At 37.4% G+C, this 144,179-nt stretch overlaps 1 protein-coding gene across 3 annotated transcripts; it reads right to left on the bottom strand.

Moving 5' to 3' along the window:
- Positions 1-26,718: 26,718 nt before the first annotated feature.
- On the bottom strand, positions 26,719-142,127 carry KDM5A (lysine demethylase 5A). 3 transcript variants are annotated; one of them, XR_011169494.1, is made up of 29 exons: positions 141,570-142,127; positions 139,252-139,329; positions 136,248-136,370; positions 130,499-130,669; positions 129,747-129,881; positions 125,884-125,989; positions 124,080-124,168; positions 121,840-121,998; positions 119,774-119,893; positions 118,669-118,827; positions 108,820-109,001; positions 106,542-106,704; positions 105,379-105,498; positions 101,404-101,598; positions 95,272-95,453; positions 94,223-94,347; positions 92,511-92,661; positions 79,195-79,312; positions 77,907-78,262; positions 76,141-76,279; positions 66,134-66,313; positions 65,354-65,515; positions 58,775-59,326; positions 57,501-57,644; positions 51,439-51,598; positions 46,501-46,721; positions 45,032-45,442; positions 37,682-39,309; positions 26,719-27,679 (listed from the first exon to the last, which is right to left on the bottom strand). XR_011169494.1 is itself a non-coding variant. In XM_069094363.1 (28 exons), exons 1-28 carry the CDS (start codon positions 141,732-141,734, stop codon positions 39,079-39,081), a joined length of 5,097 nt encoding a protein of 1,698 aa, XP_068950464.1. In that variant the 5' UTR covers positions 141,735-142,127; the 3' UTR covers positions 29,352-39,078. The 3 variants fall into 3 exon arrangements, 2 of the variants coding, with proteins under 2 accessions (XP_068950464.1, XP_068950466.1); XM_069094363.1 differs by lacking the exon at positions 26,719-27,679 and having other exon boundaries at positions 29,352-39,309; XM_069094365.1 differs by lacking the exon at positions 26,719-27,679 and having other exon boundaries at positions 29,352-39,285.
- Positions 142,128-144,179: the final 2,052 nt, after the last annotated feature.

The following is a 144,179-nucleotide window of genomic DNA, read 5'->3' as shown; positions in this document are numbered from 1 at the left end:
TCCATGTCACTGCACAAATGGCAGGTGCTTTGAGCAGAGGCCCAGTGGACCTTTATTTGCTAGAACCTCAGTGGATCTCTCTTTGATATTCTACACACCTTGAAAATGGAATTCCCATTATAGTACTCAAATGTCTATAGCCTCAGGATATACACTTTGGTGACACTGAGAACAGAGAGGATGTTCATGTTAAGTTCCTAACTTTATCTTCCACTCAGAGGGAAAAGCAGTTTTCCAGCTTTGTGCAAAGGCTCAAGTGACAACTGCAGAGACCTGTGATTAAAGTTGCAGTGACTCTGTGTATGCAATGACACTAGGCTCACCCAAGTGCTGGGGGATGGGCAGGCAGGGGGAGGGGGCACCAAGTGACGTTATTGAAACCCTACCTGGTTAAGCAGCTAGGACAGACCCTCAGCCACTCAGGACTGATCCCATTTAACAGGAACATCGGGGCAACATACAGACAAAGAAAACAGCTTCAAGCTACAAAAATTGATCCCGTGGATCTTCAAGCAGTCCACTCAGGTGTGAACCACAGAGACCAAAGTAAGAACCAAACCAAATCAGACAAACTACCTAAAACGTTCCAGACAGGTTTGCTGTCTGTATGATTGTCCAGAGTCACATGCCGAGAACCAAGGAGGTTCAGGTTCAAAAGTCAAGATGGCATGACACTGAAGAGTATGCCCCAAATGGTATCTTATTTCAACTATGAACAGTCTGGGAACAAACTAAATGCACACAAGAGAATCTAGTACTACTCTTCCAGAAGTTGAAACCTATCAGGCCGGTATCAAAAAAAGTGGAGTCAGAGCCCGTGAAAAGTCAATAAGTGTAGCCCAAATTTAACTTATCCATGGCTATAACAATGATTGGGATAGGGGGCAGCTAGGTGGCACAGTGACTAGAGCACCAGCCCTGGAGTCAGAAGGACCTGAGTTCAAATTCGGCCTCAGACACTTGACACTTAACTAGCTGTGTGACCTTGGGCAAGTCACTTAACCTTCCAACCTCTAAAAAAGCAAAAAAAAAACTTATTTGGATACATTAGACAAGAGAACTTTACAAGAAGTGTGAGACCCATGCTTGGTGCATTCAGAGAAAAGCTCAGCTGCTCCTGACAAAGGATGTAAGCAGCTGAGCTGGTGGGCATAAAACGCCTTTACTCTAGAAAGGCCCATCTTAAAGCAGAGGTGTCAAACACACAGTCTTCTAGCCATCTATGGACTGCAACACTCAAATGCAGCCCAAATCAGATTAAAATGTAATTGGGAAATATTTAACAAAAACAAAATAAAAATACAATATGACACAGATACCAGAACATTTTAAAAGTAAGTCACCACACAGCCCATAGGGTATCTTTGGTATAGATTAGTGGCCCTGTCTCTATTTGAGTTTGACACCATTGCCCTGGAGGTAGGCCCTTTGGTTCAGGTATGCCACCCACATAAGCCTATCCAACCAGCAACCAGAGGGCTTCTGCAGTCACCAAAGTGTTCTAGTAGAAGTTTTTTTACTTTGGTTTCCTTGAAAGAATTTATTTTTATCAAAGTTCAGATTTTTGAGAGCTGACTACCCAAGGAGGTATTTGATCTAGGAGGAATTAAAAAGTCTAAAAAGCCACCCCCAGAGAGATGCATATCCAAAGTTTTTTAACTGTTGAGCATGATGGGGAAACAGAGGCCCAGGTGGGTGAGTCGCTGGAGTCAGCATGTGATGTATAAGTATAATGTCACCAGGAACAAGACCACAGCCTAAAAGCCCCACTGCCAATGGACTTGTACTTTGGCATCTCTAAGGATCAAGAAGATATAGAGACTCATGACTGGTAAGTCACTCACCTGAAAAATCATTTGAGGGAGGCCTATTGCCTGGCAATAGCTTCAGCTCAAAAGAGCGTGGAAAGCTATAACTTATAGTGTAATGTCCAAGTTTATTGCTAGGAATTCCTGCTAAGGGATTGTGTCTTGCTCCAAAATCTTGGTGTTTTGAGAAAATGCAAGATCATACACTACTGGAAAGCCACCCTAAGCAGCCCTTTGAAAATCATGCATTGTCACATATAGTTTTTAGGAGAGCTAGTCAGACACTTTGGTGGCTATTGTTTGTCCTTCATTCTCAAAAAGAACCAATTACATCAGGAGGGTGAAGTTTTGAACTTGCCAGTGAATTGGATTCAAGTGAGGCATAGCTGTGCAAAGTCATCAGCCCCACTCCCTCCCCCACAGTCATTAGAGTCTAGAGGCAAGTCATAGGTCTGGATGACTGGCAATGGCCCAGAATGCATTGGGAGATCTTGGCCTTCTTAAGCAAAGTTCTTTCCCAGGTCTCAGTTTGTCTGAGGCAACACCTATTCAGTAGTCAAAAGCTAGGTAAAAGATGGCCTACTTTGCCTTCACAAAAGAATCAATCAGGGAGGGGAAGTCCTTCAGAGTTTCTGACCAGAATAGAAATGATTGCTATTTACATTCACTCTCAGACTCCTTGGTAAACAGACAGACAAAAGCATGGGAAAGTCGAAGGACCAGATCCCTAAAAGACATCTCCACCAAATACAACTAAAAATTTGACATCAAAGGATTACCCATATAGAAAGAGTTCAGAGCAAAATCCAAAGGAAAAGGAAGTAGAATTTATGTACATCATTGGGAAGACTTCTCTGAAGGATAAATCTAAAGGGGTTAAATCTAGAGGCCAACTCTTTCCTGTCCACTATTTCAGCTTTGACAGTCCTAAGGGAACAGTAGCCCTTTATGGGGTCTGATTCCCTAGAAACCAGAGATATCCCCATTTGCCTTAAATTAAGATTGTACAATATTTCAACAGACACAGGGAGATGGTGCATTTACAAGTAGCTGTAAGTCATCCCAGAGGGTGCTTAGTTTATCAATGATGATGCATAATGGGTTAAGGGTATACGTTACCCATATACCCCTACCAATATTTTCTGGCACAGGGCCGTCTACTACATTGTAAGGAAAATGGTATAATACTGGCATTTCACTGAGCCCAACTCTCTCTCTAGGCTGGACTAGAGTATTCATTTCACTTACACACATATTGGCAGGTTGGGGTGGTTCCCCATAGTGGGTGGCCATGCAGCTATAACTCTTTCAGAGTCCAAAGGGTGATCCTGGTGTGGAAGAACTATAGGTTATCTGCTCATTACTTTAATTTGTGAGCCTCCTCCCATGTGCTACTCAAATAAACAAATCAGACAATATGACACCAATAATTCTTAATCATGAAATATTTATTAAATACAAAGACAAAACGAAAAATAATCATTATATAATGATATACCCATAAATCATGCTCTCCCATCAATGTGCAAAGTATTCATGGGGGAGAACGGGCACAAATTTGCAGAAATCTAGCAGAGATGCAAAGGTAGAGAAACAAGTATCTGGGCCAACTCACAGCTCTGGGCTACTAGTCTGGATGTCAGTCTCCATGAGAGACAGTCACTTCTGGCTTATCTACAGCTACTCACTAGCTACTACTCTTGGGTTGCTGAAGAAGGTGTTACTGCTCTTTTGGTGAAACCAGAAACTGGTCTGTAGAGCTATTAAGCTCTGTTCACTTGTTGTCTGTCCTTAATTTTTCAAAAAGGACCAATGATATGTCTTAACTGGACTCCCAGTTCCAGTTAACTTACCAGTTCCCCTGGGGCAGCTAGGTGGTACAGTGAATAGAGCACTAGTCCTGGAGTCAGGAGGATCTGAGTTCAAATTCTGCCTCAGACACTTAACACTTACTAGCCGTGTGACCTTGGGCAAGTCACTTAACCCCAATTGCGCCTCCAAAAAAAAGGGCAAAAAACCCCACAATTTTCCCCACTCAGGTTTGCTTACTCCACTTTCCTGGACTTTCCTCTCTACTGTTGGAGGTGACAGTAAAGACCAGTGAAGACAAACTCTCTAAGAGGTTTCTACTTTTCAAGATGGTGGTAGTAAAAGGAAATAAAGCCTACCCTTTACTTTCCCCAGTCAGCTCTTCAAATGGCTGAGAATTTTTCTTTCCTCCAATCAACTCAGCTCCCAGCACTAGCTGGAAAGCTGTTACCTCCATTCATCTGGTCTTGGCTGGGTTCATGTTAAAGTAGCTGTCCTTTTCTCCTGTTCTTCTAATCCTTCTCCACTCAGTTTCAAGCCATTCTGTTTCTGTCTCTGGTCCCCAACTCCAGTTGCTGTATGATCCCTGCCCCAAAGCTGTGTTTCCTTGTGTAAAGTAACTCACCTCTGCCTTAGAGTGAGAAACCAAAATTCACCCATGGACCACAAGACCCATTCCAGATAGTCAATGCACAGCTACCCTATAGTTACCAAAAAAATTCTAGTTAGGCTTTTATAGCTATCACCCTTAAAATCCACACAGCACTTGTATAAATGGGTTGCTGGGGGAAAGATACTTCAGCTATCTTTGATTTCTCCAAGTACATTTCCTCTGAGGAGTTGTTTTCTCTCACATCCACTCAGTTTTCTCTGACACGTTGTTTTTCTCAATGTTTCTCACACAAATATACTATTTTCCTATACCTTTCAATAAATAAAAATGTCCAAATGTGAAAGGAACAACTTACTATGGCATCCAATGTATTTTTCAGAAACTGCACATTTTTAACTGAGAAGAAGGTATAGCAGGAAAGCATATTCCACCCTCAAGGTTTAGTAAAATACTTCCATCTCATTCATGGGGGATTGTTGTAAACCTTCCTGTGCATGCAGCATGCATATACAACCAGGCACACATAGTATAATGAAAGAGATACAGAAACCCCAAGGTACACAAAGACCTGAAGTAAATTCTGCACATCTAAATCTTTGTGACCATAATATGGAACCACATGCACTGAGGAGTGTCATCCGATAGGCTCAATAAAATTCTAACAGTGGGACTTATTGCAAAGATGGAAGAAAGTATGGGAGTATAATAGCCTCACAACTAATCTAGTAAGGATGAAAAATGAGAATATGACTGAGTAATGATAAAGAAATTTAAGGAGAAACTATAGTAAATTCATTTTTCCAACCCAGGTCCACATGAAAAGACATTCAGGAACTTGTGGGTACTAGGGAAGGAATCCAGTAAAAAAAAAAAAAAACTGGCCTAGGATTCCAAGCACATGGAAGTCTGCCAGAGTGTAGACCAGGATCAAGCTAGGAAAACCTAGAACCTGTGTCTGTGTTGCTCTGTTGGGATCAGGGGTCAAGAACCTGAAAAGTTCAGCCAAGGAAAGTAGCAATCAGACAATACCCTGGATAAGATTTTTTAGGGCATAAAAAATTTGCTTACTGGCCTGATTGTCTCCTGAGGTCCTTGAAGAACATGGTACTCAGTACCCAGAAGAAGCAGTGGTGCAGATTAAGATAAAAATGGGGGGAGGGGGGAGGAGTCCATCTTCCTTCCTCAAGTATTCAGAGCATGGTTCAGATACAAAGCTCTGATTCAAGAAGGAAGGCTGAACAAATGAATAAATAGAAGAGCCCATTAAAGAAACATTATGGGAGCAGCTAGGTGGAGTAGTGAATAGAGCACCAGCCCTGAAGTCAGGAGGACCTGAGTTCAAATCTGGCCTCAGACACTTAACATTTACTAGCTGTGTGGCCTTGGGCAAGTCACTTAACCCCAATTGCCCTTCCTTCCCCCCCCCAAAAAAAAAGAAATAATGTTTTTTGAAGATACTTGTAGATCCTATATTTGAGTGCATGCTGCCATGAAGGGGGGGGGAGGCTCAAGGGAGGGAGAGAAAATTTGAAACTCAAGAGACTGTGGAACTGAATGTTGTAAAATAAAAGTAAATTTAAAAAAAGAAAGAAAGAAATATTATGGAACCTAGGACACCAAGACACAAACCTACAAGAAGATAAAAACTTCACAATATCAGTTAGCAAATCCTCAAACAAAAATACAGCTATACCACAAAGTGTATTAAAATTCCTGAGAGAAATGAAGCAAGGGGCTTTTCAAAAATGATATTGTAAATGAAATGATAGTTCTGAAGGAAATAATTGGAAGGAGAATAAAAAAGTTAATACAGTAGTTACAAAACTTTGCACAAGTAACAATCTCCTTGAAAATTAAAATGAACCAAACAAAAATCCATGAAACAAAAGAAATACTAGAATAAAAATTTTTAAAAACTGAAAAAATAGAGTGAAATGTAAGTAACTGGCAATCAAAAACAACTAACTTGGGAAACAAATCAAGGAGACATAATAAAAAAAAATCAGAATACCTGAAAAACAGGAACTATGTAAGGGGAAAAGAAGGGATAGAGCAGGAAAACATATTAATTATAGAATACTAGTATTAAAGATCCTACTTGCTCCTCATCTTCTTTATGTGATGAGGGAGAAAAATGTGGGAGCAAAGATAAGGAAAAGTAGAAGAGGATAGAATAGAGAGAAATTTACAATTAAAAATAATAACTTTGAACACAAATGGGCAAAATTCACCCATAAAATGGAAGAGAACAGTAGAATGGATTAGAAAATAGACTATAACAATACAGTTTTACAAGAAGAACATCTGAAAATTAAAGATTTATAGAGTTAAAATAAGGAGCTGCAGCAAAATCTATTAAATTTCATTGCAAATTAAAACAACTCTAAGGTACTACCTTATATCTATCCTATTGGCTAATATGACAAAAAAAAAGGAAAAATGATAAATGTTGGAGAAGATGTGGGAAAACTGGAACACTAATGCATTGTTGATGGAGCTGTGAACTGATCCAACCCTTCTGGAGAACAATTTGGAACTATGCCCAAAGGGTTATAAAACTGTGTGTACCCTTTGATCCAGCAATACCACTACTGGATCTATCTCCCAAAGAGATCATAAAAATTGAGAAAAGACACACATATATGAAAATATTTATAGCGGTTCTTTTTGTGGTGGCAAAGAACTGGAAATTGAAGGGATGCCCATCAATTGGGGAATGGCTGAACAAGTTGTGATATATGAATGCAATGGAATACTACTATGCTATAAGAAATGACGAGCAGGCAGATTTCAGAAAAACCTAGAAAGACTTACATGAATTGATGCTAAATGAAGTGTGCAAAACCAAGAGAACATTATACACAGTAACAGCAACATTGTGTGATGATCAGCTTTGACAGACTTAGCTCTCCTTAGCAATAAAACAATTCCAAATGACTCATGATGGAAAATACTATCCAAGTCCAGAGAGAGAACTATGGAGTCTGATTACAGATTGAAGTATACTATTCACTCTGTTTTGTTTTGTTTTTTCTTTTTCACTGTTCTTCTCATATGTTCTTTCACAACATGACTAATGTGGAAATATATGTAATGTGATTGTACATGTGCAGCCTACATCAGATATATTATATATTGAATTACATATCATCTAAATATTTAAATGTTCATTGAATTTCAGGAAGAAATAGGACAACAAATGAGGAGGAAGTACAGGAAATTACCAAAAATTATTTTTGCCTAATTTTGTGCCAACAAAATTGATAACTTAGATTAAATGGCTGAATATTTACAAAAAGCATAAAATCCTCAAGATAAACATAATAGGAATTATATAATTTAAATAATTCGGTTTCAGAAGAAGAACCAGGACGAGCCATATGCCAAAAATAAAAAAATAAAAAACCTCCAAAACTAGATGGCTTGACAAATGAACTCTATCAAACATTTGAAGAATTAATTTTAATAGTATGTAAGCTATTTGCCAAAAAAGAATATAAAGAACCCTGCCACACAAATATATTCTAGATAAATAAACCAGGAGGAGATCGGTAGGTGGGTAACACTCATTTATTAAGTGCTTACTATACGCCAGTTACTGTGCCAAGTGCTGAAGATGCAAATATAAGCAAAAAGGGAGTACCTGCCCTCAAAGAGCTTACATTCTAATGATGGGGGTGGGGGAAGAGATATATAAAAGAGGAGGAGGGGAAAAGGTGTGCATGTGGGGTCATGTAATGAAGTCCAGAGAGCAAGATGCACAGAATGAAGCATGGCTGGCCTATGCCTACGCCCAAGATGGAGGCCCCAGAAGGAACCACACAAAAGGATAATGGGACCAGAATATGGGAGTGATATTCCAAAGTGAGAAGGCCCAGGCACTAGGTGGATAGAAGTTCTAGGTTAAGAAGGCAGTTTAATCATAGTGGCTAAATCCAGGAGAATGAAAAGTACAGATCAGAGGGGAATGAAGACAAAGCAGAGAAAGAAAACTATAAACCAATATATTTAATTAATATAGTAAAAATATTAAATTAATAAATATAGTAAAATATTAATAAAATTAATAAAATATTAGCAAAGAGCAACATATTTAAAAGATTGTACACTTATGATCAGCTTGGATTTACATCAAGAATGCAAGATTCAGGGCAGCCAGGTGGTACAGTGAATAGAGAGCACCAGCCTTGAAGTCAGGAGGACCTGAGTTCAAATTTGGCCTCAGACACTTGACACTTAACTAACTGCGTGACCTTGGACAAATCACATAACCCCAATTGCCTTACCTTCCTTCTCAAAAAAAGAAAAAGAATGCAGGATTGGTTGAACATTAGGAAAACTATAAACAAATGCATTACTAAATATTAAATAACCATTGTTAAGAAAATTAACAAAAATAAAATCATATTATTATATCAAAAACACTGAAAACACTTTTGATAAAATACAGCATTGCAAAGCACTCTTTACAGCAACAAAAATAGACCTAAATTATCAAAGGATATGAACAGGCAGTTTTCAGAGGAGGAAATTAAAGATATCTATAAGCATATGAAAAAAATGCTCTAAATCACAATTGATTAGAGAAATGTAAATCAAAACAACTCTGAGGTACCACATCTCACCAGTCAGATTGGCTTAGATGACAAAACAGGAAAATGAAAAATGCTGGAGAGGATGTGGAATAATTTGAATACTAATGCATTGTTGGTGGAGTTGTGAACTAATTCAACCATTTTGGAGAGCAATCTGGAACTACACACAAAGGGCTATAAATAATTTCATATCCTTTGACCCAGCAATACCACTTCTAGGGTTGTATCCCAAAGAGATCATAGAAGTGGGAGGAAGACCCATATGTACAAAAATATTTATAGCAGCTCTATTTGTGGTGGCAAAGAACTGGAAATTAAGGGTATGCCCAACAATTGGGGAATGGCTAAACAAGTTGTGGTATATGAATGTAATGGAATACTATTGTGTTATAAGAAATGAGGAGCAGATGGATTTCATATTTACCTGGAGAGGTTTATATGAACTGATGCTGAGTGAGAATCAGAAGAAATCTGTACACAATTACAGACACAACATATTATGACAACCAACTTTGATAGACTGAGTTATAAGACAACTCCAAAAGATTCATGATGGAGAGAGATGTCTACATTCAGAGAAAGAACTAGAAAGAACAGAGTTTGAATGCAGATTGAAGCAAATTACCTGCTCTCTTTCTTTTTCTTGTTTGGTTTTGTTTCCTCTTTCCCATTGTTCATTCCGTCCATTACAATCCTTCTTTATAACCTGACTAATGTCTAACGTGGAAGTATTTGCAGATCCTATACGTGATTGCATGCCACCATGGTGGGGGGGGGAGGAAGAAGAAGGAGGGGGAGAAAATTTGAAACTCAAGGAATCGTGGAACAGAATCTTGTAACCTAAAAGTGAAAAACAAATTAATAAAGACAAAAAAATAGGCCTAAATTATTAGAGAAATGAAAATACAATAAAAACGACATTACTATCTTAATAAATTTATTTAGTGCATACCAAACAAACTACCAGAGCATTGTTTTATAGAACTGGGTGGGGGGAATTATCTAGAAGAACAAATAGTCAAGAATCTCAAGGGAAGAGAGGATTCTGGGAAGATGGCAGAATAGGCCAGAAAATTCCAAACTCTCCAGATTTCTCCCACAAATAAGACACAATAGTTCCTCAGGGAGAATGTAGAGCACTAAAAATAAACAAAAGTTGGGACAGAACAGTGGTCCTCATGGTTCAACCAGAGAAGATCTGAAGGATCAGGTTTCATCCCTGTGAAGTGTAAACACCTCCAGGCTAGTTCTGCTGAAACATCAAGGGGTGAGCCCTGGGGCTACTTGGGTTGGGAGGCAGTGTTAGCCCCAGCCACAGGAATTTTCACCTCCCAGATAGTGTGGGGCATTGGGCATCTGAGTGGGAGAAGATACAGGGAAGTTCTGCTGATAAGGGACACAAAGCCCAGTTGTGCTGCCTGGATGCAGCTCTGGGAGAAAAGAAAGCAGAATACACTCAGTGAGTGCAGAAGCAGTGGGGCAGGAATGCTGCCGGCTGTGGGCACTTACAGGAGACTGGAGATCTTGGTTCCAGTTCCAGGCCAGAGGGGAGAACTGAAGGAGGATGTGAGGCCAGAGGCACCATCCTCCATACCTAAGGACTAAAGGTGATTACAATAATAAACAGTCACAATTTTTTTTTAATGAGCAGACAAAAGAGAAAGAATCCAATCATAAAGACTTACTATGGGAATAGAGAGGACCAGGGTTCCTCTTCAGAGAAGGATAGTGAAGCAAAAAAGCCCCTCCTACCCCAAAGAATAATATCAAATGGCCACCTGCCCAAAAAGAATTCATAGAAGAACTTATAAAAGACTTTAAAAATCAAATGAGAGAAATTAAGGAAAAAAACCAATTTTTTTTTAAAAAAGTACAATCCAAGAAAAACAGGAAGATTATGAATAGAAAGTTAACCAACCGGAAAAAGAGATCTTAAGGAAGAAAACAATTCCTTGAAAATTACAGTTTGACAAGGAGAAGCCAGTGAAGTTATAAAAGATCAAGAAATAATAAAACAAAATATAAATAATGAAAAAATAGAAGAAAAATATAAGAAAATTTTTCATAAGAAAAACAACTGATCTGGAGAACAGATGAAGAAGAGAAAAAATAAGAATACTCAGACTACCTGATAACTATGATTAAAAAAAAGAATCTTGATACAGTAATACAATAAATAATTAAAGAAAATTTTTCTGAAGCATTAGAACAAAAAGGGAAAGTGGAAATGGAAAATATCCACCAATTACCACTTGAAAGAGGTCCTACTAGGAAAACCTACAGGAAGATCATAGCTAGATTCCAAAACCCCCAGCTCAAGGAGAAAATATTGTGAGAAACAAGAAAATAACAACTCAAATATGATGGAGTCACAATTAGAATCACACGAGATCTAGCAAGGGCTACACTAAAATACTGCAAGTATTGGAACACTATATGTTGAAGAGTAAAAGAACTGAGGTTATGGCTGAAAATATCATACCCAGAAAAGTTAAGTATAATCCTGAATATAAAAAGGGGGGGGAGACTTTCAATGAATTGACAAGACTTTCAGGATTTTGTTGCAAAAAGATCAGAACTTAATAGAAAATTGACATATAAGATTCAAGAAAAATATAAGGTACACTTCAAAGACTAATTATAAGGGACTCAGTAAGGACAGACTGTTTCCTTTTTATGTGAGGAAATGTAAAACATATGTCTAAGATTGTTATTAATAATTGGGTAGTTAAAAAGAAAGATTGAGGTAGATCTGAGTATGATGTGATTCTAAATAGTAAAACTTTTTGGAAAAAGGAAAAATTAGTAATTATCTTATACAAATGAGGTGTGAGAGGAAGAACCAACACAGAGGAATTAGATGGGGGGGGGAAAGTCTGGCAGTTCTAGAACCCCACTCTTATCAGGAATGGATTAAAGAGGGATATATATATATATATATATATGTATGTATGTATGTATGTATGTATACATACACACATTTAGGTATGTATTATAAAAGTCTTCTAAATTCAGAAAGAAATAAAAAGTTAAGGGGATACAGAACAGCGAGAGGATAAGGGAGGGATTTTTAGAGAGAACCCTACTCACATCATATCTGGGTTAAAGAGAGAATAATATATACATTTAGAAGTGAATTCTTCTAAATTTATAAAGAAATAAGAGGGTGAGGGAATAGAATGTGGGATAGAAAGGTGTCTAGATTAACAGGAATGGGATAAAGAGAGAATAACATATTTGGAAAGCTATAAAAGTCTAAATTCAGATAGAAATAAGAGGGCAAGGAGAAAGGGTGGAAGGAGAGGATATGGGAGGTATGTGGGAAGAGGGGTAGTTTAAGTAACAGGAGGGCAAGGTAGCAGGTACTTAGAAGTAAAGTAGAGGAGTTAGGAGAGATAGGAAATAAGAGATATACATAAAATAAAGATCAGAAGTAGAACTTATTAGGGAAAAAAAGTGAGGGGAGTAATCATGATATCATACAAAGTCAAAGTTAAAATATATTTAATCAAAAGAGAAAGTAGGAAAACTACACTATATGTCAGCCATATTAATCAATATTGTTTTAGGCTATTTAAAATAACTAGACTGTACAAATTTGGAATATTGCTGTGGTGTAAGAGATGACGAGTTGGTGAACTTAGAAAAATATGGGAAGACTTGGACATATGAAGGAAGATGTTATCCACCCTCAGAGAAACAGAACAAACAAGGATAGCACGGTCTTACATGGATGCACATGAATGTATATGGCTATACGTGAGTATATCTATATATAGATATCTAAGTATATCTGTAGTTATATACTATACATCAGGCTGGCACAACATATGGCCTGCAGGCTTCCTGCAGCCCACCAAAGGATTTCAGGCTGCCTGCAAAAAATGTAGGGTTGCCACAGCGCACTCTCGTGTTTGTCACATGACCCGGAGCAACCAACCATTGTCAGTCTCTAGTCTAACTTATCGGTGGCAAGTTGTGCAGGGCTGCTATACATATATGTGCATATGCATATACACATAATACATATATATATACATATGTACACATATATTTTACATAACATACATATATTTCTATTTCTGCACTTAATTGTAGCCTTTTTTGGGTTGGGGGGAGGAAGGTGGGAAAAAAGAACAAAGTAAAAAGTGCACAGCAGAGAACAAAAGAAAACTTACAAAGAAGCAAAGATGGACAGCTCTGAATGCAATGTGTAGTACTTATTGTATGGGCTTTTTAAAAATGGAAACCTATTGCTATATATTTTAAATCCTCTCTTACATTCTGCTGTGCACATGGCAATGCTTTTTTCCTTTTCTTGTTTCATATTTAGGCTTATGTCTCTTTTTCTTTTCTTATTGTGTATTTTAGTTTTAGTATTTCAGTTTAAAATAAATGAACAAAAACAATTTTTAAAAAAGAATCTCAAGGGAAATCATGAAAAAAAGGAAAGGAGGAAGGCTTCATACTACTACAAAGCAGTAATCACAAAAACGATTTGGTTCTATTTTCAAAAATAGAAAGGTTGATGAGTGGAACAAATTAGGTGGGCAAGATAACAGGAGCAGACAAACAATGGCATTGCATACAATAAACCCAAAGATACCAGCTTGGGATAAGAACTTGATTTTCTCCAAAAAATTTTCAGGAAAAATGGAAAGTAGTCTGATAGAAATTAAGTTTAAAACATAATCTTGCACTATATATCACAATAAACTCCAAATAAATATATGTCTTAGATATAAAAGGTCACACCATAAACAAAATAGAGAAGCAAGAAAGAATACAGTTTTTGCAGCTATGGATGAGGAAAAATTTTTGACCAAACAAAGGATGGAAAAGATCGTAGAAGATAAATGGACAATTTTAATACATAAAATTGAAAATCCCCTAAAGAAACAAAATGGAGTTAAAATTAAAAGTTTGGGGGGAATATGAAGGATGCAGATCTTTGTATTAAACTTCTTTGATAAAGTTCTAATGTTCAAGATATATAAGGAATTTATCCAAATATAAAATGAGAACCATTTCCCAAAAAGACAAATGGTCAAAGAATATGAAAATGGAGAACTTTCCTAAGGCCAGTGAACTCAGGTATGAGCCCATTCTGCAGTTCTATTAAGTTAAATGAAATCTGTTGCTTATTTGTTTCATTAGTCAGAGTGCTGATGGAGCAGTTGAGGGTCATTTGGGATAAATCAGAATTAACCAATACTCTAGGTTGCCTTGGGTGGACACATATCAAAGAGGTTTTGTGAAAGACTTCCCCACCTTAAAAAATGCCCCCCAAATTATCTCCAGATCCTTTATGCCAGAGTCCATTTGACCACACGGGGCATATCTACTTTACAATTAAATAAACTGAGACTTTTAGAGGTTAAATGACTTGGCCAAGGTCACGCAGCTAAGTGAAAAAAAGCCAGGCATCAAACCTAGGTCTTAAGGAGGTGAGACTTTGAGAAATGGAACCATGCCTTATACTTCATCTATTTCCTTCCCAGCATTTCACACTGTGCTGAACATATAGTAAAAGCTCGAAATTTATGAATACATTTATTCAACAAATATTTATTATGCACACACTGCATGCTGAGTACTATGTTGGGCAACAGAAAAGATACGAAGTTTAAATAAAACTTAGCTTGTCCTCTTGCTGAGCTCCTACTTGCAGGAGGAATATTACATGAGATAATGGCGACATGCAATGTGTCATGACTGGGGTTGCCTTAGAAACAAAGTACTTTATGAGATTTGAGGGAAAATGTCATCACCAACTAAGGGATCAGGAAGGTCTTCTCAGAGGAGAGGGTGTCGGAGTTATATTTTAAACCATGGGTGGAAATTTAACAGGCAAAGGGTGAATGGGGCAGAAAGATTAGCTTGAGCAAAGGTAATGGAAAGGATGTGGAATGTCCAGGAGGGAAAGTCATCTGATTTGGTTAGAGGCCTTAGTGCTGAAAGCAAGGAGGAAGAGATGAGGGTGGACAGAGAGAGTGGCAAGAGACTGAGGAAGGCCAGACAAAGGAACCTGAATGATATACTTCAGAGGCGATTGAGAAACCACTGAAGACTCCTGTGCAGAAGAATGACCAGATCTATGCACACACACACACAAAAAAAAGAATTATTCAAGTAATAGTATGAAGAAGAAAGTGGAAGAAAGAATGGACAGCAAAAGACCCGTTAGGAGGCAATAGTAGTAGTACAGAAAGTTGCATATAAGGATCTATAGTGGGGTGATGGTCATGGGAATAGAGTGGAGTAGATAGACATAAGAGATGTCGTAGAACTGGAATGAATTTGAGAGAGATTGTGGTAACACAAAATGAACACTGGATCTGAAGCTAGATCTGGAGTCAAATGACAGCTTATTTGTTACAATACAATATTTTTGTTGTTCTTCAGTCATTTTTTAGTCATGTCCAACTCTTTGTGATCCCATTTGGCATTATTTTGGCAGATACTGGAGTGGTTTGCCATCTCCTTCTCTAGCTCATTTTACAGATGAGGAAACTGAGGCAGGCAGGGTTGAGTGACTTGCCCAGGGTCACACAGCTAGTAAGTGTCTGAGGTCAAATGTAAACTTGTGAAGATGAGTCTTTCTGACTCTAGGCCTAGTCCTTTATCCACTGCATCACCTAGCAGCATCTATACTATACTATACTATACTATACTATACTATGCTATGCTATGCTATGCTATGCTATGCTATGCTATGCTATGCTATGCTATGCTATACTATACTATACTATACTATGCTATACTATGCTATACTATGCTATACTATGCCATACTATGCCATACCATGATATGATATAATATGATGTATGATATGATATGGCATGCTATGATATGTGACACGATATGATACAATACAACATAATTTCTCCCTGTGTGACCTTGAGTTTAATCTTTCTGGGTCTCTTTTGCAAAATGAAGGGATTGAACTTCTATGGTCTATGGACTTGGAGAAGATTCATATAAAGGTGGTCATGAGAGGAGAGGAGCTAAATGTACATTTCTTTTTTGGTAAAGCCATCCATCCTACATGGAGCACTAATTGAGAACATTCACTATCCCTTTCAAGATTCACCTTGTCAAAGTTCAGGACTTCTTCAGAAAATAAATATCAATGAGAGAAAAAGCCATGAAATGGACTAGAAAAGCTGTGAAATGGATAGACGCCTTGTGCCAGAGGTTACTTCTACCCAAATCTAAGCCTAGGCTACATTTCTAGCCAAAGTGATCTAGGAAAAATGAGTGTTCCTCCTCCTCTAAGAGCTCTTGGGAAGGAGATTCCCCAGCTTGCCTCAATCCCGCAGCTTTGATGTATGGATTTCTGTACAGGAAGGCCTTTTGTTTCACTCAAGCCCTCCTACTGCTACTGACTTGTTTCTTGTTCTACAAGTACAGCTGGTCATGCATTTAAAGGTTTTTTGTTGTTATTGGGTTTTTTTTTCTTTTTAAGGACAGCCTTAACCTTCTCTTCTCCAAGATAAATAACCACAATTCTTTTCATCTTTCTTCACAAGTCTTATTTTTCAAAACCTTTTGTCATTTTCATTGCTTTTTTCTGGATACCTTCCAGATTTTTAGAACCTTGCTGAATTGCAAAGTCTGAAACCGAACAGAGCATTTTCTTAGGGACATGCTGACTGCAATGGAAGGATTGCTTCATTGTTCCTGCGTGTGCATATTCCTGTTTACACAGTCTGATATATTTATTTTAATGGCATTACACTGTTGACTAGCTCCTTGGTTTCAACTGATCTGGAAAAAGGGAGTAAAATGACAGCTGGGTCCAAGCCCAAGCAGTCAAATGTCAAAAGCAGGAAAATATTGAAGTTGAGTCACTCTTGGGATGGGATGGGAGTCCTTCTCAGAGGAGAAAGTGGTGCTTTATGAGGGAAGGTCCAGAACACCCTGGGTACAGAATGGAACAAAGCCATGAGCTGCCTAGCAGAAAGAGCACTTGGGTAAGAGCGAGATGAACTAATTCCGGCTCTGCCACACACTGGCTGTTTTGAGTCAGCAGCTCCTCAGACCTCAGTGTTCTCATCTGTCATAACAAGAATAGTTAACGATAGCTAGTATTTCTATAGCACCTACTATGTGCTAGGTACAGTACTAAGCACTTTACACATCATATTTCTTTTCTTGTTGCTTTTTGGAGGGGGGAAGGTGGGGCAATTTGGGTTAAATGACTTGCCCAATTTGGGTTAAGTGACTAGTTAGGTCCTCCTGACTTCAGGGCTTGTGCTCTATTCACTGCACCACCTAGCCACCCCTTACACATTTCATTTGATCTTCACAAACAACGCTTGGAAGCAGATGCTATTACCATGCTCAGATAAGAAATTGAGGCAGAGGTTAAGTGACTTGCCCAGGGTCACACAGCTAATGAGTATCTGAGGCCAGATTCAGCTCAGGTCTTCCTGACTCCAAGCCCAGTGTCCTACCCACTGTTCTACCTAGCTGCCTCTGTATGGTGGAAAGGAGTCCAGAAATAAATGTAATGTAAACACAAAAGGCATGAACAAAATTTTAATAAGAAATTTCTTTACATGTGGCAGCTTCCAGCTTTTTAAGTGCCACTGAAGCTGACGCAAGACAACTTTAAAGAAAAGAGATAGTGAATCTAATCATTCCCCTACTATTACTACCCCTATAAGTTCTTTTTTCCCTCCAATAATGTTGGTCTTCCTGAATTTTTATTACTATAGTACAGTTAATTCTCTTAAATTGCAAACTTCTTGATGTCGACACAAACTTTTCTCTTAATGTGGTAGGTAAAAATGTAGGCAGCACAGTGGATAGAGCTCTGGACCTGGCATTAGGAAGTCTTGAGTTCAAATCCAGCTTCAGATACTGAGTGAACCTGGGTAAATCTCTTAAGTACTACCTGCCTCAGTTTCCCCATCTGCAAAATTTATTGAGTCGTTTTAGTCATGTCCAATTCTTCATGACCTCATTTGAAGTTTTCTTGGCAAAGACACTGACTGGAGCGGCTTGCCATTTCTTTCTCCAGCTCATTTTACAGAGGCAAATAGGGTTAAGTGACTTGCCCAGGGTCACACAGCTAGTAAGTATCTGAGTCCAGATTTGAACTCGGGTCTTCCTGGCTGCAGACTCTGCGCTCCACCCATGGCACCAGTTAGCTGCAAGACAGACTCCTGCATTCCCCCAGACTCATGTAGCCTTTGTACACTTGACAGCAGCACTGAGTAACTGATATTTGCTAGGTGACCACCTTGGAAGAAGGTATGTGACCTTCCAGCCATGCAGAGAGGAAACTTTGTCATGAGCACTGGTATAAGAAGAGACCTCATGTTGGTGGTTTATTCTCAGAGGGGCTGATCTTCACACTGCTTGCACTGAGAAGTTCGAGTTTAGTTGTTTATTCCACTGCACTAGCTAGCACATGTAATGACAGATCAGTTATAAGTGCACACCATGTATTAGTCGGTCAACACGCATTTATTGATCACTTGTTATGTGCCATGTACTGTGTTAAAAGAAAGATAAAAGCAAGCTTCTGTCCTTAAAAAGCTCACATTCTGACAGGGTAGATGACATGTAAATAATTACATACAAGATATATACAGAAAAAATGGAAGGTAAAATTAGAAGGGAGGGCATTAGCAATGACATGGCCAAGAAGAGCCTCCTAGACGAGGTGGGATTTCAGTTGAGTCTCAAAGGAAGTTAGGGGAACTAAGGCAGAAGAGCATTCCAGGAATAGGAGACAGTCAGGACAAAGGCACAGATATAAGAGACGGAAGGTCAAGAGGGAGAGGAGCAGGCATGTTGCCCAGTGTCACTGGATTATAGAGAAGCATGAGAGGACTAGAAAAATAGGAAGACGGCAAGTTGTGAAGAGTTTTAACTGCCAGACAGAGGCCTTTATTAAGATTTGATCCCAGCAGTAACAATAGGGAGCCGTTAACCCAGTGGAGTTTACTGAGTGTAGAAGGGAGTGACATGGGCAGTTTGGAAGTAATAAGCTTGGTGTACCTATGAGACATTCCACTGGAGATGTTCAAAAGAGAGCTGGTAGTGTGGAGCTAGAACTTGGGAGAGAGATTGGGGCTATTTATATAGATCTGGGAACCATCTGCATAGAAATAATCAGTGAACTCGTGGGAGCTGATGAGATTGTAAAATGAAATAGCAAAGAGGGAAAAAAGAAGGCCCGGGGGACAAGCACAGTTGGTAGAAATAATATGGATGAAGATCAAGCAAAGAAGACTGAAGAGGAGCAGTCAGACATGGAGGAGGAGAGCCAGAAGAGAGAGCCTTGTCATAAAAACCCAACAAGGTTAGAATATATAGAAGAAAGTGGTCAGGGCAGCTGGATGGTGAAGCGAATAGAGCACCAGCCCTGGAGGCAGGAGGACCCGAGTTCAAACCTGGTTCAAACCTCAGACACTTGACACACTTATTAGCTGTGTGACCTTGTGCAAGTCACTGAAACCGAATTGCCCTGCCTTCCACACTCCAAAAAGAAAGTGATCAACAATGTCAGCTGCTACAAAGAGATCAAGAGGGATGAGGATTGGGAAAAGGCTATTAGATTTGGCAATTAGATCATTTACAATTTTGAGGATGGCGGCTTCAGTGTTGTTGCTGTTTTTTTTTTTTTTAATAGGACCAATGACATCACAAGGTGATGTCTCGACTCAGATGTAAAATGGATTTAAGTGACAGAGAGTTGCACAAAGTCATCAGTCTCACTCTCTCTTCCAGTCACGGAAGTCCAGTGGCAGGACAAGAGTCAAGATGAGTGGTGATGGCCCTGGATGCAGGGAAGGACCTTGATGTTTCTGATATGTGACCAAACTCTAAGAGCCCTACAGTCGCCTCCATGGCCCACTGAAACAAAAAGTTCACTTGCGCCTATTCCGCAGGGGAAGTCTTCGCATGCTTGGGGTAGACACCCCCTAACTCACCGACAAATCTGAAGTCTGTTGTTTACCCACAACCTGGTTTAGCCCATCTGCTGAGAGGGTTAACAGGGTGCAGCCACTGGGCACACCACACCTTCTTGGAACCACAGGTGAGAGCTGGGCACCAGGGGGCGCCAAAGACAAACGAGCAGTCCTGAAAGGGGCTCAACAATCCTCACACGAGAGGTGTTAGACCTCCTTGAACATCCATTCAGGTAGGACAAGATCAGGAGTCATGTTGCAAAGGGTTTACAACAGAGTAAGAGAATTGGAGGCATTTAGTATGAACTGCTTTCTCACGGAGGGAGGGAGAAATATAGGATGAGAATTAGTGGGGAGAGCTGGATCAAGTGAAGGACTTTTTAGGATCTGCAATATGAATCCTCTTTCAACCTTTGCTTAAAGACTTTCAGCAAGGGACAATTCTATCCTTCTGAAAGTATCTCACTCTACGCTTTTTTTGGAGGGGGGAAGGCAAGGCAATTGGATTTAAGTGACTTGCCCAAGGTTACACAGATAGTGTGTCAAGTGTTTGAGGTCAGATTTGAACTCAAGTCGTTCTGAGGGCTAGTGCTCTATTCACTGCACCACCTAACTGTGCTGGAATCTTAATACGTTTTTGGTTGGGTTTTTTTTTTTTTGGAGGCAAATGGGTTAAGTGATTTGCCCAAGGTTACACAGCTAGTAAGTGTTTGAAGTCATATTTGAACTCAGGTCCTCTTGATTCCAGGGTCAGTGAGTCACCTAGCTGCCCCACTGCACTTTTAAAGAGACCTAATTATTAGGAAGGGCAGCTAGGTGGCACATTGGATAGAAATGAGCCTGGAGTCAGGTACACTCACCTTCCTGAGTTCAAATCTAGTCTCAGAAACTTACCAGCTGTGTGACCCTGGGCAAGTCCTTTAACCCTGTTTGCCTCAGTTTCTTTGTCTGCAAAATGAGCTGGAGAAGGAAATGGCAAACCACTCCAGAATCACTACCAAGGAAACAGAGAGGATTCTGGGGATATTGTAGAGTAGGTCAGAAAATTCCAAGTTCTCAAGATTTTCCCCCACAAAAGAAATAAAATAGTATCTCAGGGTGAACATAGAGTATTAAAAAATAAATAAGAGTAGGGACAGAACAGTGGTCCTTCTGGGACAATTGGAGAAGGTCTAAAGAAAAATCCCAGAACGAAGTTTGGTCCCTGTGGAGAGTAAACATCTCTAGGCTAGGGACTGTTTAAACCAGTGGCAAGCTCTGGGGTTAGCTGTGTTGGGAGGCTGCCTGGGGCCTAGCCCAGGCAGTGAGGGGAGTTGGCTACCTGAGCCGGGGAAGATCTAGGGAACTTGTGCTGATGGGAGAAGCAACACCAGACCCAGCTAGGCTGCAGAAATGTGGTGGAGGCAAGAAGGAACCAGCACACACTTGGAGAGTGCCGAAGCAGTGAGGCAGGGACGCTGCTGGCTGTGGGCACTTGCAGGAGGCTGGAGATCCTGGTTCCAGTTCCAGGACAGAGGGGAGAACTGAAGGAGGATCTGAGACCAGAGGCACCATCCTCTATACCCTAGGACTAGAGGTGATTAAAAAATTAAGCTACTACCAAGCAAAAAAATGCACAGGCAAAGGAGAAAGAATGCAACCATAAAGAGTTGCTATGGAAATAGAGGAGACCAGGGTTTGTCTTCAGAGGATACTGAAGCAAGGAAATCATCTTCTACCCTAAAGAGTAATTCAAATGGTCGCCTGCCCAAAAAAATTCACAGAAGAATTTTAAAATGACTTTAAAAATCAAAAGAGAAAGGTTGAGGAATTTTTTAAAAATAAGAACAATCCAAGAAAAACAAAAAGATTATGATAAGAAAATCAACCAATTGGAAGAGGAGATCCAAGATCTTAAAGAAGAAAATGATTTCTTGAAAATCAGAATTGGGCAAAGGGAAGCCAGTGAAGTTATAAGACACCAAGAAACGATAAAACAAAATATAAAGAATAAAAAAATAGGAGAGAATGTGAAATATCTCATAAGAAAAACAATTGATCTGGAGAACATATCAAGAAGAGAAAATATAAAAATAATCAGACTACTTGAAAGCTATGATAATAAAAAGAATCTTGATACAATTAAAGAAAATTGTCCTGAAGCATTATAACAAGCAGGGAAAGAAGAAATAGAAAAAAAAATCCACCAATCACCACCTGAAAGAGGTCCTACAAAGAAAACCCATAGGAATATTATAGTCAAATTCCAAAACCCCCCAGCTCAAGGAGAAAATATTACAAACAACAAGAAAAAAAAAGAATTTACATATGGTGGTGCCACAATTAGACTCAGAAAAGACCTAGCAGTGGTGACACTAAAAGATCACAGGTCTTGGAACACTATATGGGGAAGAGCGTAAGAACTGGGGTTCCAGTAGAAAATATACCCAACAAAGCTAAGCATAATTCTGAATGAAAAAAATGAATATTTAATGAATCAGACTTTCAGGACTTTGGTAAAACAAACAAACCTGAACTTAACAGAATATTTGACATATAAGAGCAAAGAGAAACAGGGACTCAATAAGGACAAACTGTTTACCTTTTATGTATGAGAAATGTAAAATGTGCATCTAACACTGTTATTAGTAGTTGGGTAGTTCATAAGAAAGATTGGAGTAGACCTGAGTATGATATGATTTTTAAAAGTAAAACTGTTCAGAAACAGTTAAAAAAAAGTAATTATCTTATACAGATGAGGTGTGAGAGGAAGAACTAAGAGGAATTAGATGGGGTAGGAGGGCTGTTAGTTCTGGAAATCTTTCATCAGGAAAAGGGTTCAAGAGGAAACAATATATATATATATACATATATATATGTATGTATATATATATATACATCTAGAAGAGTATAAGTCTTCTAAATTTAGAAAGAAATAAAACACTAAGGAGATAGGGAGGTGTGAAAAGAGAAGAGAGAGATCTGTAGAGGGGAGGGAGAGGGAATAGGTTAAGGGAGATATAGAAGAATGTTTTGATTAATGGGAATGAGAGGATAAGGGAGGGATCTTCTGGAGGGGGTTAAGGAAAGGAGGGCAAGGTAGTAGCAGTAAAGTAGGAGTCAGGAGGGATAGGAAATAAGAGATATATACAAATATAAAAACAAAGATTAGGAGTAGAATCTGTTAGGGAAAGTATATGTTTATATAAGGACGTACGTGTATATGTGTGTATATATATATATATATATATGATAGTATATAAATATATCCATGCTTAATTGTAGCCTTCAGAGGTGGGGAGGGGGGAAGAACAAAGGAAAAAGTATATAGCAGAGGACAAAAGAAAACTTACAAGGGAGCAAAGAGGGACAGCTCTCAATACAGTGCATAGCATTTATTATGTAGACTTTCTCGAAATGGAAATTTTTTGCTATATATATTTGAATCCTCTCTTGCATTCTGCTATGCACATGACATGTTTTCTTTTTCTTATTTTATGTTTTAATATTTGTTTCTTTTTCTTTCTTAATATGCACTTAAGTTTTAATATTTAAGACTAAAATAAACTATTAGCCCCCCTCCCCTCCCCATGGGGTCATTAAGAGTCAGGCACAACTGAAAAACAAGAAATTGTTAGGAAAAGGAAGTATGGCATAGAGGAGAGAAAGCTGGTGTCACAGCAGATTCAAGTCCCAATTAAGACATATGCTAGCTGTGTGGCCCAGGACGATTCATTTAACTACCTAGTACCCCAAGACATCTCTCTCTGCACTGTTACAGGGCATTTCCTCATGAGAAGTCTCTTTTACCAATGAAATCAGAGATACAGTTAAAAAATAAGTTGTTTCACTGAGGCTTTTTTCAAGGTCTGAGCTATAAATCAGCAGTAGTTCTTTCCAGTAGACTCTGCTAGAAGCCAGACAAGTTGATTCAAAGAATCATTGAACCATTGTGTTTTGAAGTAATGCATTGTATAATTGTGTCAAAGTTACTTTTATGTACTGGGGTAAATAACCACCATGACTGCAGAGCTGTTACAGTGCTTAGTGACATGACTCACTTATTACTAGTAATTATTAGTAGGTTTTTTTTCCACTGGTAGGGGGAGCAACTATTCAATATAAGAAAAATATTAAAAGAGCTCTTACACTATGCTTTGCACTCTTTAGGGGGATTGGGGTATCGAGGGAGACATACAGACAGCACAATGATGTAGTCCTGGTGAGTGATCGTCCTAAAACTGAGGGAGCATTCCCAGATCCCCAAAGAAATGACTGTAAAGGGGAATATTTGGAAATTACTTATTAGACTAATGGGGAGAAGGCAAGGGGGAACAAGTCCCTCAGTATCAGTTGTGTCTCACTCTCCATGAGCCCATTTGGGGTTTTCTTGGCATTCCAGACATACTGGATTGGTTTGCCATTTCCTGTTTCACCTCACTTTACAGACAAGGAAACTGAGGCAAACAGGGTTAAGTGACTTGCCCAGGGTCACACAGCAAATAAGTATCTCTGAAGTTGGATTTGAGCTCAGGTCTTTCTGACTCCAGACTCATTCATTGCTCTCTATCCACTGCATCACACAGCTGCCCTTAGTGTCGGGTCTTCCCCCTATTATTCGGCCATCCTAGATAGAGTCAGGCTTCACTCCATTTGATGTTCAGACAGAAGCCACAGCTGCCTATTAAGCTGTGCTTTGGAATCTTAAACGACAGAGATGATAAAGAGGTTTCTAACCTCTAAACATCTGAGAGAAAAGTTACAGTAGACCTAATCCCTGGCTGTGATGCTTAAATTCAATGTCCTGTTTTAAAAAATCTTGTCCAAAACTAACCAACTGTATCACACCTAGTAGTTTTGCAATTGGGTAATCTGCCAAGCTGCAAAACAGAACTTGAGGATTTGGGGCTTTAAACCGTAACCACCATAACCTCAGCCTTCTTGGTGATGAGGAGGCTGGAGTGATGCAGAGTAAAAAGCAGGCTCCAATAAGGGACCTATCGATGGTACAGATGAACAGTTTGCCTTAGATGATGGCAGAGAGGAAATCGTATGTTGATGTCCTTTGGAAGATGGAGCTTGCTAAGACTGCTTTGTTCTAAAGGGGACCTTTACCCAGACAAGAGCTGAATCCAGGAGCTGCCCCCTTCCTGCCTGATAGTTCAGTCATGGCGGTCCCAAATGAATGGAAGCCATCTGACCTGCTGAAAGTTGGAGACAGCAGTATTTGGCCTGGGCTTCCATTGGGCCTAGCATTGATCTTGGCCGGATAGTGAACCTGAGCCTGAAGACAATGATCCACTCACAGGGGGTGCAGAAGCTACAGTGGATCGCCATTTTCCTTATATGTAAAACGGACAGTTTGATTTGATGACCTGGACAATCCTATCTCTGCATCCATAATCCCATGGTCCTCCTCAGGTACCCCATTTCAATAGCTTAATCCTTGACTCCCATAAGGACAGGGACTCTTTCACCCCAGGCTAGGACTAGAGTTCCTTCACTCTAGTGCACACCAACACTCACACCTGCTGGCCCAAAGCCATTGATGCTAGGTTCATGAACAGCATAATCATCAGGTCCTGAATCATCTTAGGAATAACTATTAGGTGGCCAGGTGGGGCTTCCAGGTGGGAGGAGCACTCACTAGGACCTAAGTTCTTATCCTGGGCTCCGTGAACTTGTTATTTAAAAATTATTGATAAGCATTTTAATATAACTGGTTTCTTTTGGCTTCACTATAGACTTCTAAAGCAGTCCATGACACAACAAAGAAAGATTAAGGGTTTCTGCTTTAAGAGGTTTTGGACCACTTTAGGGAGCTTGTCACAGTTGACCGCATCTGGAGATTCTCATAGAGTCAACCCAGCAATGTTTATTCCTACAGATTTAGTTCCCCCTTTTGGGATCATTGCATCCATATTAACCCCTCTGCCCAATGGAAAAGGGTCAAGTCCCCCTACTGGGGTCCCATTACTAAGTTGCATCTGTGATCACAAAAGATCATTTTTTGTATCAGATTGTTTTGTATTTTGTATCATATGGCACACTGTCTTGGGGATAGGGGAGGGGAGGAAGGAGTAGAAAATTGAGAACCCAAAATCTTTTGAAGTGAATACTGAAAACTAAAAATAATTAATTTTTTAAAAGATGAGTTTTCCATCCTTTAGCCAGTGGCTAAGTGTCTCTTCTAATTGCTATTTGTCTATAATTGACCCAACTATTTGGTAGTACATTATACCTCCTCTGGATTAGTACCTGCCCTAACTCATGAACAGGCTTGGTGGTGATACGTGGGCCAACTTAGTGTCTCCATCTGGGGTGGCTGAGTAGGAGGAAAACCTGCTTCTGAGAGACATCCTTCTCTCCTCTTATTCCCCTTTACCCCCTCCTCCTTAGTCTAATAACTAATTTCCAAATACTCCTTCCAGTCATCTCTCTGAGGATCTAGGAATGCCCCTTCAGTTTCAGGCAGGTCAATCAAAAGAACCCTATCTTTGTCCTGTCTTCTCACCACCTAAAATCCCCCTAAGGAATGCACAAGGCATGAGAAGCCTTTTAATGTTTTTGTTATCTCTAAAATAAAGATCTCAAAGCCCTATAAAGTCCCTTTCAACCTTAAATCAATCATTGGTCAGGAGCTCCCTAACCCCTCCCACCCAGTAACAGGGATCTCTCCTCAAATTTCCTAGGACACTTTACAGGTCTTCACTTATTTCCTCTTGCATTATAGTTATTTGTGTACACATCTTTCTCCTACAACACTGTATGCTCATGAGCATGGATTTTTTACAGCTTTTTTTTTTAATCCCCAAGGCCTTGACCATAATACATGACCTATTTATTAGGATTTATAAATTATGCTATATACATACATATATATATTATAAATTAGGAGTTATAAATGGGAGGCAGAATGACATAGGTGATAGATCATTGATACCAAGATCAGAAAGAGCTACGTTTGAAACTGTCTCAGACACTAATTATATGAGGACAAGTCACAACTTTTATTTGCCTGTTTTCTCATCTGCAACAGGATGTTGTGAATATCAAATAAATTAACATGTATAAGCTATTTTGCAAACCTTGAAGTGCTATAAAAATGTTAGCTATTTTTAATTGAATCATTGAATTGAAAGAAAAGCAGGGCAGCTTCACCAATTAACATTTGAACATCCATTTAGGGCCTGATATTATACAAAATGTACTACATAAAACAAATTAGTTCATGTACTTTACAAGCTCACAGTGACAGAGCTTAAAATCCCAAAATATAATACATAATTCAATGGCTACTTCCCCACAGCAAGTCTTCCTTGCTATTCTAAGTTCAGTAACTTCTTATTGACATCATCATTTATTCTTTTAAAAGTTAGCATCATCTACTAGACTGTAAACTCTTTGAGGATAGGCAGTACTCCCAGGCTTTAGCACAGTGCATGGGATGTATAGAGTGTTCAAGGAGGGTTAGTACTGCTGGTGTGAGGGCTTGTTGACTCTTTTTCAGGTTCCTCATACACCTTTGTTGACCCCCAGCTCTCACCTGTGGCTCCAAGAAGCTGTAACCTGCCCAGGGGCCAACACCCTGGTAAACCACCTCAGTAGATGGGCCAAACCAAGTTGAAGATAACTGATGGAGTGAGTTGGGGGTGTCTACCCCAAACATTTGAAGATGTTCCCTCGTGGAATAGGCAGAAGTGAACATTTTGTTTCAATGGGCCATGAAGATAGCTGAAGCAGGTACCGTAGGGAGCTTAGAGCTTGGTCAGACATCAAAAACACCAAGGTCCTTCACTGCCTCCAGAGCCATCACTGGTCTTGACTTTTGTCTTGCCACTGGACTTCAATGACGAGAAGAGTGAGGTTGATGATTTTGTGCAACTCTTCATCACTTCAATCCAGTTTATACATGAGTCAAGACATCACCCTGTGATGTCATTGGTCCTATTAAAAATGAAGGACAAACAACGACATAGTACACTGCACATCAGGTGAGTGAAAGGTAGCCATGGGGAGATAGGTGGGAAAAGGAGGAATACAGCCAAGGACAGATGTGAAGCGACCAAGATGTATGGTGTGAAGAAGGTTCAGGGTGAAGAGGCTTTTGAGAAATATCAAGGACAGCAGAGGATCAAAAGGTGAGTTTGGAGAAGGGGTAAACAAAACAAGAACAAGGAGGGAGTGTGTTTAGTGCAGATGAGAAACAAAGTGCATCTATTTCCCTCCTCTTCTGCTTTAGCGTTCTCCCTCAAGAACCAAATCAAACATTGCTAAGAAAGAATTGTAGGGGCAGCTAGGTGGTACAGTGAATAGAGAGCTGGCCCTGGAGTCAGGAGGACCCAAGTTCATATCCAGCCTCAGACACTTAACACTTACTAGCTGTATGACCTTGGGTAAGTCACTTAACCCCAACTGCCCTACCTTCCCCCCTCCAAAAAGGAAAAAAAAAATGAATTGTAGTCTAAGCTAGGTGAACAAAGATAAAAAGCCTGAGGCATTTACCTTTTAATGGGGAAGATAACAACCTACTTGGTTCTGATGTGAGAGAACCTGGACTCAAATCCCATCTCTGGCAATTACTACTGATGTGACTTCACCTTTCCTGGGTCTCAGTTTTCTTGTCTTTCAAATAAGGGAATAGATGTCCCATTTATTTCACATCATCCTTCTTCAGGTGCAGCATATTCTAGCCAGGCTGGACTACTAATGGTCCCCCAAATCCTACATCCCATTTCCTGATTCCAAATCTTTGTACACAAGTCACACCTGGGATTTCTAACTCCCAAGAATCCTTTCTTCAAGCCTCAGCTCAGGAGCTACACGCCATGATCCCCCCAGTTGATAAATGATGTCTTCAAATCAGTTGCTTATTTTTCTGTATATATTGTAACTCCAGGCAGAATGTAAGCTCTAGAATAAGGATTGGTTTGTTTGTATATCCCCCAGCACCCAACAGAACTGAATGTTTACTGCCCAACTCTAAGCATACTTTATTCCAGTTTTCCCTTTCCCTCTATCTGGTTGCTGATTTTTTTCTCTTTCCTAAATAACCAACTGCATAACTGTTGGAGCCCCATTTCATCCTGTTACAGGCACCTCTAATTCTGATTTCTGCAGATCGTTTGTCTGTATTTAGTCTGTAGGGGCAAACTCACTCCATCCCCCTTGCTATAACTGCTTTTCTTAGCTAGAGAAGTTGTAGAAGGGTCAATGGGAAAAAAATTACAGTAAGAATATATTGTATATTGTGATTTCTATTCCATTAGGCTCCTCTATCTCCTTGCCCCACCATCACCCACAGAATATTACCTTTGTTATCCATTCTATACTGCCTCTATGCCAAACTTGAATCCTATTCTCCAAACCTTCCCTTCTCTTCAGATCCTTTAAATTTCTAAAACTCCTGACCAACAGCAAGACCAAAAAGAACCATCCATAGAAAACTCGTAAGGGTCCCCAGGCAACTCTGGGAAACATTAGTGGGTAGTAAATCAGTCTTTAGAATCTTATTCTAAATAGGTCTGCCCCATGCTGCAATGTCCTCGTTTCTGATTTAGGAAGGTGCACTCCTGGCCAACCACCTTACAAGAATGTCAGTGTCACAAATGAGAAAAAGTTTGTTCAGTCAGCCAACAAATATTTATTGTACAATAAATCGTTTGGCAACAGTAACTAGAGAAAAGTGGGACAGTACCAGGTTATTTACATGCGATGTATTCCAGACACTTTCCAGCAAACAGGCAGTATCTTTCAGGAATGGCTTTAGGTTTAGTCCTGCCTGGTAGCAGAGGTAGACAAGATGACCTCCTAAAATCCCAAGAACTTCCAACATTAACCCCTAGGACCTCTAGCGGTAGAGCTACTGGCACTAGATTAGCGGAGACAGGAATTCATCTGCTAGTGGGTTGGCTATTTAGTGTGTTTCCAGACCTAAAATAGTTACATACAGCAATAGGACCCAATGATCCAATGAGCTCAACTCAATTCATTGGAAACCATCCCAATTCTTAAGATGGAAACGACTGTATGTCTGTCAATATCATCATTTGAGAGAGTAATCTATTATCCCACAAGTTGCCAAGATGAGGAGCTTTTATCTACTTCAAGGAAACCAAACTGCTGAATTCCCATCTCAATCATTCTCAGGAACAAATATCAAATCTCATACCACATCCCAATTATTCTGAAGGAATAATTTCCATAAAGAGGAGACTATTCAAACCTCCACATCTGAATGAGGTGGGAATAAAAATTACATGTTGGCAGCTTCCAAAGGAAATGCAAAAGAAAAAAATGCCACAGTAGTATGCATAGAAAAGTACACAGGAGTGTTTGAGATCCTGAGGAGTTGGAAAGGTTTGGCTTACCAAGCTCAATAAACCACAGTGATCAGAGTAATTGCATCTGACAATATACTGCAGCCCAATCTCATAGGATTCCTATCCAAATCAAGAAAAAACTACTGTGGTGCCAAAGCACCAGATGGTGTACCATAGGTGTGGAATGAAGCACACATTGTCAGACATGACCAATACCTTGATTTATTTTGCTCAACTGTAGTTTTTTATTTCAAGGGAGGGTCCTAGTAGGACAGGAGAGAGGAGTCATTGGGAAATGACAAAAAAAAAGAACAGTGACAAAACTTTTTTTTAACTACTATAAGATTTCATTTTAAAGGAGCAATATCAATTTTTGTTAATATCCAGATTGGGGGTTAAAGTATAGATATGGACAAGGAGAAACAGTTTATAGTAAACATTATTAAACTCAAAGAGAGCAGGCTCTTTCCCTAGTTATCCCACTCATAGCTTTCTGTATAATTTTCCATATGCAGTGAATATATGTGTATGTGCATACAATTGGCATATGAAGGCCCTCTGTATACAGTCATATTTAATCACTAGGACCATGAGGAACACATTTTGTTAAATTTAAAGTGCTACATAAAGATGAGCTGTTTTATACGTTGTACCTCTATATAAATAGAGATACATGTATATTCATTTCTGGAGGCAGGGGACACTTGAAGCTAAAGTCTCTTCCAGACCAAGCATCTGGAATTGAAGAATCATGGATAGTAGAGCAGACAAGGGAGATTAAAACAAAAACAACAACAAAAACAGAGGGTAGGAATGCTATAAAGAACAAAAGAAATTTGGGCAGAAGAGAAAGTCAGGAAATTTGGAAAATATAGTAACACAGTACATTAGGAATTGATGTTCAAGGAAAATAATCAGATGGCAAGAAATTCAGTAAGTGCTCACATACCAAAAAGAAACATACAGAAACACAAAACCAACATTTTCCTGTGGATTTTTTAAGATGGGGGCCAACACTAATGATTTCTTTTGGGTTGGTTTCGTTATATCCATTTCTGGGGGCTGGGAAACCATTTCTGAGGTTCCTTCCACCCCCACTATTTTATGAACCAAGTAGAGAACAAATGTTAAAGTAACTCTGGGGGTGGCAATTTTGAATAATAAAGTGAATGGAAGGAAAGTAACAGAATGACTCATAAGCCCCATAATCAAACTAGCAATGTCACTCTGACAATGATGGTTATACAGGGGAGCAGGCACTAAAGTAGAATACTAAATGAGCCTTCAGGCAGCTGACATATCAGACAGAACACCTTCTAGAGCCAGTTACTAAGCAATCAAGACCAGGCTTTGTTTTGTTTTAAATGTTTAAGATGTGGCTAGCCTAATGGAACACACTACAATGGAAAGGGCACTGGTTTTAGCAGAAGAGCGTCAGTGTTCAACTCTGGGCTCTACACGTGTGACCTGGGGCAAATTATCTCATCTCTGGGCCTATGTCCACATCTATAAAATGAGGCATTAGACTACATGTCCTCCCCTAAGGTCCTTTCCATCTCTAAACCTATGACCTCACGTAAGCTGAAAATCTCACATGGAAGAAGACTAGAGGAAGGCCTGGTACTTGCTTACAAAATGATAGCTGGCAATGGAAGCGTTCCCCAGCCCCTCTTTATGCTAGTGCCTTCCTTCTGTTAGTTACTTCCTATTGATCCCGTATAGAGCTTGCTTTCTGTAAGTTTGCATGTTGTCTCCCCCATTAGATAGTACATCTTCTTGAGGACTATCTTTTGCCTCTTTCCCTATCTCCAGCACCCAATACAGTGCCTAAAACGTAGGAAGAACTTGTTCATTGATCAATTGACTAGGTGTGAGAGTACCTGATGTACTATTCAGAATTATAAAGTTTATAGCTAGATGGGACTTCTAGCTCCTTAGAGATCACTGCACATGTCCCATACATCTATGTGTTTTAACTAGATGGCAAGGATTCTTTTAGCATCTATATAAGGCCTAAGCAGACCATAGTAGGTATTCACTATTTCCTGAGAATTACCTGGACCCTTAACTTGACTTTAGAGAGAAAAACCTTAAGAGATTTAACATTTTACCCAAGTTTACACACTGGACCAGAACCCATCTCTCTTATATCAGTGTTCTTTCTGTAACACGATTCTACATGGGGAGAGGGGACCTACCATTTCTGAGATTAAATTTTCCTAAGAAAATACCTAAGCAATCCAAAAGGGCTTTCTAAAACAATATTCACCAGCCTGGAGTTATCCAAATAATTTGGGGGGGACTTCTTTGGTCCCCTCCTCAATAACATATAGAATAGCCAACTCTCTCAATGGTTGGGGGTGCCCACCAGTGGGGTATTATAGTCACAATAAGCTAGCACTTTAAAGTTGTAAAGTGCTTTATGCTTTATCTCATTTGATCTCCAAAACAATCCTGAAATTTTTACAGGTGATGAAAGTCAAAGCTAGAGGTGCCATTGCCACTAACCACAGGAATTCCCTCCAATGAAGCTGATTTCAATCTCTCTACAACTTATTAAAAAGTCTTCCTAAGTTGATGTGGCTGGAAAACCTTAACAGCCTATAGCTATAGCCATCATTGTGATGAAGTTTTCCTAAGTTGGTCCTTAAACAAAAAGGATACAATTTAGTTCAGACCAGAGGTGAACCACTTTCTTTTTTAAAACTAGATCTGTGATTTCCTTGGCATAGGGAGCTCTTGAAGAGAAGGCTCCAGTAATACCAGTGCAGACTGGTAACTATTCTGCAGCTTTATCTTAGACCAAGGGTGGGGAACCTGAAGCCTCCAGGTCACAATGTAGCTCTTTGACTGAATCCCCTTAATAAAAGGATTTGTTCTGCAAAACTTGGACTCAATCAAAAGGTCACACCTGAAGACCTAGAAGGCCACATGTGGCCTCGAGGTCACAGGTTCCCTATCTCTGTCTTAAGACACTGAAAAATTATGTGACAAGCTTGCCCGAGATGAGAAGAGGGACTTGAACCCAGGCCTTCTGGACTCACAAAGGCCAGCTTATATCCATTATACCATGTTGCCTCTCAATGAACTGTATTAAGCAGGTTGTATTACACAGATTAAAATCTTCCCTATCAAGAGTTGGATAAAAATAAATGCAAATGAGCAAATGCCTCTCTGCAGGAGAAATGTCAAAGGAATTCCAATGGCAATTTTAGTCTACATTATGCATTTTATTACTTGATTATCAACCCCCTAGTATTGTTTGCCATTTGTTTCATGCATATGTACCTCATCTCTCAATCAAAATGTAAAGTTCTTCAAGGAAGCAACTGTGCTTCCTACTTATTATGCATTCTATACAGTATCTAGGATAGTGAGTGGTAGGCACACAGAAACTCAATATATACTGTCAACCAGGGCATGCCCTAAGAAGTTTCAGCAGAAAAGAAAACACAGGCACCTAAATACTACAAGTAGAAAAGATTTCCCTCACTCTCAATTTACCAGAAAAATAGAGTACATTTCACACTTAAAATCAGAAAGCCCTTAGCAGTCCCATTATTTGTCCTTCAGACTAGTACAAGAGCACATGTCATTTCCTTATCTGAAGAAACTGGGTTTGATCTAGTCTTAAGTATTTGGGAAATAAAAATCTCGGAGGTTTTTTTTTTTCCTCCTCTATTTTCATGACTGGTATTGGTTCACTGCAAAAGGACAAAGTTTCGCAGAAACAGAGGTAGAGTCAGGTATATACTAGTCATTACCTGAACAGCTGAACTCCTCGGGTACCAAACCCATCTATATTTTTGAAAACTTCTCAGTATAGTATCAGCTGTTGATACTATCAAATTATCTAACATCCCTCCTGGCCACACAGTAAATGAAATGTGTTTGGGAACTCCTATTGATCTGCACCACCTCAGTTCCTAATCCAGCTTCCCTCACTCTTGTCCACTTTGTGTTAGACTACCTTACATGTTAAACATTACAAGTTTTAACCAGTCTAAATGAGAATATAAGACATTAAATGCACATCAAACTTTATTTTCTTTTGGCCTTTTTTATGTAATAATGTCCTCTAACACCAAACTTTCCCTCAGAAAACAAATTTTAAGTATGTCCAGATGACCAAAATAATGAAATAAGTCGTGCTTGTAAGGCACCAATAGCCCTGTTAAATGACAGCCTATATTAAATTATTCTGCACATAGAAAAATTCTAAGAAAATGCCCTAAAACAGATTTTCCTAACCCAAAGTAGACTTCAGCTATGTAAAGCATTTTAAATTCTCTATTTTAGAGCTACGGGGCAGGAGTGAGGGGAGGACTAAGACCTAGAGGAAGAGGGTTGAGAATGAAGGTTGAGGAGGACGGAGAAAATGAGAAAATGCAAGAAGGAATCAGAAGCCAGGTTGTTTAAAAACATCCACTATTCTTCCTGTTTCTAAGGCATTATAGAAATGTGATTTGCACTGGTACTGGGAATACTCACAATGATAAAATTTGATATTTTAAAGGCAAAGTATATCGTAAGGTCTTCTGGCAATATATTTTGTGGACCCCTAAAAACATGCCATGGGCAGACAGAGGGACAAACACTGCTCTCTAGGGAGAATCTCTTGAAGGATTATTTGTAGGAAACATTCCATTATGGGAACGTTCAGACAGTAAAAAAGGTTTTGGTCTGAACATATGACTTCAAATAGGTGTAAGGAATTTCCTGGTATGGAAACTTGCATTCACTGATGCAAATAAGAAACATATAGTTTTAGAAAGTTGCCTGATACGTAATATGCTCCCAGTAAAAGAGCTAGTATGTGTCAGAGGCAAGACATGAATTCAGGACTGACTCTAAGCCTGGCCCTATGTCCATTATATCACACTGCCTCCAAACAGAAGAGATATTATAATTCCTGGTTATAATTTTTCATTTCTATTTTTTGTATCAACACTTTTCCTGGACTTGTAATTTCATCTGTGTGAGGAACTCAAAATACGAAATCTCTTCCCACTCAGCTGTGACATAATTTAATTGCCTTACAAATGAAAGTTATGTGACTTGCCCAGTCATACTGCTACTGTGTTAAGAGACAGAACTTGAACGCAGGTCTTTTTGACTCTTAAAATCAGGCCTGTAATCCCTATTCCAAAGTGCCTTTCATCAGGAATAAATAATAAAGGCATAATTCAGGACAAAGTATATAACAATACCAAAGGTATATAACAAGGTATAACAATACCCGTCCTTCCTTTCTAAGCTCAAGCTGTAAGCTCCCTCCTAAAAGGGGCTTTGATTTTTGTATCCCATTGCCTACTACATTGTATTGCACAGAACAGGTGATTAAAAATGTTTGTTGAATCAAAATAGAGCAAAAAATAATTCAACAGTAGAGAATAAACCAAACCAATAATTTTTCTTGTCAATCTGGCACTCAATGAAACTTGCAACATCAAGTTTCTAAATATGTCAAGAGTTGACATAAGTTTTAAACAGTTTCATCTTAATACAACTTTCAGCCCTCAAACTCTTGATTTTCATCATCTAAAATAAAATAACTAATCAATCATTTTCCCTGGGAATGTGATTCCTAGTTTCTTTTCCTTATTTCCCAAAATAAAGGTTCCAGATCTGGGATCAGATCCTTCTTCTGAACTCCAGCTACCCCTTTACACTTCTTACTGTACTTTCAACTACTATCCTGTATTAACAGTGATTTGCTGATATTTCTCATCTTAACAACTAAACTATGAAGTCCCTCAGTCCTGCACATGGTAGGTGTTCAATAATGTTTGTTGAATGAATGAGATCTTGCCCAATTTCAAGTACTAGCTGATTCACTCACTAGAGTCATTTCTTGTTTAGGAAACTAACTTATAGAAGTATCCTTTCTTGTAGATGCAAAACAGTACATACTGTTTTGCATCTATATTCTAACATGTATAATAAATGAACAGAACATTTTCTGGGGTACAAAAGCAAGAAAGAACAGAACCAAAGCAGTAACTAAAATCTTCTTGTCAATCTGACAGGTCCATCAACCTCCAGCATGTTTTTTAAACTATTATTTTCATTTTTAATCCTTCCTTTCATCATCTTCCATAACCTTTGTCAAAATGGTTTGCAATTACATCTACCTTTGAAAAGGAATAAACATGCAAAAGCTCGGCTATAATGAACTGCTATTTTCTGTTGGCCAAGCCTTGATACCAAAGTATCTATAGTGCTGAGGAATGAAGTAAGCTGTAATATCAGAGTAGTTTTTTTTCAAAAAATTATGCTTTAGAAGAATACAAACATTTCTTAGCTTTCACTTCCTTTAGGCCTCCCCCAAACTGCAGCTTGGTATGTTAACATTCATTTTTATTCTTACTTTTTGCTTCCCAACCCTGGAGGACCTATTATAATGTAATTAAGCCAAGCTCCTAGATTTTACTTTAGTGATAATCTCATAGTTCTAAATGAAGGGATATAAAATTTTTTTAATGTCAAATGATGCCTATGTTAGCCTTTTAGCAACAAACTATACATTGCTGGAGGTTAGTTTGTTTCTTTTGAGTTTTCTGGGGTATATCACCCAACACATTTATCTAGGGACAGAAATTACGCCCTAAATAGCCTTACTTATTGGCCCACCACTTTAAAGGGCACAAAATGGCCTGCTCCAAAGAGCTGAGTTCTAGAAAGCAGTACAAGAGAAATCAGAGCAAACTTGAATCCCTAAGCAGCCATCATCCAACCTGGAGAAATCAATAATCATGGGAGTTCTTTGATTTTTACATAGAGGGCCACAATAAAGGGGACTAATAGGAACTCTCATATTCTTAATTCTCAGAATTCCTTTCTAATCCTGTCTTCATTATCTTCAATTAATCACAAAAGATACTTTATTTATTCCTCATTGACAAGAGAGGGAAACAAAACTTATACAGCTCATGTATGAACTAAGATATCCACATATTCTGATAACTGTTAAATTCATAATAAAGAAATATTTCAAAAAAATAAAATGTTCATCTATTAAATCCTAACTCACAGCTATCTTTTACTTATTTGGGAACTGATAAAACTTCAAAATATGAACTGCTATTAATTCATAATAATAAAAAATGGTACTATTAAGGGGAAAGTGACTAGGAAAGGTGGCAAGCAATGGAAAATGTCCTTGTGAAAACCAGATTTTGTAACATTTGTTTTATGTCATCTTCTATTGACTCAAATGATAATTAGACAGTAGTAGCCACTAGATTCCTATTAAACAGAATGAGGCAAAACTGAGAGGAGTTTTATAAGCTCTTTTCAAGATACCTTTTAGTTCAACTGCTGAAATGTCACAAATCAGTACTTTCTGGACACAGAAGAGACGCAGAACAGTCAAAAGACAAAACACTAGTTTTAGTAAGAATTTTTTTGTTTTGTTTGTTAAATTTCAGCTTATCTTCTAAGTAGACTCTGCTCTACTACTCACCTATCACCTGTACAAGAAGTGAAAACACACTGGGAGGGGAGAGAACACAGCACCCTGGTGAGCTCTGGACGTTCACATACAAAAAACAGCATAGACTAAAGTGAAACCAGCACTTCCCCAAAGACAGGGACAAATCCCAACAAATGAAGAAAATGTAATTACCTATTTGAACACAGGCAAGATGACAGAAGGTCTAGTTAGCCTAGTTTGGGAAAAGGTGACTGCTTACTCCTTGTACTACAAGGAAGGAATGAAAGTCCTTTTTAAAAAGCAAAAAACAAAAACAAAAAACAAGCCCCCAAATGGGTTTTTGATGGTGGAAAACTGTATGTATGTTGCTGGTAATAGTGGTAAATATATATTTATATATGTATATTAAAAAAAGGAAAAATAATCTATTTATAGAACAGTCAGTAGTCAGAGACATTTAGAAAAAAGTAAAAACAAGTTCTTTTCTTTAAAAATGGATTGACTAAAATGACCTCATCACCTAGAGGTACCACAATCCTACATCTTCTGACGAAGCCAGGGCATGACTCAGCATCATGTGTTGCTGCTTCTGGGCCAGAATCTGAAACAGCCAGTATTTAGAATGGTAGATTACGGGTCAGGACTACAAGGTGAGCAGTGATATGGCGGTCTTGCTTATGATCATGCCTAAAGCCTGGTGATGACAGGAATGCTTGTAAAAGGATGTTATCCCAAAAGCATGCACCATTGTGGCTCTGCAAGACAACCCATGTGGCCTTTTTGTCTTTTCTTTGTGTAGAATTCTGGGTCCATGCAGTTGTTCCTCTCCAACATGTAGGCCCAAGATACTGGGGATCCTCAAAGCCAGTCTCTATAAGAGAAGCTGCTGCTCTTGGAGGAAATAAGAAAGGCTCTTCTTTCCAAGATCCAGCCTAACAATCTGCATTGAGACGGGATTCTCCACATTCGGTGGTCTGCCCCAGCTGAAAGGAAGCTCCGGGTTTTCTTTTTTGGTACAAACAAGCACTAGGAACTGATGTTTGAAACATGCTGCTTTTCCATCTGACTTCTAACAGAACCTGCCGATCTGCCCTCCCTCCAATAGCTGTAGAACACAGGATGCTTAGAAACAGTGGAAGGGGACTGATTCTGACTATCTTGCTGTCCCATTCAGGCAGGCCCAAGGCACTCTGGTTCCATACATGCCTACAAATAGTGCTGCCATTAAGTTGTGAATCTCTAGCTAATGCCTACAGGTCCCAAGTCAGCTCCACACCCCAGCTGTATAAGCCACCCTACTGCTCAATCAAGTCTCTGAACACAATGCAGGACACCACACTCACGAGAAACACTTCAGTTAAGATAATGGCTGGAATACCAAAGAAGACATCTCTGCATAGATGGGCTGGTACAGTATGTGGCTCACACAGTCAGTCCCACTGCATAGAAAAAGCGAAGAGGGCTTTCTCTGCTGTAGGCCATTCGTCTTTGGAAGCAACAACTCTGAGTAGATCCAAACCACCCTCCCTTGATGAAAAGGGTCTCAGTGTGGTCCGTTTCCCTCATGTTCTAAACTAACCAAGCTTCTGCTAGCTGGCCTCCTTCAGTTCCTCCACTGGTAACTTGTAGCTCATTATGAAAGAAGGAGGTTGTGCCTGTCCTGGGCTACTTGGCCCCTGCTTCTTTGCACAGTTTATACAGATGTAATCTTCATTTTCTGCCATTTCTGGAGAAACACCCACACAGACTTGATGAAACCACTCATCGCAGCCACCATCACACTGTACCCAGTCTACCTGTAGGAGATAAGATTGAGAGGGCTTTAGGACAGTTAGCTATCCCTAGGGTGAAAGTAAAGTCAAGGCATATTAAGTAACAGCTTAGTTTTTACATAACTATTGTTTTGTAAGTATTTCTGTATTATTTACATCCATTACCTCAATGCACCCTCACAACGACTCTGTGAGGTAAGTGGGACAAGTACCATTCCCACTTTTCAGATAAAGAAGCTGAGGTTTAGTAAGGTTAACTAGCTTGACCAAGATCATGCGGTTAGTAAATGGAAGAGTCAGAACTTGAACTCAGGTCATGTGACTCCCAAGTTCACTACTATGATCTACTCACTATACCAATGGTTCCCAACTTGTAGGGCAAGAATGTCTGAGAAACTATCAACATTACAAAGAATCCAAGAACCCACATGTGTGTCAGTGTGACTTCTATCTTCATTTAGCTCCATAAAGGTATGTAGCAGAACTCTCTGTCTGTCTCTCACACACACACGTATGCATGTATGTATATGCATGTGTGTATATGTATGTTCCAAATGTATTATAACTCTTCCAATGTATATTCTGTACATCTATAATAAAATACAAATTTAAAAAGCTCTGCTGAATTAACAGATTTCTGTAAATGTCTATTTTTCTCATTCAATCATAATAGTACAACTACTATCATATGGGGCATGTGTGAAATTTTTGACATTAAAAAGGGTCCTTTTTTCTCAAAAGTGGGGAACTATTCCATAATACCAAACTATCTCTCAAAAGAAAGGCAGTTTAGGGTATGCTAGCCAAAAAACTGAGATACCCAGTGCCAAGATAATTTCTATTGTTTCTTTACAAAAGGAGGTGGGAGGGAAGTGAGGTTGTTATCTGAAAGTGAGCTGTACCAACAAAATTGGAATAATTCTCAAGTGGTTTTGTTTCTCCATGAATATCTCTCATCAGCACCCAGCTGATATATTCTGGCAGATCTTCACCATCTAACATCTCACTGAATACTAAAGCAGCATTATGGTTCTACCTTGCAGATCTCCCAAATCTACAAAATTTCCGTGTTTCTCGGACCCAACCTAACAGGACTACCAACACCACTTCACTCTGGTTCCCAGCCCATGATGGCTTACTCCTAGATCACACTGCTTCTCAAATTTACTAATCTAATCAGGACTATTACCCCAGACTATCTTTTAGAAGAAAGACTATAGTAGTCATTGTTGCCATAAATATTAGTTACTTTTATAGTTCCTTCCCAAACTAAATTCTTTCCTTGTTCTCTGTAAGAAGTCTGGCTTTTGAACTCAAACTGTGCAGCACAAAGAATAAGTAATCAGAATGTTTCCTATCCCAGCAGTAAACTGCTAAAGCCAGAGAAGGGAGTTAATCACTTCTATGCATCAAAGGAAAAATAAAGACATTGTAGATGTATGTGATTTAAGAAGGTGTTAATTGGATAGTAGGTAGATACAAATAGGACACTCAGGAGGAATATGTTGCCTATTTTGGAACATAAGAAGTTACTCTAATTAGAGGGATGAACTTTTATTTCTCTGGGCTACTTGAATATGACACTATTATCTTTTTTATGAGCTAACCCACAAACCTTTGCTCTAACTCTCTTAACTAGGATAGTCACCACTCGCTGCTTGCCCAAATGTCAAATCAGTTATCAATTACCTACAATTTCCATGTCCTGAACTTTTCTTGACATCTTATCCTGCACTATTATATAACCACTGGGCCCCAGTTTCCTAAGGATCATACATACACAAGTACAGATTTATCTTTCTCTTTCAGGCAAGAGCAAGAAAGGAGCGCTCACTTCCTTTTTCACCCTTGTAGCTAGCTAGATATCCCTTCCCAAAGTTAAGATCTCTTATAACCTTTTTAAAGAACAAGACTTCCCTTGAAGCACAGCTAATATTGGTTAGAATGAAAAACTGCACATTATATGCCAATTTATATTGATAAATTTTTAATCTTGTTTCTCTGAAATTTGCCATATTTGGTTCCTTCATCATCAACTTGAACTCCTTTAAAAAAAAATTCAAAAAGGAGCCCCATGACTACTCAGAAGTTAAAAAGTTGAAAAGTTAATACTGTAGATTAATCTACTAAAATTCAGTGGAAAAAGCAGATGCCTAAAAAACTCAAGAGTAATGGTTCAAATTTCACATTGGTTACTCAGTCATTAGATGTTACTTTGCTGTTCACTGCTTCTGGTGGAATAAAAATATTTACTACTTTACAGAGATACTTAGTAATAAAAATAAACTTGAAAAATGTGAGTTGCTCAAACATTAATCAATAATGATGAAAAAGAAATGTTCAACTTATAGCACAAAGCTATTTTAAATGGGAGAGGGGGAACAACCTACAAGAGAAAGCAACGTGGTAAATAACATGTCACCCTTTCATATTTAATCCAGGAAACAGTAAGAAATTTAAACCTTCTAGAACATAATGAATAAATATGCCTGGAAACAGATAAAAATTTCAATAGCATCAAAAGTTTCTTCTTATGCTAAGGAAGCTTCATATATTTCAAATTTCAATCTCTCAAAGGTACTTTCTCTATATATTTCAAATTCTCATGATTAGCTAATGAAAATGTCATTATATAATTGCCCTACCCAAACATTAGGAGTAAGATTTTGGAATGATCTCATCACAAGTACCTAGCATGTCTCTATTACCACTGAATTTGAAATGTCCTAAAATTAAATCAGTTATTAAAATTTTCAATCAAAAATTCTCATTTTCTCTATATATTTTTGAAATCTTTGTTATCATCACTTGCTTTTCAATTTAGAGCTTCTAATAAAAGGAAACAGAAGATCTCACTACTAGGATTATATATATTCCAAGCTTATTGACAGCAAGAAAAGACGACTATGTATAAAAACATTCACAGTGGTATTATTTGTAATAACAAATTCTGGAAACAAAATATGTGCCCAGCAATAGTTGAGCAAATTCTGACATATGAATTAATGGAATACTATGGTGCCATATGGAATGATGTGACATGGATATTCCCTCTGACCCAGCAATATCACTATATCACTATTAGGTCTATTTCCCAAGGTGATCAGGGAAAAAAGAAAAGATCCTATATGTTCTACAATATTTATAGCAGAAAGTTCTATTTGTGGTGGCAAAGAACTGGAAACTGAGGGGATGCCCATCAACTGGGGAATGGCTAAACAAGTTGTGGTATGTGACTGTGATGGAATACTACTGCACTGTAAGAAATGATAAGCTGGTTGATTATAGAAAAACATGGAAAGACTTGCACAAAATACTGAAAAGTGAACAGAAACAAGAGAATGCTCCATATAGTAACAACAATGTTGTTCAAAGAAAAATTGTGAACAACCATGTAACTCAGAGTACTATAAATACTCAAATCAACTGTAAAGATCTATGAAGGAAGATGCTATTCCCTCCATAAAAAGAACTGAAAAACAGAAGTAAGCATAGTATAGTTTTACATATATTTATAAATCTGTGTCAAATGATGGCCTTCTCTAGAGTGGGGTGGGGAGGGAGAAAGGGAGACAATCTGGAACTTAAAATGTAACAAAAAAATAAATTAAGTTAAATTAAACAAAAATGAAACAAAACCAAAAAAGTATAGAAAGACATGTACAAACATGCAAAGTAAAGAAAACAGCTAAAAACAACATACAAAGTAACTACAACAATGTAAATAATACCAATATGCAGAGGTAACAAAACTCTGATCAACCACAGTAGCTGATTGTTAGTACTATAGTGGCCAAATTAAAGGACACACCCTTTTTATTAAATCAATAACAACCTTTTTTTCTCAGAGAATGTACTTTGTAAATAGGTTTACCTCAGCTTTTTTGTGTCAAAATGTCAAGAAATATATAAACATAAATAAAATAAAATTTATAAACATAAATAAAAAAAAACATAAAATAAAATACTGGGGTCATGCCAGAGACTGAAAATGAATGATGAAAGTAGAGTCAAGGCTTCCTAAGACCATCACAGATTAATGAAGATACATAGTCTCTGGCTTTGATAAAATCTGCAAACCTGTAGGCTCCTGGGTTTACAGGATTTAAGCAAGGGTTCGTTGAAAAAGACATTTCATTTAGACTCACTAGGTTAAACAGTACAGGTTAAGTTTGTTATCTGGCAGAAGGCACAACCCAGTGAACAATTTTACAATCCCACTCCCATCCCACCTCAGTGTCAGCCCACTAAAATGCACAATTTTCTAAAGCAGCTAGCTCAATATTATTACGGTTCACTGATAAAAGATTTGGTTCTAACATTCACATAACACATCACAGCAAGACAGGACAAGCACAGAACCACACAATAAGAGTTGGATGGGATCTCAGAGGTTAACTAGCTCAACCTATACCTCAAAAGAAAGCCCCTCTATGGCATCTCTGACAAATGATCATCATGCCTTAATTTAACAAAAAGTGGGGGAACCCTTACCCCCAAGGCAATCCATTCCACTTTTCAACAACTCTAACTATTAAGAAGCAAGGCTTGATGCACATATATGATGCAAATTACTAGAATCTTTTTGGAAAGCTATCCAACAGAGCACTAAAACTGTTTCATTTTCTTAAATGTATAATCAAAACTTTTGATTTGACAATCCCGTTATACATATACCCTAAGAGTATTAGTAAAAAGGAAAAGAGCTAAGCTATTTCTACCTTCAGAAACATCAGAAAACAATTTAGAGGATGATACTGGAAATGAGCCCTGGAGCTGAGGCCCAAGAACCTGAGGCTGACCCTCAGTCTTGCTACTTTCTACCTAAATGACCTTGGGAAAATTCACTTACCTTTCTGGCTCTCAGTTTTCTCATTTTCAAATTACGTGGTTGCATTCAGTGATCTCTAAGGTTCTTTCCAGCTCTACATTCTATGATCCTACGATCCTAAATGTATAATCACTAAACAAATTATGCTAAATTAGCATAATAAAATAATACACTGCAACTGAAAATAACAGCCAAGGGGCCAACATGGTATAGTGGAAAGAATGCTGGCTCTAGACCCATAAGACCTTGGTTCAAATCCCACCTCTGATCCTTTGTGACTGGGGGCAAGTCACTTTAACCTCTCTGGGTTTCCTCATGTGTAAAATGAGGGAGTTGGATTAGGTGGCTCCAGCTCTAGACTTAAAATCCTGTGAACAATTATGAGAAATATAAAGACATATGATGTGAAGAACATACAAACAAAATTTCAACGCACATTTATGACAACTATAAAGGAGGAAAAATAGACATAAATACAGGGTGAATAGACAGACAATCACAAGGGAACAAAGGGAGGAACTGTTAGTTTTGTTATAGATTCCTTTATGCTAAAGACTTTTTTAAAAATTCTGAATGTTGATTAACTTTAATTGGTTTTGTAATTAAAGCTACATTCATGACGAATTATAAAATAAAACATGCTGCATGCTAACAGTTGTACTGCTTCTCCTTTCATCTGCCTTACTATGTTCATCCAATGTATTCTAGTTTTGATTTATTTTAATGAGTGAAAGACTCTTCTACTGGATGGTATCTCAGTGGTCTAGGAGCCTCACAATTTGCCAGGGTTTATAAAAAGTACAGAAAGCAAATTATTTCAAAGGCCAATCTGGGCTGCACCATGTTACATCTATGCTCTCATAAGCTCTTAGCCTTTGGAAGTCAAAATCCTTCTTCCTCTGTTACATCTGGTTGAGGTAGGGATGAGCTATGATTTACCTTGTCCTTACAAGGTCTCTGGCAATTCTGTGCTGCACAAACTGCATTCTCATCATCTGACTCCTCTGCTCCTGACCAATCATACTTTGAGGGGATGTCTAGCACCTTCTTCTCCCTCTTCTTCTCAGTATTTTCCTTTACAAGTTCAACCTTGGCTGCAGCAGCCTTCTCCCTCTTTTTCTTCCTTTCCTCTTCCTTTGCCAGTTTCTTGGCCAATTTATTCAACTCCTTTGACTTGTCTACACTCATCTTCAACTTCTTCTTTTTTGGTTTGTCCAGTTTCTTCAGTTCTTTGGACCTCTGCTTCCCTTCTCCAAAGAGCTGCTCAACTTTTTCCAGTTTCCGCTTTCGCTTCTTCTCAGAAGAGTCCTTTCCTTTTATTCTCAATGGTTTCTCTTCCATACTGTCATCCTTTAGGGAGATAAAATTAGAAATTTTGTGAAAATCAGATTTAAAATATTTCCACAATGTAGAACAATTAAAAAAAGCAATTAGGAATCATGAATAAAAATTAACAAGAACTAAACAATAAAACACACCTCTTTCTAAGTTTTTAGGTTTCCTAAAGAAAGAAAATAAAAATAAAAAAAAAGATGAGGCCAAATGGATTTGCAAGCAAATTCAAAAAAACTTAAAGAAGTAATTCCAAATTACAAAGATGCTTCCTCAAAACACAGCAACATAAGTAGGCTATCTAATTCTCTCTATGAAGCAAAGTATGATATTGATCCCTAAACTGTCCAAAGACATAGCTGAAAAAGAAAATTACAGACCAATATAATTAATGAATAAAAAGTAAGCATGGAAAGAATAGAAGAAAACATAAGATTAATAATCATTTAAGAAGATACATAAAAAAGTCTGGGATATTAAAGTAATACACAATAAAGCTTTGAAAAACTAATGAAAGGAACTAGAAAACTGGATTAGACCTAATTTAAGGGCTATGTAGACCCAGTTTCTAAATTACATGAATATAAACGTTATAGTATAGTTTCCAAAGAACAGCAGCTAATGATAATGTTCCACTCCTAATGAAAGTTTCTCTCTTCTTTCCCCTCCTATATACGCTATTCCTTTATTTCACTGCTCCCTCTGCTTATGTTTTATGCCTTCTAATAGTTACTCTTAACAAGGCCTGGTGATGTGGTATAGTAAGTGTCAGACCTGAGTCAGGAAAAGAGGTTCATATCCCTCTTCTGACATTCAATAGCCACGGGCAAGTCATTCAAGTCTCGTTAAGCCTTAGTTTCATAATTTGCAAAAGGAGGATTGCAATATCTTTAGTATCTACACTGCATGAGGATGCTATAAGGTTTAAAGGAGACAATTTAAATGTATGTGAAGCACTCTGCAAATCTTCAAGTACCATATGGATGTTAGTTTGTATGGCTTTAGCTCCATTGGCAATACTCAGTATTAATGGAAGTGTTAATATCCTGTTCCGAAAGTAAGTTTTAAATCTGTACCTCCATGACATGCAGGAATCTGTCCTCAGAGGGTGGATGTGTGGCCTGCAAGATCCGCCAGATGTGCTGGGTCTCATCTAGAGATACCTCTAGAAGATCACCAACCATCATGAGTTCCTCCAACTGGGCTTTGGCACCAGGTGATAACTCCAACACTGGAGACTCCAAACTTCGGGGCACCAAAGGACTCTTTCTGGGCTGTTTCCTAGGAGTACTGGAACCTTTGCAAGCAGAGTCAATAAGTTAATAAGAAAGAAAAACTATGAGAAACTATAATAAAAAAACTATTGAGAAACTATAATATTTATGGCAAAGAAATTTTTTGTAGTGGATATCTTAATCCTGGTAACTGTATTAGATACTATAAACATACCATTATGGATTAATGTAAAAACCAAACATGAAATACATAAAATGACCCTTCCCCCAATACCCTGTATCCAAAATTTCTTCTATACAAAAATGATTTATAAAAAGATTCTCAGGATTCCAAAACTATTTTTTTCCATAAAAATATACAGAAATCTATTAATACATCTTTGCTCTCACCATACTAGGGATATAGTTCTGCTTCAAAGTAAAGTAATCATCCTCTGAATGAAGGGATAAAAATGTATGTGACCTGCTCTACTCTATTAGATTTCACTACAGAGATATAAAACTCACTTATATCTTACTGGAGTGTGTCCTAAGGTTCAGAATGCTACAATTCCAAATCAAGAAAACAGGAAACCATTTTCTAAGTATACATTAAAAACTAGGAAGCAAATTATTATTGGATATTACTTTCTATAATCTGCAATGTATATTGTTAATATTCTTTTAACAACAGATAAATAGATCCTGAATTTTCAAAAGAATCTCAGAAATTCTTGCAAATAGTTATCACTGTGTTCCTACAATTTTCCTTACACAAAAAGGGGAAAAGAGTGGGGCAGAGGCAAGAAGGTGGCATAGAAGCAGGAAAACTCCATGCGTTCCCCCCATAATCACCTCAAATACCTATAAAATATGACTCTAAACAAACTTTGGAGCTACAGAACCCGCAAAGTGACAGAGAGAAATAAATCTCCTGCTGAAGGCAGCCCAGCAGGTGTACAGGAAAGATCCATCGCAGCGCACTGGGAGCAAAGCCCAGCCCCAGAGCCCCCCGTTTTAGCCCAAGTTGCCCCAACCAGCCCCAGCTGGAAGAATTTCGGGGCAGTGCATCACCAGCAGCTGTGGCAGTTTCCAGAATTATAAACCCATAAATGACAAAGCCAAAGGAAGAGGTTAGTGTGGACTTTGGGAACAGGGGGTCCAGGAATGCAGTTCAGTTCAGCCTCTGCCCCCAGGAGAAGTGGCTGAGGCATGGTGGCGTGGCTGCTTCATAGCTCCTGGTCTGCAGATTGCAGGGGGACCAAGCAACCATTCTGAGGGGTAATTGCTCTTGCTTTAACCTGCTTGGATCTGGATTGTTGTCTAGGGTGGAGGTCCTGGAGTGTGTGACCAGGTGCCAGAGCCTATGGAAGCTTCAGGGAGGGCACTCAAATAGTAGCTCCAGCAGCTGCAAAAACCCCAGTTATTTGGGACAAAGCTCTCCTCTCTGGAAGCAGAGCTCTACTGAGGCAAAAAGCTCAAAAGTCAAGTAACTGAGTGACAACATGAGCAGGCAAAGGAAGCAAAGCAAGCACAGCAATCAGACTTTAGATTCCTTTTTGGGGGGACAAAAAGGATCAAAGCATGGAATGGCAAGAAGACAACGAAGTCAGAACTTCTGCACCAAGAGCTTCCAAGAAAAATATGAATTAGTTACAAGCCATAGAGGAGCTAAGAAAGATTTTGAAAGCTAAATAGGAGAAGTGAAGGAAAAATTGGGAAGAGAAATGAGAATGATGCAATAAAATCATGAAAAGAGAGTCAACAACCTGAATGAAGAAAATAACACTTTAAAAATAGACTAACTCAAATGGCAAAAGAGGCTCAAAAAGCCAATGAGGAGAAGAATTCCTTAAAAAGCTAAATTTGCCAGACTGAAAAAGAATCTCAAAAGCTCACTGAAGAGAATGATTCCTTCAGAATTAGATTGGAGCAAATGGAAGCTAGTGACTTTATGAGAAATCAAGATATTATTGAACAGATCCAAACAAATGAAAGAAGTCAATGTGAAATATCTCATCGGAAAAACCACTGCCCTGGAAAACAGATCCAGGAAAGATAATTTAAAAATTATTAGACTACCTGAAAGCCATGATCAATAAAAGGACCCAGAAATCATCCTTCAAGAAATTCTCAAGGAAAAAAATGCCCTGATGTTTTAGAACCAGAGGGCAAAATAGCAGTTGAAAGAATCCACTGATCACCTCTTGAAAAAGATCCCCAAAAGAAAACTCCTAGGAATATTATAGCCAGATTCCAGAGTTCCCAGATCAAGGAGAAAATATTACAAGCAGCTAGGAAGAAACAATTTGAATATTGTGGAAACACAATCAGGATAACACAGGATCTGGCAGCTTCTACACTGAGGGATCAAAGGGCTTGGAATATGATACTCTGGAGATCAAAGGAGCTGGAATTAAAATCAAGAATCACCTACCCAGCAAAACTGAGTATCATGTTTCAGGGGAAAATATGATCATCCAATGAAATAAAGGACTTTCAAGCATTCTTGATGAAAAAAACTAGAGTTGAATAGAAAATTTGACATTCAGATACAAGAAGCAAGAGAAGCATGAGAAGGTAAAGAGGGAAAAGAAACCATAAGGAACTTATCAAAACTGAACTATTTATACTCCTACATGGAAAAACAATAATTGTAACTTATGAAACTTTTCTCAGTATAAGAATACTTGAAGGGGCGGCCAGGTGACTCAGCTCCAGTGTTGGGATGACCTGGAGATCAAATCCTGGCTCAGACACTCTCAGCACCACACCCAGAAATAACTGGCCGTGTAACCTTGAGCAAGTTACTTAACCCCGATTGCTTAAAAAAAAAAAAGAATACTTGAAGGGAATATAAGTGTGTGTGTGTATACATATACATACATATGTGTATATAGGAGGACATATGTGCATATGAATACATATGTGAGTATGTGTATATATGTGTACAGATATACATAGACAGAGGGCACAGGACCAATTGAATAGGAAGGGATGAAACTTAAAAGGTGAAAGTGAAAGGTGAGAGAGGAATATAATGAGAGGAGATGGGGAGAGACAGAATGGGGTAAATTATCTCATATAGAAGAGGCAAGGGAAAACTGTTATAATGGAGGGGAATGGAAGGCAAAAGGGAATGGGTCAACCTTACTCTCATTGAATCTGGCTTAGGAAGGGAATGACATACACACTAAATAGGGTATCTCACCCTACAGGAGAGTAGGGGAAAAGGGGATGAGAAGGGGGACGATGGAGGGGAGAGCAGGTTGGGGGGGGACGGTAGTTAGAAGCATACACTTTTGAAAAGGGACAGGATCATGGGGCGGCTGCATGGCACAGTGAATAGAGCACCAGCCCTGGAGTCAGGAGGACCTGAGTTCAAATCCGGCATCAGACACTTAACAGTTACTAGCTGTGTGACCTTGAGCAAGTCACTTAACCCCAATTGCCCTGCCTTCCCCTCTCTAAAAAGCAAATTTAAAAAAAAAAGAAAAGGGACAGGGTCAAAATAGAGAAAAGAAAAAGGGGGGGGGGGGGGCAAGAATAGGATGGAGGGAAATATAGTCAGTCTTTCACAAGATATCCATTATGGAAATGTTTTGCGTAGCTACACATGTAATAGCCTATATTGAATTGCTTATCTTCCCAGTAAGGGTGGGTGACGAGGGAGGAAAGGAAAGAATCTGGAATTCAAAGTTTTAAAATCAAATGTTTAAAAAATATATATTATTATTTTTTTATATGCAACTGGGAAATAAGATGTACAGGCACTGGGGTATGGAAATCCATCTTGCCCTACCGGAAAGTCAGAGGGGGATGGAGAAGGTTATAGGAGAGAGCAGAACGGGGTAGTGGGTATACAGTTGGATCACTGTTTTGAGGTGGTGAGTAGGGGAAAGATGGGAAAATAATTTGTAACTCTAAATCTTGTGGAAATGAATGATGTAAACTAAAAATAAGCATAAAATTTAATTTAAGAAAAAAAGGGGAAAAGAGAAGAGTCATAGCCTATATACAGAAACTACCAGCCCCATACCTAATTTACAAACTACTTTATAATTAACAATTACTTAGCCCCCAAGATGTAAGGCCAGGTCTACTGTGTTGTTTCCTTCAACTACATGATCATATAATCCCATGTGATGATTTAACAAGATGAAATATAAAGTTCTAAATTTAGGTTTAAAAAATTCCTTAAGAATAGCAGTTTATAGGCACTAAGGTTTTAATGGACCCAAAGCTCAATAAGTCAGCATTACCAGCTCACTGATGTGGTTTTTAAAAAAACAAAATATATTTGGGAGGTAGGATTATTCATATCAAGGGAGATCACGATCTCACTGAATTCTACAAAATGTCACAAAATGTCTAGAATACTGTGTTGAGTTCTGGATGGCATATTTTAAACAACAGAATTAACAAACTGGGACATGTTCAAAGCAACTAGGATGGCAAAGAGGTCTAGAAACTGTCTTATAAGGAAATGAAGAAACTAATGTTTAGATAGAAAAAAAGAAGGCACAAGGGATGGCGAGTTGAACTCTATCTTTTAAAAGAGGGCAGTTTAGACTTATTTTTAAAAATTCAGTGTTATAACTCTATGAATTACAATTGAAACTTTCAGATTAACTTTCTACTAGATTCAGGTGATATGTACTATCATTTCTCAATGATTCAAGGTAGCAGTTTTGACTAGAAATTACATTTAATTTTGATTAATTTTCATAACCACAATGTCTTTCTCTTTTTGGCTTTAGGCTCATCTCCACTCCACATATATAAACAGAGGAATAATACCTTGAGAACAACTCTTTGAAGCAGACGAATATGCATGTTCAGCACAGAATGATGGTGCTGTCCACATATGTGTCACCACCTCCTCAGATTTGATGGGGATCTCTTCATCACAAAAGAGATTAGGTTCCAAGCTACTAGAAGATTTTACACTGGAAGTATCCTATGAAAACAAGAGAGTGTTATCATTATACAGTAAGTGAACTTGGCTTATGGCTAAATTGTTAAAAAAAAATATTTCAGGGCTGTAACTTCCTGTAGAAAATATCAATAATCTATCACTGCAAATAAAATTTACAGCTTTGTGTAACTAACACACTGAAAAGAAACATTTTTGGAGAATGAATGGCAAGCTGTATAGTATTAAGTAAAAAGAAAAACAGCAAAGCTTCTTCATAAATCTATAGAAAAGTTCCAACAGTAAATTACAAATTAAGTATACTGGTTTCTACATCTTACAGTACAATATTATTGATACTTCTGTAAGAAGCAAAGAGACTGCAGAACTTAAAAAGAAATGGTTTCATTTAAAATAGTAAGTAAAATTTTAAATATAGATCCTCAGGGCTGGGGGAGGCAGGAATTTACAGAGAATGCTATTTTCAGAGGCTTTCCAGTTGCTCTTAGCACAGACTCTACTTGCTAATATCAAAATAACAAAATTTAGCTCTGATTTAAAAAACCCTGAAGCCACTGGCTGAGCACCAATCAAATTATAGTCTGTTATGTCATGAATGAAAGGGAGTTTAGTTTATCTTGAATAATCTCAAATTGAACATTTCTTTAAAAGTCATAAGTAGTTATGGAAAGAATACTTGTGAGAAAGCCTTTAAAGGTGATTCTGGAAAACAACATCCCCAGTTAATGCCACTAATTAAGAACCCAGAAGTAAGAGATAAAGGATTCTCTCCATATGAGAACCTAACTTACAAAATGCCAAACAAGGGGGAATGTACAACTCCTATCTTATACTCCAAGGGCTTCTTATCAGCAAATGGAATTTATTCTCTTTTATTTGACTTTGTTTTTACTCATTACATTCCCATTCATGTGGTGGGAGTTTCTGCTAAACTTTCAAAAAGAAAGGATGAGGATCAAAAAAGAATGATGAAAATGAAGACTGAAGAGAGTTCAACAGAAATGTCTAAATTTAAAAAAAATACTTGTATGAGTGAAAACAATTTCAGTCAATCCTACAAAAAGACCATAACACAAAGGTGATTAAGAGACCAAATCATATCAATGTGAAAGGCATATTATAAAAGCCGATATACCACTAGTGGGCCTTGTTAAGCAATTCATCTATTTCGGAAAGCAATTTGTAGTTTGATCCAGTAATAACCTTGAGAGTGGAAGGGAGTAATTATTTATATAGCACCTACTCTGGATTAGGCACTGTGCAATGCACTTTACAAATATAAATTATATCACTTGATCCTCACCCTACAAGGTAGGTGCTTATTATTGCATTTTACAGTTGAGGAAACTGAGACACTAGTCTTGGGGTTAAGTGACTTACCCAGGATCACAGAGCTAAGTAAGTGCCTAAGCCTGGATTTTTATTCAGGTCTTCCTGATTCCAGGCCCAAGGTTCTACATACTGTGCCATCTAACTGCCCTATAAGCTACTACTAGGCTTATATTCCTAAAAGATCTAAGACAGAGGAAAAGAATCCAAATGTACAAAAATATGTATAACAATACTTTTTGTTTTAACAAAGAAATGGAAACAAATTGGGGGTGCCCAATAACTGGAGAAAGGCTAAAGAAATTATGATATATTAATATAATAGAATATTGTTGTGCCATAAAAGGTAATGAAAAGAACAAATTCAGAGAAACTTGGGGAAAACTGAATGGACTGATGGGGAGTGAAGTGATCAGAATCAGAGGAACAATTTACCACTTCAACACTAAAAGGAACAACTTTCAAAGACTTATGAACTCAGATCAAGACAATGACTAATCATAACTCCAGAAGAATTATGACAAAATATACCTACCATCTCTTGACAGAGTTAATAACAGTAGGTACAGAATATAACATATAAACCAACTTGACATTCAATGCAACAAAAATTTGTTTTGCCTTGATTATATTTATTTGTAACAAAGGAGAGCTTATATTGGGGAAAAGAGAAGTCTTGGGGTTAAATGATGCAAACAAAAAAAGATCAATGAAAAACATAAAAGAATGAATATTAAAGAGCAGAATGAAACTTAAAAGGGGACAATAAAAAATAACTGCACAAAGACAGACTTAGTTTCATATACAATCCTTTTATCTGTTCTTTGTATATAGAAATGCTCATCCACAGATAACTTGTCAAGGTCATATTGAAAATATATTTTCTAAAAAAAAAAAAGGCATATCATGCACATACACTTAAGAATCTTCCGTATCAAGTGATTTAATACTAAATGGAGCAACAGTCTCAGCTGCAACCAATACCCTGAAAGCCTATATCCTCAAACAATGCTTAAAATCCCTTAGCGTTGTTGGGGGAGCAGGGAGAAATTAACATAAAAGATCCTCCATATTAAAGATATGCCTTCTATTGAAATGAGCAGTTGGTGGCACCTCCCAGGATTTTGTTGTAGTGCTATCTGTTACTGCTCTCCTTCCTAATCAGTCATTCTGCACATATAACCATCTGAAACATGTTTATGATAATGTGAATATGACAGTTACAATAAAGGGTCAGCAAAATGTCTAAAAATGAGATACCTCTAAATACGTGGACAGAGGCATCATTAAGGAATGTAAACTTCCAAGGAGAATGCTCCAGTAACAACTGAAGAAGATTGACGTATCACTATATCCATCAAGACTATACTCAATAAACAAAATTTTGCTAAGTTACACAGTGGTAAACAAAGATCACTGAACTCACTCCTTCCAATCATTTCTGAGTCATCGAAAAGTGGCTATGAGCATAAGTTAATAAGGTCCTTTAAAGTTTTTTAAAGTAAATTTTTATTGATATCTTTTATTTTTACATCATTTACATTTCTCGCTATACTTCTTCCCTTTTCTATTCCCAGAGAGCCACTTGTTATAACAAAGAATAAAAAAGAAAAAAATTGGCCGAACTAAAGCCATTGAGAAGGTCTAGCATTATCTATAGTGTTTCACATTCATAATCCTCCACTTCTTCTAAGAGGGGAGGAATGAGCTTTCTCATCTATCTTCTTTCGGGTCATGCTTAATCATCATAATTTCACAGCCTTCAGTCAGTCGTTTTGTTGGAGGTTTTTGCATTTACAGTGTAATAGTTGTTGTGTAAACTGTTTTCCTGGATCTGCTGACTTCGCTTTACATCAGTTCACTTAAATCTTTTCTATGCATCTCTGTATTCATCATATTCACTCTTTCTTACAGAAAGTATATTCATTAACATTTATGCATTTTGCTATTACAGAAAGTGCTGCTCTAACTACTTTCGTGTATATGGATAGAGCCTTTCTTTTTGTCATCTGTCATATACCTTAGGGCATATACCTAGCAGTGCATGGACCATGAGAATTTGTATCAGTTCCTCCAGATAATTTTAAATTTCTTTACAAAATGGTTAAACCAATTCACAGCTCCTATAAATAGCACATTACTGTCCCTGTCTTCCTACAAAAAGTTAATGGAATGGAATGGAAGGAAAGGGAAGAGAAGGAGAGGGGAGGGGAGGGGAGAGGAGAGGAGAAGAGAGGAGGGGAGGGGAGGGAAACAAGACACTTATAGGAAAAATCACTAACTGGACAATTTGAGAAATGGCATGACAGCTGTGGTCAAAATGACTGATTAGAATTCTTTTTCTGACCAAATCACTCCAATCTTTTTCTCAAATGAATACAAGGCCCTTTCCTTAAGGAGAAATATCAAACTCAATTCATTAAGATCTAGAAACTATAACACCGAAGGAAAAAAAATCCTCAGCTTGATGGCATGGCTTCAGTTTTATAACCAAATGCTCCAGAGTGAAGAATTGGCAAATGAAACCTTTACTACATAACAAGTGCTCACTCAATTGGCAAATGCCTAATGGGATCGGAATAATAAAGAGCTCAGGGCTGCCAGAATCAAAATAAGATTAATCCTGAAGCCCCAGGATTCTTGTCACTATTCTACCAATATGCTTAACCTACAAAACTACTGCTAACTCAATCAAACACAATCTGAGACTTTTTGAAACCTTCCTTCCAACAACCAGGAAGGAAACTCAGCAAAGTGACACCACCCAGACACAAGAGATCCTATCCAAGAATCATAAAATCTCAAAGTTAGCAGGACTTCAGATTATCTAATCCAACACATCCCTAAATCAAAACTGAGCCAATGCCAATTGATACAAAGCTCATGTGAGCCAACTGAGCCAAAACTGATCCACAGCATTAGAGTCACACAAAGACCAACTAAGGTTTGCCTTGTCAGCTTACCAAACTGCTTTCAAGCAAACTTCACCACTATATAGAGTGTCTAGCCCTCTACATCACAGCTGGTGATAGCTGCTTAACTGTTAATAGAGCATTACACAATACCAAGTATGATCCCTCTGGCTCCAGTACTAAAAGGTCTTTATCAGGTTTGGTCTAGACATCAGCTTTTTTTTCTGAATGCTGTTGAACTGGCATATTAATGAATGAATGAAAAAACTCTTATTAAGGACTTCATAAGTGCCAAACACTATATTAATCCCCTTTCCAGATGTTGCTGGTTTTCCACATATGTAGCAGAAATGGTCTTTTGATTTCTAGAGTAACATTCTATTCCCAAAATATATAGTTTGTGAAGTCCTATACCATTTAGGGGTTGCATTAACCTCTAAAGAATATGTTTGTTATGTGTGTCCCTTGTCAGCTAAAAGTAAGGTGGACAGGTACCCTTGGCAATCCAAGAAAGCAGGAGTTAGGATACCAAATAGGAACCTGAGAGTTTACTAAAAAGTCACTCTCTCAGATATTTATATTATGAGTCAGAGTAATTACTTTAATGGCATCTGTTATTAGTATAAATCTGAGCAATAAAATGAAATGGAATGGCCTGGGAAAAGGTCCTATTATTAGTCCTGATTTCTGTGATCATGGTGCTCACTCATTTACGGTTCCAATGGAAATCCAACCTTTTTGAAGGCTATTACAATCCATACAACTGAAGGCTCTTTCATGAAGAATTAGAATTCAGGTTTACCTCATGAAAATTATTTTCTAGCAGACATATTTCTAAGGGCATATAATGGCTTTAATTTTACATTTCCAGTTTTACTACAGATGGAATTCACATTCTTAAGACTGAGTGGTGCCCACTTGTTCTGCAATGAAAACAAGAGGGAGTTTAACAAAGAGAGGGGGAGGAAGGGGAAGAGGTGGAGAGGAGGAGGAGGAGAATTTGACAGTTCTATAGAAGGAACCTCCTGCTACAAAACGTACAGCTTCCTGATTATGTGTACCATTGTGAAATAGGGCTCATTCTGACACAGTAAATTGTTCTTTTCAAACAGATGCCACTACTAGTTAAAAAGATGAACAACTACGCCAACTACCACTAACGAATAATGGAACACAATTCACTATAATGCTGACATTCTAAAAGGACCCCATTACCACCAATGTGGTGTAGGTATAAAAATGAGTATGTTGATTTCAATATTGCCATTAAAATAATATTTAATTTCCATATTTCCTTACTATGGAACTACATACTACCTGTCTTTGAAATAATATATAACTTACATCATAAAAACAAGATCTGAATAAGAGGATCAGCAAACTGGACAAGGTTTCATAATCCTAGACAAAATAGTGGTAAATTGACATCACAAAAGTTTTAAGGAACTAAAATACATGCTTTCCCCAGTCTCTAAACATCAAGTATAAGTAACTTTTAAATTGGAATTTTAAAAAAGACAGCATGACTCTAAATAAAACACAGAATATAAAACATCTTTTCCATTGTAATTGTGGGGTAGACTCAGCTGAGACAATAATTTTTCACCCTTAAGTATCAGTGTCTTCAGACTATTTAACATGTCCAGTTTGTATCCATGTTCAATATGGCCTTTCTATTTATTTACCTTCATATCATAGCCATATGTCTCCCGAATATCTTCATCAGAATCTGTCTCTTCATCATCATAGTCCATGGTTTGCCGAGGGGAGGATGACACACTGCTTACCACCCGATTAAAAGCAGACTGCTGGAAACCGGGGAGGTGTCCCTAAGTATAAACAATGCCAGGATGAAGAAAGAAAACTTCTGAACAGATCCATGGAAATGAAATATATTTAGGGTGGGGGAATAACCTAGACATAGCTTCAACAGCTAGTGATTACATTCTATGTTTGTGTTCATGAAAGAAATCTATGATTAAAAACTCACTAGAATGAATACTGTTATAAAGAACTCTGCATAAAGCTCCTTTCAACTCTCAAAATTACATTTAAAATCCTTTAATTCTACAATAAGAAAATAGGTTTAGTTTTATAGTACAAAGTACAAATACTATACTTACAAGGTTACAATTTTCTCCAGGAAATAATTCTGTAACAAAATCTTTCTTTGATTACTTTCCATGTAGCAGTCACTAGCCAAATTACCTCAAGGTACACATGGTAAGAGAAGGGAGGTGAAATGAATATAAACTAAACTTTTACATTTTGTCCTGCCATGAAATAATTTTTCTCTTTTCTACTTTCTCCGATCCCTCCCTTTCTCCGAAACTCCTATCTACTAATGTATGTCAGCACCAACTCTGCAATTTATAGTCTATAAAGTTGCCTGCGAGCACTGAGAGGGTGACTGCCTTGCCCAGTACGTATTAGAGGTAGGTTTTTAACCAGTCTTGTTCATGGGTGAGAACTCTTCTCTACTACCCTACACAGCTATCTGAGACTTTTGTTTCTACACTAAGGAGGTATAGCTCAATTAAAGTATTTCTATCTCATTAACTATACAGTAATATTTGTTAAAGATTCATGCATATATACTGCTGTGTCATGAGACTAATCCTGTATTTATTAATTTATCAGTTAAAGCTAACAATAGGTCTTAAGTCATAGGTATAATTGTGCTGACCACTAAAAGGGTCTTGGTGACATGGGTAACTGAACTGACTCACTGACCAGTCACCTGCTTTTTGTAAAGTCTGGTTTGGGTGGATTCAAACCACTGCTCTAAGCAAGCAGAAAGATGACTCTGTAATTACTTCATAGAAATTAGCAAATCACTGCAGCCTCTCTAGGCTAGATGGTAGGATAAAAATACTGCACTTCAGGCTTAATTTACCACTGACACAGAGATGAATGCCATCGTTTCAATTTGGAAAAAGGATGATCATATTATATTTACCTGTAAGTCAGGGTTGGCTGCTGCTTTCTGGAGTTCTGCACTGATGATCTTCTCAGTTTTCTCTCGGGCTGCCTGCTCTACCATACGCTGGCTTAACACAGAAAGTTTGGCCAGAGCAGATGACAGTTCATCTGTGGCCAGTGCCTGCCTTGCTCTGTCTTGCCAACTCATGGCACGTTCTGTCAGGCACTGGAGGGCCTCTCCTTCAGGCAGTCGTACAGGCAATTTCTGCAGGGACACTAAGAGAGATAGGATGGTCTCTAGTCGGGGCCTTCGGGAGCGCATACAGAGAGGGCACAAAAATTTTACTTCTTTGGCCTGCCAGCTGGATCCCTTTTTCTGGGAGCTTGTTTTGGGAAGGGGTACACAGCTGCTATGGAACCAGTCTTTGCAGAGCTCACATTGAAGCATAAAGCCACTTGCTGTCTTGCGGCAGATACAGAATTTCACATCTTCAATCCGATCCACCATGGTGATCTTAGCTAAATTAGCTGCCCTGAGAGAATGCATGGCTTCAATTTCTTTCTGCTCCCGATCTTTGAATACTGCCACCTGTGTAATACAAACATCTTACTGAAAAAGGGAATCATCATAATACACAGAAGACACAGCAAAGTTGAGCTCAAAGCCCCATTTTTAGCCTTAGAGAAGTCTAGTTACCATTCCATTAAAATCAGTTCAAAATCTGTTAAACTAGGGAAAGTTTCACCCATCCCTGATGACTGACATGATATCACTGAAAAATGATTGTAAGAGCTCCTTTTTTTTAAAAGTTTATTTATTTTTACTTTTCAACAGGTTTGAACTCCTCTTGATGAGGCTCTAAAAAAAGTAAATCCAGTAACATCCTTCAATTACTGTAGAAAATACTCGACCTAATCAACTACAACTATTTTTCCAAAACTAGAATCTGTATTTCATAAAACAACGAAGGATAGAGCATTATGCCTATAGTCATGAAGGTCTAAGTTCAAATCCAACCTCAGACATTTACTAGCTGTGTGGCACTGGGCAAGCCACTTACCGTCTGTCTACCTCAGTTTCCTCAACTGTAAAATGATGTTAATAATAATAGCACCTTCCTCACAGAGTTGTTGTAAGGATCAAATGAGGTAATTTTTGTAAAGTACTTAGCAGAATGTCTAGCACATATTATTCTCTTCCCTTGAATATAATCTCAAATATATTTTTTCAAATACATTCTAGTTAATCACTATTTATTACTTTATTAGGAAGATTTTAGGGGAAAAAAAGGTAGCATCAGTGTGTGAGAATACACAAACGTGGAGGAAGAAGTTGGGGAAAGCAGCCATGAGATGAATCTTATTCTTATCTGAAATGAACAAGAGAGGAATGAACACATACACATATGCACACATACACAGAGTGTAGAAACAAAGCAAACTCAAGGGGAGAGCACATGGAGGTATGGGAGTAGGAGGGAGTTAAAAGAGATGATACTAAAGAGGAAATATTACCAAACAAAACAAACTTCCTAATCCTGAAGGGGGAAAGAGAAAAGCAAAGCAAAGAACTAGAAACTAAGGAGACGACCACTAAAAGGAAAAGTAACTAAAGAAAAACCATCCCTCCTCTACTTCCCCTAACTCCCTTCCCCCTACTTTCTCTGCTGAGAACCTTGCCTCATATAACACTGAGGAAATGGAGGTCATTTACCAAGAATGAATTATTAAAATGAATCAATAAATTACCATTTACTCATATCACCTAGAAGCTTTTTGCCACTATCACCTCCTTCACCGCAGTCTCACTTGAAGAGGCAGCTCTTCTTGCCAAAAAAAAAAAAAAAAACCTCTACATGCATAAGTGACTCCATTCTATCCTGCTTCCCCAGAAGATTGTCCCCTTTATCATTTCCTCTCTCACTTATCTTCCACGTCTGTCTACTGGCTGCTCTCCTACTGCCTACAAATACAAGTCTCCCTTATCCTCAAAAACCCTTCACTATCCATCCAACCCCATAGGCTATTATCTCATGTCTTCTGTGACAAAACTCCTTGAGAAAATCATTACAATCAATACCTTCACTTTCTTTCCTCTCACTCTCTCAACAATCTATAGAACTGCTCCCAATCTTAACATGCAACAGAAAGTGATCTCGCCAAATGATCTCTTAATTGCCAAAACTACTGGTCTTTTTTCAATCAGCATCCTTCTTGACTTCTCTGCAGTCTTGAATACTTTTGATCAGCCTGTTCTCCTTGGTGCTCTCTTCCCTCTAGGTTTTTGTGATACGCTCTATCCTAGTTCCCTTGCTACCAAGCTAACTACTTTCTCAAGTCTACTTTGCTGAGTCTTTATCCAGGTTACAGCCACTAATGGTGAATATTCTCTAGGACTCTGGCCCTCTGTTTTTCTCTATCTATACTACTTCACTTGGTTATCCCCAAAGTTCCCATGGATTCAGTTATCATCTCTAGGGTTGTGATTTTAAAAATCTACTTATTCAGCCCTAACCTCCCTGATGGTTTCCAGTCCTGCATCTCCATTTGTTTATCAGACACCCCAATCTGGATAAACATCTTAAATTCAACATGTTCAAAACTGAAGTCATTTTTCTTTTCCACTAAATCCTCCTGTCTTTCAAGGATACCCAGGTACAGTGTAGGGTCCCAGTTCCAGCTCCTAGACCAGTCTGCAGCTTATACAGCTTCAAAGCAGGGCAGGAACTGCAGATCAAATGGAAATCTACGATATGAACCAGCAGAGCTTCCTGGTTAGCTGATAGTGGCCGGTTCCAGAAACAGTCTTCCAAAACTCCAAAAGGAGCAAGCCCACAAGCATGTGGGTCAGCCCCAAATCTAGGTCAGTAACTCACAGAACTCAGACTAGGCAGCAAGTGACCAGACTCTGCCCTGTATTAAGACTACTTTAGGAGCACTGATGTCTTGCAGGTCCACAGCCTGAACTATCCCTGAGATCCAAAATAAAACAACACACAATATCTAGAAAATAGCAAGACCAGCTGAGACATTCCCTCCAAAAGGTACAAGGTCTTCCCTAATATCAAGTTCAAAGTCAGGAAGCAGGCTGGAAGAATTAGGACATAAAAAAGGTATTATAGTGATAGGGACTCTCAAGATATAAAGCCAGGAGAGAAAGACTCAAAAACATCTATAAGCAAAGTCTCAAAGAAAAATAGATTGGGCAAAAAATTAACTAAAATTCCTAGAAGAGATAAAGTTAAGAGTTTTTTTTAAAAGAGTTATAAATGTTTTTATAAATAAAATGATAAGTTCTAGAAGAAAAAATTTGGAAGAGAAATGAAAGCTATGGAAGAAAGAACTGGAAAGAGAACTAACAGTTTTGCATGGGAAGCACAAAACCTTTCCCAGGCAACAAACTCCTTAAAAATTAGAATGGACCACAAAGAAACCAATGACTCCATGAGGCAACAAGAAGCAGTAAAACAAAGTCAAAACACTTTAAAAAAAACAGAATAAAATGTAAGATATCACATAGCAAAAAACAAGTAATTTCAAAAACTGATCAAGAAAAAATAAATTAAGAATCACAGGACTACCTGAAAACCATGAATCCCCGCTTCCCCCCACCCCCCGCATCATATTTCAAGAAATCACAAAAACTGCTCAGAATCAGAGGGTACAAAGCAAAGATTAAAAGAACCCACCAGTCACCTCCTGAAGGAAAGACCAAAATGAAAACTGCCAGAAACATTATAGCTCAAATTCAAAATTGCCAAGTCAAAAAAAAAATACTGCATAAAGTCATAAAAAGAAAATTCAAGTACTGAGGACTCAAAATCAGTATCATACACAATTTAGCAGCCACTACATAAAGAACAGGAGAGCTTGGAATATGATACCTGACAAGACAAAAAATACAGGCTTACAGCCAAGAAAATTCAGCCAGCAAAACTGAGTATAATCATACAGGGCTGGGGAAATGGACCTTTAATGAAATAGGACTTCAAAGCATTCCTAATTAAAAGATCAGAGATTTATAGAAACTTTGAAATGTAAACACCAAGAGTCAAGAAAAACACAAAATGTTAAACATAAGGAAACAATCATAAAAGACTAAGTAAGAATAAACTGTTTACACCATAATATGGAGATGACACATGTATCCACTATGAACCCTCTATCAACAACAGCAGTCATATAAGGAGTCCAGAAGTCCTTGAAGTGGTTCTTTTATGTTTTAATTATCTTAAAAAAAAAAAGAATGGAAAGAGTAGGGAAGAGGAACGCACTTTCTTGTGAAAGCAGAGGGAGGGAGAGAAAAAAATTTATGTCATATTATCAGGATGTGCAGTTCAAAGTCCATATAAAGACTGAGGAAGAAGTGGAAGAATTAGGTAATAACTGAACCTCATACACTTCTCAACTGGTTAAAGGAGGAAAGAAGAAACACACACACAAATGGGTGTGGAAATACATTTCACTTAAACCTGGGAAACAGGAAGGAAAGAGAGAAACGGGAAAAGAAGGGAGAGTAGGTTACGAGAGGGATTAGCCCTAATCAAAACAAACTCTATGGACATACAAAACTATTTACAGCATCTCTTTTCAATGTGACAAAGAACTGGAAACTGAGGAGGTGCTCATCAACTGTCAAACGGCTAAATATATTATGATATATACATGTAACAGAATACTATTGAGCTATAAAAATGATAAATGGGATGGTTTCAAAGAAACCCTGGAAGACTTATGTATGAACTGATACCGAGGGAAGTGACCAGAAGAGGAAAATTATTTATACAATACAATAATATTGTAAGATAAGTAACATTGAAAGACTTGAGAACTCTGATAAATGTAATGACCAATCATGATTCCAGAGGAGTTATGATGAAATATACTGATAGAGAAATGAAAGACTCAAAGGGCAGAATGAGACAAAATTTTTTAGACATGACTAATGCAGAAATTTGTTTTGCTCTTCTATTTAACAGAAATTAAGAGAAATTTTGTTTCTGTTTCTCAATTGTTGGTGGAGGTAGTATAGGAGGAAGGAAGAGGTAAATATTCGCTGATTGAAAAAAAATTGAATTTAACAAATAAAAAATAAAATCAGTAATCCATCAACATAATGATCAACCATGTTGCCAGAACACCTACAATGAAGTATGTTCTCATCCTGGCAAAGAGGTGATGATATCAAAGTGGAAAAAAAAAGATATACATTGTTTGTTATGGTCACTGTGTGGATCTGTTTTGTTTGACTATACTTATTTGTTAAAAGGTTTTGCCTTTTCTTTTCTTAAAAAAAATTCTCAAGGTTTTCATCTAGGAGGGGGGAGAGGGAAGAGTTAACAATAGTAGTACTAAAAAGGTCACTGAAACATTTAAATGCAAAAAAAGAGAACAGAGGGAAGTAGAGATAGGGAGGAGAATTCTGAAAGTAATATATGGAATTTTTTATAACATGCAGAATTTATTCTTTTTTTTTTCCTTTTTGGAGGGCAAAAACTGTGGTTAAGTGACTTGCCCAAGGTCACACGGCTAGTTTTTGTATTAAGTGTTTGAGGCCAAATTTGAACTCAGGTCCTCCTGACTCCAGGGCCAGTGCTCTTGTCACTGCGCCACCTAGCGGACCACATAAATGTTCATCACAAGACTGTTCACAAGGTGTTGATTTTATAGCTCAAGTAACTTTTTTTCCCCTTTTTGTGGAGGGCAATTGGGGTTAAGTGACTTACCCAAGGTCACACGGCTAGTTTTTGTGTTAAGTGTCTGAGGCTGGATTTGAACTCAGGTCCTCCTGACTCCAGGGCCAGTGCTCTATTCACTGTGCCACCTAGCCACCCCAGAATTTATTAATTCTAAAAAGTAAACAGTATGAGAGGGTGATCTATGGCTACATATTTTTACATTGTGCTATGTAATGCTCCTTTTTAGTGTTTAAGTTCAAAATAAAAAAAATGAATTATAAAATAAGGAACTGTTAAAGCAATGAAAAAGAATAGTTTCCTTTCTCTGTAACCTAGATAATCAAATATATTGAGTTCCTGCTATGCTGTGTTAAGCACTATGGGAGATAAATAAGCAGTATAAGACATAATCCCCACCACCCTCAAATATATTCCTAATTGGATGATAAAGGAGATGGTTTCAGAGCAACTACTATCCATGAAACAATGAGAAAATTAAATACAGAACTACACAGTACTTATGTACAACAGAAGTTCAAAGAAGAGAGAGATCAATGAAAATAGTGAAAGAATGGAGAGGTCAGTAATTAAAAGAGGAAGCAGGGTCAAATCTTCTTTATTTAAAAAGAGAAAGGGGAGTTGGTGAGAGAAGTACCCAATTATGCATGAAGATAGTCTGTGCAAAGGGCTAAGATACTTAAGAGGTAGGAGATGATTGCAGCTGAGCAAGGACCCTGAAGAGATAGGAAAGATGGAGTCCAGAGTTCAGATGGAAGAATTAACTTTAAAGAGGATGGGAAAACAACTTCTTCCTCCAAAATTCACTGGAAAGGTTGAAACAGCAGATATATAGACACAGAGAGCTAACTTTCTCATGTTTGTGCAAACACATGCACAGTTATATTTTAAAGATAGAATTCTTCAAATGAACCCCTTACCACCACTGCTGTATCTCTAGTTTCCTCTAACCCCTCCTCCAGATCACTCAGAGGATCAAGGTCAAGATCCTTTTCCTTCTCCTTCTCCATTAGTTCTTTTACTTTTTTCCTTCGGTTCTTGCTGCTTCCATAAACACCAATATCAGTCCGAGGACTTAGTACCTTAAAAAAAAAAAAGCATGAAAAGTGGAACATAAAGAATAAAAAATTCTAGATAGAAGCAATTCTAAACAAGACCTTTCCATGTTAGATACTAATCAAACATGGAGTTATCTGTCAGACCAGTCATCATAAAAGTCTCTTCTCCTTTACCACACCAAAAAGGATATGAACATACTCATAAGAGCAGTGGGCAGCTAGGTGGCAGTGGATAGAGTACCAGACCTGACATCAGAAAGACTCCTCTTCCTGAGTTCAAATCTGGCCTTGAACACTTAGCTGTGTGATCCTGGGCAATTCACTTAACCCTATCTGCCTAGCAAACCACTGTAGTATCTCTGCCAAAAAAAAAACCCAAATGGGGTCACAAAGAGTCAGACATGACTCAAATGACTGAACAGCAACAACAAATGAGAACAGTAAGTAAAAATTGCTTGAGGATCCAAATTTCATGTCAACTGTCTGATACTAGTACATGAGATTTTTGAACATGACTTAAGTAAATGAGGAAAAATTGTCACACCAAAATAATAAACCTACAATACCCAAAACCTTTAGATTCTGAATCATCAAAGAAAATAGGTGGAAGTATTGTCTTCATCCAGCAATACTGCTGCTCACCTGTAATAGGGTATGGCTAGAATTCTTCTTAAGAAAGGTTCTCCCTGTACGTTCCCTCCATGCCCGTGCTGCTGCTACCTGTGATTCCACTTGGGGCAGTGCATCAAGTCGTACTGGGATAGGCCGTCCCTTGGCAGACAAGCTTTCCAGTTGCTCAAGGTAAGCATAGTTGCTGCCGTTCTGGGAAAAAAAAAAACTTTTCGTTTAGTACAACAGTCTATTGTAGAAAAATATTTTCAAAGAGTCTGAAGTGAATTTTGTACATTATTCCTTATAACACTGGTGAATAATTTAGAAAATGTCTGCATTTTACATAACACAAAATTGTAACTGATAAAAATCAGAATAACTGAGGTTGGCACCAAGTTCATGCTAACACTGCTGGGGAAATGAAAGCCATCACCAGAACATGGGTAAGGAAGGAGGTCAAAGGTGAAGAGAATCCTTACCATAGTACCTTAGTAGGAACTTAAAATATTCCTAATTATTTGATTGCTATGGGAAAAGGACCCAGTTGAAGTGAAATACAACAAATTAAAGAGCTAAGCTAGATTCCTATTAAAGAGACTGCTAAACTATTTCTGAATATAGAAATAAGAAATGACAGTAAAAAAAAATTGGGGAAAATCTCTCTAGAAAAAGAATTTTAACACGAATTTAGGAACTGTGCCTGGAGAAGTAGATAAAAAGAGTCTCAATGCCTCAAGGACTTAGCTGGCCTTGGAACAGAATCAGAGTTGAACAAAAAAGTGACAAGACTTCAGTGTTAAAATTAAGCTAATATGTTAATAACTATACCACACAGCTACAATTTACTGGCACAAAAAAAACCATAAAAGATATCAAAATCAATCAACAGATATTTCTTAACCACTTATTATGTGCCAGGTCCCAAACTAAGCAATGAGGATATAAAGAAAAGGGGGAAAAAAACAGTTCCTACCTTCAAGAAGCATTCTAACGGGGAAGACATCATCAACACATCAGAATATACAAGATAAATATAGAAGAGATAGAAGGTATCCTTAGAGGGGGTGGTACTAGCAGCTGAGAAAACCAAGGAAGGCCTCCTGGAGGAGGTAGTGCTTAAACCAAGTCTTAAAGAAAGCCAGGGATTCTAGGGGTCAGTGGTAAGGAAGAAAAGCTATCCAGGCATGGAAAAGTTTTCCAGGCTCACATAATGGCAGAGAGACTAGAGATGGAGTGAGTAGTGTGTGTACAAAAGAGCAAGCAAGGCTGGATCAGAGTACACAGCAGGGAGTTGAATACAAAAGAAGTGTAAGTAGCAAAGAAGGTAGGAGAATCACGCAGTAAAAGGAAGAGAAAATTAATGAACAGTTCTAATAATACCCATATGATGTCAAGAGGCAGGTCCGCAGCAGATTAAATAAACACTAAATGGTTCCCAGGATGGCATAGGCAAGAGTTATACAGGATTAGGCGGCATAAATGGATGGAGATTTGAATTGCTGAAGGAATATGACAACATGGATGAAAGCACAGATCAAATGCTGAAGGATGCTAATTATGGGACTCTGGCCAAGTTACTTGCCTTCTTTATGACTTAGTTTCTTAATATGTTAAATAAGGCATGAACCAGCTCAAGTCAGCATAAAAACACTGTATTCCAGGATTCCCCATGCTACAACAATATCTTGCACCCCACATAGGGCTGGGTGAGTATGATTTCTTATATGATTCAGAGCTGTGGGAAAGAACTAAAAGAATGAAAGTATGAGGGGGTCTCAAAGCCACAGTCTAAAGAAGAGAGAGAATACCATTTAATCAACAGCAAACACTGAGAGCCTTCTATTTGAGATCCCCTAACAAATTCACCACACAAACAAAGGGAATTAATTTTGTTTAAGGAAATGTAGCACAACTCATAATTCCTGAAATTCTAAGTTAGTTCCTAATCTACTCTATCAATAGAGAATGAAGCCAACTTCACAGTCTAAGGAAAATTCAAGGGCATAGGTAGCCTTGGTCAAGCATCTTTATCACGAGAGGAATTTTACTAATTAAGGGCTCAAGACTAAGCATTGAGATAATTATTCATTTACGAAATTACTGTAATATTCTAGGCCCACTTTAAATGCCATTCCAATATAATTATTTGCCCCAGGAAACACTGCTTCAAAATTGGAATCTCATATTTCTTAGCACCTAAGCAATGTCACTGCAGGGCCTCTGCAGACTATTAAACATACATGGCATGTTAAAAATGTCAAATCCAAGGGGCTGAGTTACCGATATTTGCAAATTTAACAATATAGTGCCTTAAAACTGATAAATTACTTTAAAGAGATTATCTTATTTGACACTCACAGCTATCAAACCACTATGTATATTACCCTCATTTTATAGATTAGGAAGCTGAGGCCAAAGGAGTCTATGACATGCCCATGCTCACACACCTGAGGTTACTGTAAATCCAGGCCTTCAAGCAAAGGCAAGGTAAGCCTTAAAGGGGACTCTTATTTAATTGGGGCAGCTGTGGATAGAGCACCAGGCCTGGTGTTAGGAAGACCTAAATTCAAATCTGGCTTCAGATACATACTAGCAAGTTGCTTAACCCTCTTTGTCTCAGTTTCCTCATCTGTAAAATGAGCTAGAGAAGGAAATGGCAAACCATTCCAGTATCTTTGTCAAGAAAATCCCAAATGTCACAAAGAATCAGATACAAACTGCCACAAATGAAAACAATTCAGCTGTTGGTTGGGCTATATGACATCTGAATTCCTTCGTAACTCTGAAATTCTGTGAATATACATTTTCTTTTTCTGTCTATGTGTATATATAGGTCAGAAGTGGTCATTATCAGTCAAAAGAAAGACAGGAGGATTCTTGGGAGATGACTAAAAATTCAACAGTCAAAATGGGAAGAACATTCCAGGAAATATTCCTGAGCAGAGGCAAGTAAATACAGGATATATCTAAGGAAGAACATACAGTATTCCAGTCTAGCCAAAGGATAACATGTTTGGTGGCAGTCCTGCAATGTAAATTTTAAAAAGCAGATAGCTCCAAGTTGTGGAGGGCCTTAAATGCCAAGCTAAGGAGTCTGAATTACAGTCAACAGGCCATAAGAAACTAAAGAAGATTTTTGAGTAGAGGTGACATGACTGGATCTACACATGAGAAAGAAAACTCTAACAATTATAAAGGATGAAGGAGAAGGGGAAGAAAACAAAGGTGGGTGGGTAGTAATGAGGACCTATATATATATAATAGGACTGGAAAGGATAGATGCAAGACTAAGAAAATAACAGTACTACTGATAGAAACAATAGAACTGGAACAAGGAACAGGCTTTAAGGGGTAAGAAAAGGTCATGTTTTGGACATGATTTTAGTCTAGGTGGGACCAGAAAATGTCCAATCTGGAAAGGACCTCAGAGACAATTTAGTCAAACTCATACCTAAACAAGAATTCCCCGATAATATATTTTACAAGAGGAAACATTCGGCCTTTGCTTTAAAACCTCCTTATTCAACTTTTGGATAGTTTTAACTGTTACAAAGTTTTTCTTATATCAAGCCCAAATTTACCTCTTTGTAACTTCCACCCAACTGTTCCTAGTTTTGCCCTCTGCAGTCAAGCAGAATAAACATAATCTGTTTTCTTCTGTAAGTTAACCCTTCAAATATCTAAAAGACAGCCATCATGTCTCGCCCTCTTCCTCAAAGCCTTCTCCAAGCTAAAATCCTTGATTCCTTCAGCTGATCCTAACATGGCAGGAGCTCAAGGTTGTTCATCACTCGCGACTGCCCTCCTCTGAACACTCTGCAGCTTATCTATGTGCTTCCAAAAATACTGACACCCAGACCAGAACACAATGAGCCAGTTTCTGTGTGACCAAAGCAAAGGTACAATGATGAGATTACCATCTGCACACTATGCCTCCTATAATGCAGCTGAATACTGAATTAGTTTTTTCAGCTGCTATATCACACAGTAGACTCATACTGAGTTTGCCGTGTATTCAAAAGAGCCCATCTTTTATATATGAACTGTTATCTTGCCACAATTGTCTTGTCTCGACTTTTACTTGTGAAACTGATATTTTTGAACCCAAGTCTTATCCCTAATAAATATTATCTTATTAGATTTAGCCCAATATTCTAACCTGTAAAAACCTCCTTGGATCTTTATTCTTATTCAATATGTTAACTTTTCCTCTGTGCTTTAGGTCACCTGAACATCTGATAAGCATTCCATTCATGCTTTTATGCAAGTAATGATAAAGATGTTAAGCAGTAATAAACAGAGAACAAATGCCTTGTACACTCCACTGAAGACTTCCTTCCAAGTTCACATCAAAACAATAGTAACTATAAGTTGGGTATGACTATTCAATTAAGTTGAATCTACTGAATTGTACTTTCAGCTATGCCAAATCTCTTCATCTTTTCCAAAAGAAGAACATGAAATGTTATCACATATTTTGACAAGATCTGGGAAAACTGTATCTAGGGCATTCATTTAATCTCTTAAACTACTTTGTTTTTTTTTTCTCCAACTGCCAAGTTTGGCGGGACGGGAGTGGGATTGGACCTATGCTTTCACTGATGTAACTAACTCCTGGCAAGGAACTTATTCTACCAATGGAGTCCAGCACCTCCTCTGCAATTTATAGTCTTTGAGAGTTGTCTGGAAACTGAAAAATTAAATTATTTGCCCAAGATCACACACGCAGGAGCTGTCAGAACTGGGATATGAGCTCAGGTTTTCCTCACTCTAAGACCACCTCTCTATCCACTACACCATGCTACCTCTCAAAAGTCTAATAAAACTAAAAAAAGGAAATAACTTTAGTGTGCATAACCTGTGTCTTTCTGACCACTACTTCCTTTTCTAGGCACTTATTAACCATCCATCCATTAATAGTACACCCTAGAATTCAGCCAAAAACCAAACTCAAGCTCACTGACTTAGTGGTTTCCAGACTCTATTTTTTTTCTTTTGTTAAAATTAGGGAAACATGTGTCTTTTAACCCCAGTGTACACCTCCTCATCTTTACAATCTTATAAAAAAACACTGGCAAAAGCTAAACAACCACATGCGCCAGTTCCTTCAGAATGCAATCCACTTAGGCCGAGTGACCTGAATTCTTCAAGAAGAATGTGCTCTCTTATGATCTCCCTACTTGTCTCTAAAATCAATTCACTATTCTCCATTTTTGTTGTTTTCCAGTCCAAAGGTTATTCTTCCTGGGAGAAAGAGCAAAAGCAAAATAAGAATTTAGCAATTACACCTTTTCTTTGTTATCAGTTACCATCTCACAGACTCTGTAATATAGCAAAACAACAGAAAATCCTTTCGTTGTCCTTAGCTTTCTCTGCCAACAACCCTTGCTGAGCTTTTGCCCTCCTGACACTTTCTTATAGGACCATGGCACATTTTGGAGTCATCCTCTATTATCTGGTGTTACTTTCACCTTCTATAAAAATCTTTTTTTTTTTTTATTATTCCCTGAATATCCACATCATTTTCCTTAAACAATTACACCTCAATGGAATTGTTTCTCTTGGTGTATTCAGATATTCCTGATTTTCCTTTCTCTGAATATTGTAAAATCTTTCCTTAAGTCCAGGATGCATGTGACACTATGCCCAGCTTTCCTCTCCTTTATCACTAATCCTAAAATGAAGGTTATTTCTCTCCCAGAGTTCCAATAATTTGTACCACAGCAACCAGTTCTTCCCTTTTTCTGAAAATCAGCTTCAGAACAGAACTTCCCCGTTTTGATTCTACTACTTCTTGAAGGATGAAATTATCACAAAACATAAGTCGCTATTAACTTCTTTGCTTCTGACAGAGAGAGCTTTTGCAGATGCAGAAATAAATGAAATTCTCCATTTTTATTATCATACACTCATGCCAAGATCACATTTCCTGAAATACTCATATATTTATTTCCTAGTTCTATTTAAGTGGTCTATAACAGAGGTGCGCCAAACTCACAGCCAGCAGGAAACTGAACATATTAAAATGTAATTGGAAAATATTTAACAAAATAAATAAAAATACAAAAGAGTTGATAATATTATTTTGTGGTTTTCTAAAAGATCTATTTCTATTAAGTCTGATACTACTAATTACAATATTTTATACTGACAATATAAAAGTTAGCATGACGTACTGGATAGAAAGCTGGTTTTGGAGTGAGAACTCAAATCCTGCCTTAGATATGTAGTGGAGACATATAACATTTACTCAAAATAATACAAGGTAATTTTTTCAGGGAGGCACTAGCAACTAGAGGGAAAAAGGACAGACTCCATGCAAGAGGTCAATTTGAAGTAAGGGGTAGAGAGAAGGAAGAAGGACATTCCAGGCATGCATGGGAGATAACTTGTATAAAGACAGAGAGATAGGAGAAACAATGTTGTATATAAGAAAAAGAAAGAAGGCCATTTAGGCTGGACTGTGCAATATGGGAACGACAATAATTTATATGATAAGGCTCCAGACTAGATACCAATTTTTCTTCTCTCTTCTACCTTTTCTGTTTAAAGTCCTTTGATTAAATATGCAAAGCTCTTAACAAAATTTACAAGCCCCTTTATATGCACCGTATATCCCTGGCCAAGAGCTTGTCATTTCTTTTTAAACGGTGGTCCAAAAATATAAATTCCTTCTTGACCATCATCCTGATTACTAATTCTTCATTTCCCAAATCTGCTCTTCTCTTATGAAGCCCTTGCCTTAACAGAACCTCAGAGCTGGAAGGGAGCTTAATAGCCACCTAGTCAAATCTAACCACAGAAGAAATAGCACTACAATATAACTAAAAAGTGGTCCTCCAGCTTCACCTGCAGGACATCACAGGAGGGAAAATATATTACCTCTCAAGATAACCCACTTCAGTTCTGCTCCTGGTTCTTCCCCCTCAGGCTAATCAGTACAGGTCTAATTTCTCTTCCAAATAACAGCCTTAAAAATACTTACTGACAGCTATCTTGTCCCCCTGAATTTTGTCTAGTTCTGGCTAAATATGCCTAGTTCATTTAACTAATCCTCATGTGACATGGACTCAAGACTCCATCATCTTGGTTGCCCACCTTCAATTAGAGCAGCGATGAAAACACTATCTATAACCCTAAGGTCTTGAGTTTCTTCAAGATTTTGCAATCTTTAAGTATACTTTCTAAATTTCTTCTGGGAGTTTCATTTGTACCCACAGTAATCATCAGAAATGAGTAGTAATCCTTTGGTCGTGGAAGATTTCCTTTCATTTCTTAGATACATGCCCCTGGAAGACATCAGACCTTCTACTGTTGTCACCAGGTCCATAAAAAGAGTTGCCCCTGTACCTTTCAGGAAGAAGTCATCACCCACCACTAACTGTCTCTTCTTACTTGGACCTCTGATTGATGATTTCACCTGTCAGCACCTGTGGAGGATAAGCAGCTGATTCCTCTTCAAGGCATCCAGCTCCTTTCTCCTTAGGAAGAACTTCATACATCTGTTTCTTAGTTCCAAGTGTTCAGTGGTCCTTCTTCCTCCCTTTCTCCTCTGTACAACATACTTCCATACTTCAATCTCCAGGTACAAGTGGGAATTTCCAACTGCCTCTTCAGATTCTTTGTTTTCACAATGAACCCTTCTTCCATTTAAAAAAAAAAAAAAACAACAAACCCACTTCATTCTCCATTAAGACCTGGAAAGTGAAGAGGCATTCCTTAAGCCCCTTTACCTTGTCTTCTAGGAGAGATCGGGTCCTTGATAACTGAAAACCACTCTATCTTTCCAGTCTTCTCTACCCTCTACAAAAACTATATTCCTGTCAAACTATATTACTCTATGTTCCCTGTGCTTTCCTATTTCTGTATTTTTGCTCATAACGTTCTCAATGCCTGATATTCTCATTTCCCTTCTTTGCCTTCTCAATTCCCCAACCATCTTTTAAAAGCCCAAAAGAAATGCAACTCTTTCATGAAGTCTTTCTTGAACAGCCTAGCTGTTAATGACTCTTGCCCACCAAAACTCATAAAATACTTGATTCTTCAATAATATATTTTGTATTACAATTACCTATGATTTTGTCTTATCCTCCATAAACTGCAATTTCTACAAGAGCATAGGATTGTGTCTTATTTAAAATTTTAATTTTCCTGCACTTAGCATAGTGTTTTACACAAAATGGTGCTTAATAAATGCTTGTAGAAAGAATGACTATTCTTATAGGTAACTGGAACTGGTAGGCTAGTTCTCAAAGGAGTCAAGTCTGAAGATACAGATTTTGGAACTATCCACATAGAAAGAATAGGTGAAACTATGGGAGTGAATGGAAATGCCAACAGAAAGAACACAGAGATGGCTAAGGACAGAATCTTGAAAAATATAGAACCTTTCAGGTATTGGAAAGAAGATAAAGAATCTGAAGAAGCACTTAGAAAGGTAGAAGAATCAGAAGAATATGGTATCTCAGAATCTAAGGGAGGAGAGGTTATAAGACGAGGGAGTTTTCAATAGTGATCAAAAACTACAAAGAGGTCAAGGAAGATTAAGCCTGAGTCATTTGGCTAGTGTTTCAGGATCACCAGTACCCTCTGAGAAAGCAGTTTTAACCAGGAAGAATTTTATTTTTAAATGTGACTGGGCTACTTATGGCAAGGAGAAAGCATGGTGAAAAAGAATTAAGATAAACTATTTCTCAGGATTGGACCTAAATATGTTTGTAAATAAATGAGAAGAAATCAGCAGAAAGGAAAGAATGAAGATGCACGAGAAAGGATGATTGCTAGAGCAAGTGGCTGGAGAAGGTAGGAAGGAATGGGACTAGGAATGAAAGCAGAGAGAGATGAGCCTCAATGAGGAGATAGGGCATTCTTTCCACCATCTTGTGGCGCTGCCAACATGGTGTACAGGAATGGTTCTGTCAGATGCTCTCAAAAGCATCCACAATGCAAAAAGGTGAGGAAAACACCACGTTCTCTAAAGAAACTGTCTGGTTCTTAACTGTGATGATTAAGCATGGTTACATTGGTGAATTTGAGATCACAGAGCAGGAAAAATTGTTGTGAATCTCACAGGCAGATTAAGCAAGTGTGGTGTAATCAGCCCCAGATTTGATGTTCCATTGAAAGATTTGGAAAAGTGGCAGAATAATCTGCTACCATCCCATCAGTTTGAGTTTACTGTGTTTACAACCTCAGCTGGCATCATGGACCATGAGGAAGCAAGACAAAAACACACAGGAGGGAAAATCCTGGGATTCTTTTTCTAAGGGTGTAAAACATACATACAAATAAAATGCTCCAATGGATGAAAAAAAATATGAAGAGATAGGGCAACTTTACATTTAGTGCCTTGCCTGGTTCCAACTTCACAGAACAAGCTGCCACTATCAGGTTAAGTTCAACACTTCTAATCTCATCCCCATGCTGCTAATTCAAGTTTTGATTGACACTTCCTCCCTCAGCCTTCTCTCTCCTCTGACGGAAGGACTGGATGGTGAAGTCCAGAAGTACTCAATGCTTTCCTTTAAGGGGGAGCAGAAACTGGACTTTGAAGCTCACTCCATTTTCTATCTGCTGTTGTGCCCAGTTTAAACTCCACCCACCAAGATACCCTTGAACCTGGTACTACCTTTTGTCATCCCCCACCTTTCTTGTCTTCTTTTGTGTGTTGTCTCTCCCCATTAGAATGTAATCTCCTTGAGGGCAAGGACCTGTCTCCCTCTCCTTTGAAAGTGTCTCCCCAGATAGCACAAAGTAGGCACTTAATGTTTACTGGATTGGATTAGGATGACAAACCCTTTTCAGGCATGAAGGAGGGATATGGGATATCAGGTAATTCCAATTAGTGAAACAGGAGGCTAAGGAGGCTACCCCTCAAGTATGGGGGTAAAATGCAAGTAGGCTTGAGCAGAGATAAAAAAAAAAAAATGGAATAACTGCTGTGGGGAACAAGATGAAGAGCTGACAAGAGCAGAGTATGCATTTATTTTTAGGACAGAAAGAAAAAAAACTCATGCCATTTGGTCTAAAGTACTCACTTGAATAGCTTCTACTTTAGCTGTCCATTCTCTAGCTCTTTGCAAGGCTTCTCTCAGGGCTAAAACATTGGGTAGGAAGGCTGGGATATTCTTGGCTTCGCTCACAATGCTCTCTAGGCTTGACATGCTATGGCGAGGTCTAAAAGAAGAAAAAAATTAGGGAAACAAAGTTAGAAGACCAATAGATCTATTTTTTGTGAGGCATCCATGATAATGTCAGACATGAATTACAGATAATTAGAAAAGGTAACATATTAGAAATACATTGGAGCCTATTCATACAAGTTCAAAATCTTATTAACCATAAACTATCACTTAGTAGTGCAAAGAAGGCATATATTAAAGTTTCAAATAATTTTAAATTAGTATAATCATTTACTGGCAAAGGTTTAAGTATGACTCTATCTAGGGGAAAAGGAGAAAACTAGATGACCTCTAAAATCACCTCCATCCCTAGAATTCTATAATTAGCAAAAGGAAAAACTCCATCATTGGGTGGCAATGTAAGGAGCCTTACATTCTGTCCTTGAATTAGCCTATTTTTTTTTAAAGTGAGCATTAAAAGGGATAAGAAATTTAATTTAGGGAAATACATTTTCTGTCATCGTGAATTACTGTTCCTATATAGACCAAAAATTTTTATTTAGCCACTTTGAATTAATATTGATGGCAGTAATAAATAGGCTTAAATCACCAAAGTTTTCCACCAGAGCAATAACTCTAATGTAAATGCTTATTTCTCTTCATGGTTAGCCCTTCCACTCCAGGAACTCTGATCCTTCACTGTCCCCTCAAATACCTGGCATATTCTCATCTCTGAGCTAAATATGTACATGTTTTCCTGATATAATATAAACTCAAGGGCAAGAACTGCTTCATTTTTTTGCTTTGTTTTCCCAGCAAAGCGCCTGCTACATAAAAGATGATGCTTAATAAATGCTTATTGATTGATTTGCTCTTACCACTCCTCCCACCTGGAATGCCCTTCCACCTATCTGTATTCTACCCATCCTTCAAGGCCCAGGTCAAGTTCCATCTCTTGAAGCTTCTTCCCTGATATCCTGAGCCTACAATGAAACAGGAAATAAGTCTGGACCAAGCAGTCTGAAGCTAGGGTCTAAATTTGAACCGAACCAGGAAAAGATCAGGGCAAAGGGAAGAAGTAGCACAGAATAAAAAAAGGGGAGAATGGCATCACAAGGGATCACTGGTATAGTTAAGGAGCTTTTGTTTTTGTTTTTATGTTTTTTTTACCACACCCAAAAGGAAGGAAGGTCAAAAATGGCAAAATAAAGAACATATAAGAAGATCACTAATGAGGAACCATTTTTTTCCTTCAATTGCAAGTAGAAAATACCAGCCCCTCCCCAGGCCTTCAGCGAGTGATCTGTATTCTCTAAACTCTTACCATATTTAGTGATAGGTCTATATCACCTATTTCATACTTAAATATAGGGCAGCATATGATAGTTTGTTATATGTGTATTTTATCTCAACTAAACTGTAAGCCACTGGAGGATAGATATTTATTTACTATCTTGTATCCCCCAAAGCACCTGGCACAGTGTCCTGCACACAACAAAGTCAATGAATTCTGACTGACAAACCACCAAGATCAGCCCCCAACTGATAGTTTAATGCATACTCAATGACACAATATATAATTATTCATTTAGTGAATCTTTCTGATTCCCCCTTCCAAATTCTACCTTTGGGTAAATCCTATGACTATTACGGGGACAACAGTCGTCAAAAGCAGAACTTACCTAGCCTGTAAGCAAACCTTGGCCTTCTCTTCCCATCTCTCAGAGACTGTAAGGAGCTCCTGAAGCTCAGCCATAGCTTTCTCCACAGCATGGTGAGGTGCCAACCCCACCCCAGAGTCTATTAGCTTCTTCATAACATCCAGAGTGACACACTGTGGATCTGAAAGTGTCAGCCTCACTTCATCCAGCCATCGAGCCTGTTGCAGCTCTTGCTTCAGCCGGGGCAGCTCAGGTAACTCTACATAGAGACTAGAACCCATGTCTATCAACATCTGAAGTTTGGAAGAGTCTGGAGTTTCATCCATCATAGCCTCTTGAGCACGTTCATGAAATTCTTCCACATCATCCAGCAAATTCTGAAACATAAAAAGAATACTCAAAAGTCAGGTTGCAACAAAAATGATTAAAACAAAGCTGGAAACTGATTGTCCAAACTGTCAGCTCTAGGCATTTTAATTAAATATCATCTCTATTAAAGCACAAAAAGATGCAGTACAACAGCTAATAGGCATATACCTATGTGTAATGATCATTATACTTTATTCCTTCTATATGACTTGATGAATTATTGCTTCTTGCAATAAACCAATAGGCTGATTCCTAGCCACTTGTTTAAACTGTACTCAAACACTGAAGTACTATTTATTATATGCAGCATATATAGTGTGCTATAGTACATAGTGTATATATATATATGCAATAGCTTACAGTATATGTGATAGATACTAGTAGATATTAATTCAAAACTGGACTTCTATGAACAAATATCAAACTTGGCATTAATAGCTGAGGGAAGGAGAAAAAATGGGAGGGAAAGAGCAGATGGAAATTGGAGTACAGAAGAGAAGAGGGGAAAAAAAATAGCAAACAAACCCAAAAAAAGAAAGCACTCATATGCCTTACATCGTTATGGGGGAAATAATAGAATTGAAACTAATTCTTGGTCCTCTGAAATGAAAGGAGAGGGAGGAACAGCAATTAATAAAACAGACAACAATATCTTCTTAACAGTTTCATTTCAGGATCTCAAATAGCAGCAATTTTATGACGAAAGGAAGAAGAGCAATAAGCTTATTTTTTCCCCATCTTTAAAATGAGGTAGACAAACAAGATGTTTTCCTGAGATCCCTTCCAGCTCTACCATTTTATCATTCAATGAAACAGAAAGGAAATATCTGAGAGGTGGCAAACCACTGGGGCTAAACTATACTGGGTTTATCCAGGATAGTTCTGGTAGCTTCCTCAAATGTAGTAGGGCAATGTCCCATAAGAAATAAAATACTCCAACCTTGACTTGTCGAGCCTGGCTGATGACACATGGAAGGCTAAAAAGCTGCTGGACAAAGGCCTTCAGTTCTTCCATAGTCAATTTGGTCCGAGTCTTCCCACTCTCTGGGCTCTGTCTGCTACATAGTTAACATACAAAAAGCACACAGATAGTATGATATGAGATAGCATTCAAATGTCAGTACTAGTTACACAGGAAAAAGCTATACATGCTGATACAGTTTTGACATCAAAGGTGACAGGTTAGCATACATCACTTTGGACTTCTCAATCCAGCTGAGTCAAATGAATCCACTACATTATTAGTGATCATTTCAGCACTAATTCAGTAACTCTTTAAATAGGAATTCAATTTTTCTACTAGAATACAGCCTTAGCCTCGGTTGCCTGGCTTTATACCTCCAGTAACATACAATTTTTCAAGTTCAAAGCCCTCAAAACTAAGCATGTACACATAGCCTATGATAGTACCTTACAGAGAGCACATGATAATGACTGTTTGTAGATAATGCACAGTGCTGTATTAACCACTTAGGGATACACAGTAAGTAATACCTAGGCATGGGTCCTGTTCTGAGGCTTTTGATCTTGATCATTATAGTTCAATGAACGTGTTGTGACCTGTTCACACTTCATTGTCCCCTTGAGTGATCCTCAATTTCAAGTATTCAGAGACTGTAGTTTCAATGTAATTTGTAGCCATATGACATTACAAGATTAATGTAACTGTTAAAAAGAACAGGTCATTGTTTCAAGGAGAATGGGATCATTTAAAAAATAAAATGGGGGGCAGCTAGGTGGTGCAGTAGATAGAGCACCACCCCTGAAGTCAGGAGCCTCTGAGTTCAAATCCGGCCTCAGACACCTGACACTTAACTAGCTGTGTAACCTTGGGCAAGTCACTTAACCCCAATTGCCTTGCCTTCCCCTCCAAAAGATAAAAAAAAAAAAACTTTAAAAAGAAATAATTAAAAAATAAAATGAACAATTTACCCAAAAGCAACCTTGTCTAATCTTTTTTTATCCAAGTCTAGACTCAGATAATTATATATCTGCAATGTTTTTCCAAGATATAGATACATACCCACACATATATACACACTAATGGATCAGCTAATAGATTATCTGTACAACTACATATCATATATCGACAGCTGTCTGAACAATCACTCATTTGAAAAATACAAATAGTTGTCAAATCTTCGGTGATTATGGATCTTGTTTAGAAGACTCTGCAATGTTCTGGACCTTGATGCAATCAGAATATCATATACATACAGAAACACCTGGAATACCTTACCACCTAAAAGGAATCTCTCTTCAACTCAGCTGCTACACTAGATCTCATCCATGGCAGTGTGGTTCACCTCTAGTGAATTTACATCTCCCATATAGTATGAATAACAACAGCATCAAAATTCTGTCATTCTATCTTCCAAAGAAACTTGTAGCATTTTGACAGATGCCACTTTAAAGTCAGACATTTTGTTACACCCATCAAAATGCTAATGCTACTTTATAATACAGAAACAATCAGAACAGTGTGTTCTTATATTCTTAACACTTTCCAGGCAACTGTGTTACAGTAAATTCAGTCTACTGTACTGAGGAAAACAGACAATGAAAAAACGCCTGTTCATTTCTAATACCCTCATAAAAGATGCCCTTACATTAATGCATATATAGATAAAAAAATTTTTCTGAGAATATACATGCAAAAGTAGATACACAGGTAAATAATTATTCATCTTCTCACCCTTTTAAAGAAATAATACAGTCTAAGATATTTTTTCCATGCTTCTGGTATCTTCCTTCCTACCCTTCAGGTATGTAGAGAAATGATTTCTTTTTTTTTTTTTTTAAAACAATCGAGGTTAAGTAACTTGCTCAAGGTTACACGGCCAGTTATTTCTGGGTGTAGTGCTGAGTATCTGAGCCCGGATTTGATCCAGGTCATCCCGACACTGGAGCCAGTGCTCTTACTCGCTGAGCCACCTGGCCGCCCCTAAGCAATTGGGGTTAAGTAACTTGCTCAAGGTTACACGGCCAGGTGTTTCTGGGTGGGTGCTAAGTGTCTGAGCCCGGGATTCGATCTCCAGGTCTTTCTCAACACTGGAGCCAGTGCTCTTACTCGCTGTGCTACCTGGCCGCCCCGAGAAATGATTTCTAAATGCATTCAAAATATACTGCCTCTGGCATGAGTCACTTCTCTGTATTACACACACAACACACACACATACATAAACATTTATACAGAAACACACACATGCATATATATGCATATACTTGGTTAAGACCAATTCCTGTTCCCATATGTGTTTTCTTCAGTGGCATCTGAACTTCCTCAAGAAGCACATTCAGGACTGTAAGATACTATGAGGCAGAGTCCAAATGCAATGGTTCCACTCTAATGCTAAAAACAGTTTAAAAAAACTTTTGGAGACCTTTTCTATTTTTCATCTATCTGCTGGCTTCCTTCCCTTTTTATGTTCTAAACCAATCACCCTTGACTGCCATAGTTTTCCTATTAGAAAGGAGACCAAGTGGTCACTAAGAAAGGCCCTTTAGGCTCAGCTGGTTTCTTCATTACAGCATATGATTTACATTGGTTCGATGTACAAAAAGTCCATTGCGTACAAAAATGTCAATTCCTCTACCCAGTTTTCATTTTTTGGCATCAGTGACTTGTTTAAATAAATTAGGTTGTAATAAATTTAATCACATGCCATATCTTTTCCTCATTTTTCATTCTTCTAGTTTTATGTTAATTATGATACTCGTTCTAACAAATTGATAATTTGGCTATACACAGACAGCAATTCAGTACTGACTTTCATATCACTAACTAGTCATTTCCCATTTATTAAATAAAACCAGTTTCATTTTTATGATGTTATTCTGGTGTTTGCCATGTCTAGCACCACTCAATTCTTTTCTTTAAAAAGGTATACACGAAGGCTAGGCATTATACTTCAGAGTAGTCTAAGACTTTGGCCTCTCTCATCCCTCATTCTTAAACCATATTTCCCACACAGAAATATACTTTTTAAAAACCATTTTCCTTTATGTCTACATCTGCACTGAATTCATTGATTACCAAAGTATATGCAATTTAATTTCAGGGGTTTTGTCAACTTATTTGTAAAGTTTCTTTCTGTTTACCTTCTGCAACAGATTTGTAATACACAAACTACAATTATTTTCAGAATGTCTGGTGGTTTGGGGTTGTTTTTTATAATTTATGATAATAAGCACTGCAATATGAAATGACCAAATGTCCCAAGAATTGCCTTGAGATGCACAATGAACAACTCCTTTATTTATCCTTTCAAGAAGAACCTATGAGTCATCCTTCCATGGAAGCAGGAGCTTCCTTTTGTTTTCTCTTCTGATTTTTTAACAAGAATGTCAAAAGCTGTAAGATTCAGTTCTAGAATTACATGTGGTTCAGAACAAAAAAACTCTAATCACCAATAGCTAAGTTAATGTGTGAAGTGTGAAGACTCACCAAAATCTGTGGCTCTCTTTGCCTTCTTTTACAATACTTTGTCATCTCAAAAGCAGAAGGGGGGGGGGGGGGGGAGGCACCTACATAGACTGGATAGAGCACCAGTCCTGGAGTCAGAAGGACCTGAGTTCAAATCTGGCCCCAGAAAATTGACATTTACTAGCTGTGTGACCCTGAGCAAGTCACTTAACCCTGACTGTCTTGCAAAAAAAAAGGGGGGGGGGTGTGGAGAAGAGAGATAAAAGAACTGAGGTCAATTTTTAAATTATTTTTTCTTTTCATGGGTTGCCAGGACCTAATAGCTCATTTAGCCAGCGGTCTAACAACCAACAAGTATTTATTATATGCCAAGCAGACAAAAGTTGAGGATATAAAAAATAAAGCTATTCCTGATACCTCATTAAACTTATATTTAATGAAGACATGTTATATATGAGTATATGAACTTTCTATAAACACGGAGGTAAATACAACACACATACAAATACAAATACTTCTAAGAAAAAGCATTAACTTCTGGGAAAACCAAAAAACATCTAGGCAGGTGGGTTTTGAGCTGAGTCTTAAAAGAAGGAAGCAGACGTGAGGAGATGATAATGGGTATGAAAAACAGAAGCAAGGCCACTGGTGCTACATCTGAGAATGCATGGAGGAGAGGAAAGGAAGGAAGGACCAGGTTGTGAAGATCTTTAAATGCCAAAAAGAGGACTTATATTTAATCCTAGAATATTGGGGAGCCACTAAAGCATACTGAATGGGGTGGGGAGGGATAGTGTATGTGTGATTGATGTCTGTTGACCAGCCTCAACTGGGCCCTCACTATAGCAAGGCAATCTTTTTATTCCTCCTGAACTGAATGGCTATCATTCCCCACAGAAGGGGATTTTTCCTGTCCTTAAGACTTGCCATAACTTTACCTACCTCATTTCTCTCCATCAAGAAATTTGCCTGTTACTTTAGTGAAAAAAAAAAAATGACACCATTTAAGATGGGTTCTCCCTTTCCAATTCTCTTCACTTCAAAACCCCTTGACATTATTTCCCACTATCTCCTCCTTTCCCCCAGTCTCTGACAAAGTCCTTGCTAAGACCAATCCTCTCTACATTTACTTGATCCCATCCCCTCCTATCTTTTCCGGCAGATTGTCTCTTCAATCACCTCCAGTCCCTCAAAAATTCAACCTCTCTATATTCAACTTCTGTAACTCTGGGTCCTTTCTTACTGCCCTCAGACATGCCCAAGTTTCCACAATACTTAAAAAATCTTCTCTTAACTCTGCTGTCACAAGTGTTCTATATCTCTCTACCTTTTCTCAAACTCCTTGAAAAAGTTGTCTGCACTTACTGCATCCACTTGCTCTCCTGTCATTCATTCTTTAACACTTTGCAATGTGGCTTCTGACCTCATCTCTCAACTGAAAGTTGACTCACCAGAAACTCTCTCCAAAGTTACTAGGCAAGAGGATTCATACTGTAAAGAATTCACAGATGTATTAACAAATGGCAATAAGCTTTCTCAAACAATTAAAATCTTTTTCAACATCCAATGATTCACAATGGAGAGAAAACCTGGATATGTCCAACTTAATCAAGATCTGAAGACCAGATTCAGAGCTGGAAAGAACCTTAGGTATGTACAACCTCATATTACAGAGGAGAATAATGAGGCTAATAAATACCGACTGACTTTCCCAAGGTCACAGATGATGATGGTGTAGGGCAGGAATCGAAATCAAGTCTCCCTGATTCCAAGCCCAGGGCTCTAGCCAATGCACCAACTAAATGCTCAGGCATTTTTGTTTGCATTAAATGTGCTTCCTGCAAATAATGTAATGATGTTGGCTTACCTTTTTTGAGCCATTCTGTAACTTATCCATTTAATGCTAAAATTCAAAAACATTTATATTCATAGACTGGATTAATAAAATTGAAAACCACGTTACTGGGCAGATAAGTGATACAAGGGATAGTGTCCAAGTTGGAATCAGGAAAACCTGACTTTGAATCCTGATCCACATACTAACTAGCCGTGAGACCCTAAGCAAGTCTCTCTTAACTTCTAGCTTCGGTTTCCTCATGTGCAAAGTAGGAATGATAATAAGAGCTCTCAGGGTTGTTATAAAATATGGTAATATTTATAAAGCACTTTGTAAACGTTAAAATGATAATGATGATGACGATGATGATGATTCATCTCAATTGCCAAATCTACATGGCCTTTCCAGCATTCTAATTCTTCTTAACTTATGGGCTGCATTTGATAGTGCTGATTACCCTAACCAGTTCTTCATTCAGGTTACAGTCACTAAGCCTAAATTTTCACCAGGTTCTGACCTAGTGCTCTATATCTTCATTATCTTATCCCACCCTCCAAAGGGTCCCTCTCTTCCAAAGTTCCCTATTACTGTTGAGGTACCACCATTCTTCCTGTTACTAAAGCCCACAATCTAAGTATCATCCTCAAATCTTCTCTCACCCTCACTATACATATCCAACCTGATGCCCAATCTTTTTTCAACCTTCCCAACTTATATGGTCTTATATGGTCTCTTCTCTCCCTTCACAGTCACCACCCTTGTGAAGGGTCTCATCACCTCATAACTGGACTATTACAACAGCATTCTTAACTTGTCTCCTTGCCTCAAATCTCTCCCCACTCAGCTGCCAGACTGATTTTCCCATAATGCAAGTATGTCACTGCCACCTCTTTTCTCAATCAACTCCAGTAGCTCCCAATTACTTCCAGAATCAAATATGAAATCCTGTTTAGTATTTCTGTACCTTTCCAATTTCCTTACACTTCAATTCCCAGAACACACCTAGCAAAACTGGCCTTTCTGCTTTTTCTAGAATACAGCACTGCCTCTGCTGACTGTGTGGCACCCCCGTGCATGCCCGAAATGCTCTCACTTCTGTCTCCTGGCTTCAAGACTCAGTTCAAAACCCACCTTCTACAGATTTCTCCCAATTCCCCATTCTTCCCTTCCTCACTGCTAGTGCCTTCCCTCTGAGATTGCCTTCCATTTGAATTCTATGTCTCATATATGTATTTACATGCTGTCTGCCCCATTACAACATGAGCTCCTTGAGAGCAGTCATTATGTTTTTACCTTTCTTTGTATGCTCTGCACTTAGCAAAGTACAGGGCACATAGTAAGTTCTTTCTGACTAACCACTCTTCATTCTCCTTTGAGGCCAGTTGTGGATGTCAATAAACTGTATGTGATCCCCAAGGTCCTCTTTTGCTTCTATATTCTCTCTCTTAGTAACCTCATCAGTTCTTCTGGCTTTATCTACCATCTCCATGCAGATGACTCCCAGTCGTCTACAAATCAATTCTCTCTCCTGAGTCCTTTGTCATCAATTGCCTGCTGACTATCTCATCAAGATGTCATCAAGACCTCTTATAATCAACATATCTAAAATTTCCACTTTTCTGTCAAAACATCACTATCCTTCCAGTCTGTAGGAGGTACAAGTATTATTATTCATACTTCATGAATGAAAAGCCTGAGGCCTTATGTTATTAACTCTTATCCATACAATGCCCCTTAGCAGCTATTCCATACCTTCTCTTCTCAAGGCTCTATTAACTGTTATCAATCTCCATCCTCCTTAGCAGTCATTCCATACAGTCTCTTCTCATTGCCCTAACTCCAATGCTCTCCCATCACCTCCAGGGTAAAATACAAAATCCTCTATCTGGTATTCAAAGACCTCCAGATAGCTGGTGGGACAGTGAACAGAACACTGGGCCTTTAGTCAGGAAGATGAACTCAAATTCACCTTCAGACACATTTACTTAACTTCCGTTTACCTCAGTTTCCTCAACTGCAAAATAAGGATGATAATAAGACTTTCACTACATCACAGCATTGTTGTGAGGCTCAAATGAGATATGTGCAAAAAGTGCTTATTAGCATAATGCTTGGCACACAGTATGCACTATGTTTTTTCCTTTCACTCTTTCATAACCTGACCCTCTCCCATCTTTCCAGTGTTCTTATACCTTGCCCCATGTACTCCGAGATCCAGTGACACTGACTTCCTTGTTGTTCCTTGAACGAGAGAGTCTGTCTCCTGACTGTGCATTTTTATTGGCCATGCTTCATGCCTGGAATGCTCTCCTTCCTCACTTCTATCTCATGGCTTTCCTGGATCCTTTTAAATCCCAGCAGAAATCCTACTTTGTACAAGAAGCCTTTCTGATCCCCCTCAATTCGAATGCCTTCCCCATGTTTATTATCTCCAACTTACCCTGTACTTATCTTGTTTGTACATAGTTGTCTGCATGCTACCTTCCCCATTAGGTTGTGAACTCCTTGCAAGGTAGACCTTTCTTTTCTGCATTAAGCACAGTATCTAGCTCATAGTAGGCATTTAAATGCTTGTTGACAGACTGTCTGTAGACATAATAATCTGTTAATTAGGCTATTTAAGTTAAAGCAATACATCTCTAACTTTCCCTCAGTTAAATACTTCAAAGATTTAAGTCTTTGTTCCTCATGTTATAGTCATGGGTCCATCTTTCCTTCCTGCCATCTGGCATGCCAGCATCAGAGTGAGTAAACCTTGCCATTCTCCTAATCATTTTCAATTCCATCAGAAATTTTTTAAAATAAATTTGGAAATACAAACAAATCTATTCATAGGAAAGGGGAAAACCCAAACTCTTATTAACAAATAAGAAAAAAAGGTTTTCTTGTTTGTTGTTAAATAGGGACTCTGTCTTTTACACTTAACAACATGAACTATATATGTCCCTATCTGACTAGTACAGTTTTTGTTTTTCAATATGTTGATCTTAACATATTTTTATTAATTTTCTAATTTTATTTAAGTTCAATGTTAACAAATATAAGTACTCAAATATTTAAACCAGAACAGAAAAATAAAAAACTAAATGAAACTAAATTATCATAAATTCTTATCCTTATACCCATAAACTTTTCTTATTTATTGAATAACCACAAAACAAAGAATGTGTACCATAACTTGGGACAGAGAAGATAGGAAGACCAGTGATTTCATCAGTGTAGCAAACTCCTGTCCTAGAAACTCCCTTTGTCCTTTATCCTCCCCCTCCTTTTTATCTTTATCAATTTCAATCATTCAACAAGAATTAATTAATACTTACTATGTGCTAGTTGATGGATGTGAGATGGAACCTAAGAGTTATTTTATTTTCCATTTCTCTGAAAATTTGGAACATTTATTAAGTGGATGCTACTACTTTGGATTTTTTTCAAGAATCTATCATCAAGCATTTATTAGGCACCTGTGTGCAAGGCACTATGCTAGGCACTGAAAATACAAATACAATGAATAAAATACCTGTTCTTGTCTTTATCTACTGCAGAATGTCTCTTATTCATTACATGTATATCAAATCCTGACAAGTTTTAGATATCAAATTTTATCAAAAATATCTAGAGTACAAATATTTTCTGAACAACTTTTTGCCTTTTGGATAGAGCACTTTGTTATGAAGATTTTCATCTTAATATAACTGAATTCATCTATTTTGTCTCATTCTTTTGAGTCACAACTAGATATATCCCCTCTCTACAGCTATGGAAAATATCTCATTCTATTAGATCCTCTAGTATATAATCTTTAAAAAATATTTTGCTCAAGGAACTATTTGAAATTTATTGTGACAAATGGTGTGACACGCTGGTCTGCTGTCAATGTACCAAAATGTTATCTAATTTTCCCAACAGTTTTAAAATAATGATTATTTTACCCAGTATTTGCTAATTGCAGATTTACTGAACGCAAGCACTATATGTATCTGGTTCTAACATTAACATCTAAACTATTCAATTAATCTATTTTTAATTTTTTTATTCTGGTACTAGATTATTTTTAAAATTTCAACTTCATAGTATAATCTGAGATCTGGCAGCTTAATAATCCTTTTCCTCCTTTTTCTTTTGCATAATTTACCTTGACAGTCCTGATCTTTTCTTTCATATGAATTTTGTAATTTATGTAAAATATGTATTTATAGTAGCAAAACTACTAGAAGTAAAATAAATTAAATTGTATGAAATTCAATCTATAGGTAAATTTTGTTAGTGTTGTCACTGAGCTACATTAACTAAACCTAACCAAATGCACTGAATTTTTCCCAATAAGAAGAGAGAAAAGGTAAGGCTGCACATTCTAATTAATATCATCTGACAGAGCTCTAAAAATGCTAGCTATAGCAATAGTTTAACAGAAAGGAATAGAGGAAAACACTAAGGTACTTCTTGAATGTTCTAATTTTATTTCTAAAGCATTTGTTTTACAGTCAGACATGCAGAGACACACAAACACACTTTGGCCATGACCTGTAATTTCATTCAAGTAGAATTTTTTGAGAGCATATTTTACCGCTACCAATATAGATTGGCCATTTCTGCAATTAAAACTCTTTAAAGAGTTCTTTAGGAAGATTAAGAGCTTAGGTGACTTAACCAGAATCACACCCAGCTTATGTCAGAGGAGGGATGTGAAAAGCTAGGTCATGTAGACTTCAAAGTCAGTACTCTATCTACTATATATATAGTGATATATACATATATATGGCTTTCAAAATCAAGAACAATATATGAAGTAAGTGTGTTGGTAGATTACCTTTCAGATATTTAATAAACCTTTATGTTGAATGGTATTTCTTTTCATTTGGAGGTGGGGGTTGGTTCAATTCTAGAAATTGTTTTCTTTTATATATATCTCCATATTATGATAAAGTTATTATTTCAATGTTTTTTAAACCCTCTTGGATTTTCTAAATAAAGCATGCTTTCCACAGAGATAGTTTACCATTATCTTAAATCAATGTTTACTCCTTTAATTCTCCTTCCTCTTGCCTTGTTAAAACTAGCATTTCTAGAACTATATTTCTCAATCAGTAAACATTTATTGAGCACCCAATACATTCCAGCCTCTGTGCTAGGGACACAAAGACAAAATTGGAACAATCCTTGCCCTCGGGGCATTATATTCTATCAAATAATATTAATGAGAACAGGGAGATTTTTGTGAAAGATTCTAAGGTTTCTCCTGGCTTAAGGAAAGCTATTTCAATTCCTATGTTTATACTTTTGAATATTTTTGACATAAATAGGTTTGTCTATTTTTCAACATCTATTGATATATATAATTATTAATTATAATTAAAATAATAAAAATCATGATTACCTATGCAAGTAATTATACTTAGTTTTTCCCTAATATTGAATCATCCATGCAGCCTTTGTATTAATCCAACTTGACCACAAAGAATAATTACTTTATAAATGGCTATGATTTTCATTAATGATATAGGTTATTTTTCTCTTTCTTTCCCTGGTTTGGGGATCAAAACCATATTTGTCCCACAGAATAGAGTGGGCAGAGTGACATCTATGTCTCTTTTTTAGAAAAGTTTATTTAAACTAACATGGAAATATGTTTTTCATGAGTGCAAATGTATCACCTATAGCAATCTGTTTGCCTTCTCAATGTTGGGGGAGGAGAGAGGAGAATAGGGAGGCAGAGAGAGAGAGAGAGAAAGAATTTCAAACTCATAACTTCAAAACAAATGTTAAAATTTGTTTTTACATGTAATTGGGGAAGAATACAAAATTTAAAATATAAAAATAATAAATAAAAAGTTTATTTGCAATAGAGACAATTTGTTCTTTAAATGCCTGCTAGAATTCATCTGTGAATCCATCTGGTCCCAGCAGGTTTTTTTTTTTCTCAAACAAGGCCATTCATTAACGACCCATTCAATTTTTCCTCCTGAAACTAGTTTATTTAGGATATGTGCTTCCTGTTTTGCCATCTAAGGAGTTTGGGGAGATATTCACATTTTAATAAATGGACACCTATTTTCTTCATATTCTCAATTTTGCTGGGATCTAATTGGAATTGTATGTGTGTATACACATACTTAAACACACACATATATACATATATGTAATAATTTCCTTTATTTTTTCTTCATTCACTATATGTACATACACACATAATGAAGAAAAATATATATACACATCTGTAATAATTTTCTTTACTTTTCTTCACTGTACCTTCCCTCCTTGTCATTATTATTATTGGCAATTTGGTTGTTCTTTCTCTTCTTTTTGGTTATATTACCCATCTTTTTAAAAATGTTACCTAGGCTGGTCCTCAGTTGTGTGTATATAAGTCAGAGTATTCATGTGATAGAACAAAGATCAAATTTAAAAGAAAAACACCACAACGAATTTCTGCTATCTGGATAGTTTTTTTGTGAGTTGAATCTGATATTCACTCTTCCTAGCATCTGACAGATTTTTTGTGTCTATAAGGTCTGACCCTTAACTTCAATTATTCTGGGAAATTTTCTTGTATGACTTCTAGAAATATGTCCAGATTCTTTCTATCTACTTTGTTCTAGTAATTCAGTGATTCAAGTTCTCCCTCCTGTTCACTGTCCTCTGGTTGCATGATTTTTACTTACAAAGTTATCAAGACTTACAGATTAGTTGACCTTTGATTTGGTTTCTTTAAAGTATTATTGATGCCTTTTGTTCTTAGATTGCAGTCACTTCTGCAGAGACCACCAACATGCACACTGCCAACGAGCCCTGTCTTATGACAAAGTTAAGTAAAACCATCCAAAAACCATATGTCTGGCAGGACATATAGCATTCTGCCCCCTCATTCCATCAACCTCTATCAAATGGAGAGTGGGTACACGTCCTCAATTGGTAGAACAATTCTATTTCTCATCAATTCCATTTTTTTAATGTCCACATTTCTCTCCTTATTTTCAATTTTTAAAAAACTGATAATATCTCTTCTCCCTTTACTCATATCAATCCTTTCAAATAATTCCTTCTTTAGTCACCTTAGAATATTTGTTATCCAATTTGAAGTGTCCTATACAAGTTCTAGATTCATTTCTTGGAATACTGTTGATGTTACTCCTCCCCTTTCCAAGCATATTTTCTTCACATTTTTTTTTGCCTTTTTTGTTGGGCAGCTGGGGGTTAGTTGGGCAGTTAGTTGCGACCTGCCCAAGGTCACACGGCTAGTAAGTGTTAAGTGTCTGAGGCCGGATTTGAACTCAGTTCCTCCTGATTCCAGGCCGGTGCTCTATTCACTGTACCACCTAGCCATCCCTCTTCACATTGTTTTAATACATAATATTTATTCATGTTTTTTTTTCTCCTTGTTCATTTTGTTTACTCTCCATTCTCCTGTTCTGAATGGCTACTGTTTTTGAAGATCTTTTGTTACCTTTAAACTTGAGGATGGTCACAACTATTCTTGAAGAGGGTATTAGGGGTTGGCTAGGTGGTGCAGTGAGTAAGAGCGCCAGCCCCGAAGTCGGGAGGACCCAGGATCGGTTCCGGCCTCAGATGCTTAGCACCCACACAAAATAACTGGCCATGTAACCTTGGGCAAGTTAACCCCAATTGCTTAAAAAAAAAAAAAAAAGAGAGAGAGTATTAGAACACTGGGCTTTCTTATGACCTCTCATTCTGCCATTTTGTTGGGCAGGTTCTGAAGGTAATATAAGCTGTGATATAAGTATCAAAATGGGGGAAGTAGGGGAAGATCTGTTTCTTCCATTCTAGAGGATTATGCACATGAGCACCCAAAAGAAGGAAAACCTAGATCTGAAAGAGTTAAAAATTCAAGAGCAATGTTACGTAAAAGTTCATTCTCAAGAAACACAAATGCAGAATGCTGAAGGACTGATTGTGATAAACAGGCATAAAGGTGACAAAAACTATTAAATTACTGAAAAGATAATGCACAAATGAACTAACTATTCGTTAGTCTTACCTGTGTTTTTGTTTTTTGCTCAGAAGTAGCTGAGCCACTGAAGCACAAGTCTCTGCTTCCTTCACAGCATCCCTGAGTTTTCTAAAAAGATCATTCTCTGGATACTTCCTATCTTCAGCATCTTCCAACATCACTCTCAACTCAATCACATCTGCAACATAAACAAAAAACTATGCAAACAGAAAAGGAAAATGATAAATATTGAGGGGATGTGGGAAAAGTGAGAAGTTAATGCGCTGTTGGTAGAGCTGTGAACTTATCCAACCATTCTGGAGATCAATTTGGAACTATGCCCAAAGGACTATAAAACTGTGCATCAAACTTTGATCAAGCAATACCCCTAAATAAGTCTGTATGCCCAACAGATTTTTAAAAAGGGGAAAGGACCTATTTATATGAAAATATTTATAGCAGCTCTTTTTCTAGTGGCAAAGAATTGGAAACTGAAGGAATGCCCATTAACTGAGGAATGACTGAACAAATTGTGGTATATGATTGTAATGGAATACTATTGTGATACAAGAAATGATGGGCAGGATGAGTTCAGAAAAACCTGGAAAGACTTACATGAACTGATGCAAAGTGAAGTGAGCAGCACCAGGAGAATATTGTACACAATTACAGCAATATTGTACGATGATCAACTGTGAATGACTTGGCTATTCTCAGCAATACAGTGATCCGAGACAATTCCAAAGGACTCATGATGAAAAATGCTACCCACATCCAGAGAAAGAACTGGTGGAGTCTGAATACAGATTGAAGCATACTATTTTTCACTTTATTTTGTGTGTGCTTTTTGGTCTGATTTTGGTCTGTGTCTTCTTTCACAACATGACTAATATGGAAATGTTTCACAAATATATAACCTATCTCAAATTGCTTACTGTCTTTGTGGGGGAAAGAGAGAACTTGTACCTCAAAATCTTAATAAATGCAAAAAACTTTCTTTACATGTAATTGGGGAAAAATAATTTTTTAAAATAAATATAGTAATATTAATAAATATTTTAATGCTATTAGAACACTATGAAATAAGTTTTAAAAGTCATTTTAAAATCTTAACCCCAACTCTATACAAGAGAATCATCTTTTAGTATCAGCAAGTTTCAGCTATGAAAAATCTTACCAGCCCAATAAAAATAATTCACAAGATACTTATTCCTCTATGCTACTATTTCTCCCATGTAAGAAACTTCTTCATCCAATCTGCCTTTTGTTTCAGTATGAGAACAATAATCACCCAAAAAAGAACCTTACATCTAATGCAAATCATTGTTCCAAAGCCAAGGTTCTTCACCTGGGGTCCATGAATTTTTTTTTAAATATTTTTATAATTTTGTTTCAAATTTTCATTTTAATATATTTTTAAAATTATTTTAAACCATTACTTTGAGAAGTAGACCATAAGCTTCACTAGTCTGCCAAAGGGATCCATGATATAAAAAGGTTAAAGATGTCAACTTTTTCTTCTAGATATCCATTCCCACAGAGAAGGCCATTTCATTCCTAGCCAATCCATTCGTCACAAACTTCAAAAGGAATCAATGTTCTCTTGGTGGTCTGGGAGGGCTTTTAAAAGAAAAAAACAAGTGTCTCATCCCACCTATTGTGCCCTTAGGAAAATGACTTTGCATAAGATAACCAACGTATAAGTCTTCTACTAGAGAAATAATCCTTCTTGCAGTGGTTATAATAGAAGGAAACCTAACCTTTCTTGTGGTTGAGGCTTGCAGACAATGCCTCTGTAACTCGACTGACCCAAGTGTCATAGGACTGTGCTCTGACTTTAACACCATACAAGAGAGAAGGAAGGTCTTCCAATGGATACCGGTACCTAAAAAAAAGACATAACATTAAAAACTTAAAAAATTCTAACAAGTTGAAGGAAATTAAGTCCTACAAGTACAACCAATCTAAGAAGAATACATGATGCCAGGAATGGCAGCTTAGTCTAGATGAATGCCATAAGAAGAAGAAGAAACATAATGAAGACCTAATGAGGCTAAATTTCAGCTTCTAAGATCAAAATAAAATTTATGGGAATGGTAGAACAGGAGAAATTGATAAAAAAATACAATTCCATTTTCTAGAAATTTAACAAATAATTATTAACCACCAAGGATGAGAGAGCTTTTCAGTTATACAATTAATTATATTTGTAGGTTTCTATACATAGGTCTCCATTTTTGCAGTTGTGTTTGCGGCTTTCTTGTTAGAATTTCAACTTTCTAGCTGTTTTTGTAGGTTCCAGCTGGTTTGCCAATTTAATAATAATCTTAATAACAAATGTATTAATAACCAGCATTCATAAAGTACTTTTAGGTTGCTTAAATACATTACAAATATCATTTCGTTAGAGCCTGCCAACAACCTTGTGAGGTAGGGTCCCATTTTACAGATGAGGAAACTGAGGCAGACAGAAGTTTAGTGAGTTGCCTAGGGTCATGTCTGAGGACAAATTTAACTCAGGTCTTCCTGATTCCAGATCTAGAATTCTTTCCATTTTGCCACCAAGCTGCCTCTAGCTGGGTTTGTATGTTCCCCACTCAATTTGCAAGCCTTTCATTAGATGTCTTAATTTTTTGTGTGTGTTTTAAGTTTATAGCTCAAGTTTTTAGCTTTCTGCCTGGATTTTAACTTTTTAGGCTCTTATATCTCTAAAATTTTATTTCCATCTTTCTAGCTATTTGCAGATTCCTATAATTTTACCAAACAAGAAGATGGCAGAGAACTTAAAAGAAACTAATTTTTTTCATACCTAAGACATTTCTTCTGCATGGGGCAAGGGCACAAGTCAGCAGGATGGTAGAGACACACAAGCCGATCAGGATTACAGGAACAAGTAAGAGCTGAGAGAAAGCATGTAGTTCTACAAGCTGAACACTGTCGCTCATCATCAGGAACAAGTTCAAACACCTCTTCTTCAGATAACAGTACACCCTGAAACAGAATTTTTTCACCAAAAATAAAAAACTTTAAAAAGAAAAAAATTTACCTACTGGTTATTTTCTAGTTATGGATACAATCATGGAAGGTACAATTCCTTTTAATGGCAGACCAAAGAAACACAAGCAACATACAATATCTTATACTTAAATAATATAAAAAAGTATTCACTCCCATATATGTATAACATCATTTAATAGTCAAAAACTATTTTTAACCTCTAAGAGCTTAAAATCTGAGCAATAACACTGAAACATACACAAAGACAGATGTATTGTGATTCTTTTCTTACATGGGGTAGAAACTGTAGCATGGAAGAAAGTATGATATTCACACTTGTCAAGGATAGCAGCAGTATCTATGCCATGGGGACAGTGATTCCTATGACTAAACCTAGCCAACTTTGAGCTTTACCAGAGGTAAAAACCAACCTAAAGAACTGGGTAGTGAGTATACTAAACAAGGCTGAAGTAAGAAACTGGAATGGAACAGGACAACAAACCAGTTTAATAGAAAGAGAACTAAACTAGGAATCAAAAGACCTGGGTTCCATGATCAAACCCAAAAGCATCTCACTAGGTCTTTGTTTTCTAATTTCTATTAGGGTCAATGTCTAAGTTCTAACGCTATGGGTACCATTTTCCTTTCTATGGATTAGGACAAGATCCTTGTGCTCTCTATACCCAACTGTCTACATGTTCTTCTTTTATTTTCCCTAAATTGCCCCATAAAGCCCAACCTTGTCTTGACTAAAGAATAAAGGATTCCTCAATAGATAAGTGGTTAAAGAATATGAACAAACAGCTACAAAAAGGGGAATTGCAAAATATTCACAACCACATGCAAGAATGCTCCAAATAACCAATAATATGAAAAATACAAATCAAAACAACCCTGAAGTTCCAATTCACACCTTGCAAATTGGCAAAAATGATAAAAAAAATGGCAATATTCATTGTTGGACTGAGTATTGACAATACTATCATTCATTCAACACAGGCAATACTCAATGCTAGAATGATAAGTCTACTAATACATTGCTGGTGAAGCTACGAAATAGTACACAAGGTGACTAAAATGTCCATATACTTTGAATCAGAGATTCCACTACTGGGCTCATGTCCTAAAGAAGCCATCCACAAGAAGAAAGTCCCCATATACACCAAAATATTTATAGTAGCCCTTTTTGTAATAACAAAGAACTGGGGGGTGGGGGAGGGAGTAGATGTCTACTGATTAACTAAACTGTGGCAAGTAAATGTAATTGAATATTACTGTGGTATAAAAAATGATGTATGTGATGAATACAGAGAAAGTGGAAAATTCTATATAAACTGATGCAGAGTAAGCACAAATGAAAACAACTCACACAGTGACTACATGGAAAGAACAATCACATACAAAAAAAAAGTTAATGTAACAAAATTATAAAGATCAAGTATGACGTGAAGGAAGAGGTATGAGAGAACAGTTCAAACCACCCCCATTGCAGACATTGCACAGTCAGATTTTTTCAATGTAACAATCAGTTGTGCTTTTTTTCTTTTTTTTCCTCTTTAAAAAAATATTGTATGTTATTTGGAATGGCTCTCTGGGAAAAGGGGAAATGAGAGGGATACTGAAAATAACTATGATGACACAAGAAACAGAAAACATCAATAAAAACTTATACCTGGAGGCAATCTGTACTCTTACATCTTGCTTGGAACATTATATACTTCACCAATAATTTTAATCATTATAGAAGATATTCCACAAAAAGGTAATACCATAAGCTGATATTCTAACATGATTACTACAGCCTCACAGTAACAAGGATATTGATCAAAATTGTGAAAAATTTACTGATCTGATGTGCTGAGCCCTGTCCTAAGAGATGGAGGTGGGAGAGAAGGAAGACAAAATTATAACAAAAAATCCCTGCACTCCATAAATTTTGCAATACTATTTAGCTCAGAAGACTAACAAACACATGAACAAAACACTGAACACACAAACACATGAACAAAACAACATATCATCCCATCTCACTTCTAATAACCTGTTATATAATCAGATTCCAGAAGTAAGCGAAAAAACTCTCTGAATAACTTAAATGGTTAAAATAAAACTCATGCACTGAAACTTCTGTTTTACAAAACAGAATTCTTAAGGCTTCGAAGCATACTGACTTATTTTATATAAAATTTTAAGTTTCAGTCATGTGCTCTGAAGCTACACTAGACTACAGCTAAGAAAGAGGAGAGCAATTAGAAATGAGAAAGATGACCAAAAAAAAAAAACACCAAAAACCCTAACTGTAGTATCTCACCACAATATAGTAATTGATTTTATGATGATATTAAATCATCGATTTATGATCAATATATTTTGGGGAGTGATATCATGGATACAGATAACTCCCAATAAAAAAATTCCTTCTACCAATGTACACTGGCATCTGTTTTGCAACTTCATTATTATTTTCAGACTTGCCCAGGTCACTAAGAGTTTAAGTGATTTGCCAAGGATCATAAAGGCAGTATGTGTCAGAGGCAGAACTTGAACTCTCCGAACTCCTTCAGAGCCAGCACCACCTTCTGCTTTCTTTGTACATCCAGTACTTAGCACAGTGCCTGGCACTTAATGAACGCCACTGACTTACCAACTATTGCTAATGCCAAGGCCAGCTCTCAACCCAGTACACACTCTATTTAATGAGTAGGGAAATACAAAGGAGATTGGCTTTACTCTTCCCTCAAATCTAGCTCATTTTATAAAAGCTAATGGAAGTATGAAATCACCGTTATTTTCAGTATGCCCACATATTTCTTTTCTTTTCAAAGATCTCTTTTTAGGAATACAGTTTGTATTCTGACTCACAGAATAACGATGCATCTTAGAAATATTTTAAATAACATTAAAAAGCTGGTGCTTACATAGTAATTTAATCACCTAAGTCACTTATGTGAACACTTTAATCCCTAAGATGTGTATTATCAAACAAGATTAATGCTAAATGTTATTGCTTAGACCATAAGGGGAACAGAAGTACAAAGAAGAAAAAGCAATGAAGACTGGAATAAATAGCCTGGGAAGGCTTGATAAGTGGGAATTCGATGGACTTAATACACTATGTGGGACAAGAAGGTGAAGGGAGAATTCCAGATGAAGAGAACAACATGGGGGAAGGCAAAGAGGAGGTGAGCCTATCTACAGCAAAGGAAGACTGGGGCTGGTAAGAAATAATACACAGGGGCAGCTAGGTGGCGCAGTGAGTAGAGCACCAGCCCTGGAGTCAGGAGGACCTGAGTTCAAATCCAGCCTCAGACACTTAACACACATAAAAAAAAAACTAGCCTTGTGACCTTGGGCAACTCACTTAACCCCCATTGCCCCTCCAAAAAAAAAAAAAAAGAAAGAATACACAAACTGGTACACCAAGCCTTGAAAGCCAAGCAAAGGGATTAGACTTAATATGCTAGAAAAGAGGAAACAAAGTATCTGAGCAGAGTAATAACGCACGAAAAGTAGTGTTTCCAAAAATGTCGGCTAGTAATATGGAAAACACAGACTGGAGTAAGGAAAACTTAAAAGTCAGTGAATCCAACAATAAACTATTACTGTAACATCAAGCACTAAAGCTTAATTAGGTCAGTGACAGTGGGAATAGGGAAGAATAATGGACATGAAAAACATTTCAAAGGAAAAAAATGGCAGTTTAACTAGGTAGGGGATGGGGTGGGGGGTTGGGGGAGGTATAGGGAAATGAGTGAACAAAAGAAAGGCAGTAGCAATCACAGATAACAAAGTGAGGGAACTCTGAAAGTTACATGCTGAATTTATTATATATTTTAAAAGAAAAGCAAGGTCCATATAGAGATTCAGAGTTTCATGTACAATCCTCTCTTATTTAAAACATATATGGAAATACTGGTTTTACTTGGTGTTTTAAGCTTATAATTTTAGCAATTAAAGAAACTATGTATATGAAGTTAAAGACATGGATGGCTCAAAAAATGACACCAATAATTTCAACTAAAACAACCAGTGCAAGAGAGCACAGTTGAAAGAGACAGCAAAGTTGGGAAGTGTGATGGTTTGTAAGACATTGTGGAAGATTAGGATACAATAGCCACAGGTAATGAAAACCCCCCCAAAAAAAGCTAGTAACAACAAAGTCCTTGGGATTGTAAAATTGTTCAACATCAGAAACTGATATAATTTTATCTTATGACATTAAGAAAGAGGCATTAACATCTATTTTGTCATTTTACCATAAGGACCATAGGAGCTTTCCATAAGATTTGCAGCTGAAATCTTCCATATGTGTTATCTCCCCCATCAGAATGTGAGCCCCTTAAGAGCAAGAATTGTCCTAATTTTCTATTTCTTACTGTGTAAACAGAAAGTACTTAATAAAATGCTTTTCTTATCCATTCAAAAAAATAAAGTAATGGAATACTACTATGCCATAAGAAATGATGAATGGGGCAACTTCAAAGAAACAGGGGAAGCCTTGGATGAACTCATGCAGAGTGAAGTAAGCAGAACCAGGAGAATAATGTATACTACCACAACAAAAAGACAAGCAACTTTGAAAGACTTGAGAGCTCAGAATGACACAATGTCCAACCATAGTTCTAGGGGACTAATGATGACGACTGTCACCTAACAAGAGACACGATGGATTCGAGAAACAGAATGAGCCATATATCAATGGATGTGGTCAATGTAGGAGTTTGTTTTGCTTAATAAATGTATGTTAGTTACAAGGGTTTTTTCCTTTATTTTTTTTTCCCAATGGAGTGGAGGGGGAACATGAGAGAAAATAAAAGCAAATAGTTCAGAAAGGATGGATGTTGAAAAAAGCCAATCAGATTTGGCAAAGTAGCACCTGCAACTTTGGAGAAAGTAATTCCAGTTGAGTGATGAGCCAGGTTACAAGGGGTTGAGAAGCATTTAAAAAAAAAAAAGGATCATTGAAACTGGTAGAAAGTCATCATTAATCCAATGGCACACTTCCTTCTGACTTAGAAAGGTACTTCCTAAAAGGATAATATGATGTTAACAACTTTTTAACACATTTATACCTTAGCATTTGTTATTACATCCTATGTCTTCATCAAATGGGGGTATGGGACACACCAAATCTCCCTTCCTTTATGCAAACAGTGGTGCTACCTCCCAACCTTCTGTACAGAGTGGGAAAAATTATAGAACGCTCTTTAGACTCAGATTCAATAGATGTGATGGCTGTTTTTGCTAAATTATTTTTCTCTCCTTTTTTTGTTCTAGGTATGTGTTAAGAAATGAGGGCAACATAAAAAACAAGGTATCAACAAAACACTTTTAAATCATAAAAAACATGTTGAGAAGCAAGCAAAGAAGAAGCAAAAGTAACAAGTATTTTCTAGGAATTTGGCTGTTAAAAGTAGGAAAGATATAGAATGATAGCATCTACTAGGGATTTTTTAAGGATGAGGGAGATCTGGGCATGTTTATAGGCAGTAGGAAAGAAACCAGGAGATAGGGAGAGAATGAACTTAAGGGAAAAAAAGCAGGTAACTATGAGGGCAATCTGCTGAAGAAGACATAAGGGAACAGTATCACAGATAGAGGGACTAGTTTTGGCAAGGAGAAGCACTACCTAATATCTGAGAGTGAAGTAAAGGAAGAAAGAATGGAAAAAGATATCAAGATTTAGAGAAGAGGGGGAAGGAAGAGCATAATGTTTACAATAGTTGCTTCTATTTTCTTAGTAAAGTAGAAGATGAGTTTATTAGTTATAAAGGGGGTGCCATGGGAGGTTTGATGAAAGAAGGTTTGATACATCTGCTGCAATTAGCTCACCTAATTAGATATTGACTCAATTAAGCTTCTAAAGTGAACTATGCTGGTAACTTAGGCTATACAGATTCTTCCTGTGAGTATTTCTTACAGAAGTAGCACTGAGTTTACTCACCATTTGTACAACAGACTCCCTCAGTCGTGTCTCCTCTTCAGTCATAAGGGTCATTTCTTTGCAGACCATAGCAGCAAGCCCTACATCAAGGCATTCTGGATCTGCAGCCATCTTGAAGATAAGTTCCTCATGTGAGAACACACAGTGACGCCTTAGTCGTCGATAATGATTCACACACTGACGTCCAATAGGCAGCTGAAGCCATGAAAGGATACCCAAATCGAATTACTTGTCTACGTTACATTCTATAATGCAGAATAATAATAATAACTGGCATTTATATAGCACTTTAAAGTTTGTAAAGTTTCACATATAGCACTTCATTTGAGCTTTATAAGCAGATAGATACTATCAACATTATTATTTAGTTAGTTATTTATTGGGCTTAGACCTGTGATTTCTTAGTGTATGGAACTTTACAAGAAAACTCCCTCTACCACTACAAGTCAGCATTTATTCTGCCCCTTATGGTCTTAGTGAATAGCCTGGGGCACTCAAAGGTTTATGATTTACCCAGGGCCACAGAACCAGTATATGTCAAAGGTTAGACTTGCACCTATGTCTTCATTGCTATTAGGCTGGCTTTTCATTCAGTACACTACAATTTAAACATGAGGAAACTGAAGATCAGAGAATTTAAATGGTTTATGAAGGGTCACACAGTGTCAGGTGGGACTTGAACCTAGGCCTCTCCTGACTCCAACTCCAGTCTAGTTTCTTCTAGAGTATTCTGTCACCCAACAGATCCCTCCCTTCTATCTCAAAAAGATTCCTTCCAAGCAAGTATTCCATTTTCTAAAAAGATAAGCAAACATCAAGCTGTAGTATTCAGGACCCATGTTCCAAGATAAAATGTTATTTTAAAAAAGACTATTTAAGAAATCAAGCATCAATTTTTATATTTAACAATGCCTTTTTTGCAAAAGTAACTTTTTTTTTTACAAAGGATTTTTTTCTTTAAAATAGACATCCTAACCTTAATTTCATTCCAAAACACTGCAACTATGAGACAGGAAATATTTATTTTTCCCTAACAATGAATACACATCTGGCTAAACTACCACTTTTCTTAAATAAGCAGATGCATTCTTGGAGATGAATTCTAAAAACATTTACCATACCATTAGTTTGCTTCCCTTTCCAGCAAATTACACTATTCATGCCACACATCTAAGAAAAATCAACCTAACATGTTGGTTGGCAGGGTCAGGTGACAAAATTTTTATTTGAATAAATTTTAGTAAGTTTTATTTTCATCCTATTTAGAGGTTAGAATGCCAAAGAAAAAAATATATAAGTGAAGCTTTAGGAAACTGTAAGTTTAGAATGATCTTCCACTTTGAAGTAACCACAGGACAGATGGTCAGCCAATACATTAAACCGACTCCCCTTGACTTCTACAGTTCAGAGATAAACAAAGACATAAGTGAAATTATCATCGTCTGGTAATAGAGCAAAGCACACTACAGGGAGACTATTTAGAAAATAGGGATAAGCATATGCCCAGTATGTCTAAAGAAATAACTAAAATCAGAAGACCAAATTAAGACACCGAGTATATAATTCGGTATTTTAAAAATTTTTTTTAAAATTAAGTGCTAATTTGAAACTTTTTTCATTTTAATGAAAATTAATAGTACGATCCCTATTCAGCTGTTGATAAATATTTTATATTGTTAAGAATTTTACTGAGATATAACTGTGTTCAGTCAAAGAAGGAATGTTAATGGGATTGTTTTTAATGAATGCTTTTGTAAAAATTATAAAAACATGAAAATTATTGTTTGGGTTCCCTCTGCTAATGAATGAAAAACAGTCAAATTAATGGATAGTCTTGCTTGAGTCACAAGTTTCAAACCTCTCCCTCACCGATCCTTTATGGAAAGTAACTTTGCCCACTAAGAACACTAAATTTGGCAGTTAAACCCAAGGTAAAAGTAATCATTTTACCATGAATTGTTCAACCATGGATAAGTACCAAATTTTACCAGTCCTCAATTTCCCAACTTAAAAAAAAAAAACAAAAATCTCACATGTTGCTTTATCCAATCACAATAAAAGAGATTATCTATGTGAAAACACTCTATGGAAGAAAAGAATGATATAAATTTCTCCATTGTAGTAATATACAACTTGGGGCATAATGATAAAGTAATTATAGATTTAATGTCCATAAATCATGCAAGAAAATCAGTTTAATTTATGGCCATGCTATTATTCTAATAGAAATTGAAATGAACAGCTGATGCTTACATGGTTTGCAAGTACTCTATACATATTATCTCATATAACATATAATATTAAACTCTTGAGCTGGAAAAAAAAAACACACAACTTGGATTTTCTGCCACTTCCTTATAAATACTTTTTGGAAAGAATGAAATGGAAAAAAAGGAATGAAAATCAAGAATTAAAGAACATCAACAAACTTGGATGATCCTCCTTTTTGAAAAGCTTTTGTTTCATCTATTTGTCACACTGCAGCAAGGCTTGCCTATACCTAATGGGTATTTAACCTGTTATGTTATCTCCCTTTTACAAGTTTAAGACTTCAAGTTCTAATGAATGTTCTTTCTTCAATAGGCTTCTACTTTACCTCAAAATCAGTGCCATCAAGTGTGTGAGTTACTGAATTCACCAATAGCCTTAAAAATCAGGCTAGTCTAGATATGTATAGCTAAAATTAAAGGTGTCTCCAAAACCAAAGTAAAATAAAAGTGAAATTGTAAGAATGGTAGCCATCACAGTCTTATCATGCAAGGATCTTCTGAAAGACTATATCCTAAAACACGCAATCTCATGTTCATTTCACATGATATAATTATTACTATTATTCACTCTAAGGACAGCAGAGAGCCCCCAGCAATCAATGGTAGCACTATTATATACAAAAGTTATTTTCATTATATCACATAGAAGTTTCAATGGTAGAATTACTCTAGATTTGAAATGAAGTTCTTAACTGAAAAAGATATTAAATGGCAGCAAAAGTAATATAGAAGGGGGCAGGGATTACTTGATTTGCCATCAGAGAGAAGAAAATAAGGTCAGGTCCTCTCTTTAATAAAAATCACATTGAAGTCACTTTGTTATTGCTCTAAGACACTTACATCAACATACTGCTCTGTATTTAAATACCACTCTCAACCCCAGACCACAAAATGTGCATTGTACAAAGCCCAAGTTTAGTCTATAACCACATTTTAGTAGGAATAACAGTGACAAAGATAAAAATAGCAATGATCATTTAAAAAAATGTAGTTTGAAAACTAAAAATTTCACCATAAGATGGACAATCTACTGGTATGAGCCTGTATGCAGGTGTTCCCTGAATGATGGTAAAGCCTTTCCCACTTGGTAAAACCTGTGACAATTTATGTGCAAGTAGTATGACTTTTCAGAACCTGAGTTGCCTTCCCAACAAAACTGAAGCATCAGCATAGCACTTTATTTGACTTTAAATGTTTTTTAAAAGAGCTTTCATAGTATTTTGTCTAAGTGTTTTTCGATGTATACCTAAAAATGTTTTTCTTTTGAGAGAATTCATTTTAGGAATGTGGCCTACATTCAAAGAATAGCCTACCTTAGGACCAATATAGTATTGTTAAATGAATGCCCCAAATCACCCCTGCATATTTAAGTCACTTTCTGATGCCAAAAATTTGTAACTTTTATGCTTAAAGACAACAGTGTTCAAACACAAAAAGCCTAAAGAAGCCACTTCTAAAAGCAAAGAACTATAGACATCAATTGCTCATTTTTAAATCAGACAGAATGAATTAGGAATAAGGGATGAATTACAATCAATTAATTATAAACCCTCCAAATGAAGAATGTAATAGAAACTTGGTCTGACCTCTCCACTTGAATTTATAAACCCTACTACTCACTGCCTAACTAAGCAAATACAGTGACTAAGCTACATATCACAGACTTATTAAGAGGTAAACAAGAGCCACTAGCAATAGAACAGACCCAGTCAGCAGTGCAGAAGTTCACAGCTTCAGCAAAATTGTAGCCCTGGTTAAATCCAGAATGATAGGCACGAGGAAATGTCACAACAAACTCTCCTGCACACTGATTGGTCCTGAATACCTGAATGCAAATTAGGGGATGAAATACAAAAAAGGGGATGAGGGGAGAGACATGGAGGAGAGAGACAGATTTTTATTAGACAGTTACTATAGAGATATTTTTTCAAACTAGAAATAGCAAACATCCTACCACATATGCATCAAGAAAAAAAATGAATCAAGGTTTTTAGAAATAGCTAGGAATTTTTCCTCTGGGAGGGGAAAACCCTTCCTGTCAACACTAAAGTTACCAAATATCATAATTAGTGGCCAAAGAGATTCCAAAATAACAAATTCTCAATGTGCCAAATGTTTCCTATATCTTCAAAACTGTATACTGGCTAAGATGGCACTCAAGGGAATTTTCCCTCTATTCATGCTATGAAGTACAATGGGAAAGATAAAAATTTCCTTCTGAATCCTATGGATACTTTTTGAGAGTTAACCAGACCCTAAATCTTTGGTATGTAGTCATCCCAAGGCCAGTTTTTTATCACTGAGCCAGTTTTGTTCAAAATAAATTTGCCCTTCGAAAGGTCCTAGAATAAAATCCTTAAGAGGCAAGCAGAATTATTAAAGTTACTTAATCTGGACATTTTCTTTCTTATTCAAGTGAAGTTAGACATCTGGATGTCTCTAAGTTTAAGAATACATTAAAACACTGAATAAAAATGTTTGGATATAATATATTTATTTTATTAGGTCACTTGGTTAAATGACTACAAAATCCTTATATGAAATGCAATTCTCACGAGCATAAGGATTAGCCCATAGGGTTGCCATTTAAAGCACTTGGTTTTTATTTAACAGTGGCTTTTGATTAAACAAGAGTAATATAAGTTATGAGGTTGTATTAACATAGCATGAAATGCCCAAATGAAAACAAAAGGCCATTCTTCAGGATATTCCACTTAAATAGGATTTATTAAGCATAGCCTGACTCATATTTCAAAATACCCCTTTTAACTAACTACACTATTAACTAACTAACTACAACTATTTTAAACCAAATCAAAATCTGAAATAACTTCAAGTTGAAAGTACTGAAGACAGAGAGAGACTCACAGGGACACCATGTTCCATTAGCACATTGGGGTTCATGATGGTGACTAGCTGATGCAGGAGATCAGGCTGGGACTCAAACAGTTCAGGGGCCAGCTCCCTCATTACTTCCTCCAGTTGTTCTGCAGCATGAGATGGGACACCATACCATGTCTTTGGCTCCCCCCTAGGGAAAAAAATAGGTCTTAAGCAGGGCAGAACAGGTGTTGAATAAGGATAAAGTCATACGGTCAATCCCAACCAACTAATTTCAGTCTGTCCCGTGATCACAGATTACACCCAAAATCCTGACAGCCAGCTCACAAATGGGAGACCACACAGGAGTTTGTTAATTGAGCAATATATTTCAATACAATTCAAAAAAACATTTATTAAGCACCTACTATGTTCCAGGCACTGTGCTCTAAGGATACAAAAAGAGGCAAAAGACAGTCACTGCCCTCAAGGAGCTTACAATATAACCGGGGAGGCAACATGCAAACAAATAAATGGAGCAAGCTATATGCAGGATAAATAGGAAAAAATTAAAAGAGGAAAAGCACTGGAATGAAGAGGGGTTAGGGAAGGCTTCCTGCAGAAGGTGGGATTTTAGTTGGGACTTTAAAAGATTCTAGGGAGGTCAGTAGTCTGAGCAAAAGAAGGAGAGCCAAAAAATGCTCGGAACTAAAAGATGGAGTGTCTTGTATCCTGTGGAATGGCCAGGAGAGTAAGATATAAAAAGACATCAAAGGTAGGAGGGGGTTAGGTTATGAAAGTATTTGAATGCCAAACAGATCATTTTGTATTTCCTCCTGGAGGCAACAGGAAACCACTGGACTTTACTGAGTAGGAGGGGGGCATGATCAGACCTGGAAAAATACCTCAAAAAACAAAAACAAAATCAAGCATGAATCTTTAACATTTTCATATATGAAGGATGCTTGTGCTAACATTTTGAGAATCTATGGTTTCATCAGTGAGGGGTAACCTCACTGACAACTGCAGACTGCAACCCCTCTAAGCCTTGGTAAATGTATATTAGTTGCTGTTACCACTTGCAGAAGTTAGTTGCAGAAGCACAAATGAATAATCTGGTGGTCAACCTTCTGATGATGTTCTTCTTTAATCTTAACTTATGCTCATCCTTAAATAACGGAAGTACAGCAGGCTATGCCTGAAACTTTTCTGCTTTATAAGGACTGACTAGAGCTTTGGTTCCAGGGACAGAACCTTTAAGCACCTAGGGTCAGCTCCATATCACAATGAGGCATTTAGTAGATAACATACAGGTAACTCTCCTAAAGGATGCTGACACACCAACATGATCCAACAAGTGCAAAGTTGTAGTTACTGGTCTGGTCTCTAGTATACTTTCAGGTAACATCCTAATTATGGTCAACTAATAATCCAAAAGTCAAAACCAAGATTAGACCAAAAACCTGTTAGCCTCATTCTGGTACAGTACATTTATATAACCAAATCACGCTAACGAAATTACCAGTCATGCTATTTGCAAGTCAAATTTCTCAATCCCATTCACATGGTGACAAACAGTGGAAACAAAATGAGCTATGGTAAGAAAGTGACGGGACTTTCTACTGTCTTCTGTAGCAAAAATGGGACAAAGAGTAAAGAGAAAGATCAGTTACATGAGGTTATCAGAACACTAACCACCAAACAACTGGGAAATTAAATAAAGGTCACAAATACAATTAAGAAGAAGTAGATAATGGACATCACTATATACTCAAGTTTTTTTTAGGGTAAACTGTCATTTAAAAAAATAAACACAAAACCATGGAAATTTAAGAAAATTAGATTGTGTTTCATATTCATGGATTAACCCACTTATTTGGACTTAAATTACCTACATGGTATAAAGGCTAACCATTCAGGTAAGTTATTCAGTAATATATATTAAGCTAGAATGAGCTAAAAAAGGTATATAAGATTCAACCAGAATTACCTAACATATTGGCCACGTATCATTTGGTCCAAAACTTTTGCCTGTACTTCTTACATAGGTTGGAAGTGAAAGGGACCTGGGATGTTGTAGCCTATAGTAAAAGGAAAGGAGCTTAGCATGAAGTAGCCTTCAATGATATTTCCAGTTTCTTTTAAAATCAAATTTTTATTTTGGGTAGAAAATACTTTTAGACAGGATAGGTCTTCCCCATAAATCATTTAATAATAAATTCATCTGCCCCCTGCCCCCAAATGACTTCTAGTAAGTATACATATCCAAAAGAAATCTGCACTGTGAAGTACAAGAATGAGGAGGGTCATTAAAGGATACTCTTACCAGTGCAGATAGTTGATAGAATAGCTCCAGTGATCCTCAATATGCCAGCAAAATGAAGAGAAGCACATGCCCACATAGAGCCAAGGCACCTTCATACCAGAGATATCCACGTTTATATGTGCAAGGACAGACTGTTCCAGCACAGGCATGTTATTCAGGTTCCAACCAGAAAGGGCATACTCCTGCCAAAGGATAAAAAGTGTGAGAGAGAGGTTAGAGATAACTGGAATCGGCAAGACTGTATTATGAGGCTCATTGAGTCTTTTCCTAAAACCACATTCCATTATATGGAATCTATGACATTTGAATTTCACTATCATCAACTCACCAGTTCTCTGAACCATATTCTATTTGAGCCTCATCTCAATTCTCTCAATTATCTTTCATTAAATCTGAAGCACACATGCAAGGCTTTTAAATTCTTTGCCTCCCTTAAATCAACTTAGCAGTTAATATTTTTTGGCAATCCAATGCTATGTGTATAAATAACACTGTGATAGGTATTTTAGGGAGTCTGATGAATTTCAAAATACAAGTCTCTCCTCTCAAGAAGCTTATAATCTAGTTGGAGACAAGACCCACACATGAAAATAATCCAACAAGAAGAGTTTTGTGCTAAATAAGGGACACTGGTACTGTTTATGGCAGGGAGTAATCACTGTGGGCTGTGGTGATCACAGAAGGTTTGTAAAACACTAAGTTGGGACTGAGGTTTGATGGATAGGGAGGACCAAAGGCATTTCAGGGAAGAGGAACAGTACAAGCAAAATCACTGAGGGAGAAATATATTAAGATGGGTTCCAATGACAGTGAGCAGAGAAGCTAGGCTGAAATGATGAATTGATTTGTAGGAACCACGAATAATTGGGCAGGAAAAATAGGCTTAGGCCAGACTATGGCAGGTTTTGAATACTAAAATTAGTTTAGACTTAATTGATCAATATAAGTTTATACCACTTTAGGTAATGCAATAGGAAACTACTGAGGATTTGTGAGGAGAGGGACAATCTGAAAGCAGTGTTTTAAGATTAATCTACAAGCAGTATGTGGCACAGATCAGAGAAAGCAAAGACTAGAACAGAAGCAAGGAGACTACAGTAATATCCAAAGGCTTTAAAAACGAACTGGTCCCAAAACCCACCAAGTAGACATGTTTTTACATCCTATTTAAAAAATATCAGAGATGAATTATATGTGACAGATTACGAAATATCTAGCCAATAAGTAGCTAGGTCAAGAACTGCTCTGGTTTCTAGACTTTCAAAATGACAGTGGGTTAAGAATTAGAAATTCATGTTTGACTCTAGTACCAGACAATCTTATATTAAAAACAGATCTTCAATTTCAATGTCTCTACCATAATGTCTTGTTAGGAAATTAATCCCAAATAATTTTAGCTATATAGCAGGGAAAAGGCATGATGCTCATTACAGACAGAACAATGATCCTGAATCACAGAAGACACAAAGCAAGGTTGTTCCCATTCATCTTTTCCTTCTGTTTTTTTAGTCAAGGAGAATGCTCTATAGACTAGAAATGACATTCAAAAAATATGGCTAACAGGTAACTTAAAGTAAGATGATTTTGCTGCTGTTCATCCATTTCAGTCATCTCCAACTCGTCATAACCCCATCTGGGGTTTTCTTGCCCAAGATACTAGAGTGGTTTGCCATTTCCTTCTCCACTTCATTTTACAGATGAAGAACTGAGGCAAACAGGGTTAAGTGACTTGCCCAGGGTCACACAGCCAGTAAGTGTCTGAGGCTAGATTTTACTGCAGGTCTGGCAAACTACCCACTACACCACTCTGCTGCTCAATAGGGTTATGACTACTGCATTCTTGGAAAAGTTCCAATCACCTGGGCCAGAAGAACCACATCTAAGAGTTCTGAGAATCCGCAGACAAGGCAATAATCTCTGAAATATCATGGAGGATAGGAAATATACCACTGGGAAAAGGGAAAATCTGGTTACAAATTTCTAAACAGGAAAGAAAATGGAATCTCTGATCTATAGGCCAGTGAACTTGCCTTCAAATCCTAGCAAAATGTAAAAGGTTTACTAAACAGCTGATGAACTCCAAGAAAAGGAAGTAGTGATCTCAAAATCCAATGGGTATTCATCAGGATGTCACATGGCAATGTTTAAAAAAGTTTCAAAATGACATTTACATTTAAAAAGAAACAAAAACTCATTCATTGATGGTGGAATTGAAAACTTAAGGAATTCTTTTGGAGAACTGGCAGTGAGCAAATATAAAATAACCATACTATATGGACAATATTTCAATGTTGGGATTTTACCTTTAAAGTGCTACTGAAAATACAAAAAAAAAAAACCTAGTACATCTTGAACTGCAATAATAATTTAATTGCAAAAAAAAATGCAAGTAAATAAAATGTCCCAAAATAGAGTAAAATAAATCACTGTAAATTAATGTGATACAATACTACAATGCAACTGAATTGAACAATTATGAGGAATGCAAAGAAAAAGTAAAAACCTTTATGGAATAATGCTAAGCAAAAAAGGGAAGACAGAATACACACTATCAAAGAACATTCCAGCTTCTGTGGGAGAAGGACGAGAAGAGAGGAGAAGGGGACTTGAGAATTGTGTAGGTAATCTGAAGGGGAATGGACTCATAAAGGCAGAGATTAAATTTAGGTAGGAGAAACTGAAGAAAATTTAAGGGAGAATGATTTCCAAGACCAGAATATACTTTCTACTTCAGTGAGAGAAAGTTATTGGAGAAAGAATAATATCAAGGAAGACTGAGATGTTAGGACCTGAAAGGAAAGACTGAAGAAGGATCCAAGGAAAAGAAAAGGGTAGCTAGGACAACAAGTAAGAAAAAGGCAGTGGAACAAAGTGGTAGGCAAAGCAAATCAGTAGACTGGACTAGTTACAGAGACTGAGCTGGTGAGACAGGGGAGTGCCTATGGTGTGGCAATTGCTGAAATTAACCTAAAAAAGCTAAAGAGGTCACAGCTAACTTCCAAGGTCTTAACAAGGAGTAAACACTTAAAAATAGCTTTTTAAAAAAAATCTTAAATCAGTACCAAGAACAAGAAAAATTGTGCAGTGACTTGCAGAGCGAGAGACATTTATATTTCTGCCATGGCCAAATGACTTTCCCAAAAGCAGCTAGCATTCCTCTAGGAGGAAAACGCAAAAGGTCCTCAATGAAAGCCTTTCTTCCATTCAGGTTATTAGAACAACAACTCTAATGAAAATGGAAGCAAGGCCTTAGCAGGGATCCTAAAAAAAAAGTGTCCTCAGGGAAGAAGGGAACTACTGGTAGCTGCAAAATGCAAGATTATCTCACACGAGGAAGAGAAGGAAAAGAATGAATGTACTCCTGAAGCTCCATGATGGATCAAAGGAGCTTCCTGAAGAAGCTGAGGGAGCTGAACATGCTGAGTGGCAGCGGCTGCTTATCCTCCAGAAGATGACAAGATAGAGGAAGTGAAGCTGTCACACAGGGTTGAAGGAATACACAAGAGCTGGGGTTCCTGAGGGTAGCTCTTTGTTCTTCCCACGATAAGTAATCAAGACACAACAGAGAACTTCACAAGACTTAGCAAAATGGGAGACAATAGTCTATACCTATTAACTCCTATTAACTATACATATTAACTCATTAAATCATACCTATAAACTCATTCCTTATAACTATTCAGTTATAAGGAAACTAAATCAAACAACCAGTATTTACTAAGTACCTACTATGTAACAAGCACTGCACTAGGTTAAAAAATACCACCAAAGACTACTAAGGCTTGGGCTCCAGCTGTGGTTTTTTCCTCACTGTCTAGCCACTGGAAGTAAGGATTGAAGAGAAATTTTATTTGGGAAGTGAACCTTTGGCTAAAAAAATAGTGTCTAACAATGAGATTTGAATTTCTTGAACAAGCTTACAATATAAAGAGAATGTTGGTCCCCAGTAAAGGCTGGAAAGAATAGCTCTATTGGATAACCTACAAATCTAATTTAAAAGCCTTTAATCTAAAAAGAACTGAGAAAGGAGAAAAATCACCTATGCATATCCGCCAAGCTAAATACCATACAGAGTAGTACAATGAATGAAGAACAGCAATTGAGACACCCATAAGTTACTAGGAAACAAAATCTAAGAAAGGAACTACTGAGGCCCATGGCCTCAAATGTCTATACAGAGATGTCCAATATTTAAGCCACAAGCAAGAAGAACTAGATGCTGTATTAGCAAGGAATATCTGACCTGATGACCTCATAGAGATTACTGAGTTTGGCAAAATTAAATTTATGACTGTATAAATTATGGCTCTGGATGGATATACTTATTCAAAAGAAACAATAGAGAAAAATGGGGAATGAGATAGTGGTATACATCAAGAAGGCATATTCATGTGAGGAAATTAAAGCAACGGGGGGAAATGACCAATCAATCATACACTAGAATCTAGATTTAGTCTAACTTAGGTCAAACCTAGCAGGATCCACTGTATCCATGGTTTGAATGCTGTCTCTCCATTAGACTATAAGCTCTCTGAGGACAGGTAGAAAGGTCTTTTGCCTCTTTCTGTATTCCCAGCATACTGCCTAGCACACAGGGGGTACTTAATGTTTATTGACTGATTGCTTGATGGAAGACTTCAGTGATCTGACACCTGATGGGGCATGCACTCCTGTTTGCCTACTCTCTCCTCTTTCTCTGTCTCTCCATCCCCATTTTCCCTCTCCCCTTTTGCTCCTCCCTCTCCAGTCTCTCCCCCCCCTCCCCCACCAAATCAGAGTAAGCTAATAACTTCTAACATTGCCTTAATGCAAGGTGAAAGAATCAAACAGGGGAAATTCTATACTGGAACCTGGTTCTCATTTGTTGCTGTGGAAATGATGCAAACATGGAGAAAAGTAACCCAAGACTCCTAAAGTTTGTGGGCATAAAAATAAAAGAGGGGAAAGCTGAGAACAGCATTTTTACTATTTACTTTGAGTAAGCAGATTTTAAAAAGCTCAGGGAAAAGCTAGGCAAGATCCCACAGACTAAAATTCTACAGAAGTGAATTCGGGAGAAATGGAAAACTCTCAAAAATAAAATTCTAAATACACAAAGGAAATTATTTCAGCTGGGTGAAAAAGGAGGAGCTGCTTGAAGAGATCAATGTGACTACACAGAGAACATTCAAACCAAGTTTTCAGATTTTTCAAAAGTAGATAGGGAAGACAGATGCCAAAAAAGGTAACAGGATAAATACAATAGCATGGCCAGTTTCTCTCATGGTCTCAGGAGTGCCACTCAGAGTGAGCTGAAGCAGGAAGGAAATAGGACAACAGAAGGGTTTTAGCTACACTAATTCAGCAGGATAAGAAGCTACTTGTTGTCCAGGTGGGTGGAGTCACAGTGACCAACAACAGAGGTCTGAGATGTCTTTTATTTTGCTTGCTTTTTCTTTGCAAAGGAAACTAGTCTTTGCATGAGGAACAGAAGATGTAAAGGGATACAAGGGACCCTGATGTCCCAGGGAGAGTACAAAAAACCCTATTTTTGATGGATTATTAAAGTCCCCAACCTCAGGTGACATACACCCTCAGAGAAAGATTTTGGCAGATCCAACCCCTGAGCAACCATCAGTAATATGCAAAAGATGGCAGAGAATAAAAGATACACCACAGGACTGGAAAAAGACAAATGTTGTCCTGATCTTTTCATAAAGACAATAGTCTGAAAAGTACAGGCCAATTACCTTGACTTCAATTACTGAGAAAATTCTAGAAAAGCTCACTAAAGAGATACTTAGTGACCATCTAGAAAAATAAATGGTCAACAAAAAAAGCTAGCGTGGCTTCATAAAGAAAAGGTTATGCCTGACTAACTTTACTTCCTTTTCTGAGTTAATACCTGGCCACTGAGGAAAGAACCAGGAACAATGGGTATAAAATGTAAAGGCAGCAAATTTAGGGTCGATATAAGAAAAAACTTCCTATAATTAGAGCTAGGCAAGGGCAAAATCGGTTGCTTTGGAATGTACTGGGTCCTACCCATATTCTCCACAACAACTAGAGGTTTTTACACAAAGACTGAATGGGTACTTATTGGGTATGTTGCAGAAGAGAACCTTTTTCAGGTATGAGTCATACAAGATAGCTTCTGAAATCCCTTCTAAATCTAAAGATTCAATTACTCTGTGGTCCATACTAGATAATAACTATAAAGAATTGCAGTCATGCCCTAGGAGCTTTGTGCCTCCTCTGATGCTTGGAAAGGGATTATGGAGGGCCATGACAAGACAGATAGAAGAAATCATTTGTCTAGTATTTGGCTTCGGGTAAATGATCATCCCTATACACATTATCTAACAGAAAACATGGCCACAGTACCACTGAACTTCCTCACCTTGGGAAGAAAGGTGGTTAAAAAGTAAAAAGAGACTACAGTTGCAGCTTGAGACTATTTCTGGGAAAAATTAAATATTCGGTAGGGTTCAAAGTCAGGGGTTTCTTATATTGGTACAATTCATCTTCTTCTATTTTCCACTTCTTTAGAACTAAAGTATATTCATATACCGTTTCTTCCTATTACATATGGAGAGTGGAGGAAGGATGTTTGGATGTATAATTTTATTGGTACAGGGAATGCCTGTGGTGGTAACTTCCTCCCTCTGTGAAAACTAGTAGTTCTGCAACTTATGATCTTAGAGTGTTGCCTGGGACACTAAAAAGTTAACTTCTCCAAGACCACACAAGTAAGTAAATGTGTGTTTGAGGTAGGACTTGATACTTGGAATCCGACTCCAAAACCAGAACTCAAATGATTTTGGTTTGTTCTTCTCCATACATAAAACTAAAAGGAAAAATGTAAATGATATATGCCCAGGAATAAAAAAATTAATAGCAGAGAAAAAACTCAGAGGAAGAACTGTAGTCAACTGATGTCTCCTTTCCTTAAGCAAATCAGAGCATTAATAATCTAACATTTCTTCATAATAGTCACATATGTAAGATTAAACAACAATGTCCTCTTTTTAAAACCTTAAAAAGCACAACATGTGCTTTCCAACCCTCCAATTATCCTGTTAAAACCATTCCTTAAGTTGATTCAAATGTATAAGAATAAAAGCCATTCCCCAATTGATAAATGGTCAAAGGATACGAATAAGCAGTTATCAAAGGAAGAAATACAAGTTATAAGTAGCCATATAAAAAAATACTCCAAATCATTAATACTTAGAGAAATACAAATTAAAGCAAACTCTGAGGTTTGAGAGTTAACCAAAAATGGAAAATGACAATGTTCAAGAGGCTGATGGAAGACAGGCACATTAATGCACTGCTAGCAGAGCTATGAAACAGTCCACCCAAAGTTTCTAAATGGTACATCCCCTCTGACCCAGCAATATGACTACCAGGCCTATACTTCAAAGAAATCAAAGGAAGAGGAAAAGGACCCATATGTACAAAAACTTATTTATAGTAACTCTTTTTGTGGTAGCAAAGATCTGGAAACTAAGAATAGAGTGCCCCATCAATTGGGGAATGGCTGAACAAATTATGGCATATGAATGTAATGGAATACTATTGTGCCATAAGAAATGATGAAAAGGATGTCTTCAGTGAAACCTAGGAAGACTTGTATGAACTGATGCAAGGAGAACCAAGTAGAATCCGGAGAACAATTTATACAATAACAACACTGTGAAAACAAACAACTCTGAAAGACTTAAGAACTCTGATCAATGAAATGACCAACCATGATTCCAGAGAACCGATGATAAAGCATACTACCCACCTCCTGACAGAGATGTGATGGACTCAAGGTGCAGAAGGAGACATAATTTTTTTTTGGACATGGCCAATGTGGGAATTTGCTTTGCTTGACTATGCATGTTTGTTACAAGGGTTTTCTTTTTCTTTTTTTAAATGGTGGGGGAAAGGCTAGAGGGAAAGAAAAATCAATTTTTGTTAATTGAAATAATAAAATATAATTTTTTTAAAAGGCTCAAGAATCAGTGGCCACACACACACACACACACACACACACACACACACACACACACACACAGTCTCCCTCCCTCTCTCTGCCTGAAAACCGTTTCTTAGAAATTAGATGCTTTCTCCTTGTTTTTGTAATCAGCCTCTTCCTCATTTGGTAAAAGTCCAAATGTCCATAATATATCTAAAAAGCAACCTGTTTCTCTTGATTTGAGACCTTCCATTCACAAAAACATCATGGCTTGGGGAGGCTAGGTGGAGTAGTGAATAGAGCACCCGCCCCAGAGACAGGAGGACCTGAGTTCAAATCCAGCCTCAGACACTTAACACAAAACTATCCGTGTGACCTTGGGCAAGTCACTTACCACCAACTGCCCTACCTTCCCCTCTCCAAAAAGCAAAAAAAAAAAAAATTAAAAACAAAACAAAAAAATATCATGGCTTTCTCCTGACCTCCATTACAGAGTTAGACTAGAACAAGTAAAACCCACTCAGAACCAGTGAAAGTTTAAGAGAATATAAAAATAAAAAACAAAAAAACTAGCTAGCTAGAATAACAAAGAGTTGGGCAGTGCTAAAAAGGAACTGGGCAGAACTGGACAGAGCTATAAAGAAAATGAATGGAATCAGACAGGTCTGAAAAGAGTAAGGAAAAGTGGTCTAACCATTCAGGAAGGCAATTTGGAATTAAACATTAAAAAAAAAAGCTTATAAAATGTCCATACCCCTTGACCTAGAGATCTTACAGACAGAAACATCCCATATATAACAAAACATTCATAACAGCACTTTTTATGGTAGCAAAGAACTGCAAATAATGAGATTGGAATGACTAAACAAGCTGTGGCACACAAATATAACAGAACATTACTGTACTATAAAAACAATAAATATGAGGAAGTTAGAGAAGCATGGGAAGACATTTGAACTGATGCATACTACAAAAGCAGATCCAAGAAAACAATGTATACAATGTAAATGGAAAGAACACTAACAAAATTAAACTGAATACTACCTAATTAAAATGACCAAGCTTGGCCTGAGAGAAGAGATAAGAAAATGCACTTCCCTGCCTTCTTTGCACAGGTGGAATTACAGAACACTGCATATACTATCTATCTCAGTTGGTGTCAGATTTGCTGAACTCCTTTCTTCTCTTTTCTTTTTGGCCTTTGTTACAATGGATGATGCAATGGGTTGGGAAAGGTGATGTAAAAACAAAAGTTATCGATTTTTAAGACACCTTGTTCCTTCTAAAAAGCATCTCTACTAGATACAGTTAGCCACTTAGATTTACTAGACAATTACAAGTAAAGAAAAAGTTAGAAACTAAAATAAAGGGTAGAGAAATAAGCAATTTCTTTTTTTTCCCCACACAACCACAGAACATTTTCCCCTGGGAGCCTGGAAAGTAGACTTCATCATGATCTTATGGAATCTCACGTTTGTGTGAGTGTATGATGGTCTCTATCATAAGTGTTAAAGAAGGGTGGGTTGAGACTCGACTCCTAGGTTTACCAAGTATAAAGTTAAAAAACAATGAATTTTATTTTAAAAACCACTTAAAATTCAAAATGAGGTTACTCAAGAAATTTAACTGGATCAAATATCTTATTCACTTGTTATTAAATCCACTGCATTTCAAATCAGTTAAAGTGTTTTTTATCATCATATAAGCCTCAAGTCAAAATGTTCTTTGAACTTAGTCAAGTCTAGGCACCAAGGTGAAAATGTGCTTTTTGTTTTTCATGGTGGCACTAACATATATTTAGTAAGTCAAAATTACTCTGGTCCAAAATAATAAGGGAAGGCTTTATAGAGCAGAAAGCTGCTCTACAAAGCTCAGTCTAGCTGTAGGTACACAGAAGTTTGCACCTCCTCTTCTGGCATCATCTTTCTCCGACCATCCTTTACAGGAAACCCACTTCCAAAATCCTTTGAAGAGATATCAGCTCCATACTCCACAATGACATCTTCTTCAATGGTGCTCACCAGTCTCCAGAATTCCTTCTCTACCAGTTCTGTGGGCACCATCTAGAGAAAAACAGAATGGCTAATGAGTAAAAATGATCATGACATGATATGCAGGGCAACTGTTATAAGATGACAAACCTCTAAAGCTCCCAGGTCCAGGCAGACTAGATCCCAGATTTTTTCACTAGGTAACAGGGATTTAAAATAGACAAGCTGGGGTCCTCAGAAAACCATCTGTAAGTGTAATTAACCTTTTTCTACAGAAAGCTGTATCAAAACTGAAAAGGAAGAAGATGAAACAGAACATCAAAGGGAAAAGGGAAGAGGTAAAAATCAAAGTAGAATTTCAACAGAATTAGCAAAATGTCCTGATAGAACACCATGAAAGCCAATGAAAATACTCTTTGGAAAAAAGCAAATCCTATATTACAAACAGGTAAACAAAAGAAGCAACTGCTATGTACTTCATGCTTCTCTGTTGTTAATTACTCCCAAAGAGCTATGAGGAAATTAAGTCATCAACATTTACTTAACAGGGAAATACCTCACATTTTAATAAACATAACTTTAATGTTTACAAAGTACTTTTCTCACAAAAACTCTGTGCTACAGATAGTACATGTATTATTAACCCCATTTTACAGATGAGGAAGTGAAAGGCTCAAAGGATAAATTACTTACCCATAATCACACAGCAGATTAAGTGTTAGAACTAGACCTTAAACTTGGTCTCTCAACTCCAAATCTAGTGCTTTCTTTCCAATTCACCGTACTAGGAGCTCTCAAATCAGAGAGTCAGTGAAAGAATTAGAATCCAGGTTGATTTCAAGTCCCATATTCTATTACATCTTTCATATTGTGTGTCCTGCCTCCCTTTATTTTTTAAAGAAAAAAAGGAGGAGCAAGAAGGAAGGCAGGGGCAAGAAATAAAGAAAAAGAAACCAAAGGGTGTGAAACTTGTAAATCCTTCCACCTCCCTTAAACCAGCCCTTAGACACAGACTCACATGGACTGGCATGTTGAAGTAATCTGATTTAAAGTTATCTGCCATCTCTCCAAAGCTCTGGAGGGTGTACTCTCGAACCGCTTGCTCAAACCCAAAGGCCTCTCGAGGTTTGTTACATTCCTGGAGTAAGAAAGAAAAATTGCAAAACTAAATGTCACATTCCTTGGAAATGTGCTTGACAGAATTGTGACAAGATACTTCCAATTTCTGAGGGTTAAACAGTTCTGAACATTGGCTTATTTGAGAAATACATATGCTGTCCAATTTGGCATCAGGGAAAATGATCAAAGAACCTCACCTGCAATATTATAGGCTTACACACTCTACCTGGCAAAGAAGGAAAGAGGTAATAAAACAGTTTTTAATTCTCAGGGATGGCAATAAGCTCTGGCACCAGCACAAACAATGCAGTACTAATGGAATGGAACCAAGCCCACAGCAGTCTTTCAAGTTACTGGATTTCACCATGGAAAAGAAAGAGAGATGTACATAAAAAGAGGACAAAAGGGATTAAGTTATCTGGCTAGGAAAAACAACTTCTTCACATTACTCATCCATCATCACAACCATCATACAAGCACATATGCAGATTTAGAACAGAATACACTTCCTTTTTTTTCCTCTTCTTTTGCAGGGGGAGGAGGAAGGGAGAGGGACAAGCAATCAGGGTTAAGAGACTTGCCCAGGATCAGAGAGCTAGTACGTGGCAAATGTGAAACTGGATTTGAACTCAGGTCTTCCTGACTCTGGGACAGGTGTTCTATCCACTGCACCATCTTGCTGCTCCAGAAAAGAATACACTTTCAATTATCTGATCCAGGAAATATAAACTACAGTAGCTAGACATGAATCTATAAATACTCCTAGGCACTGTATCCACCTCTTGAAAGGGGACCAACCCTTTTCTGCAGAATATCCCAATGTCCATACTTACCAGAAAATGCAGTTAATTACTTCTTCCTAATTGCTCTAATTAAAATAGCTCATCAAATTCCAAGTAAGATACAATCAAAACAAGACTTATTACCCAGTTATGCTCTGGGTAGAAGTATATGTGATGAGTGCCTAGATCCTATGCTCTGCATGCCCCTGTCCCACCCTATTTGTTTTATTAAATCACTAAAATGTTTAATTTAAAAAGCAAAAGAAAGCCTTTAGAAGGTATTCAAAAAAACTCAATCATCTATAGCAGTCTGCGGTTTCACCTATCCAGCACTCAAAGTAACAAAAGATCCTTTGCAAAGCAAATACAATCTACCAAACTAAAAATTCTGATTCCCTCTAATATAGTTCTTCAAAAATCAAAAAGATTGGGGCAGCCAGGTAGCACAGCAAGTAAGAGCACTGGCCCCAGCGTCAGGATGACCTGAGGATCGAATCCAGGCTCAGATACTTAGCACTACACCCAGAAATAACTGGCCGTGTAACCTTGAGCAAGTTACTTAACCCCAATTGCTTTAAAAAAAAAATCAAAAAGATTTCACGAGCTTATGGAAGAGTTTTGTGTGATTTTCTGGTTGATTTTTTTAAAATGCTCACATAAAAAATGATGAGCAGGTAGACCAGAAAAACCTGGAAAGACATATGAACTGATGCTAAGTGAAATAAGAAGAACCAGGAGAACAATGTACACAGTAACAGACACACTGTGCAATGACTGACATTCATAGAACTGGCTCCTCTCAGCAATACAAGGATCTAAAAAAACTCCAAAAGATTCATGATGGAAAATGCTATCCATATCCAGAGAAAGCACTTTGGGGTCGAATGCAGTCAGAAGCAAACTACTTGCTCTTCTTTTGTTGTTTTGTTTTGTTTCTTCTTTCTCATGCTTCTTCCCATTCTAACTCTTCTTTACATCATGAGTAATGTGAAAACATGTTTAATATAAATGTATAAGCAGAGCCTATATCAGATTGTACACTGTCTTGGGGAGGGGGAGGAGAGGGAGAAAGAGAAAATTTAAAACTCAAAGACTTATGGAAGTGAATGATTAAAACTAAAAATCAATAAATTAACTATTTTTTTTAAAAAACGAAAGAAAGTGCTCAAAACTAGGCCTGTACCTCAGCAACACATTTAGGACACCTCCAGTCTCCTTTGGGCACATCAGGCAGAGGTGGAATCAAGCAAAACGTATGGTAACTATCATCACACCCATCACACAGAAGTAGCTTGTCTTCGTTGTTTCCTCGACCACAAAACATACAAACATAGAGATCCACCTATGGGGGGGTAGGGGAAGAGGGAAAAAATTCATCTGTTAGTTATTGTAAAAAAGTAACAAATGATACCCAATCCCAAAGTAGGAGCTCACTAGTTAGAACAGAAAAATGTTCATTACTGGAAAACAAACACAACCACACACTGCACAAACAACTAGGTACCTGGTATAGTGCAACTGCCTAAAAAGTGTTTCTGGCGCTTATCAAGTCAAGAGGATCTTTGTCCTTTTATATAAAGAGAATCTTGAGCACCAAAAAACTGGTCAAAAGTCATGTTTCATAACAATGATGGAAAGAAGAGTGTTGGACTCGGGGACTTTTAAGGGGCGGCTCAGCGAGTAAGAGCACCGGCTCCAGTGTCGGGATGACCTGGATCAAACCCGGACTCAGATACTTAGCACCACACCCAGAAATAACTGGCCATGTAACCTTGAGCAAGTTACTTAACCCCAATTGCTTTAAAAAAATTATAAGAATAATAAAAATAATGAAAAGAAACACAACTTGCAATTTACTTCTATCTAAACTTCTAAATAACTGTTCAAACTAAGGTAATCATCTTGTTGCAAAGCAGTAAAACAATGCATTTATTAGGTACTTTATATAGTAATTTCTATGTAAACAATATATTGTCCATATACACAAAGACATCATATGAGTAAGTTATTTCTCCAATGCTGGTAATACTATATCCATCTTTGAACCTAGAACCCAATAGTTTAAGAGTGAAGCCTATTGCCAAAGAAAGCAAATTAATTGTCTCATTCTAGGATCAAATATGAGACTTAGCCTCATTCACAGGAGAACTCACAGACCTCACATGCTTCCAGGGCCCTTGACAATACAATCTATACATGAAAAAAATAATCCCAGATACAACACACCCAAGAAATAGTCATCCAGCCTCTACTCAAACACCTCCAGAGAGAGGGAATCTAATGCATCTTTTGACAACCCATTCTACTTTTGGACAGCTCAAGATGGTAGGACATTATTTTTTTTACAAACTAAATTTGTCCCTTTGCAACTTCAACTAATGACTCCTGGTTCTGCCTTCCTGAAGTCAAACAGAACAAGATTAATCCTCCTTCAAAATGACAGCCTTTTAAATATCTTAAGATAAATATCATTTCCTCATCAGTTATCTCTTCTCCAGGCTAAACATCCCTAATTTCTTCAACTAATCCTTATGACATGGCCTAGAGCAGCACTTCTCAAACTGTGGGTCTTGACATCATATGGGGTCATGAAAAATTTGGCAAAAAGTAAAAGGTTTCTGAATGTACAATGACCAAAAATTAATTCAAAATCAAACATTTAATGAATCTGAAATGTTTCTGACAGCACTTACCCATGTTATATCATGCAAGTTCACTGCAGCCTTGTTTCTGAACACATAGCACACGCACTTTGCACTGAGTATGCCATCAAGCCACACAATGCTAATGAACACTGACAAAACTCAAAAAGGGGTTTTCAAGTGGAAAAAGTTTAAGAAGCTCTGGACTAGAGGCCCTTCATTATTCTGGCTGCCCTCTTCTGAAAACATTCTAGCTTACCGATGTACTTCCTATGGTGCACAAAACTGAATCCAACACTCCAGATGTGATCTGACCAGGACAGAGCAGGGAGGGATTATGTCTAGAAAAAACTTAAATAGTTTAATCTAGAAAAAACTTAAATAGTGAAAGGTTACCCTGTGTATATAGTATTAGACTTGTTTCAACCTAGGTCTGGAAGGTAAATCTTAGACCAATAGGTAGAAGTGAGAGGAGAGCAGACTTTAGCTCAACATGAATAAAAAACTTCCTAATGATAAGAACTATCTCATAATGGAACAGACTGCTTAACAAGTAATAAGCTCCCAGTCACTGGAGGTTTTCAAGGAGAGGCTAGATGACAGGATTTGTGGGATAACATAGATGCATGACATGGTTCAAGGCTGGTCCAGAAGAACTCTTGAGTACCCTTTCCAACTCTCAAAGTCTATGATTCCAAATTCAGTTTTAATGTATCTTTTACATGAGATATATACATAGCTAACAAATACTTTCCATCCTGGAATGCCCCATAACACTTACAAAGTTAACAGAAAGAGTCCCTTTTCGTTGTCTCATTTGCATACTAAATGCTTCTGACCTCGTACCTTTGCGTCTTCGAGAGACCTCATCTTGAAAGTAAAAATATAAATAAGCTGTTATGTGGTACTTGCACAAGGAGTAATGTAAGATTAACATTTCAAGACCATTGGACTTTAAGTGTAGAGGAACAGTAGAAACATAAGCAAGGCTGTAGGGAAAAAAAGAGAATTTCTAACCAAAAGTGTTTAATTTAGTGGATGAAAATAATCAGCATAATTCAACCAAACCATGTTAAGTATTTAAGAAATCAAGTGCCATTCTTATTTGATCCACTACAGTTCATATATCCATATACTGAATTATGAAACTGTACTGCCTATTTTTTAATTCACAAAGAAGGAATTATTACATGTTCTTAAGATTGTCTTGAGATTGTCTTAGGTTTCTTTAAATGTAGTCAAAACACATTACATCCAGCCTTTGGTAAAACTGAATTCAAGACTGTCTGAATTGTTACACAGATAAAACAAAAACTTATGTAAATTTATATAAAAATCTCACAAATCTTTTTTTTTACCACTATTTATAAATATAAAGCAAGTCTCAAAGGTAAGTATCTGGTGATAAATACTGCTCTTCCCAAAGTGAGGACTACAACACATGTACTCTCAGGGCGGCCAGGTAGCACAGCGAGTAAGAGCACCGGCTCCAGTGTTGAGAACACCTGGAGATCGAATCCCGGGCTCAGACACTTAGCACCCACCCAGAAACACCTGGCCGTGTAACCTTGAGCAAGTTACTTAACCAACCCCAATTGCTTTGAAAAAAAAAAAAAAAGAGTAACTCTTAAATTATAAACCTTTCCCACTACTGAGCTCCTACTTTAAAATCATAATTGGGCATGGAGGTGACTGACCCTGGGATCCTGAAAGTTATACTAATGGAGTACTTGTTCTGTCAACTCCTACTAAGTTGAAAAAGCTGCAAATATAGACCTAATGATAAAGCAGCCTAAGTTTGAAAAGGCTCACCATTAAATGGCTTTCCATAATAATTCATGGTATTGTTTATTTATCTGTGTCTTTTGGGGGTTTTTTTGTTTTTACTTTTGGCAGGGGGAAGGTAGGGCAACTGGAGTTAAGTGACTTGCTCAAGGTCACAAAGTTAGTGTTGTGTTAAGTGTCTGAGGCTAGACTTGAACTCAGGTCCTCCGGACTCCAGGGCTGGTGCTCTACACCACCTAGCCACCCCTATTTATGACACTGTCATGGAGGGTTTGTTATCTATCCTACCCAGATCAATAAAACCACAGATTTTTTTTTTAATTTAACACTTCTAACCATGAGATCTTTCCACTGCTCCTAAAGCAATTTTAAAATTCTGCAAGTATTTTGAATCAATCTTCCTTTAAAACCAGAGTTAAAAAGCTTTGGCAAAATGTGACAAAAAAACTAATTTTACCTTTCCTTACAAATATAACTTTGAAAACAGTACTAAGTTTATATGCTGCAGATGAGAGGCAAATCTTTCTTCCTAACCATCATAAAAGCCCAATAAATATAATATGGTTTCTCACAATATAGAGACTTATATAATGACTTAGCTAGAAGTCAAACTTGAAATCTAGAACTCAGAGAATTTCTAGGTAAATTATAAATATATCTGTATGGTTCCTCAAAGCAAAAAAATCCTGACTATAACAATAATTCATATTTCTTAACACCGAAGTTATTTTTTCCTTATTACTGATAACACTTCTTCCTGTATTTTATTTCACTTCCCTGCTCAAAAAAACAAAATTTACCTTCTTTATCCTTTGCTCCTATTGCCAGGCCCATCAACTTAGGCCCAGCTCCAAAGATCTGAAGTTTCTTCAATTCAGTGTTTCTACTTACTTCTCCAGTCTCTGCCTAAAAGCCAAACAAAAATACATGAGCATTGGGAAACTCCCAGCCTCCCATATTCAAGCTCTTCTTTTCTTATCCCATAAAATTGGCTTTAATCTTAAAAGTTTGATCTCCTCTTCCCAAATCCACTTTCACTAAGGCATGAAGGACTACTCATTTCCCCTTTCTATGAAAAAATTTTTCTATCTTTCAAAAAGGTTAAATATCCCTTCACAGAAACTACTGCACATTTTATATTCTGAATACCACATTCCCATATGAATATATGTATTAAATAATTTCTTTAAGAGCACCTAAGCAAAAGATGCTAACCAATGTAAGAATGAGTCAGAATTAAATACAGACCTCTTAAATCTATAATCCAAATAGATTAGTCTACCACATTCAGTGAAGGACAAGGAGGTAAAGGGAAAGAGAAAAATAATCTGGGGCAGACCAATAACAGCAACAACAACTAGCATTTTATATAGTGTCTTTCATGTGCTAAGCACTTTACAAATATTTCACTTGATCCTCACAACAATCCTTGAGGGTAGATGCTATTATTATCACCTTTTAAAGGTGAGGAATCTGAGGTAAGTTAAATAACTTTCCCAAGGCCACACGGCTACAAAAGTGTCTGAGGCTGTATTTGAATTCAGGTCTTCCTAACTCCAGGCCTAGGGTTCTATCCACTTAGCCACCTAGCTGCATAGCATAGAATGAGTGCCAAAACTTTCATTTCTAATCCTAGATTCCAAACAAATTTAATTCTGCCACAAAACACAAATTTTCTGTTTTGAGGTACAGAGGATATGATCATTAATGTGGTATTGGCGCTCTAATTCTAATGAAACAATTATCTTCCACTTAGAATTTATTCTTCAAATCCCTATCTGACTACTGTCAAGTGTAGGTTACTTTTGGAATAATACAATGACAAACACTAATACAATCTATTCTTTACTACTGTAAAACAAAATAACATCTTATTACAAACCATTTCAAAAAGTTAAATGCTTCAGATCAAAGGACCATAATGTAAATATTTATTCAATCCCTTGCAATTAGAATGATATAAAATAATTTTTAGGAATTAACTATACAAAGGGACTCAGCACTAAAGGAGAACTACGTTTGCAGTAGATGTCCCTTACTACAGCTAGGTGATGCCACATTTGACCTGTGTAACTCCTAAGGCTGATTAAAATGCAATTTGAAAGTGTTTAGCAAAATAAGTACAAATATAATACAATAGAGATATTAATTTGTGGTTTTTCAAGTAATATGTAGCCTGCAAGGATCCTTTTTATTTGAGCTTGACACCACTGCTTTACATGTACTAACTTATTTGATTTTTAAAAATTTTTTTCTCAAAAGTACTCTCTCCAGGGGACCAGAACCAATTTTGTTTTCATTTTAAAACTAATGAAAACTTCATTTTTGGCAACTTTTAAGTTATTGTTGTTCAGTTATCTCCGACTCTTCATGCCCTAATATAGGGTTTTCTTTTTGTTTGTCTGAGGGGATTTTTTGCCTTTTGGAGGGGGGAAGGCAGGGTATTTGGGGTTAAGTGACTTGCCCAAGGTCACACAGCTATTAAGTGGCCAGATTTGAACTCAGGTCCTCTTGACTCCAGGGCCAGTGCTCTATTCACTGTGCCACCTAGCCACCTCCCAATGTAGGGTTTTCTTTGCAAAGATACTGATGTGGTTTGCAATTTCCTTTTCCAGTTCATTTGACAGATGAAGAAACTGAGGCAAACCGGGTTAAGTGACTTGCCCAGGATGGCACAGTTAGTAAATGTCTGAGGCCACATTTTTAACTCAGGATTATGAGTCTTCCTTTTTCTATGCCCCACACTTTATCCACCGCACCACCTAGCTGCCCAATTTTTTAAGTACATCCACATTATATACATAAAGTAAAGCGATGAAGAACTTTGCTCTCAACTTCTCTTCTTCATTCCCTTCTTAAAAGGAAATCCAAGAAGGGAGAGTAACTTATTAAGTAACTAAATACCTTAGTTTTTAACCCTATATTTTCTAACCACCAGAAAACTACTACTGCTCCATGTTGTAAGCACCCCACTCAATAATTAAATGATACAAGTTTCTCATCTAAAAAAAGAACTTATGGGGTTGGCTAGGTGGTGCAGTGAGTAAAGCGCTGGCCCTGGAGTCAAGAGGACCCAAGTTCAGTTCCGGCCTCAGACACTTAACACCTACACAAAAAAACTAGCCGTGTAACCTTGGGCAAGTTACTTAACGCCAACTGCCCTCCAAAAGGCAAAAAAAAAAAACAAACAACCTTATGTTTTAAAAAGTCTTTTAACCAAACAAGAACAGAATGGAATGAGTAGGAAACAAAGGAAAATTAGATACAAAGGAGAAAAGGCATTTTTCTGGCATGCTGCCATCCAGTCACCCAGGCTGCCAATATATATGTCATCCTCCACTCCTGACCAATCAGCTGACAAGTTGTCAATTTTACCTTCTTAACATCTTTTGAATATGCCCCCTTCTCTATTCTGACACTGTCATCACCCTGTACAGGCCCTCATAACCTCATGCTGGACAACTGCAATAGCTGCTGGTGGATCTGCCTGTCTCCTGTCTCATCACTCCTGACCACATCAACCTCCTCTCCATTCAATAAACTCCACTAGCCCCCATCACCTCTAGAATTAAATATAAAATCCTCTGTTTGGCTTTCAAAGCCCTTTATAACCTGGTCCCCTCTGATCATTCAATCTTCTTACAGCTTAGTCCTGTCTACATACTCTACAATCCATCAACTCTGGCCTCCATACTGTTTTTTGAACCAGATATTCCATCTCTCAACTCCAGGCATCTTCATCAATGGTCCTCCATACTTAGAATTCTTTCACTCAGGGGAAGGCTAGGTGGCGTAGTGAGTAAAGCGCCGGCCCCAGAGTCAGGAGGACCTGAGTTTGGTTCAGGCCTCAGACACTTAACACAAAAAAAAACTAGCTGTGTAACCTTGGGCAAGTTACTTAACCCCAACTGCCCTCCAAAATGAAAAAAAAAAAAAAAAAAAGAATTCTTTCACTCAACTCCATCTCCTGATTTTCCTGGCTTCCTTCAGGTATCATCTAAAATCTTACCTTCTGCAAGAAGCCTTTCCCAGTCCTCCTTAATCTTAAGTGTTTTTCCTTTGTAATTATCTAAAATTTATCCTGTCTGTATCTTCTTTGTACATAGTTGTTTGCATATTATCTCCCCCACTGAATTCCTTGAAAGCAGGCACTATTTTGGCTTTCTTTATAAGCCCAGCACTTAGCATAGCATCTGGCACATAGCAGGTGATTAATAAATGCTCACTGACTTGTTGACACTGTCCTTGAAATGATAGTATTTTAAGATTCATGAACAATATAGCAGCTACATGAGGACAGCCAAGGCTCATATAAATTTACTTTATGACAGCTTATAGAAATAACAAATGAAAAACAAAACCACACTTTCCAAATCCAAGTTCCCTAAATGACTTTCTAAAATCTTTTTAACTGAACAAAATGAGAGTGGAAACATGGTTTACTTTCTCTGTTGAGAAATATTCCTAATAAACAGATTGCTTGTCAATCTGAGAACAATTAGAATTCACAATTTCTTCAACCTGTTTCCCAAAGAGACTGAGAAAGTTCTTTGGGGTATAAAAACTAGTATATATAAATGAGATCCAATGACAAGAAATACACTTTCTAGTCAATTCTATTGCACCGTACTTCTCTCTCAGGTGGTCAATGGATCCTGGATACCTGAGATTTTATGCGTCTGGTTCTCTTCGGCAGAATATTCATTCTTGTGCCTTGCTCCGGGGAAGTCTGGGCATCAGTGCTGAGGACCTCAACCTCCACTTTTTCCTTAATATCCAAATTGGGCATTTGGACGCCCTAAAGGTTCAAAGCACAAAAGAACAACAGGGTCATTGATCAGGCACCAGGCATGAAAATCACTGAGAAAAAGATAAAAACAACCAATAAACTGAAGCAGGGAGAATTATATTTCTGGGAAGTCTAAAACATGAGCCAGTTGTCAGACTCTATGTAATATCTAAATATCAGTCTAGCTAAGTTCAGAGAGGTAAAAAAAAAAACCTGGCTACTAGGTGACATCACACACAAGTCACAGAGAATTTCTAATCTGCATCAGGTATACCATGTTGATGAAATCACAAAACCTTTAAGTTACTGATGTAGTAAAATGTAAAGAATCATTGTAAATTGCTAGGAAAAACAAAAGCATATTTCCAATAATGTAGATGAAATCTTCAAACCTTGCTCATTAATGAAACAAATTTGACTTTAAATTTTTAAATACATTTGTTTTACTGTTGGCCACCGTGACTGAGGCAATCTAATTCCATTTGGGTAACTTCTAGCTTATTCTAAACCACTTCTGTTTCAGAGAACAGAAATTTATTCATGACACCTAAATACGAAGGTCTATCTGAAGTTGATACTGCAGACAAGTTGTATTGGGCCAATTTCTGAAAAGAATAATGACTCACCATAAGGCTGACTCCAGACTGAAAAAGCTCATAAGGGTAAAGGATCCTTTCATAATGAGACTTCAACAGGGACCCAGTTCCTTTCCCTGGCAGATAGCCTAATCGACTACCCACTTTAGACCACTTCTTCTCTTTTGTGACCATTTCAAAGCCTCCTTTGCTGGCAACAATCTGAAAGAGAAGCAAATAAGAATTTTAGAAGAAGAAATTCTATTCAACAATCTGGTTCTATATCTAGTATACAAAAAAAAAAATCTGGAGTTAAATCTCTAAAATTCTTTTTCTATAGTGTGCCAGCAAAAACAAAATTATCAAAACTTGCAGCAAGATTTTTTAAAATTATTTTTAAAGGCTTTAAACTGCTTAAAACAGTGTTTGCATAACAACAAACTAGTCAGTAAGTCTGAACATTTGCTGAATTCATATTATATAAAGCCCTGAATAATTAGATATCAATGGAAAATTAAAACACAAAAATACAAAACCTGTACCTTGAAAAGAGATTGCCACCTGAGATAGAATGAAAGCACATGAAAAACAGGTCTGTGATGGTTTCACAGATCCATGAAAAAATACATACAAACAGGCATGCTCATATAGAACAAAATATGTGCGTTAAGTGCTGAGAGTGACTAGAGCTAAACAAAGTTTCAAAAATTCACAGAGGCTATAAATTTGAAAGGAGAGAATTTAAAGATAGGAGGGGACCAAAATTTCTGGAAGTTAGGGGCAGACTATTTGACACAGAATCACAGGTCAGAGATATAGAACTAGAAGGGACCGTAAAGCTGAACTCCCTTATTTTACAGATAAGGAAATAGAAGCGCATAAAGGTAAAGTAACTTAACTAGGGTCACACAGCTAGTAAATGTCTAGGATTTAAACTCAAGTTTTCCTAATTTAAGCACTTCTGTGCCACCTAGCTACTTCAGGAGGTCGACACGTGAGAAAGATCATGTCAGCAGGAGGTATGCTTGACTGCAGAACATTATATTGCTGGAATGATATAATGACTAGCCACTGGGCAAAATCACTTTAAATCTAATAAAAGTTATTATGTTATTATATGCACAATATAATAAATATATATAGGTCTCATTTCATAGGAGCTGATATTCTTGGATTGTATGATGTGAATATCTCAAACTGTTAAAACTGAAAAGAGCTTAAGAGATCATGTAGTCCAGGGGTTCTTAATCTTTTCTGTCAGGAACTCTTTTGGCAGTCTGGTGAAGCCTATAGATCCTTCTCAGAAAAACGTTTCAAAGAACATAAAATACATAGCACCAAATATAAAATCCTCTAGCATTTAAAGCTCTCCATGACCTGGCCTTCTCCTGCCTTTCCAGTCTTTTTACACCTTACATCCTCCCCGATACATCCAGTGACACTACTCTTAATGTTTTTTGAACATTTCCTGACCCCAGGCTTTTTCACTGGCTATCCTCCATATCTGGAATGAGTTTTCCCTCCTCATCTCTCTCTCCTAGCTTTCTTCAAGTGTAGCTAAAATCTCACTCTCTGCAAGAAGCCTTTCCCAACTTCCTTAATTAATTCTATTGCCTACCCTCTGTTGATTATTTTCAATTTAACCTGTATTTAGTTAGCACAGTACGTGGTACATGGCAGGCACCTAATAAATGTTTATTGACTAGCCAAAAGATTAAGAATTAAGCCAACTATACTGAAATAGTTATAAAAAAAATTTTTCTTAACTCATAGACCCCAGCTTAACAACCTCTGATTCAGTCCAATCTATTCATTTTTCAGGTGAGGGAACTTGCCCAAAGTCAAACAGCAGAGCTAGGTATGGAGACTAGAACCAGTCCCAGGGACTCAGTGGTCTTAGCACTAATTAGTAGGTGAGACCAGAGTGATCAAGAATAGAGCTACTACTTAGCATGTGTTATTGTTCAAACAAGAGGAAGAATCAGGGCAAAGCTACAGTTACAAGAAAACAGTTACAAACCTGCAGCCAAAAGCATGGAATCATGGAATATTAGAACCAGAAAGATCTTAAAGGCTAACGCAACTCCCCCCACTCTTACTTTACAGATGAGGAAACCAATATCCAAAGAGATGAAGTAAATTACCCAACTTCACTCAAGTTGCTTTACACCTGTGTCTCAATTTCCTCATCTTAATTTACACAAAGGAAAAGTTACATTCTTCAGCATGGTAAAACATACAAAGAAAATATATAAAATAAACCAGTTAATTTCAGGAAATTAACACCATAAAATAATGTGGCAAAATAATTATTCTGCACTATAGCAATGAGCAGTTCAGCTTCACTGAGGGCACATAATTGTAAAAGAGTTTGGCTACTTGATGGGAAGTGCTGTGTCAAAACAACCACAAAGCATAACATTGTCCAAAGAAACTGGTGGACCTTTTCTGAGTTGTGCGTATTTTGATTTTCTAATTGGGTTTAATTTTTTTTTATGGAAAAAACAATTATCAGTCTGGAGTAAAGTCGTGCCTGAAAACAACTTCACTGTTCCTTGATGAATACTAACTATTATCACATATAATAGAAAGAACATGATCTAGTGTGAAAAGCACTTGATATGGAGTTGGAAGGCCTGATCTCAAGTGAAACTCACATTACCTTTCTGAACCTGTTACCTATTCTGTAAAATTGATATAACAAGGCTTACACCATTTGCTTCAATGGGCTGTTGAAAGCACCTTGTAAACTATAAAGCAGTATATAAATATAAGCTATGATATAACAGACTCTACTTCACATTTAAAAGAAACACTGCTGTCCCACTATCATTAAGGCCTGTATATGCAGTGGTTTTTCTGGTACTAATTATCTATTAGTACTAATTCATCCACACTCACCTACCCAGTTTCCCTTATGATCAATGGCACAGCTAGTGTTAGCAGTGTGCAGTCATGAAATGAAACAAAAGAATCATAACCATGATCTTGGCTTCATTAGAACAAATATACAAAAGCTTAAGAAGTGATAAAGCCGGATTTCTCCTCTTGAGAGATTCCAGAATTGCAATAGACTAGACATGTCTAGTATCTGAAAATATAAACTTTTTCCCAATCCCTCTCTCAGAATAGGCCAAAATTTCAGTCTTCTAAAAATATGAGTCTGCCTGAGATTGGGGCCAATTTTAATAGGCAGAATGAATGGGATTGCTTATTATTTAATCAGTTACATTTTTTAAAATTAGTGTGACTTAACTAATAACATAGTCTAAGCCCTACATCTAGATACTAAGAGTAAATGACTGGGGATTAAGAAAAAGAAAGTGACAACAGGAAACCATCATAGTGATAGGAATAGACACTGAACCTGTGATTGAATTCATATAAAAAACTCCAAGATGAGGAAATGCCTTCTACCAATCCAGGTCAGCATTTTCTCAGCAACAAGCAACTTTACAGTTACCACTGTTGAGAAGTGACTTGCCCAAGGTCACAGAGCCATTACAAGATGGAACAGGATCACAGGATCTTCCTAGCTTAGAGGCATGTTCTCTATCCAATATAACAAGACTGAAAACTTGCCTTTCCACCTTAAAAAATATTAAAAGGCTAAAGTGTTTCAAGATCCCCAGAGCAAATAATATGTAACAAAAAGAAAACTAACCACATATAACTTTTTTAAGTTTAAAAGATTTACCTAACAATCCCAAACCACTAGAATTCTCAACTTAAATATCTATAATATTCTAAACCAAGATGAAGCTCTGACTAGCCAATATAGTACCATGCTTTGTAAACAGTCACCCCAAAAAAACCCATCAACTTCACTGTCTCCACTTTGAAAGCAAAATCACTGTAAAATGCAAAGATAATTACTACATAGTCTTTCATTAGTTTTGAATCCCAGTGCTTACAGTCTTATAAGCAATCACTTTTTTAGATTTCAGATGTATTTGCTAAAGGTTGCACAATAAATCTGGGATACCTAAACATCACAGAGTATACTTAAATTTAAATTACTCAACATAAATTCTCTGACTAGGCTCAATGAACTATCAATAAGAAAATATACTCTATAATTAAGTTTTTCACTTAATAAGAATGAAATCTACAATGTATTCTAACTTCCTATCATGTAACTTTTAACTATAACATTGCTTCAGAAAAAAACACACGAGGTCAGCTTAGCCTAGGTTATAAACCTTATTGACACTTTCAATGGTGATATCTTGAGGGTTTTTTTTTAACTGTCCTATATTAAGTTCGGCTTGAAGGTTAAAGAAATTCTATAGTAAAAGTACTAGTAGTTAAATACAACTGCTAAAGTAACTTTTAGGGAAGGATTTCTTATTTTTATTATACCCTAAAATGTATTCAAAGCTAATACAAAAATTTAAACAAAGCGTCAAGTGCCAAAAAAAAATTTGATATAGTTTGATATAAAATAAAGAAGAAATTCTTAAACAAAATATTACTTTCTTCTTTTTTTAATTTTTTAATTTTATTATTTTTGCTTTTTGGAGGGCAATTGGGGTTAAGTAACTTGCCCAAGGTCACATGGCTAGTTTTGTGTGTGTTAAGTGTCTGAGGCCGCATTTGAACTCAGGTCCTCCTGTCCCCAGGGCCGGTGCTCTATTCACTGCACCACCTAGCCAACCCCACAAAATATTACTTTCACTCTAACAATGATTTCCTACACAAAGACACATGAGCACCACCAAAAATATGCCATAATTAACAGTGTTGTTACTATTGATTTTCATATAACCCACAGCAGACAATTAACTTGACCATACCATCTTGCAGGCAGCACAGGTCAACAGTTTTTTTTTAAGCACAATACTATGTTTCTCAGACTTCTGAGCTCAAATGTGCCTAATAAAAAATGCAACTATTAATTCACTCTTTTTACTCTAAATGAAAAGTATTACTGTAAAATTAACTTTAACATAAATGAGAAGCAATTTCTACTTTAAAACAATTGTTTTTTGAAACAAAAATAAACACAGATCATTTTACAAAATTACTCAGATTATATCTATAATACTACTTACAGTTTTATCCCTCATAAGTTATAACCACTACAATTGTCTAGTATTTTAGTAACAGAATGTAAGCCCCTTGAGGGAACTACTTTACTTTTATCTTTGTATCCAAAATACCTGGCATACACAAGATGCTTCATACTGGCATGTGATGAAACATGTTGGCAACAAATTTTACAGTACTATCTACTTTTAAAAGTCAGATTAAGTTTATTCTACTTTTACAGGGTACAGAGAGGTGCAGTAACTTGAAAACAAGAGACCGACAAAGAGAATCATTTCCAGGACTTTGCTTAGACTACTAAGCTGATGGTACCCTCAACTAAACAGAAAACATGACTAGATGACACGTTACAGACTAGGTGAAATGAAAACTCTTACTATATGGTACTGTCTTCAGAAGAGCATTTCTGTTTAAGAAGTAGAAAGATAAAAAGTTAATACACAAGAATACTTTTCAGTTACCTCAAAATGCAAAAACTATTACGAGGAAGGTAATGAGTCTTCTGTATATTCTGCACTACCATAGCATTCAATCTGGTGAGAGGTAATTAAACATGTGAGAAAAAATTTAAATCCATAGTTTTAAAAGTTAGCCTATATTCTTATCACTCCAATTAATCATGTGTATGAAATTAAAATGATATTCCATTTCTCATCAAATTCTACCCAGGAATCCCTGTCTTCCTCCCAGGTTTATTTGAAACAAACTTGTTAGCCTTAGTCTTAACTTCTAAACTAAGCTTACCCCTTACCTTGCTTAAAGCATACAGATCAAGGATTTTTCTCTCCACCACAGGTATTTTCAGAGTAGATCCCTGAAGTTCCCAGAATTTTGCCAGTTGATCTAAGAAGTCCAGCCTCACTCTGGTCATTGCCTGAGACACAAAACACAGAAATAAACACACTAGATATCAGAAATATATGAAGTTAAACCATCAATGAAATTTAGTTCAAACATACTAAGTATAAGGCACTCTGCTACATTGTGAGGACATAAAGATAAAAATAAAATCATCTTTACCCTAAAGAAAATAGACTTAAGAAACATATCAAATGAGATAGCAGTTAAATTTTAAAGTGAAAGTTTGCCAAGGGAAAAAGCATTAGAAAGAAATCAGAAGAGGGGCAGCCAGGTAGCACAGTCAGTAAGAGCACCTGCCCCAGAGTCGGGATGACCTGGGATCGAATCCAGGCTCAGATACTTAGCACCCACCCAGAAATACCTGGCCGTGTAACCTTCAGCAAGTTATTTAACCCCAATTGCTTTAAAAAATAAAAAAATAAAAAATAAAAAGAAAGAGATCAGAAGAGTACCAAAGACAGAACTTTAGGGGATATATATCTTAAGGAATTAAGATGTAGAGAGTTACAAGAATATGGTATCTCTAAAGGGTAAGGAATAAAGAATCCAAGAAGAAAGGAAGGTCAACAGCATCAAATACTCTAAGAAATCAAGGGGTAAAGAATGAAAAAAGGTCATCACATGAAGGTCAGTGGTGGACTGTTGATAGCAGTTGCCATAAATCCTAAAGTTGAAAGCCAGATTTCAAGCTGCTAAAAAGAATGAGGGTGGTAAAGAAGTGGAGACAATAAATAAACAATACTTTCAAGAAATATGGTAGCAAAGGAAAAGAGAGAATTAGAAGGATTGTTAGATGGAGTAGGGAGGTTTTTTTTTTTTTAATGAGGGAGAAGCATGTTGGTAGGCAAATAACAAAGGGCCAACAAACAGAGAGGGAGAGATTAGAAATGTGTCAAAGAGGGCAAATGACTGTCAGAACAAGGTTATGAAGGCAGCAGGAAGGAATAAAATCAAGCTAGTATGAAATAAGGATGAATTCTCCTATGAAGAGAAAGAAAAGAAATTAAATGTTGACACTGAGAAGTTCTGAGGAATGAAACTGGTTAGGCGAGCTCATATTAGACACTTTCAATCTTCTCAGTGAAGTAGACTAGATTTTCTATTTAATTGTTAAAAAGTAATAATATAGATATTTATATAGTGCTTTATATATATATATTCTTATATGTATATAAAGTATATATAGGTATATATGCAGATAAATAATGTATACAGCGTATGTATGTATATAAAATTATCCTCACAACTACCTTTTAAGATGAGGTACTATGAGTAACTATCAATCCTATTTCAAAGGTGATTGAGGCTCAGAGAGGTTCAGTGACTTACCTAAAATCACAGAACTAGTCAGAAGCATGTAAATCCAGGGCTGTTTTGACTCTGGCACTTTCTCCACTACACCATGCAATGTGTAGTATAGTGATGTATAATTAGATCATAATTAGTTAATAGCATTTATTAAGTATCTACTATGTAGCAGATACTGTGCTAGCTAACTGGGGATCTCAGTACAAAGAATGAAATCACCCCTGCTCCCAAGAAATTTATATTTTGTTGGGATAAACAACCTGTACATATATAAACACATACTGCATAAATACAGTAGAGTTAAGGAGAAAGACAACTGTTAGGTGGGGACAGAGGGAATCAGGAAAGGCTTCATGTGGTGTCTGAGGTGCATCTCAAAGAGACTGAGGGGCTCTTAGAGGCAGAGGTGAGCACAGAGTGGATTCCAGGCATGGGGGCCTGCAGAGCAAAAGGATGAAAACAGAAGAGGAGGTGCCATGGGTAAGGTACAGAAGAAAAAAAAGAATTTTGCTGAACTGTACAGTGCAAAAAAAGGAGTGAAACATAATAAGGAACAACAGGGAGAGATCAAGTTGTAAAGGGTTTTAAAAGCCAACCAGAGCAATTTATTTTTGATCCCACAAGCTACAGGGAAACATTTCAGTTTACTGAATAGAGGCATGACAGGACCATATTTGTGCAGAAGGAAAATTCCTCTGGCAGCTATGTGGAGAATGGACTGGAGTAGAAATTTGAGGCAGGAAGACAAATTAGGAGGTCACTGCAATCATCCAGGAGAGAAGAAATGAGAGCCTAAACTAAACTAATGGCTATGTGACAAGGGAAGGGATTGGATGAAAGAGTGAAGACAAGCTAGCAAGATTTGACAACTGACTTGATTATGTGGAATGAGGGAGAGACGACGCCTACAACTTATAGAACATAAAAAAGAAAGGGAATAGTTCAAGAACTATGACATAAAAGATTACAACAAAAGTGAAAAACACACAAGTTTCCTATAAAATTGTTAAGTTTATTAATGAATCTGCTTTACACAGACCAAATCTGTAGGTGGAAAACTGAAAATTTATTCACAAAATTATTTAGAAAAGACTTAATTACAAATAATAACCTAGAAGGGGAAAAGCCAATTTGTATCTTACAGACATAGGATTCTCCCTGTTCATCTGCTATGTGCAAAAACTGATGTAGTTTTCTTAGGCAATAAATAAATCAGACCCACCCTCCATGCTTCAAACAGTTCATTCTAATTAACAGTAACTACGAACTAACATAGGGTAGAGGTAGAGCATGGAATCTTTTATTTCAACAATGTTAGTGAATTTCCTGTCAATACAGATTAGCACTTGATTTTCAAGAGGTTAGGTGATTTGCCCAGGATCTTACAGTCAGGAGAAATCAGAAGTAAGACTCAAACTCAAGACCTTCTGACTCCTAAACCCATGCTGCCTCTCCTGAGCAATATTTACATAAGCTTTAAAAATCTCCCTCCCTGAACATATGAAGAAAAGAAATGGGACAGAAAGGAAAAAAATTGCTCCTTGAGCATAAAAATTACATGATACTCCCAGCAATAACACACTTACCTCAAGTTCATTTAAACGTTGGACTCGAGGAGTAAAACGAAAGCTTTTAACTTCACATGCAAATGGAGGCTGCCAATCCTGAATAAAAAAGATTAATGTTTAATATACAGAGAATGTATGCCTACAGTTTAAGGAATAATTTGCCACAAATCATGAAGACATTAAGTCATATGATGTTCAGTCATCTATTAACATAGAAAGGTCTCAAAATTTCAATATTGTTTATCCAAAACAACTGTCATATATCAACAGCTCTTTCTCATAGTCTTCCTCACAAAGAATCTTAGACACATTAGGTAAGTTTAATAAAGGCTTATTTTCCACAAAAACTTTTCCCTTCAAGTCTAATAAATTATAAAGAAAAATTGAATGTGGAAGCAACCAAGTTTGTGAAGTATTTGTATTTGATGTACTTGTGTTGTGTCACAGCTCCTCAGAATGCAAATCTATCAAGAGAAGAGACCATGCCATACATATGAGATGTGTGACGGCTAGTATCAGGATACACAATAAATATTTTAAAACAACAATGTACATATGAGAGAACACACAAAAATGTGATTATAACTTTCAAATCAAAGTAGTTTTCTGACTGAAATGTGATAACATTTAAGGTGGAGTTTTTGGGAGAATAAAGTTTAAGTGAATTTGGGGAGAGAGTCTCAACCTTAATTTGACTAACATAACAGTAAAGCCATTTAAAAAGCTGGAAAAAAAAAAAAAGATAAAAAGTAGTGACTATCCAATGCTGTAAATTCTGTCAGCACTGACATGAAATTGTCTGCAAGTGCTACTGTTTTTTCTCTTTGTTAAATAAAGTTCTAGAATGGAAAATTTAGCTTGCTTTTTCAATTGTTTTACGAATTATACAAGCTTTTTAAGTCCCCAAAGAAACTCTTGAAGGGAATTTATAATTAACAAGTAAAAAACTGATCATAACTATTGATAAGTTTAAAAGCATTAAAAAAAAAAAGGTTAAAATGATTCTTGGAACACAAATGAATCCGAAGGATAAGTGAGTATATAATACAAATGAATCTGTAAGGATATGTAAGGGAAATCTTGGTGCAGAAACTCACTACACCACTGCAGATGGTTGGCCAGTCTCTGGCTTAAAAATTTGATCTGCCTAAAGTTCAAGGAGGTTAAGTGACTTGCTCAAGGTCACAAAACTAGTAAATATCACAGAAAAGATTTGTTAACAATTCCTCCTAACTCCAAGCCCAGTACTCAATCCACTACACCAGGCTGCCTTTAAAACAAAGCAGTAATAAATATGAAAACTCCCAAAATTCTGTAAATAAGCTAAGTGGAAGCTTTGTAGCATGGGCAAATGTATCATAATAGTAATTATGGATTTTTTTTCATCTTCAATATTCATTTTACTCTTCTAAGTTCTGTGTCCTTACATTTTACAGTACCTTCACATGAATATCTCTAAAAATGTGTTTTTAGAGATTTTTAAAAACATCTTTAACAATGCCTAATACCAATATCTTCATCAAAATGGTCATCTTGATCCAAGGTGTTCGGCAAACCAAAGGGTAAACACAACCCAGTGGACAAGATAGGGAGCCTGGCCTTCTAAAAATCACCTCAGTTACCAATTTCCTATTTGACCTTGAGCACCTTCGGTAACTCTGTGTTTCAGATCTCCACATTAAGTAAATACCTACCCTTCCCCTTTCTCACAACCAAATCTCCCTTTTCTCGCCCACTAAGAGTAAGAAGTGTTTCAGCCCCACCTAGCACAGCTGAGTAGGACAGAAGAAAAGATACATAAATCACAGTATCTAGGATCAAAGAATGAACTGAACGTTTTCCCTCATTCAGAACACTAACAACTGCTGACACTAGGAAGAGCTTAGAGGGTCAGCGGCGTCTCCCTGCCTCTTCTTGGCAATGCCCCCTCGATGCAGCTGTAACCCGCACTGTGTCACTTGTCCTGGGGGACAACTAAGTCTCCCCACGCCTCGTTAAAACACCCACAAGGCCAAAGCCCGAGATGAAAGAGTGGGAAAGCAGTTGGTGCAAGTTTAAGTCGAACCAGGGAGAGGAGGCTGGGAAGGAGACGACAAAGCGGCGCAGATGGAGCCGCCCCACCCTCCCTTCCCCCTCCCCCGGGCCCCGTCAACACTCCAGGGGGCCCCTAGCATCTGCACGAGACGGGTGGGCAGGAGGGGGGCACAGGAGCCCCCCTCCCAATACAACAGATGATTCAAGAAAGCCCTTCCTGGTGGAGAAAAGAGGTGGTCCAGCACCGAGGAACCCGAGGCTGGGGAAACTGAGGCAAAGAGAAGCCGACCCCACCCCCGTACCTTGGGAGGTCGGATCTTGCAAATGCCGGTTTTCTCGGCCAGGGGCCGGATCCGGCCGATGAAGCTGAGCGGGTCCGTGAACTCCTCCCAACTGGGCTCGAAAACCGGGCACTCCGGGGGCGGCACGAACTCGGCCGCGTAGCCCCCCGGCCCCGCACCCGCCATGTCCACACGGAGAGGATGCCCCCTCCCCCGGGCTGTGGACTGGGGGCAAAATCAGAGAGGAGGGGGCGGCAGGAGCCCCGCCGGGTCCTTTCACGTCCCCCTGCAGAGAATAGAGCTCATAGTCCCGCAAGAACCACAGCTGCCGGAGAGAGTCGGAGAACTTCCTCCTCCTCCTGTTTGTTATTGTTTCTTTAGGGCCTTTTTCCTCTCGAGCCCCCACAGACGCCCCCGGAAGTCGAAGCGGAGTCAGATCACTCCGCCTACTGTTCGGCCACAGGATCCTTCCGCCGCTGCTTTAAAGGCCCCTTATCCCAATTGCTCATCTCGGCTAGAGAAGGGCTTCACCCTCCCCCCAAGGGACACTTGAGTCCACTTCCCCCACCCCCTACCTCCTGGGAGGAAGCTATAAGAAGAAAGAGGAACTGGGCAGAGGGAGGAGACAAAAAAAAAAAAAAAAACGCCGCGTTCTTCCGGCGCGGAGGAATGTGTAATCCCCGAGAGGGTAAAGGTTTTGCTTCCGCTCGCAGGTTCTATTTCCTCTTTTGTGTGGCTATGGCAGCTGTCTTCCCCGTCTTCCCTGAGCTAATGGCATTGAGATTGGGGTCACTTCCCTTTCCATTCCCACAACACTGCTGCTTCGTCGGCTGGGTCATCGCACATAAAGCGCCCCTCAATTATCAAATATGCTGACCCAGATTCCACAACAGCCACTTTAATTCAAACCCACGCCAGAACACCACCGCCCTTCGCTACCACCCAGTTGGTTTAAGGGCCCAGGTTCATTCCCATGGCAACTCACTAAATTAGAGAATTCATTCGCGCTGTCAGGGCCATGGCATAGAGAGCCCTTACTGAGCGTGTTCCCATCCCTGCTCTTGTGGCACCACTCGCCAATCCTCTTCATTGGTTTCCCTCCGCTCTTTCCTGCCTCATCTGCTGCTACTCCTGTGAATGTGAGCCTTGGTGGGTAAAAAATCCTCCCACTGACATCTAGATACAAGTACACCCACTAATGATGCAGACTGCAACTGTTTTGTTTGGGTGATCCTTAACCTCAATTCTGCAGAGACTAACGTGAACGGTAGAAAGAGGGGAAATATCTGCTGCTCCTATAGATAGGAGAATTTGTTAATAAAAGCATGCCTACTAATAGTGCAGGCTACAACCCGTCCCTTTGGGTGATGCCTAACCTCACTTCTACAAAGATTTTGATATTCAACTCTAGAAGCCATAGAATATCAGTACACAAATCTTGACCAGACATTAAATGCATAATGAGTTGTGCTCAGAACTGAACATGAACAGAAGAGAGTGGATTGCTATTGGGAAACTTTGCAGTTCTTATACTGATCCCACACTTTTCTCTAAGGCAAAGGCCCATATACTAATACTAACATTTTTCCCATGTTGTTGTTTGGTTTTGACATGAGGTACTATGTAGGTAAGCTCCAAAATGGAAGTTTATTGATCACTTAAAAGGCAAGAGAGGTTCATAATGGTCATGAGCAGCCCTCAACAAATTAAATGAAGAATTATGGAGAAATGGTGAAAATAATGTCATAAAAACATGTGACCAGAGGGGAAAAGATTTGTGCTGGTCATGTTAGGAGAGTGAATTTTAATCAATGAAAAATCTAAATGCTTCATTGATAACCCAGAAATCAGAAGAAGACAATAGGGCCCCCCAGCAGTTTGGGAGAGGAGGTGCTCATTATGGCAAATTTATGGAAGGACATGAACAAAAGTCACACAGGACGGGAATGCAGGACGGGAATGGAATGGTAGAATTGTATGACTACACATATTAATGAGATCACAGATCAATTGAAATTTTGGAGTATAAATTTCTCCCCCATAGGTAGTATAATAGGTTAGAATCACAGGTTCAGCTAATCTGGAATTTTTTCTCTCACATACATATATAGTCTTGGTACACAAGCCAGAGAAGATCACAGCATAGAAATAGAACTATGTATAACAATATTAATAATGAATACTGATGCAAAAAAGTGAAAGGGACAAGGAAGGGAATAAGCATTTATATGCTTTGTGCAGACATCGTGCTAATCTTATTTGATCTTCACAACAACCCTAGAAGGCAGGTGCTTAGGTGAAGTTATTACTCCCATTTTACAGTTGAGGAAACTGAGGCAAACAAAGGTTAAGTGACTGGCCCAGTTTCACATGCCTTACTAGTGGCTGGGGCCAGATTTGAACTTAGGACTTCCTGACTTCCAGGCCCAGTGAAAAGACAAAAAGACTAAACAAAATCTTAGCAAAAAGAATATAGCAACATATCTGAGAAATTAGTCGTTATGATCAAGTTGTGTTTATACTATGGAAAAATGAATCAACATTAGAGAAACAACATAATTAGTCATATAAATGACCAAAAGTAAGATTATGTCAATAGAATCAGAAACAACCTTAGACAAAATAAACTGC

This window comes from Petaurus breviceps, unplaced genomic scaffold, assembly GCF_028583685.1.
Source record: "Petaurus breviceps papuanus isolate PSGF00001 unplaced genomic scaffold, PetGlider_PUasm1.0 216, whole genome shotgun sequence".
NCBI lineage: Eukaryota > Metazoa > Chordata > Mammalia > Diprotodontia > Petauridae > Petaurus > Petaurus breviceps.
Note: the sequence above shows the minus strand (reverse complement) of the source record. Positions and strands in the feature narration are given on the sequence as shown.

Bases quoted from the DNA above. Each gene is read 5' to 3' on its own strand.
- KDM5A (XM_069094363.1), bottom strand. From the start codon at position 141,734: ATGGCGGGTGCGGGGCCGGGGGGCTACGCGGCCGAGTTCGTGCCGCCC. The intron at 136,371-139,251 runs GTAAGTGTGTTA...TTTGTGTCTCAG, and splicing joins AACGTTTAAATGAACTTGAG to GCAATGACCAGAGTGAGGCT. The intron at 118,828-119,773 runs GTGAGTCTGTGT...GTTTTTCTCTAG, and splicing joins ACTTCAACATGCCAGTCCAT to ATGGTGCCCACAGAACTGGT.